The sequence below is a fragment of the Harpia harpyja genome, unplaced genomic scaffold (genome assembly GCF_026419915.1).
Source record: "Harpia harpyja isolate bHarHar1 unplaced genomic scaffold, bHarHar1 primary haplotype scaffold_55, whole genome shotgun sequence".
Lineage (NCBI taxonomy): Eukaryota > Metazoa > Chordata > Aves > Accipitriformes > Accipitridae > Harpia > Harpia harpyja.
The window spans coordinates 711,286-853,699 of NW_026293415.1; the positions used below are offsets into that span (position 1 = coordinate 711,286).

The window sequence follows — 142,414 nt, forward strand, 5'->3', positions numbered from 1 at the left end:
CATGGGGTTTATTCCGCTCCCAGTGCAGACCTTGCCCCCTTCCCCTTGAAAAACTTCAGGAGGTTTCTGTTGGCCAAAGCCACAAGGGTGTGAAAGTGCCTCTGGACAGAAACGCCAATGTGTCAACCTTTAAGATTTGTGGGCCAATGCCTCTGGCAAGATAGCAATATGGGGAACTGCAGGACACTACGGGTAAAGAAAGAGAATGATGTCGTTAACTGAGTGGCACCCATGGTCATAAACATTACAGCAACCATCTCAGAAGTACCATAAGAGGGTACAAAACAAGAGGTGCAGGGCCAATGGGGAAAGGATTAACATGGCAGGCTATTCTTTTGGAGGGAAGCAGAGAACAGCTTGGGCAGAGGGCAATGAAAAGGGAAGCAAAGGATGTGGTCAGGGCTGTTTGGGGACACCTGTGAAGCAGCCCTGCACCTGATGTGAAGTACTTCTCTGGTCAGGGAGAACCTGAGAGCTTTCTCTCATTTGAAGACATGAAGGGGAAGGAAGGACAGCATCCTTCAGGCTGGAAAGGACCTTGGGAGGTTTCTCGACCAACCTCCTGCCCAAGACAGTGTCAGACCAGATTCCGCAGGGCTTCATCCAAACGTGGCTTGGTCACTTTCTGGGATAGAGCTGGCACATACTCTCTGGGTAATGGCTTCCAGCACTTGACTATTGTCATGTTGGAAAAGTTTCTTCCTGTATGTACCCTGACCTTCTCTTGTTTCAGCCCATTGCTTCTTGTCCTTGTGTCTTGTACCATGGACGTGAGCCTGACTCAGTCTTCCTGGGAACAGTGCAATGCTGCTGCACGTTCCCCCAAGATCTTCTTTTCTCCCGGCCAAACAAGCCCAGCACTTTTTGCTTCTTTTCACATTCCAAGTGCTCCTGCCCTGACCACCGTGGTGCCCCTCCACTGAACTGGCTCCAGTTTACTAATGTCTCTCGGGTATTGTGGGGTCAAAACCTTGGCAAGTATTCTGGATCTGTTCTAAAATGTGCTGAGCAGAGGGGGATAATCACTTCCACTGTCTGTGCTCCTTCTCATACACCCAGGATGCCGTTGGCCGCCTTTGCTGATGGCTCATCTTTTGCCTAATGAAACCCAAGGACCACCAGAGCCTTTCCCACAGAGCTGCTGCCCAGCCGTGCAGCCCCTGGCCTCTGTCATTGCAGGGGCTTAGTTCACCTTGGGGGATGGACTTTGGATTTGTCTTTATTGGATATCATGAGGTTCCTTTTGGCCCATCCCTCCAGCCTGTCTATGTCCTTCTGAGATGGCAGCCCTGCCCTCCAGTGTAGTGTCTGCTCTCCTCAGTGTGATGTTGTCCTGGTTTTGGCTGGAGTAGAGATAATTTTCCTTCTAGTAGCCAGTATAGTGTTATGTTTTGCATTTAGTATGAGAAGAACGTTGATAACACTGATGTTTTCAGTTGTTGCTAAGTAGTGTTTAGTCTAAAGTCAAGGATTTTTCAGCTTCTCAAGCCCAGCCAGCAAGAAAGCTGGAAGGGCACAAGAAGTTGGCACAGGACACAGCCAGGGCAGCTGACCCAAAGTGGCCAACAGGGTATTCCATACCATGTGACGTCACATCCAGTATATAAACTGGGGGAAGTGGGGGTGGGGGGAATCGCCGCTTGGGGACTAACTGGGCATCGGTCGGTGGGTGGAGAGCAATTCCACTGCGTATCATTTGTACATTCCAATCCTTTTATTATTACTGTTGTCATTTTATTAGTGTTATCTTTATCATTATTGGTTTCTTCTTTTCTGTTCTATTAAACTGTTCTTATCTCAACCCATGAGTTTTACTTCTTTTCCCGAGTTTCTTCCCCATCCCACTGGGTGGGGGGAGTGAGTGAGCAGCTGCATGGTGCTTAGTTGCTGGCTGGGGTTAAACCACAACATCATCCCAACCCCAAGAGGAGCATGGGGGATGGTGAAGAGGGGGTTAACAGTCACTAAAGAACAACTCTGCTGCTCCTTCCTCCTCACACTTCTCCCCTGTTCCAGCTTGGATCTTCTCCATGGGATCCCGTCATATTTGCAGTCAAGACGATGTGTTGTTCATTCCTTTCTGTCTTACTTTTCTCCTTTATACTCAGAGAATCACAGATATGTTGCAGTTGGAAGGGACCTCTGGAGATCATCTAGTTCAACCCATAAGCTGAGGAAGGGTCAGCTGGAGTATGTTGCTCAGCACCTTATCTAGGTGAGTATGGAATAACTCCATGGAGGGGGACTCCACAATTCAGATGGAATTCTATACACATTAATAAGATCCCCCTCAGCCTTTTCTTCTTCAGGCTGAACAGTCCCACATCTTTCAGACTTTTCTGCTAGGAAAGATGCTCCAGTCCCTTAAACCAGCTTTGTGGCCCTTTGCTGGACTTGCTTGAGTAGGTCAACAAGTATGATGCACTGGGCAGCACAGCACTCCAGCTGTGGCCTCAGCAGTGCTGAGTAGAGGGGAAGGATCACCTCCCTCCCTCTGCCAGCAATGCTTCTCCTAATGCAGCCCAGGAGGCTGTTGGCCTTTGCCATGAGGGTGCATTGCTCGCTCATGCTCAGCTGCTTGTCCTCTGGGACCTCAAGATCCTTCTCTGTGGAGCTGCTATCTAGCTGGTCGACCCCAGCATGATGTCCACAGAGTGGCTGGATCACAGGCTGTCCTCCCCCAGGGACTTGTCCTTCCTGAAGATGACCTTCACCTCTGGCACAGGTCCCACAGTGCTGCAGAGTCACCTGGGACAGCAAACCCCTCTCCTGCCAGGGCTGCACAGCCCAGGCCTCTTTCTCTCGTGGCCTTGGGGACTGCAGCTTTTGCTCTTTGGGGGAACCTCATTCATCATGATGTTGCCACCTGCCATCTACTCCAGCATGCCTCTGCTGAGAAGCAAAGTCTTTCTAGACAAGGGTTCCCATCACTTGGCAGAAGGTTTCCTTGTTACAAGTCTGCCCTTGGCCCTGGTGCCACATCTGAGGTGCTGCAGTCCTAATGGGCATCAATGCCCACCACCTGGGGCGCGGACAGCGGGAGCCCTGTGTGCCATGTCAGAGCTGTGACATGAGTGGAATAAGAGCCGAGGTGAGGAAGGACAGCTCCCACGGGTTATTTGGTGAATGGAGACACAACATGTTTAGGAGAGACTGACAGAGGACATGAGAAGCGGGAGATGCCTTGTGTGATGTCAGGGCAGCTCCGATATGTGTGGACGCTCTCTATGGGACAGGCAACTGATGAGGTGGGAGCTTCTGTATGGCTCAGGCCATCCAGTCTGATGTTCACCTGGACCTGGAACTCCCAGAAGAGGAAGAGCTGGTCAGGGATGTGAAGACTGGTGTCAGCCTTGGCCATAGTGACCGTGAAATTTTGGTCTTCCAGATCCCCAGGGATGTGAAGAAGGAGAATAGCAGAGAGCAGACCCTGGACATCAGGGAATAAGAATTTGGCCAATTGAGGGCACTGGCAGGTGGGGTCTAAGATGGCAGTGTCAGGGCCCTGGGCAGCATCACCTGCGGCCTCCACCCACACTTCTGTCCATGGGCGCAGGACACAACTGAAGCCTAGGCCTGAGTTTCAGCCCCAGCTTGATCTATGCTGTAGGGCTACTGGTCTCCAGACACAGCCATAGACACAGCCTTGCCTGTCCATGCACCTCGTTGATTCGGACTTGCAGGCTCACTTCCCACCTTGATTCTTTATGGGTTGTACAATGGAAGGACTCTGTGGCCCTCCAGGTGCCAGACCCCAGCTGATTCATGGAGGCCTAGGGCCTTTCTGCTTCCTTTCTTCCAGTCATCACTTGGTCAGGTTTTGGGAGGAGAGGAAGGAAAAGCAGGGGTGGTTTCCAGGTGCCAATGATTGAACTGGGGGGGCAGAGCCATCACATGTGAAATGATCTAAAGGCTACACCAGTTCAAAACTGTTATCTTCTGCTGCTATTTCAGAGACCTTAAATCTTCAGCAGGAACCTGGAAGCTCTGAGATCCCTCCATCTCCCTCTCTTTTAGCAATTAAACTGATAGTGCCCCAGTCACAGGCTAGCTTTCATTTCTGTTTGCAGCCTAAAGCACCCCATTGGTCTGCAGATATGCCAGGAACTTGCAGAAGGAACCCACTCCTGTGGACAAGAAGGTGGATGTTCCCAGGAATCTCAGGAGGCGTGGCATACCCATAGCTGTGTTCAGGGAGCTGTGTTCAGAGAAGACCTTGACGCTGTGCAAACACTATTCAGCAACAGCTAAAACACAGGTGTGTTATCAACACCGTTTTAGGCACCAATGCAAAACAGAACACCATAGGGGCTGCTACAAAGAAAGTGAACCCCACCCCAGCCAGATCCAGGACACTTGAACCAGAGTCCCAAAAATGGACACAGTAATGTACAGGTGGTTTGACAAGTGATGGGCAGGGGAGACAATAATTTTCCTGTCTTTTGGCGAGGCTCCTCTTTCTACTCTCCAGGACACTGCTGGCCACCTTTGCTACCAGGTAGCCCTGGATCGTGTGGATCACTGCTGGATCGTGTTTTGCCTTTTGTCCCCCCCCACCACCAGAGCTGTTTCCTCAGAGATGCTCTCTGGCCAGGCAGTCCCCTTCCCCTGCCACTGCAGGCTGTTAGACTATCCCAGGCACAGGATCTGGCCTTTGTCTTTCTTGTATCTCACAACGTTCCTGACAGGACAGTCCTTCTGCCTGTTAGGTTCCCCTGAATGGCATCCCAAGGCACAGGAATAGTCCTCCCAATATAGTGCCATCAACAAATGTGGTGAGTTGCATCCTCTGGGTCATGGACATAGGTGTTAAACTGCACAGCGCCCAGGAGAGTCCCCCGTGCAGCCCCACAATACCCCACTATGTCCCACTGGCCTCCAGGTAGAGTATGGCCCCTTCACCACTGCGCTCTCAGCCTCATCATCCAACTGGTGTTTTGCCCATCTCTTTGTCTATCCATCCAGACCCTAATGTCCTAACTTGAGCAGAAGAATATTGAGGGAGACCGTGCCAAAAGTCTTGCTGAAGTGGAGGTAAACAACATCCACTGTGCTCCCCTCGTGCACAAATGCACTTCCTTCTTCATGACGGCAGTCAGGTTGGCAAGGCCTGATTTACCCTTGGGAAGTCCATGCCGATGTTATCCTTTTTTAGGTGCCCAGAAATGTCACCCATGAGGAGTCATTCAGTGGCACGTTCCTCATCAAAGTGACCTTGTACAGCCTGTGGTTCCCTGGGTTGCACTTCTGGCCTCTTTAGAAGATGGGTGCAACATTGGTTTGTCTTCACTCTCAAGAGACCCCTACCAATTCCATGACCCTTTACAGAGGACATTCCAAAGAAATATCAGTCTTTCCCTGTAACTTCGTTACCACTATTCTGCCTGTTCTATAGTGTAGCTAGTTTCTCTAGTCTTTCATGTAGTTACACCTGTGTAATAGTTAACGAGAGATAAGAACAGATAATTTGCTGATCAAATAGGGCTTGTAGTCAAAGATTTATGTATATTGCTAAATGTCCAAACCGCAATATTGAAAGCTATATCCTGTTATGTTAGCTGTAGACCTTGAGCGATATCCCTATATCCTGTTCTGTTAGCTATAGATCTTGAGTGATATCCTGTTGTGGTAACTGTAAACCTTGACATGTACTTATAAGGAAGAAATGTATAGAATTATGTAAGACGAACAAAATACGCAAGCACAAGAGATAAAGCAGCTTGAGGAAGACCTACTGCCCTCATCCCGGGACCACCAAAAAAAAAAAGAGGACTGACCTCCTAACAACAAGACCGAGTTTGCGCAGAAAGGACTAATGATGTAAAAGCAGGCAGGAGATTGCTGAGAATAAGGAAGTCGCGGGAGGCATAAAACATGGACTGTAATTTCCTGAGTTTGCGGACCGTTGGTGGAGCAGAGACTCCCCGGCCACCCAGTGCTGCTTTGCTCATTTGCCACCAATAAATTAATATTTTTAACTTAAAAATATTTTTGGTCCCTGTGATTATAACACCTGTCCTGACAACACGACCATTTGTGAAAGTCATCTTTTCAGATGCAGACTGCCTAGGCAAAGGCCCTTTCCATTATGCTCCACTTCTCTCCTTCCCTTGCTCTTTGTTCATTCAGATACCTCTCCCCTATGCAGCTGCTTTGAGCTTCAGGGAGTTAAAAGCTTGCCTGTCTTCCAGTAGTCTAATAGTCTCTTTAGCCAATTCTTTAGTTGTGTTTATATCTAACTTTTTCGTATCCATCACAAACTTTTCTCATAAGATTATCCCTTGTAGAAAGGCAGCCTCATTAGGGGCAGCTTGTACTTCGCAAGTTGTTGAGGAGTGCGACTTATTGTTTATGAAACTTGATTAGGATTTGCTTTGCTTTGCTTGCAAATAGGAAAAATTCTTCTGGGCCTTTGTGTAGCCAGTTCTCTAAGGAGAGCAGGGGGGAGATGATGCAATGGAGCTGTAACCTCCAGCTGTAGAGATCAGTGGAGAAGTCTGAGGCAAGGAACAGTGGTGTAAGCCCCAGGTGGCCAATGTCAGAAGTGGTGAGGTTTGAGAGGTGAGCAGCAAGGGTGTCCATACAGTGTCAGAGCTCAAGGGACTGCTTTTCCTAGCTGTCCAGACCTCCTGAGGAGACACTCTGGATCATTATCACTTGGAGAATGCTTCTATCACCTCTTCTCGAAACTGAAGAGTAAGAAAAACTATCCTTTAAAAGAAAAAAATCATGGGTATAGGTGCAGTTTGAAATCTTCCTCCTTAACTACACTATGAAGTTTTTCTAATTAGCTGTACAAGTCTTGAAGACTTGGAGAAAATTGCAGGAAGAAACAAAGCTTGTTAGAACTTTCTGTATTTTAATGAGTCCCATGGTGTGTTTGAGGCTGAGTCCATGAACCTCAGCTACTGAGAGCAGACTGAAAGAAGCTTCTCAAGAAGCCAAAGTCAGAAGCAAAGTACCTTGAAGCATTAATGGGCCCCACTGAGGGCCATTACTGACAAAGTCTCCCCAGGGACTCGTTATAGTAGATAATTGGAGGCTGTGATTGCAGGTAGGCAAAAGCACTGTGAAGGTGGCTATAATGCTGAGAAAATATTTGGTTTGTTTTATGAAGCAGAAAGGCCAAGCCCTGATCTCCAGGCCTTGGGAAGACAGATTCTGTCCCTCACAGGTGAGTCAGGGCTCTTCCTGGGGGCAGTGAGATGTGAGGGGGAGCAATGCCAAGTGTAGGAAAACTGTACAGTGCATCCTGGTTTCCCCAAGCAGGGGTGAGGAAGAAACTAAGTCCAGAGCCTCAAGACAAGTTTTACCTGGTAGGCCTCAGTGGCAGAAGCTACTGTCAAATCCAAGATGACAAATCCCTTGGACCTGTTTGGCCGTTCAGCCTTGCCAGAGCACTTGGCCATCTCTACTGCAGGCTGTCATAACCTGTCCCATGCCTTACCTCCTTCCCTTCAGGCTGTTGACGTCCATCTTGCTTTCCCACCGAGCTCTCACCCCAGCATTTCTGTTCCTTCACTGATGTCTCTCCAGCCTGGCTGGATTTTCCTTGAAACACAACGCCATGGGCTGATCCGGGCTCTCTCTGGGTGACCTCTTGCACCACAAGGCTACCCTTTGACTGACATTTCTTTCTCAACCCATCCAGTCTGAGCCTTCCAAGCTGCACTTTGTGCAGGTTTCCTTCTCTTCCCACCACTAAGAAAAGCTCCATCATCTCTGAAGCCACCCTTCAAGCAGGTGCACTCTACTACTAGAGTGCCCTGAGCCTTCACTTCACCAGGCTAAAGAAGCCCAAGTCCCTCAGCCTCTCCAAAGAGGCCCCACCCTGGCAGATGTCCTCCGGGACCGCTCCAGTTCTTCCCCCCTCCTCCAGACCGGGGAACCCCACACCCAGACACACTAGTCCAGATGTGGCCACACCAGTGCCGAGGCCCGAGGGATGAGCACACCCTTGCCTGGGTGGCCATGCCTCTCCTAATACAGCCCTGTATGCAGTTGGCCTTATTCACTGTCTGTAGTGTTTGCTCTATCAAATGGCATTTTAAATGATACTGCACCGAGGCCACGTGCCTTTCTTACTGGGGACATAAGAAACCAGAACCTCCAGGTACAGAACAACCACCAAGTCACGTGCCTGCTGCTGGCTATCAGATTCTCAGGCAGAAGTGATGTCATAGTCGACATGCCAGCCATGTGTCTGCTGATGGCCAATGACCCCAAGAGATTGGAGGTTCCAATGACCTCACACTCGCCTTCATGGCCATGTGCCTCCTACTGGCCTATGAGCTTCTCAGACATAATGGGTGTCGGAGTGATAGCCCAACCCATCAGCCTTCTTGTGGCATGTCAACTGACCAGACAGAAGTAACCTCACCGTGATCTTCCAAGCCACGTGCCTGCTGCTGTCCCGTCATGTACTCAGGCAGAAGAGGTGTGAGAACCCATACCCGAGCCCTCGTCCTGGAGGGGTGTGGACACATATTTAGCTAATGGTCGCAAGAGCATTCCAGATGCCTTTAGAAGACCTTGAACAGAATAAACAAGACGACAAAAAAAGAAAGATGCCAAGTAGAAGAAAACAGGTGCACATTCCAAGATAAAGGGGACTTGACACAAAGAACTGCAATTCGGCAGTTTATCTTGAACAATTAGACTGAGACAAGTTTCGCGTGTTTTAGTTAATATAACCAATTGTGTCCTATGTTTATGTGCGCGTACAGCGTTGATATAACCAATCATATTTTATGTTTGTGCGCGTGTACAGTGACTTTGCAGAATATGTGACTATAAGTATGTGTGTGTTTTAGCAATAAAGCCTCATCTGCTGTCTGCTCTCAAGATTACAGGCGTTCGTCTACTTCAATCTCCTCAAATGGTGACCCCGACATGATTGCGGGCCGAGAAAACGCTGGAATTGCTGGAAGTGCATCCGGAGGAGACTCTAGCCGAACGATCGTCTAGCCAGCTGGAGTGAGCGGACAACCTTCTCCCGGGAGACCAATCACCCTGCTCGTTTGGAAGTAAAGTGAGCGGCTAAGAGAATTAAAATGGGTGCCCAGATGTCTGTGGAAGAAGGGGCAATTGTACAAATGCTTTCGCATATCCTCTCCGTGAGAGGGATTAAGTATGATTCAAATACTTTACGTATGATGCTGAAGTGGCTTAAGGACCATGGTGCCCCCACTTCGAATGTAGATGTCTTTGAAGTTAAAAATTGGGAAGAAATGGGAAAAGTAATTTGGGACTTTGTATCGTGTGGGGACGTGAATGCTCAGAAAATCTCTGCTACGTGGAGATTGGTGCTGGAAACGTTGGAAGCCCTTAAGGCAGAAAAGGAGGTGGCTGCTGCTGTAAAAATTTCAATTGAAGATACCCCGGAAAAAAAGAGAAGTGCATGTGGCGAGGTGGTAAATAATTCGGACAGTGAGGAGGAATTAAACACCAAGGGAGATGTCATTAATGGAGGCAACGATCAACCTTTAAGTAACCTGCCTCTCGAGCAGAGACCTATCCCCTCTGCACCTCCCTATGAGACAGATACATCCCCAGGAGAAGCTATAAGAAAGCGATGGAAGGACATAAATGATAAAATGTTAACCGAAGGTCTAAATCCTGTAGCTTTTCCAGTTACAGTCAGGCAGAATGCCCCAAACGTGTGCCAACCGTTCAATTGGGATTTAATAAAAGAAGTACGGAAAACAGTAATGGCTAATGGACTGTCTGCTCCGTTTAGTCAGGCGTTATTGGAGAATATATTTTCTGGTCAAATTTTAACGGGCTTTGACTGTACACAATTGGCTACAATGATTTTAACCCCAACTCAGCATCTATTATGGAAGGTGAAATGGGCAGAATTATGTGATTTAGCGGCACTAAGAAATTTGGACCGCCCAGAAGGAGATCCGAGGTATATGATCACTTCTGCACAAATGATAGGGACTGGTGACTTTGCAGATGTTAATAGGCAAGCGAGGCTACCCGTGGAAGTATTACAAGAATCAGCTTCCTTGGCTCTGAAGGCAATGGTAACCTTGCCTGAAGCTGGAAAGTCAGAACAATCATTTACAAGTATAAGGCAGGGTAATACGGAACCTTATCTGTCCTTTATTGATCGTCTGCGAGATGCTATTGAAAAGCAAATACATAATGCTGATGCCAAAGAAGCATTGATAATAAAATTGGCTGTGGAAAATGCAAATGCAGACTGTAAAAAAATACTACAATCGATGCCAGGAAGAGTGACGCTAGTAGATATGATAGAGGCCTGTAACAAAGTTGGGTCTTTGGAGCATAAAACTACATTAATGGCCAATGCTTTTGCTGTAGCCATGCGAATGGATACAAAAAATGTTAAGAAATGCTATAAATGTGGACAACCGGGACATTTGCAATTTCAGTGTAAAGAAGGGCGAAACAAAGTGGAAGCTGGGCCTAATATATGCCCTCGTTGTCATAAAGGGAGATGTTATGCTAACCAATGTAGATCTTGTTTCACAAATGAAGGTGTAGCTCTGCCACCTCGAGGTACCCCATCGCTGGGAAACTACAAGAAGAGTGCGAGGAGCAGTGCGATGACCCCAACAGCTCCGAAAGGATCCCAGAACGGTGCCAAGAAGGATGTCTGGCAGAATTGCCAGCCCGAACAGCTGGAAGTGCCGGAGTGGATGTCTCAACAATAGAAACCATTCTACTCTGGAACTCTCAGGTACACCATGTGCCAGTAAACGCACAAGGACCATCAGGTAATGGGCTTAGTGCCCTGTTGTTGGGACGGTCTAGTATAACATTACAAGGAATTTTTGTGCTTCCCGGGGTGATTGAGGCAGACTACACAGGCCGTATTTATGCTATGATTTGGATGCCGTCTCCACCAGTATCGATACAGGAAGGAAGCAGAATTGCACAGCTAGTCCCTTTTAAAGCAAATGTACCATGTAAGGTTATTCAACAGCGTGGCAATGCAGGGTTTGGATCTACGGGATTAGAAGCTCAAATTATGTGGTCAATGGAGATCAATAAAACAAAACCTAGTATATCAGCAGAGTTACAAAATGCCAAGAACAGGCCAGAAAAAATAAAATTACAAGCATTAGTGGACACTGGAGCAGATGTAACAGTTCTGTCGTGGGAGGACTGGCCTGTTACTTGGGAGCTTTCTGAGATGGATTCGAAACTGTTCGGTGTGGGAGGATTATCAAAAACTCGACAAAGCAAATATATGATTCAATTGATTTGTCAAAATTCAGTTTCTTATATCAAACCTTATGTAACCAATATCCCTATGAACCTGATAGGCAGGGATGCATTAAGTCAAATGGGATGTGTGCTTAGTACAGGAGACAATTTTGTGGCGCGGCCATTGACGGGCGACCATGCCTAAAACTGAAATGGAAAACAGAGGAACCGATTTGGGTAGATCAATGGCCGCTGACTGAATCTGAGGTCGCCATCTTGAAACAGTTAGTACAGGAGCAATTGGAACAAGGGCACTTGGTGAATACCACGAGCCCTTGGAATACACCAGTTTTTGTCATTCCAAAAAAATCTGGGAAATGGAGACTACTGCATGATTTAAGAAAGATAAATGAAGTAATGGAAAATATGGGAGCCCTTCAATTAGGGTTACCCACGCCTACCATGATTCCACAAGGATGGAACATTTTGATTATTGATTTAAAGGATTGTTTCTTTACAATATATTTAGACCCAAAAGATGCAGAAAAATTTGCCTTTTCTATCCCCACCATAAACAAACAGGAACCCATGGAACGTTACCATTGGGTAGTTCTGCCACAAGGAATGAAAAATTCTCCAACCATATGCCAATCCTATGTATCCCAAGCTCTAAAAGGGTTTAGACAACAAAATCCAGACTTGATTATTTATCACTATATGGATGATATCTTGATAGCAGGGAAAAGAGAGTTATCCGAAAAGCTCAAAGAACTGACTACACAATTGTCTGATTTTGGTTTAAAAATAGCACCAGAAAAGGTACAAAAAATGCAACCATGGAAATATTTAGGCTGGAAGATTTTAGAAAAAACTATAGTTCTACAAAAAATGGAAATTACAGACAAGATTGAAACACTGAATGATGTGCAAAAATTACTGGGGACAATCAATTGGGTTTGAACACTGTTGGGAATAGATAATGAGCTTCTGACCCCTTTATTTGAAATGTTACGAGGCGACACTACCTTAATGGCACCTCGACAATTGACCCCTCAAGGTAAACAAGCATTACAAAAGATAGCAGATCTAATATCCCAGAGTCAGGCTTTTAGAACTAAAGAAAATCTTGACATTAATCTTAGCATTTTAAACCGAGAAAAACAACCCCTCGGGATCATATATCAATGGGAGGGAAGTCACAAAGACTTGTTAATAATAGAATGGATCTTTTCAGCTCACCAGGCCCGAAAACCCATATTTTCTCGAATTGAAATGATTTCAGAATTAATTATAAAGGGGAGACGTCGGATTATTGAGATTTGTGGACAAGAACCACACACGATTGTCGTTCCTTTGACTCAAGGATATTGACAATGGTGTCTACAGAATAGTCTAACTTTACAAATTGCTTTTGCAGATTTCGAAGGAAAGATAGATATTCATCTTCCTGCACACAAAATGTTTACCTTGCTACAAAATATACAACTAGAAGAAAAAGAATTGTGTGCAGAGTTACCTACTGATGGTCCTACAGTATTTACGGATGGCAGTGGAAAAACAGGAAAGGCAGTAGTAGTTTGGAAAGAAGGTCAGGTATGGAAAAATCACATTGTCACATGTGAAGGCTCCCCCCAAGTGGTGGAACTTCAAGCTGTAATAGAAGTATTTAAAAAGTGGCAGGATGTTGAGGTCAATATTATTGCTGATTCTTTATATGTGGTAGGTGTAGTAAAACGCTTGAGAAGGGCTTATTTGAAAGAAATTGATAACATCACATTGTTTGAAAAATTTAAGATGCTGCTGTTTCTGTTAAACCAACGGACAAAGTGTTATTACATAATGCATGTGCGAAGTCACACCAGTTTGCCTGGATGGATCACAGAAGGGAATAAACGAGCTGATTTGCCAGCTAATCCTGTATGGACTGGGCCACCCCCCAATAAACTTCTACAGGCACGCAGAGCTCATAGTTTTTTCCACCAACCAGCGAAAGTATTAGCCAAACAGTTTCAAATTTCTGTAGCAGATGCCAAAGCCATCATTCAATCCTGTGCTGAGTGCCAGAAATTATCTGGGCACAGAGATGGCGCTGTAAATCCTAGGGGTCTGCAATCCTTGCAATTGTGGCAGACTGATGTGACTCATGTACCAGCTTGTGCAAAATTGTGTTATGTTCATGTTTCTGTTGATACATATTCCTTCATGATATGGGCCACAGCACTTGCGGGCGAAACAAGTCGACATCTACAAACACACTTACGACAAGCATTTGCAGTAATGGGTGTCCCAGCCCAGATAAAAACAGATAACGGACCATGTTTTATAGCACAACGGACTCAGGAATTTTTTCAGCAATGGGGAGTTACTCATATTACCGGCATTCCTCATTCTCCCACAGGTCAAGCTATAATCGAACGTACTCATAAAGTGTTAAAAGACTTTTTGGAAAAACAAAAAAAGGGGGAATTAGGGGAACCTCCTTCAAATAGACTCATGAAAGCAATATATGTGATGAATTTTTTGTCCCTGCGTGGAGAGTCAGTTGTCCCCCCTGTAGTTCGGCATTTTCAAACAATGAATAGTGGGATTCAAAATATTGATAATGGGTGGAAAGTCTGGGTTAAAAATATTGAGCGTCAGCAATGGGAGGGACCTTTTAAAGTAATAACGTGGGACCAAGGTTATGCTTGTGTCATTACAGAAAATGGGCCAAAGTGGATTCCAACTAAATGGACGAAACCTTATGCTGAGATTGATATGGAACAGGCTGACTGTAGTAAGCAGCATGACAGTGGCACCGGTGATTGATCCACATCATTTAACACCGTGGGACAGTAAGAATCATAGAATCATAGAATCATAGAATCATTTCGGTTGGAAAAGACCTTCAAGATCATCAAGTCCAACCGTTAACCATGCCCCCTAAACCATGCTCTGGAGTACCCTGTCCACTCGCTTTTTGAATACCTCCAGGGATGGTGACTCAACCACTTCCCTGGGCAGCCCATTCCAATGTTTGACAACCCTCTCAGTAAAAAAATTTTTCCTAATATCTAACCTAAATCTCCCTTGCCTCAACTTGAGGCCATTTCCTCTTGTCCTATCTCCAGACACCTGACAGAAGAGACCAACACCCACCTCACTACAACCCCCTTTCAGGTAGTTGTAGAGAGTGATAAGGTCTCCCCTCAGCCTCCTCTTTTCTAGACTGAACAGCCCCAGATCCCTCAGCCGCTCCTCATAAGACTTGTGCTCAAGGCCCCTCACCAACTTGGTTGCCCTTCTCTGGACACGCTCAAGCAGCTCAATGTCTTTCCTGTAGTGAGGGGCCCAAAACTGAACACAGTACTCGAGGTGCGGCCTCACCAGTGCCAAGTATGTTTGGGTGACACTGACAAAAGCTATTAATCAAACCTCTTTTTGTGTGTCATTGGCATTACCTGAACAGTCTTTTATTCTTATGGATTTTATTAGGTATAATGTTGCTTTTGCCGTGTTTAATTAGCTGCGTTCATAGGTTTTTGCAAAGGGCAATACAGCATGTTGTTACTTGTTGAAAAGCAAAAAAGGGGGAATTGTGGACACATATTTAGCTAACGGTCGCAAGAGCATTTCAGATACCTTTAGAAGACCTTGAACAGAATAAACAAGAAGACAAAAAAAGAAAGATGCCAATTAGAACAACACAGGTGCACATTCCAAGATAAAGGGAACTTGGCACAAAGAACTGCAATTCGGCAGTTTATCTTGAACAATTAGACTGAGACAAGTTTCGCGTGTTTTAGTTGATATAACCAATTATATCTTATGTTTATGCGCGAGTACAGCATTGATACAACCAATCATATTTCATGCTTGTGCGCGTGTACAGTGACTTTGCAGAATATGTGACTATAAGTATGTGTGTGTTTTAGCAATAAAGCCTCATCTGCTGTCTGCTCTCAAGATTACAGGCGTCCGTCTACTTCAATCTCCTCAATTTCTGTTAAACTGTTGAGACGATGACTAGACTTGGTCCTTGTAAGAAAATCCTACAGTAACTTGAATGACCAAAACAGGAGACTGTCTTCTATGGATAGGGTCTGCATGGTTTGCTGCATTCAGGTAGAAGGCCCGTTCAATGCTACACCCCCTGGGGTTCCCACCATCTAAAGGGGCCTAAGATGATCTGCATCGTTCTCTCCTTATAGTGTTAACGACTGTATTGGGTCTGGCTGAGATGGAGTTAATACTCCCCATAGCAGCCCTCATAGCACTGTGCTCTGCATCAGTAGCTAGAAAGGTGTTGATAACACACCAGTGTTTTGGCTACTGCTGAGCAGTGCTGGCACAGCATCAAGGCTGTCTCCCCAACATTTTTGCCCCCCCCCTCAACGGCAGGCTGGGGCAGGGCGAGATCTCGGGAGGGGACATAACCAGGACAGCTGACCTAAACTAACCAAACAGATATTCCATACCATATGATGTCAGCTCAGATATAAAAGCTAAGTAAAGGGAGACGGAAGGGGGGTATTTTTGTCTTCCGGAGCAACCACTACGCGTTCTGAAGCCCTGCTTCCCAGGAAGTGGCTAGACATTGCCTGCTGATGGGAAGTAGAGAATAATATCATTTGTTTTTCTTTGCTTTCGCGCGTGACCTTGGCTTTCAGTTTATTAAACTGTCCTTAAGTTGACCCACGAGCCTTTTGTTATATTTTCTACCCCCTGTCCAGCTGAGAAGGGGGAGTGATAGAGCAGCTTTAGTCGGCACCTGGCATCCAGCCAGGGTCAACCCACTACACTACTATTGAAGATAATTTTAAAATGTAGCTCACAGTGTCCGAGTTCCTTTCTTATTGGGGTCATAACAGACCAGCACCTCCTCGAGAAAAAAACACTCTCTCAGCACCCTTGGATGCAGCCCCTATGGTTCCCAGGGACTGGTAAGGGTGCAGTTTGCTTGAGTAACCCCGCGCTTGATCCCCATCCACTGCTGGTTGTTCTCCTCCAGAGTCCTGCCTCACAGCTCAAAGGCCTGGGAGACCTTGCTGCTATTAACCGAGGCTGTGACGTAGAGTACCTCAGATCTATCTAGAGCTACTCTTCCTCATTTCAGCAGTGGTCCTACCTTATCTCTTTTTCTTCTGTAACAGTTCCCGAAGTATCAAAAGTTCATCTTGGTGCCCTTGAAATCCTTTCTGAGCTTCCACTGAGTTTTGATATGGACCATTGCTGTGCTTGGAGGATGATGTCCTTGAAGACAACATGTATCCAGGCACACTCTGAAAATTCTTGGTCTTCTCATTGGTTGGATCATCAAGGGAGTGAGTAAAAACCCCTGTGTGACATGCTTCATGTTCATGCAATGCCTGCAGCTCTTGGGTGGAGAAGGAGCAGACCTTGCCTCTCTGATGGTGTCTGATGACTGATGCCTCTTACTGATGGCTTTAGTGTATGGCAAACAGGCACCAAATCACACTCTCTGTGATGCCATCTGGGATGTCTATGACGCACCCACCCTGAATGGGAATTGCTTTCCTGCAGCTCCTGTGAGGTCCCTGCCAGCCTTGGCATCTCGTGTAGATCTGTGGCCCTGGATTTGGACATTAAATAGAGTACCTGCCCTGAATTCTGTTAGGCAGTGTGGGGACGAACATGGGACACATGCCATTACAGTCAGTGGAGGAATAGTAAATTCAGCTGATGGAAAAGAGAGAGACTCAGCTCTCGCTATGGTACATGACTGCAATCGTTCATATGAATACCTGTATCAACTGCCATGAAGGTAAGGAGTAGGAAAAGGTTCTTTTGGCCTTTAGTTGGGCATAAGCTGTCATGTCACTTGGCCAAAGGAATTTCCCACCAGGCTCATACATGATTCCCAAGATGTTGCCCTGTCTCTATGAACTTTGCTGTTACCTACATGTATCTTGGACCACCTCTGGCAGGTCAAATGTCACCAGGGATTTGCATCTGAACACCTGACCCCTGCCTTTCCTCTCCATTAATTCAGATGGGAGCTGAGACAAGGAGCTCACATGCAGGTGTCTATTTTGCTCACACCTGAACTGAGGCAAGAGGAATCCCACCTCCTGTGGCTTTGTGGTGTGCATGGGAGGGAGCTGAGCCTCCTTCAAATGCCATGAGTAGAAACGCAGGATGAGATGCCTCCATTGACCCATGGATCCCTTCCCTCAGCAGGGGTAAAGGAGATCCCTGCCTGCCTCTCTCTGGGTATCTTGTCTAACAATATGACCAAGAAATGTAGCATGTAGATGTAACTTTGTCTCTGAGAGGAGAATTTCACTTCAGGAAAGAAGTGTCTCTCCCCAGCTGAGGGAGGCAACACCAGTGATTGCTTCAGCCTGTTTCCCAGCAGGTTCCCCTGGAGCCCCAGGGAAACCCGGAGGCAGCCCAAGGGGGCAGAGAAGGTTCTGCCTTGGGCTGGTCCTCTGCTGCTGAGCTGGGCTGGGCTCCTGGGATGGAGGGAGCTCATGGCAAGCAGGCAGCACTGCAGAGAGACAGCTCTGCCCAGGAGCAGCTCCTCTGCAAAGCACAGCAGGGCTGAGGGCACTGCCTGCAGGCACCGAGGGGAGAGAAGTGAGGCAGAGAGAGATGTTAAAGGCAGTCTGGGGTGGGAGGACAGAGGAGAGCTGACTTGGAGACAATTTTTCACAGTCCTTAACAGGGTAAGTGTCTTGCTGCAGGGCAATGCAGCTGTGGCTCCTGGAATGATCTCCTAAAGCTGGCATATCCCACAGCCTATAGGATCTCTTAGGCAAATTCTCACAGTTTGTGCAGTGTAGAGAAAAAGATGCGTTTTGGAGCACAGCTTCCCTGCTGCACCCTCAGAGGGACAGGGCATGTCAGCTGCCTTCACCCGGGGATGGCTGCGGAGTGTGAAGCTGGGTGTGCAGCCAGGGGTGCCCAGGGCTGTCCTTCTGAGCAGGGTCCCTGCACCCCAGGGGGCTGTGTGCTGGGGCAGGGACTCTGCTGCTGGTCAGGGTAAGTACTCTGCCTACCTGGGGAACTCTAACAGCAGAGTGCGGAGAAGCTGTGGATGAAAGAAGCAACTTGCAGCAGGGCAGGGTCCTTCTCCTGACAAGAGGGTGCTGTGTTGATCACTCACAGCTCCACATCATCCCAGGACATTTCAAGACAACCTTTCAAGGGCAAGGTCGAAGCAGGGATTGCTATAAACATAAGGAGCTTTCCTGAGGTTGTGTTTTCAGTTTCCTACTCTTGGGGAATTTTCAGGAGAAATGGAAAAGGAGCTGTCATGCTTGAACAAGTCACTGAGACTCCTGAGCTGTAACTCTGAGGGATCAGTAAATCTGATAGGAGCCTCCTGCAGTAGAGCACAGGGACTGAGAACAACTGCCTGGCTGTGTTGATGTCTGGGAGATGGCATGCACAGCTGGGTAAGGGTAAGTCTTCCCTGAGACTTCAGCTGTCTCTGCCTTTGCCTCTCTGAGCCAGTCAATCACTGCATTTTTCCTTGATTCTCCACTAGTCTCTGTTATTGCTATTGTTGTTCTTGCTGTCTGTTTCTCTGGGGTGGGAGTTTCAGCTGCAGAGTCACACACTGATCTTGTGGGTCCTCCCATGCAGCTGTGTCCATGGGAACAAGGTTACAGGTGTCCAAGCTCTCCTCCAAGCTGTGGGGCTGTGGGCAATGCAGTCTGCATCATTCCTTATCAAAGGAGCTGACTCTCCCTTCCTGAGATACCATCATCAGGACACTTGGCTATTTTCTTGGGGTGACCTTCCAAGCTGTGAGCTGCCCTCCAGGATGCAGGTCTGTCCCATAGCATCTTGGTGTTTCTGAATGCCCCATGGAGAAGCACAGAGACACTATGACTGAGGAAATGCTGTTGGGATTGTGAAACGAACCATGTGTGTCTTTGGCAAGAAGTGGGGTACAGAGACCTTGAGAATGGGGGAGACTCTTGGTGTTGGACAGTGGGTGTCTCTGCTTTCAGTAGTGCCTGGAGTCTTTTCAGGTTAACACAGGGCTGTGAATACACTCCATCTCAGAAAGGTGAGTGCCCAGGGTAGCTGGCAAGAAGACAGAGTGACAGAGCAGCTCCCCTCACTCTGCACTAAGCCACAGGCAGTACTCTTTCCTCGCAGGACACACTTTGTTTTCTCCGAGTGAAGCAGAAGTGATGAGGGTTTCTAAAATCCAAGAAAAACTCCAGGTGAGATAGTGGAGAGCTCTTAACCCCCACCTCTCACTCAAACACTGTTTTGATTGTGGTTTCTTAGCCCTGGGAGTGCAGATGCTGACAAGCACTTTTACATTAGGAGCAGTTTCATCTGACCAATTCAAACACCAGGACTGACCCCCTGATAGACACCATTCTCAGAAACCCACTGCTACAGAGCAGGGCTGACATCTTGGCAGCCAATACGCATAGGTCCTGTTCCTCACGACACACGCAGCCAGCACCAACCAGAGCTCCATCCACAGAGCTGAACAGAGATCTTGTTGAAATGGAAAAAATGCGGTGAACATGTATTATAAGAAATGGCTTTGATTTTCGTCAGAGAATAATGCCCTAACTTGTCACTGTCCTTGCCTCCCTGTTCAGTGCTCCACTTCCAGAGGCAGCAGATGTCCAACAGCAGCTCCATCACTGAGTTCCTCCTCCTGGCATTTGCAGACACGCGGGAGCTGCAGCTCTTGCACTTCTGGCTCTTCCTGGGCATCTACCTGGCTGCCCTCTTGGGCAATGGCTTAATCATCACCGCGGTAGCCTGTGACCACCGCCTCCACACACCCATGTACTTCTTCCTCCTCAATCTCTCCCTCCTTGACCTTGGCTCCATCTCCACCACTGTCCCCAAAGCCATGGCCAACTCCCTCTGGGACACCAGGGCCATCTCCTACCCAGGATGTGCTGCACAGGTCTTTCTGTTTGTCTTTTTGATCTCAGCAGAGTATTTTCTTCTCACCGTCATGGCCTACGACCGCTACGTTGCCATCTGCAAACCCCTGCACTACGGGACCCTCCTGGGCAGCAGAGCTTGTGTCCACATGGCAGCAGCTGCCTGGGGCACTGCTTTCCTCTATGCTGTGCTGCACACTGCCAATACATTTTCACTACCCCTCTGCCAAGGCAATGCTGTGGAGCAGTTCTTCTGCGAAATCCCCCAGATCCTCAAGCTCGCCTGCTCAGATACCTACCTCAGGGAAGCTGGAGTAGTTGTAGTTGGTGTCTGTTTTGGATTTGGGTGTTTTGTTTTCATTGTGCTGTCCTATGGGCAGATCTTCAGGGCTGTGCTGAGGATCCCCTCTGGGCAGGGACAGCACAAAGCCTTTTCCACTTGCCTCCCTCACCTGGCTGTCGTCTCCTTGTTTGTAAGCACTGCCACGTTTGCTTACCTGAAGCTCCCCTCCATCTCCTCCCCATCCCTGGACCTGCTGGTGGCAGTTCTGTACTCGGTGGTACCTCCAGCCTTGAACCCCCTCATCTACAGCATAAGAAACCATGAGATTAAGGATGCCCTGAGAAAAATAATCACTGGATGCTTTTCATAAGGAATAAACTTCCTGTAATGTTTTGCATAGGACTCATATCTCATTACAAGCTCAGCCTGTCTTCTGGTGGGTTTTTTAAGGTGAATTTTGGTTTTGAGTGTGGTTTTTGATTGCTCTTTTTGCTTTGTTTCACTTATCTGAATGCTTTCCACAAAGAAATGTTTCTTCCTCTGGTTTCTAATTCACACTCTATTCAGATTTTGTGTGCCCCACAGGCTGTGCAAATGAGGAGCCATACCCTCTGTGAGTTTAACCAAAATAAAGGGCCCTGCAGTGACTTCTTTTTCTGAGATCCTTCCTCCAAGACCTTCTCTGCAGCTGCAGGGAGCAGTGCCTGTGTGCAGAGGGGAAGAAGAAAAGAGTCCCGCCACAGCAGCACTGCCAGGGAGCACCAGCGCTTGGTCTTTCCCGAGCTGCTCTCTTCCCACTTCCGTGCTTTCCTTCTGAACCCTTTGGTTGGTGGAAGGCCTGAGTGCTCTTCAAGCATGGTTACAGTCCTGCTGTGTGGCAGGCCTGTGGCCGCAGGCAAGGACAGGCAGTGGGCACTTGTGTGACAGAGCTGGCCTCCATTGCAGCATTTCCATCATACAAGGGGATCTCCTCAGGCCTTGTACCACAGATGCCCCCCACCCCTGGGGCTCACCCCTCTCCACCCCCGAGGAGCTGCTGTGCCCTTCAGAGGGTCTGGGGCTGTGGGGTGAGTGCCCAGAGCTCTGCAGCACCCTGTGGTGGGCACTGCTGTGGGGCCATGCCAGACTGGGCTGTGCTGGGGAGAGGGCAGGGGAGTTGGAGGGAGGTCAGGGGAGGTGGGGAGAGTTTAGGGGGATGTGGTCAGGGCTGGAAAGTGCCCAGGAGAGAAAAATATCAGTGTATAGCTTGCAGCATGTGACCATGCAGGGTGAGAACTGACACTGGGTGTTTGTGGTGCAGAGGCAGGGCTTGTGGCAAGCATGGAAGACACGCAGGTGCAGAGCACAGAAGATGCCCGTCTGTGCCCTTGGTGGTGTGGACACACTGGGAAGGTGGCTCGGGGTCTTTGTTACTCCCAACGTGTCTTTTTGGCCATTTCTAGCACTTGCCAGTTATTCCAGGTTGACAGGTAAGTTTTGCTGTGAGGCCATCTCCATCTTCCTGCTGGGCCAAGGGCTGGTTTGGGGGAATGGACAGCCCTGCCCAGTCCCGCTCCTTCCCCAGACCTTGGCAGACCCTGGAGCAGAGCTGTCTGCAAAGCTCCACATGGGACAATGCTACGGCAGGGCTGGGGTCGGGTGCTGGGTAGCTGCAAAAGTAGGAGGGTCATGGAGGAACCATGATCTGAAGGCCATCATAGGGCTCACAATGGGGGGAACTTTCCCACCCCTGATTCTACCCTCCCCCATGCTGTGCCTGCACATTGGGGCTGTGGGACCGTGTATGGGCAGTGGGGCTGGGCCAGCACAGGGACAGAAGCAGCTGCCAGTTTTCAGCATGGAAAGGTACAAAGCAGGAATTTCTATATATTGCCTTTATTGTGGAGGTATGTGTGTACGAAAAGAAAAGCTCCCCTGAAGATGCTTGTTGCAAGGGAATTCAGAAGCAAACAGAAGAGCTTTGGTCACTTCTGAGAGACCAAGGCTAAACAAGGGAAATGCAGGGCTGCTGCTGAATGGGGAAGGTGATTTAAGAAGAGCAGACACAGCTGGGGCTGAAGGAATGAATGCCTGCTGTGCCTGAGTCTTTACTGAAATGGTCTCCAGGCGCCTGTGCTCAGGGAAAGGCTTCAAGGAAGAGGAGAGCATGCATTGGCAGAAAAGTCAGGAAATCCCACAAGGACTGATGCCAGTTTCTGCCCCTGCAGGGGATTAACCCTGGCAATGGCACAGGTGGGGGGCTGCCTGGCTGGAAGGAGGCCTTTTGGAAAGGTCTTGGTTGGCAGCAAGATGGACAGGATGCAGCTGTGTGTCTTGGAAGCAAGGGAGGACAGGAGCACCATGGGCTATATGAGCAGGAAGATGAGCATCCCGTGAGGTAACAGATCCCCTTTCCCAGAGGATGGGGGTCAGGGCTTGGCCATCCTGCTTGTTGAAACACAACAAGGGTTTTCACAGTCGCATTCCACGCTTCATTTTCCACCTCTAAGCAGTGCCTCTGACTTCCTGCTTCACCAGCCCCCAGGGATGGTCCCTTGTCTGGTCATTCCCTCCATGGCCTTTTCAGGGATGGCTCTCACTGGAGCCCACTAACACGCTCGGAAACTTGGAGGCCTGCTGCTGACTTTTAAGTCTCTAGGGGCTTCTTCAATCTTTCAGGATCTGCAGTTCAGGAAGTCAGCACCAGAGGGCTCATTAACATGTAAAACACCCTAACTAGTCCAGTCGCTGTGCATCATTTTCCATTAAGTCTTCAAATCTGATGGGGTTAATGAGAGCAGTTTCAGGAGTGTAATCAAAGTGAAATGATATGAACACTAAACAACACCAAAAAGAAAGGGTTTCTTTTTCTCCACGTTATTTTTCTGCTTATACCTGAATTGATATTATCAGTCTCTAATTGATATTGATCCTATGCATCTCCTAATGCAGTCTGAATAGATATGAAAATCCAGAGCCATTATGTTCTGCAGCCTATGGTCATTCTTCATCCCTACCCCCAACCTACCATGTCTCTCATCAGCCACCTGGGACTTGGAGCAGCCCTGTTCCAACCTGAGCTTTCACCACTGAAGGCTGTAGCTGCATGTTTCAGCCTGTTGGCACCAATTCCCAGCTGTTTTACTTGGAGAATGAGAGGCACACAGACACAGCAGGGTGTTTCTTAATTGCCAACAAGCAAAAAACAAAGGAAGCCATAGGTCAAGAAAAAATAAAAGACATTCCTCAGCTAAGTATTAAGTCCACATTACCTCCACTGAAACCTGCTTCCTACAGAGGATAACCTTAGACCAAGAGAAAACACATTTTGTGTTTAGTCACAGATGCCAGGATCCCCGCCAAAGTTCCCTCTCCTTGACTTTGTTTTTTTGTCCGTACTTGCTCTTTTGCAGACAGCGTGTCACACACTGAAGTCACGAGCTCCCTCGACTCGCAGAGGGAAGCAAAGAGACAAAGGGAATGAAATGCTCCCTTCTGAATAGCCAAATTTGCACCAAACAACCCCAACATATCTGGGTTACAGGCACATCTTCAAGCAGACTCTGCATCATCTAGACATGGTTATTTTTCATTCTCTGCTTGGAAAATTACAGGTGACTCCCTTGTAGGTGAAGGCAGGGATGAAAGCGGTCACCTCTAACACTAGACACCTTGGGCGCAATTGCCCAGGCTTCCCTTGCTAGTCAAGGGAGAGAAATCACTTGTCTCAGCCAAGAGGCTTTGATGCACCCTGCCTGTCCACCAGCTCATGCTCCAGAAGATCTGCAATCGGTGTACATCACATTTCTATGTCCCACATGAGGTCTTCAGCTACCTCAGGGTATCTTGGAGGCGGTGTCCACCCCCGTGTGAGCAACTGCATCAACCCGTGAGTGGAGATGATAGATATAAGTTGAAACATATGCAGAAAAGAGCTTGGTGTAATAACTGTGTAAGAAGTCTTCATTTTCAGAGTTTTGAGGGTTTTCTATAAATCCTCATGATTGTTTTCTCTCTTGGCCATTGACATGGAACAGCAAGCTGATTACCCTTTCTCTCCCTCTACGTAAATCTAGATTTATACAGTCATTTCTAAAATGCATTACCTGTGAACATGTTGAATGGCAAATCTCTTCTCAGGACATGTTTATATTAAAACATTAGACATTTGCATTTCATATCTAAACAGAGCTGAGAGCAATGGAGGTTGCAGATGTTGGGTAGAGCTCACTTTATTTCTTTGCTATCAAGCAATGTCCAAAATTGGTAGCACTTCCCACCTATCATCCCTTTTTTGAGGTGGCCAGATCTTTATGGGCTATACAATGCCATAACTTTCTGGCCCTCCAAGTGCCAGACCCCAACTGATACACCACAGAGGCCCAGAGCACAGCCGATGAAAGGAAATGCCATTCCTATCTGATAACCTGATAAACTTCTCCAATCCAATGGCTGCCTTGGTAGATGAGTAAGGCTTCTGACACTGTCTCCCATAAAATCCTCATAGAGAATCTGCTGAAGCAGAGGCTGGATGAGCAGACAGTGAGGTGGATTGAAAAACTGGCTGAATGGCCGGCCCCACAGAATGGTGATCAGTGGCACAAGATCTCCCTGGAGGCAGGTCACCAGTGGTGCACTGCAGGGGTCAATACTGGGTCCAGTCCTGTCCCTTCAAACCTCAACTCTACTGTAATTTTGTGGTCCTATGATACCCTTTGAGGAAAATCAGTGCTGCCGGGCACCTCTCTAAGGTGTCAGTGCCTGTGAATCAGCAGGCCTTCTCCATCTCCTAGGCATGCACACAACATGGAAAAATCTCTTTCATCCCTGACTTGCAGAAGAGGGGTCTTCCTTCCTGACATCTTCCGAGGACACACCTCCTCCTCTTCCCCATCCACAGACATCCACTGCTTTCCATTTCTGGGCTCAGATAGGGTTTAAGGATTTGCTAAAGCCATCAGCCACCTCCTTGTTTCTCACTGACATCCCTCGACCCTCTCTCTGAGCCCTACACATGGCCAATCACTGCTGCTCAGAGCCGCTCACTCTTCAGAAGAGGCCTTGATATTCTCACATATTCCTGGTGCTCATTAACTATCTTCCTGACTCCCTGCAGAGCTCATGGCAAACGTAGTTGTCTACAACAGGGCCTTTATGACCATCTTTTATGAAATGATTGTCTTTTAAAGTCTTCTCTGCAGAAAGAGTAGTTACAGAAAAGCACCAAATACAGAAAGGCAGAGTCTGAGTGAAGTGCCAGTAAGAACCAAGTGAGCAATACCCAAGGCTGCGGCTTCCTGGCAAGGAGTCTCTCCTGTTTGTCACCTTTTCTCATGAAAGAACCAGGAAAACTGTCCATCCCATGGAGCTCTGCAGAAGGAAGTTGGAGCTGTACGTTGTGCGAGGTGATACAAGCAGGATCAGCAGGTAGAGAAGACTCCTGTAGGGAAGGCTTTACGAGGGAGCACCCTGACCTCACCCAGATAAAAAAGAGACCAAGTAGAGTGCTGACATGATGGTTAGAAGTGTCCTGGGATAAAAGAGTGTGGATGAGAGAATGTGGGAGAGATTTGGTTTACAGTGATTTGAGGTAGTACTACCCAGGTCTGAGCAGTCTGAGGTTTGGAGCTGAGGAAAAACAAAGAAGCTCTCAAGGACCTTTTGGAATTAGTGGAACTATCACTACTAGCAGTAAGAGGACAGTGCTGAAAGGAAATCCCTTGTTTTCTCGATGTTGAACTAAAGCTTTTTAATTTTCTTTTTACTTGACAGAATAGCTCTAAGTTCTCAGCGATGAGCCTCTGGTATGCAATTCTTAGAACAAGTGTCCATGATGGCACCTCCTGGCAGCTGCTTCATGGCCCCTGTCAGCACCCTGTTCTTGTGCTGGCCCAGCCCGACTGCCCATACATAGTCCCACTCTACAGCCACAGCATGGGCAAGGGGAGAGTCGGGGGTGGGGTAATTTCCCCAATTTGTGATCCCAGTGGTGGCCTTCAGATCATAGCTCCCCCATGACCCTCCTACTTTTGCAGCCTCCCCCAGCACCCGACCCCTCCCCTGCCCCAGCCTTGTCCCAGGTGGGGCTTTGCAGAAAGCTCTGCTCCAGGGTCTGCCAGGGTCTGGGGAAGGAGAGAGGCTGGGCAGGGCTGTCCCTTCCCCCACACCAGCCTTTGGAGCACCAGGAAGATGGAGGTGGCCTCACAGCAAACCTGTAAACCTGGTGACGTGCGGAAAACAGACTCCACAATCAGTGAGATTGTAAAGTAGGTATGTTCATTCAGCGCTGGGCAGCACGGGGGTTCGTCCCACCAAAGTCGTGCGCGCCTGACTCGGCAGTTCATTTCAAATTTATACAGTCAAGTGTTACATATTCACAATATGCCTATACATATGCATGACCTTTCCCCGCTTCATATATAAAATTACCTCTGAGAGGTCATTTCCATAGTCTCCTCTCAACTGCGCTTGCGCAGTGCCTCTTTATGGTGGTCGTCTGGTGGTCGCAGAGATGAAGATAGATGACTCTTCGTCACCGCTAGTAACCTCTTTTCTTGCTCAGGCTCAGTGGTTTCTTGGTATTTACCCAAGCCACAAGACCAGTCTTAGCTGGCTCTTGGGGCCTCCTCCTGCTTCTTATCAGGAACTGCCTCTGCCTCATTGGCTGGTTCTTGGGACCAGCTCTTCTTATCAAAGACTGTCCCTGCCGCATCTAATTTCAACAATGTAAGCGCTAAACATCATCTCTCATTCCCCTTTATTATGTCTACTGGGAGTCTTTTGACTCCCCTTGTCTCAGTGGGATGACTGGCAAGTGCTGGAAATGGACAAAAATTGGGATGATAAAGGCCCCAAGCCACCTTCGCAGTCTGTCCACACAACCAAGGGCACAGACCAGCCTCCTCCTCTCTCCTGCACCTGCATGTCTTCCATGCTTGCCACAAGCCCTGCCTCTGTACAACGAACCCCTGGTGTCAGTCCTCACACTGCATGGTCACACACTGCAAGCTATACAGTGATATTTTTCTCTCCTGGGCACATTCCAGCCCAGACCAGCTCCCCCTAAACTCTCCCCACTGCCCCTGACCTCCCTCCAACTCCCCTGCCCTCTCCCCAGCACAGCCCAGTCTGGCATGGCCCCACAGCAGTGCCCACCACAGGGTGCTGCAGAGCTCTGGGCACTCACCCCACAGCCCCAGACCCTCTGAAGGGCACAGCAGCTCCTCGGGGGTGGAGAGGGGTGAGCCCCAGGGGTGGGGGGCATCCCTGGCACAAGGCCTGAGGAGATCCCCTTGTATGATGGAAATGCTGCAATGGAGGCCAGCTCTGTCACACAAGTGCCCACTGCCTGTCCTTGCCTGCGGCCACAGGCCTGCCACACAGCACGACTGTAACCATGCTGGAAGAGCACTCAGGCCTTCCACCAACCAAAGGGTTCAAAAGGAAAATATGGAAGTGGGAAGAGAGCAGCTTGGGAAAGACCAAGCGCTGGTGCTCCCTGGCAGTGCTGCTGTGGCGGGACTCTTTTCTTCTTCCCCTCTGCACACAGGCACTGCTCCCTGCAGCTGCAGACAAGGTCTTGGAGGAAGAAACTTGGAAAAACAAGTCACTGCAGGGACCTTTATTTTGTTTAAACTCACAGAGGGTATGGCTCATCATTTGCACAACCTCCAGGTCACAAAAAACCTGGATATATTGTGAATTAGAAACCAGAGGAATAAAGACATTTCTTTGTGGAAAGCATTCAGATAAGTAAAATAAAACAAAACAGCAAAAAAAACCCCAAACCAAAACAATTAAAGAAGCCATGAAACCCAAAATCTTCGTACAAGAAACACCAGAAGAGGCTGGGCCTGTGATGAGATATATTATGAGTCCTATGCAAAGGACAACAGGCAGTTTATTCCTTCTCAAAAGCATCCAGTGATGAGTTTTCTCAGGGCATCCTTGATCTCATGGTTTCTCATGCTGTAGATGAGGGGGTTCAAGGCTGGAGGCACCACCGAGTACAGAACTGCCACCAGCAGGTCCAGGGATGGGGAGGAGATGGAGGGGGGCTTCAGGTAAGCAAACATGGCAGTAGTTAAAAACAAGGAGACCACGGCCAGGTGAGGGAGGCAGGTGGAAAAGGCTTTGTGCTGTCCCTGCTCAGAGGGGATCCTCAGCACAGCCCTGAAGATCTGCCCATAGGACAGCACAATGAAAACAAAACACCCAACAGCTAAACAGACACCAACTACAAGTACCCCAACTTCCCTGAGGTAGGTATCTGAGCAGGCGAGCTTGAGGATCTGGGGGATTTCACAGAAGAACTGCTCCACAGCATTGCCCTTGCAGAGGGGTACTGAAAATGTATTGGCAGTGTGCAGCACAGCATAGAGGAAAGCAGTGCCCCAGGCAGCTGCTGCCATGTGGACACAAGCTCTGCTGCCCAGGAGGGTCCCGTAGTGCAGGGGTTTGCAGATGGCAACGTAGCGGTCGTAGGCCATGACAGTGAGAAGAAAATACTCTGCTGACATCAAAAAGATGAACAGAAAGACCTGTGCAGCACATCCTGGGTAGGAGATGGCCCTGGTGTCCCAGAGGGAGTTGGCCATAGCTTTGGGGACAGTGGTGGAGATGGATCCCAGGTCAAGCAAGGAGAGATTGAGGAGGAAAAAGTACATGGGTCTGTGGAGGCGGTGGTCACAGGCTACGGCAGTGATGATGAGGCTGTTGGCCAGGAGGGCAGCCAGGTAGATGCCCAGGAAGAGCCAGAAGTGCAAGAGCTGCAGCTCCCGCGTGTCTGCAAATGCCAGGAGGAGGAACTCAGTGATGGAGCTGCTGTTGGACATCTGCTGCCTCTGGGTGTGGAGCACTGAACAAGGAGGCAAGGACAGTGACAAGTTAGGGCATTAGTCTCTGACGAAAATCAAAGCCATTTCTTATAATACATGTTCACCGCATTGTTTCCATTTCAACGAGATCTCTGTTCAGCTCTGTGGATGGAGCTCTGGTTAGTGCTGGCTGAGTGTGTTGTGAGGAGCAGGACCTCTGTGATTTGGCTGCCAAGATGTCAGCCCTGCTCTGTAGCAGTGGGTTTCTGGTCGGTCAGGGGGGTCAGTCCTGGTGTTTGAATTGGTCAGATGAAACTGCTCCTAATGTATAAAGTGCATGTCAGCATCTGCACTCCCAGGGCTAAGAAACCACAATCAAAACAGTGTTTGAGAGAGAGGTGGGGGGGGTTAAGAGCTCTCCACTATCTCATCTGGTGATTTTCTTGGATTTCAGAAACCCTTATTATTTCTGCTTCACTCGGAGAAAATAAAGTGGGTCCTGTGAGGCAAGAGTACTGCCTGTGGCTTAGTGCAGAGTGAGGGGAGCTGATCTGTCACTCTTGTTGCCTGCTACTGTGAGCTCTCACCTTTCTGAGATGGAGTGTAATCACACCTCCATGTTAATCTGAAAAGACTCCAGGCACTACAGAAAGCAGAGACACCCACTGTCCAACACCAAGTGTCTCCCCCTTTCTCAAGGTCTCTGCACCCCACCTCTTGCCAAGGACACACATGGTTCATTTCACAATCCCAGCAGCATTTCCTCACTCATAGTGTCTCTGTGCTTTTGCATTGGGCATTCAGGTAAGACCAAGATGCTATGGGACAGACCTGCATCCTGGAGGGCAGCTCACAGCTTGGAAGGTCACCCTAAGGAGGTAGCCAAGTGTCCTGATGATGGTATCTCAGGAAGGGAGAGTCAGCTCATTTCATAGGGAATGACACAGGCTGCATTGCCCACAGCCCCACAGCTTGGACACCTGTAACCTTGTTCCCATGGACACAGCTGCATGGGAGGACCCACAAGATCAGTGTGTGACTCTGCAGCTGAAACTCCCACCCCAGAGCAACAGACAGCAAGAACAAGATAACAATAGCAATAACACAGGCTAGTGGAGAATCAAGGAGAAATGCCGGGATTGACTGGCTCAGAGAGGCAAAGGCAGAGGCAGCTGAAGTCTCAGGGAAGACTTACCCTTACCCAGCTGTACATGCCACCTCCCAGACACCAACACAGCCAGGCAGTTGTTCTCAGTCCCTGTGCTCTACTTCAGGAGGCTCCTATCAGACTTACTGATCCCTCAGAGTTACGGCTCAGGAGTCTCAGTGACTTGTTGAAGCATGACAGCTCCTTGTCCATTTCTCCTGAAAATTCCCCAAGAGTAGGAAACTGAAAACACAACCTCAGGAAAGCTCCTTATGTTTATAGCAATCCCTGCTTCGACCTTGCCCCTGAAAAGTGCCCTCAGAAATGTCTTGGGGATGATCTGGAGCTGTGAGCAGCCCTGATCCACACAGTACCCTCTTGTCAACAGAAGGACCCTGCCCTGCTGGGGGTTGCTTCTTCCACCCACAGCTTCTCCCCTTTTTACCATTAGAGTTCCCGTGCCAGGCAGAGTACTTACCCTGACCAGCGGCAGAGTCCCTGCCCCAGCACACAGCCCCCTGGGGTGCAGGGACCCTGCTCAGAAGGACAGCCCTGGGCACCCCTGGCTGCACACCCAGCTTCACACTCCGCAGCCATCCCTGGGTGAAGGCAGCTGACATGCCCTGTCCCTCTGAGGGTGCAGCAGGGAAGCTGTGCTCCAAAGCGCGTCCTTTTTCTCTGCACTGCACAAACTGTGAGAGTTTTCCTGAAAGATCTGATAGGGTCTTGGATGTGCCAGCTTTAGGAGATCATTCCAGGAACCACAGCTGCATTGCCTTGCAGCAAGACACTTACCCTGTTAAGGACTGTGAAAAATTGTCTCCAAGTGAGCTCTTCTCTGTCCTCCCACCCCAGACTGCCTTTAACATCTCTCTCTGCCTCACTTCTCTCCCCTCGGTGCCTGCAGGCAGTGCCCTCAGCCCTGCTGCACTTTGCAGAGGAGCTGCTCCTGGGCAGAGCTGTCTCTCTGCAGTGCTGCCTGCTTGCCATGAGCTCCCTCCATCCCAGGAGCCCAGCCCAGCTCAGCAGCAGAGGACCAGCCCAAGGCAGCACTTGCTCTGCCCCCTCTGGGCTCCCTCCAGGTGTCCCTGGGGCTCCAGGGGAACCTGCTGGGAAACAGGCTGAAGCAATCACTGGTGTTGCCTCCCTCAGCTGGGGAACGATGCTTCTTTCAGCAGTGACATTTCTCCTATGTGAAAGAGTGAGGTGCAAGAATCACCTTTTCATTGTCCCATCTTTAGACAGGAAGAACATCACACTGGTGACACAACACATATGCCTACACTTTTAAACTTGGGGTGCTGCAGTTGATGGGTACCGGTTCTCAGGAGAGACAGGCTGGAAGGATCAGGAGTGGGGTTCCCTCAAAGTGAAGAAGTTGCTTGGATGTATGGAGCTCTTTACTGGGGCCAGTGAGAAGTTGGGTCAGCCCTTGTGAGTGAGGGTCAGAGGAGGGGCCAGTAAAGGTGACATTGTGGTTGGAGTTGAGGAACCCACAGTCAGGGTGGGGAAGTGGGCACGGTCTTTTCTAAGCACCCCAAGGAAGTCTCTGGATGTAGAAGCCTGGGCCTCACTGGGGACTTTAACGACCCTGGCATTTTCTGGAAGGGGAACACAGCAGCATGCAAACAGTCCAGGCAGTTTCTGGAGTGTCTTCGGGAAACATCTTCACACAGCTGCCAGATGGGCCAACAAGGGTAATGCAAACCCGGATCTGATACTTGCCAGCAAGGCAGAGCTGGCCAGGAAACCGAAGGTCAGTGTAAGCCTTTTCTGTGATGAAAATGAAAGAGTGAGATCCGAGCTCCTGAGGGCACTGAGGAAGGAAAATAGAAGACTGCAGATGCCGAATATTAGAAGAGCAGACTTTGGCCTATACTGGGGAGTTTTAGTGGGGTCTCATGGCCATCAGCATTGAAGGGCAGCAGAGCTTCATACAGTGTTCTTCAAGGACAGCATCCTCCAAGCATGGAAATGACCTATATCGACACTGAGTTGAAACTTGAAAGTAAATTCAAGGGCACCATAACAAGCTGTTATTAGTTCAGGGACAGGTAAAGAAGAAGTAAAGATTATATGGGATCACTCCTAAGTTTAGTAAGAGTATGTATAGATAGATCTGAGAGATTTTATGTGCTCTTATCACCAGCAAGGTCGCCCAGGCCTTGGTGCCTCAAGGCAGGACTCTGGTGGAAAACAGGCAACGGTGGATAGGAATCAAATCAGGGGCTACTTGAGCAAACTCAAATGTTACTATTCAAAAAGGACTGGATGTATAAATATGTATTTACATAGAGGGAGAGAATGTGTCATCAGCTTGCTGGTCCATATCCATGGCCTGTGAAAAAATAATGAGAATTTACAGGTCAGTGTCAAGGTTGTCAAAAAGAATACTTACACACATATTACACGACATCTTTTCTGCATGTGTCAAACTCTGCCTAAATCTTCTTTCAGGGGTTGATGCAGTTGCCCACATAGAGATGGCCACAGCCTCCAAGATTCCCAGGGGTAGCTGAAGACCCCACATGACACTGGGAAATGTGAGCCAGGGCTGTCAGGAACCTTTCTGGAGCAGGAGATGGTGGACAGGCAGGGTAGGCCAAAGCATCTCAGTTGACACAACTGATTTTTCTCCCCTGAGTAGAAAGGCAAGCCTGGACAATTGCACTCGACGTCTCCAGTGCTGGAGAAGAATGAGAAATGAGTGGGTCTAGATGTTGCAGTGTCTACTTGATGATGCTCTTGTAACCCAGATATGTTGTGTATAGCGCAGATTTGGCTATTCAAAAGATAACATTTCATTCACTTTGTCTCTTTGCTTCCTTCTGTGAATGGAGGGAGCTCCTGACTTCCCCATATGACTCACTGTGAGTGAATACGAACAAACAGAGCCTGGGACAGGGAGGTCTTTTGGGGTTCTTGGGATCTGTGCTTGACACAAAAATGTGTTTTCTATTGCTCTTAGACTATCCACTGTGGAAAGTGGACTTCAGAGGAGGTAAGGTGGACTTAATACACAGCAGAGGAGGGTAGTTTATTTCATATTGAACCATGCCTTCCTTTGGTTTTGGTTTTTGGCAATTAAGAAACATCCTTCTGTATCTGTGTGCAGCCTGTTCTCCAAGTGAAGCAGGTGTCAATGGGCTGAAACATGCAGCTACAGACTGTAGTGGAGAAAGCTCAGAATTGAACAAAGGTGCTGTAAGTCCCAGGTGGCTGATGAGAGAAGTGTTGGGGTTGGAGGCAGGGACAAAGGCTGCCCATAGAGTGTCTGACATAGAGGGTCTTGGCTTCTCTGCATATTCAGAGTCCATTAGGAGATGCTGAGGGTCAGTATCAGTTGGAGTTTGCTGGTATCCCTTGATGTGTAAGCAGAAAAATAAGAAGCGGATAAAGATTAAATTGTTTCTTACTGATATTTGGTACTGAAAACTTTTCACTTGGACTGCACTCTTGGACTGCACTCCAGAAACCTTTCAAACTAACCACCTAAGAACTGAGGAAGGAAGGAAAGTTATACCCAGAGGCTTGGCTTGTTAGGGCATTTGGCATGTTAATGAGCCCTCTGGTGCCAAGTTCCTGAACTGCAGATACTGAAAGAAGATTTTACTGGCATCTGGAGAAGCACAAGTCAGCAGCACGTCTCCAAGTTCCAGTTATTTAGTCCCACTGAGGGCCATAGTGAAGCGATCATGGAGGGAATGAGATGACAAGGTGACTGTCGCTGGGGGCTGGTGAAGCAGGGACGCAGAGGCACTGGTTAGAGGTTGAAAATCAACTGTGCAGGCAGCTGTGAATGGCCTTGATGTGTTTCATCAAGCAGGATGTTCAAGCGCTGACCCCCATACCCTAGGAATGGGGATCCTTTCCCTCGTGGCTTGCTCAGGACTCTTGCAGGGAGCAGTGAAATGTGGGGGTGTGCGATGATGCCAAGTGCAGGACAGTGATAGGACTCCTCCCAGGCTCTACAAAGCGTGGGGGTTGTAAGGAACTGGTGTCCTCTCAGGGGCTACAGTGGAAGAGACAACAGCCAGAGGCAAAAGGACAAGGGTTTCAGTTCTGCTGGGGGATCCCTGTCCCCACAAAGGGGCCATCCCCACCACAGCCTGTCCTATATTCTTCTATGCCTGCGCCTCTTTCGCTGCAGATTTTAACCCCCACTCCTGCTTCCTCACCTCACTATGACCCCATGATGTCCCAGGCTTTACGGATGACTTTCTGTCCTCACTGACTATTCCTTCAAACACAAAGCTGTGGTTTTCTGAGGTTTTGCCACAGGCTGTGCATTCTCGATAACCTGTGCAGCTTCTTCCAAAGCCCTGCTAATGCTCCTCAATCAGCCAAGATGTCCCAGCTCCCAGGCTCACTTGAATCCTCTGTCTCCACATACCAGCACTAAACTGCACGTCCTCCTCCTTCTGCTGCCTCAAAATCAAAACTCAACCTATTTCACTTCATCAACTCAACCTATATCACTACAGCATGACACCCTCCCACTCCCTGGTCTTTCACAGCATCTTTCTGCCTTTAACACACAACCCCCTCCCTGCATGCCCTTGTGTCTCAGAAAGCCTTCCTCTTCCCATGCAGTCATGCAACATCAGTCCAGGAGGTCTGTGCATTCTCCAGGCTCATGGATGTTTTCTGGAGGTCCATCCAAGTGTGGGGAGTAAAGGAAGAAAAGAGAACATGTCAGCTCATGGGGCATTACTGAGCACATTCACCCCCAGCAGTGGGCATTGCCCTTCTGCCAGGCTGAGCCATGCACACCAGATGGAATAGTCTCTATCATCCCTCTTTGCACAGGAAGGGCCTTCCTTCCTGCCATCTTCCCAGGACAATCTTCCTCCTCCACACACAGACATCAACCCTTTCCATTTCTGGGCTCAGACATGGTTGTAAGGAATTGCTAAAGCTATCTGCCATCCCCTTGTGTCTCCCTGACATCCCTTGACCCCCTCCATTGACCCATGGATCCCTTCCCTCAGCAGGAGTAAAGGAGATCCCTGCAAAGGAGATCCCTGCCTTTCACTCTAAGGGTATCCTGTCTAATTATAAGACCCAAAAGTTGACATGTAGATGTAACATTGTCTCTGAGAGCAGAATTTTATTTCTAGAAAGAAGTGTCTCTCCCCAGCTGAGGGAGGGAACATCAGTGATACCTTCAGCCTGTTTCCCAGTAGGTTCCCCTGTGTCACCACCCAGACTGGACAGACCAGGGAGTCAAAATTCCCTTGGGCTAAATTAAGGTGAAAGGGCACCAAAGGATCAGTTAAAGATTTTATTCCTGACAGAAGCAAACTGAACTGGGGAGGCATGGTAGGAGGTGGCCGGGTTTCCCACAACAGGAATAGGCATAAGGCTATTTCTGTAAACTGATGTAACCCAGGGTAAACATATACATCAATTCAGGGAATAAGGAGATCCCTCCCATTGAGTCCTGAGGTTCAGAGCAGACCTCCTTGCTTCCTAGACTCCTCCTCAGAGAAGGGCCCAGGGGCAGCTGGATCCACTCTTAGTCTCAGACTTGGTCGATGGTTTATGTCTTGAAATGGATGAGATGTAGGGATTGTGGAAAAGTAAAGAGAGAAGAAGACAGAGAGAGAAAAAGGAAGAGAGAAAGATTTCACGGGCCCTGTGTCCAACGTTGGTTCAGTCAGCCGAGGGGTCCCGTCCCGGTGGACTTGAGCACCTGGGGCTTCAGTTTGTGTCCTTTTGTCATCCTTGTCCCTCCTTCTGGCAGGCACTCGAACTTATTAGGCTAATGAGCAGTTTGTGAGCCTTTGGGCTTGGGGGTCCTTTGGGGAGTAACTTCTCCTTCCCTGCAGATGTGGCCATTGTTTGATCTTTGTATCAGAACAGCTTATCAGAACAGGGAGCTGAACACCCTCCAGCAGGCCCTCTCCCTCCTGTTGCTGATGCCTGAGCTGACGGGCTTTTCACATTGATTTCTTGCTGTGCAGGCTTTGTCTTTAAGCAGAACTTGCCCCACCACAATGTTTGAGACATTAACTCTTTCAGTCTCTCACACAGTACAAAACCAGTAACTCTTTTTACTGTAATGCCCTGCAACTCCTCATGCCGTTCTCTTGTGGTGATGGCTCACCACAACCAGGGTGAGCCACCTCCATGCAAACATTAAGAGTGGACCAAATGGAACTTGAGTCCAGGGGGACCTTGAGAAACAAACTCTGGGATTCAGCCAACAGAAACCTCTTAAGTTTTACAAGAAGTGACTGGTCCTGCATCGGGGGAAGCATAACCCCATAAACCAGAGGCAACCTGAACCTGATTGGATGAGCAGTGACCCTCAGGAGAATGGCCTGGGCACTAGAAGGGACACCATACAGGCTAGTGGTGAGCGCTCACCGTGAACAAGGCCAGCTGGTTAGGTGAATGTAGTAGGATGAGCGTGGCCACCCAGACATTTGGAGTTTTCATCCCTCTCCAGGGAGCATTGGTGTGGCCACACCTGGACTAGTGTGTCCCTTCATGGGAATTCCTGCTGTAGGCAGGTGGGGATGGAACACAAATGTGCCCAGAGGAGGTCTGAACATGCCCTACTATATTGGCTTTGTGTGGCAAGGTTTTGGTAACAGGGGGTGTTGCAGGGGTGGCTTCTGTGAGAAGCTGCTGGAAGCTTCCCCTGTGTCCGACAGAGCCAATACCAGCCGGCTCTAAGACGGACCCGCTGCCAGCCAAGGCCGAGCCAATCAGCGATAGCGGTAATGCCTCTGTGATAACATTTTTAAGAAGGAAAAAAAGTTGGGACAGTCAGAAACGGCAGCCGGAGAGAGGAGTGAGAACATGTAAGAGAAACAACCTTGCAGACACCAAGGTCAGTGAAGAAGGAGGGGGAGGAGATGCTCCAGGCGCCGGAGCAGAGATTCCCCTGCAGCCTGTGGTGAAGACCATGGTGAGGCAGGTTGTCCTCCTACAGCCCATGGAGGTCCACGGTGGAGCAGATATCCCCCTGCAGCCCATGGAGGACCCCACGCCGGAGCAGGTGGGTTCCCGAAGGAGGCTGTGACCCCACGGGTACCCCGCACTGAGAAGGCTCCTGGCAGGACCTGCAGATCTGTGGAGAGAGGAGCCCAGGCTGGAGCAGGTTTTCTGGCAGGACTTGTGACCCCATGGGGGACCCACGCTGGAGCAGTGTGCTCCTGAAGGACTGCATGCCGTGGAAAGGACCCATGCTGGAGCAGTTTGTGAAGAACTGTGGCCCGTGGGAAGGACCCACGTTGGAGAAGTTCGTGGAGGACTGTCTCCCGTGGGAGGGACCCCGTGCTGGAGCAGGGGAAGAGTGTGATGAGTCCTGCCCCTGAGGATGATGAAGCGGTAGAAAATAACGTATGATGAACTGATCGTAAACCCCATTCCCCGTCCCCCTGCGCCACATGGGGGGGTTGGTAGAGAATCTGGGAGTGAAGTTGTGCCCGGGAAGAAGGGAGGGGTGGAGGGAAGGTGTTCTGAGATTTGGTTTCATTTCTCATTACCCTACTCTGGTTGATTTGTAATAAATTGAGTTAATTTTCCCCAAGCTGAGTCTGGTTTTGCCCGTGACGGTAATTGGTGAGTTGATCTCTCCTGTCCTTATCTCAACCCACAACCCCTTTGTTATATTTTCTCTCCCCTGTCCAGCTGAGGAGGGGGAGTGATAGAACGGCTTTGGTGGGCACCTGGCGTCCAGCCAGGGTCAACCCACCACACCTGCACTTTAGGTCCTGAACCCCAGTTTTGAAGACCACTTCCATCTCCACACAATCCCAGGAACATGCTGACACTGGACAATCACCATGCTCTCCAGGCAGCTCCAGATGCCCCTCCTAGAGGATGGCTGTCTTCAATGTCACCTGTGGGAAAGCCCTGGGTACATCCCTCAATTATACTCATCACCTTACCTGTCACCAGACACTGAATGGCGACTCCTAAATCCAGTCCTATGTCTTTAAAAGGCTTCAAACCTGGAGCTTTTTACTCCAGAAAACATAGAGGAAGAGGAACTTCAGAGGTGCAGTTCCTCAGGCCTCTTTGTGGAACGAGCCTCGCCCGAAAGCAGTGCACCGCGGGGATCCCATATAATTACAGAGATGCTATGAAAGAGGCCAGCTCTGAGCCACTCTTAGACACTTTTGTAAGAGAACCAGGTGAGACAAAGTAGGTTCATGCCTCCGATGAAGTGGCACAAATCCAAACATTTGTGTATTAACATAACAACCACGAATGACAGTAACAACAGCCATAATGATAATAATAATGATATTAAAAACAAAACAACAGAACAAAACAAACAAAAAGAACAAACCAAGAAATCCCACCCTAAACAAACAAACAAAAAAAAGAGCCCAAACCAATCTGGAATCAGACACTTTGTGAATCATTTGTGGAGAGAGGTAGTAGTTCCACCAACCCCACCCTTCTTCCACCTTCAGCTTTGGCAACTGCGTGTGTCTGGCCTGCCCACTTGCCTTCACCACTCACCTTTGTAACTGAGGCCCCACACATATCTTGGCACTCCCACTGTAAGCTGGCACCCACCCCATACCTGGAGTCTACCTGGCCATGGAGGCAGGGAGAGGCCAGGTCCCCTCTGCCCAGCACTGGGCACAGCTTTTCCCTGGGAATGTCCCCAAGGAGCTCTCTTCATGTGAGTGTCAGCCTGTGGCCTGGCAGGGGTGGAACTGGAACAAGGGCTGCTGGGGCAGGGCTGAAGTAGCTCAGCTGGGAGAGCGTTAGACTGAAGATCTAAAGGTCCCTGATTCAACCCCGGGCTTCATCAATGATTTTCTCCTGTAGATTTTTGCAGACACTGCCTGCCTGCCTTCTTCCAGCCTGCCCTGGCCCTCCTCACTCCTTCACCTCTTGCCAGAGCACTGCCCATGCACTGTAGCTGCAGATCTGCAGGTTAGAATGAGCCTTCCTCTTGCACTGCAAGCCCCTAGCCTTCCCCTGGACAGGACTCTCCATTCAGTGCTTCTTTGGGGTGGTTTCAGCCATCCCTCCTTCCCTGCTCCACAGCACTTGGCATCTCTCCTTCACGGGGTCTCTGCAAAGACCCTGTCTCTCTCCTCTTTGTCATTCTCGATGGTGCACAGACTGCTCCCCTTGTCATAGACGCATCACGGGAGAAGAGCGTCTATCCTGCTGGCAGGCATCAAGGGGATGGAGCTCAGTGGAAGAGCGCCCGCTTCACGTGTGGGAGGACCGGGGTTCAATCCCTGGCATCTCCAGGCAGGTGTGGGCTGGAGCTTGGGCACTGCTCCTCTCCAGGCCCTGTGGGCCTGCCTTGTCCACCCAGGGCTTGGCTGTGAGCTGGGCAGGGCTGTGGGACTCTCAGCTGGAGTTTTCCTTCCACCATCGCCACTGGCTTGAGCAGAGTCTCAGCTCAGGAAACCTGGATCTGCTGAGGTCAGGCACAGCCCTGCAGAGGTGGGACTGCTGGGGTTGTTGCCCACCTCTTCTTCCTGTGGTGTTCGGCGACTCCATCTACCCTGTGCTGGTAGGATCAGGGAGTCACAGGTCTGTCCACAGCCATGCACAGGCAGTGAGGGCCAGGAGATGGTGCCTCGGCTGCTCCCCTGGCAATAACCCCCACAACCAAAATGGGGCATGAGACATGGACTTTCACTGCAGCATGCCCAGCACCCTGGTGAGCCAAAACTCAGAGAAATAAGGCTGCTCTCCTATGGGCTTTAAACAGCCAAGCTCTGCCCAGCATGGGGCCTGCAGTGCTGAGACTTGGGGGTCTCACTGTGACCCCCTCAGGCAGGTCCTCGGGAGCTGCGGGAACAACCACAGATCTGGGCTACAGCGACAATCTTGCTTTGCTGCAGAGAATGGACCCAGCCTGCAGGGCCAGACTGTTCAGGTCCCCAAATGCCATGAAAGAGGCTCTTCCTGCTCAGGCGTGCTGCCCCCCTCAAGCACACACAGGCCTGTGGCTCATCTCCCCAAGGAGGAAGAGGAAAATGTCTGCCAGGTGCCAGAGTAAGGGAGAAATATTACACCTGTGGGAGGGCAGAGCTGGCAGTGAGGTGGCACAGGACAGGCACTGGGTTCCTCTCCCCAGTCCCCAGTTGTAGCACCTTGAGTCTGCACGTCAGTGTCCATACTGTCCATAGCCACCACCATCCTCTGTTCAGAAGATAACACTCCCCCCTTCTTCTTTACTTCACTTTTATACCTTCCTTCTCTGAGATGCAGGACTGGAGCTTGCCCCCATGGGAGTTTTCCAGGGGATGGAGGCTGTGTTTGCAGTACCCCTGTATGTCACCCATCACCGTGGGGGTCTCACCCTGGGAATGCTGCTCTCCCATGGGGTCTGCCAGCAGGAAAGCTCTGGGGTATGGGGCAGAGGGATATGTGTGCCTGGGCTTCTCCCAGATCCCCCCAGGATCACCCCAGGGGTGGAGGAGCTCCCAGGAGGGAATGGCGCAATGCTGAAGTGGGAGAGGATGTTGGCGACAGGCACCTCCTCCCCGCTTCTCCTCTAGGGCCAGATCCTGCTGCTTGCAGCAGTACTGAGCTCCAGCAACTCCCCACAGGGAACCCTGCCACAGACAGCCAATGCACCTTCCAGCCCACAGCAGAGGAGCCTTTTGGGGAAGTGCCGGAGGGGTGTGGAGACCCACCAGCAGGAGCAGGGAGGGCAGTTTGGGTGCCAGGTCCTGCCCAGGTGTCACTGGCTGCTACATAAGAAGTTTCTCTGCCCATGGGCGCTGGGCAGGTGAAAGCCACAGCCAAGGGAGAGGAACCCTGGCTCAGCTCCCAGCAGTGCCTCTTCTAGGGGAGGGACACAAAATCTCCTCTGCCATGGAAACGTGCCCACGTGAGCATCCTCCCAGATGAGCCCTTCTCCAGGCCAGGGACTGGACCACGGCTTTTGGCTGTAGCACACATCTCCGGGGGATCTTTTCTCCTCCCTCTGGCCCTCCAACAGTGCTGGGGGAAAGGTGCCCCCGCCCCCCCCTGCTCCCATCCTTCTTCTTCCTGCACACAAGTACCGTCCTGACACAAACCCAAACTGACATCCCTGGCAAGGCAGCAGGAGGGCAGGGGTGGGGGCTGGAGGAGAGCAGGAGGAGGGGGTCCCAGGGCTGCCGTGGGGCCTTACAGCCTCTGCTGAGGAAGATGGCAGCTCAGTGCCTTGACAAGAGTGCTCAGGGTCTGCACGGGCCCAAGGCAGCAGGAGCAGCCCATGGAGACTGGGGTCCTGGCAGAGCATGAGGAGAGGGAATTCCAGCCCCATGTGTCCCAGAAAGCGGCTCTGCACCCTGTGCTGGGGCAGTGGGGAGCAGAGCTGCCTCCTAACCATGGTGGGAAGTAATCCATGGGCCATGTTCCCCCCTGGGGCTGGCTGGGGTGTTCAGGGCACTGCGGCCACCTCAGGGCTCACTTCTGTGGGGCCGCAGGACAGGGCTTACCCTGACACGGCAGCTCTGTCATGGCCTCTGCACTGTGGGACCAGCCTGGGGCAAAGAGCAGCTGGGAAACCCTAGGGCGAGGAAATGGGTGCTCCCACTGCAGTGCATCACGGAACTATCAGAGAGCCATTTTGACTAGAAACTGCCTGTGGCCAGTAGGATGGAAATGTCTCTGTCAGCAGGATTATTCCCCAGCGACCATGGGCTCTCGCAGCCCCACAGCCTGACCCCAAGCCTGCTGTCCCTGAGACATGCCCATTTCCCCACCTCCATAACTTTGTTCTCTGCTCCTTCTGATCAGCCTCAGGAAGATGCCCTGACACCTGGGCAGGCAAGCACCAGCTCCGGGTCAAAGCTGAACACAGCTGTTGTATTATGAACAAAGATGATGCACAGCATAAAAATGGGAATAAAAATAGAGGAAACTCCAGGCGGTTTCTGCTGCCAATGGGACAAGGGACATGGTCCCCTGCTGCTCATGGCTCTCCCAGCTTACAGACCTTTTCTCCCTCCTGGTAGCACCGGGCTGCACAGCAGGGTTGGGCTCTCATGGCCTGGGGCTCTGGGACTGTTGTGCACAGAGCTCCGGTGTCACAGCCGTTATGTCCTCAGGGGGATGTGCCAGAGACACCTCTTCAGCATCATCATAGCCCATGCTCCCCAGGGACAGGGGCCACATGCCTCCTTCAGCTCCAAGGACCCCAGCACTTCTGCGGGAGTGCAGGCTGGGCCCTGCAAGCAGCAAGGCAGGACAATGCAGTTCACCCCAGGGGGTCTATGCATCATCTTCCTCCCTGCTCCTCACCACATTCAGCTCCTTCTCCCACCCCTAGTCCCTCCAAGGAAAACTCCCGGGACAGGTTCCCCCTTCCCAGGAGGCTGGGGTCTCAGGACAGCAGAGAGTTGAATGGCACCAGGGATGGCACCCCAGGAACCAGCAGTGCTAAATTTGCCTCTCACCTCTGGGGGCATCCCTGGGCTCTGCACCCTCCTCTGGCTCCCTGGGCATTTCCCTGTCTCCCTGCCCAGAGGCAGCATCCTCCTCCGGATGAGAAACCTCCCTGGCATCATCATAGCCATCCGCTGGGTCACCTCCAGGTGGGACAAGAACATCTGAAAGGAGAGGGGAGCTGGTGACAGTGAGAAGATATGTCCTCCGCAGCAGAGGATGGGAAGATGTGCAGGGACACAGGTCTGAGACACTGGTGTTGGCAGCACCACAGGAGACCCCCATGTCCTCCCCATCTCCAGCAGTGACACTGAGTGACACTTCTGTCCATCACATGTCTTCAGGGAGATCAACTCCTTCTTGCCTCTGTTACCTGGTGCTGATCCCAGACCATCCTCCTCCTCGCTGACCCCAGGGTAGGGCTGCAGCTGGGTCAGGGACTCCTCTGAATAGGAGCCTGGAGAGATGCACGGTGGGTATTATGAAGTGAGCCCCACTGACCTGGCTCGTGGTCAGTGCTACTGGGGAAGGGGGACCCACAGAGCTGGGGCTGCCTGGGGAGGAGGGCTGGGAAATCACCCTGCCTCCCTGGGGCAAACCCTGTCTCAAAGGTGCTCCCAGAGCTGCCCTAGGACAGTCCCTTCCTTCACTCCACGGGTGTCAGATGGGGTGCAGGGGCAGGAAGAGAGGGGATGTCCAGCGGGACAGGCAAAGCTGGTGGGGAGAAAGCTCCCCTCCCAGGCCCAGGACCTCGATGGTCTCCCCACAGATCACATGGCCCCAGCGTCACAAGGACCACGGGCTGGGGGATTCAGGGAATCAGCCCTGGGTTGGGGCCAGGGGAAAGGGTCCTGCACGTGTGCCTCCAGGGAGGACCCTCACCCACCTGAGTGACCAAACCTCGCCTGCTTCTCCCACACTGGGCTGTAACCAATCTCCTCGTACACAGCCTCAGGGAACATCTCCTGAGCACTCCTGGAGCCTGGGGACAGAGGCAGGGCTGGCAGAGGGACAGGCAGAAGGGTAATGGAATCACACTGCGCTCCCCCAAACCTGTTCCTTGGGCCAGCCCAGGACTGGTCTGACAGCACAGCCCCACTGCACTGTCCAGGCACATCTGCCACATCCCCAGTGAGGGCAACATCTCTGTGGAGATTGTCTGGGGCAGCGTCCCCCTCCCATCGTCCCTTCAGAGACAGTGCTCATGCCCCTCTGGCCCCAGGGTCATGCACCCCTTGTCTGACCCTGGAGCAGCTCCCATGTTTCCTCCACCTGGAGCTTTCCCCTATCTGCCCCACGGGTCTAGAGTAGGGCCCATGTCCTGCCAGGGGGTGGGCAGAGGGGACAGCCTGGGGGCCTGACACCGAGGGGATGGACCCTGCTGCCCTGCACTCCTCCCATCATCTCCCTTGTCCCAGACCCCCCCCCAGCACTACCCAGACCACTGCCAGCCTTGGCCATCTCCCCTCTGCTCACATGTCCCCCAGCCCCGCTCTGACATTTTTCTCCTCGCCCTATCATTACATCCCCCCACCTCTGGGCTCTCTCCACCCCTTGCTGCTGGTGCCCCATGGCCAGGCAGTCAATGGGGTGGTGCATGGGACAGGTGGCAGCACACGGTCTCATCCCCCCAGCTCTGCCTGTGCCCCTCACTGACACCCTGAAGCCCTTACAGGAGGTATCTCCCCCTGGGACCGCTGTGCAAAGACCAACCTCTGCGCCCAGCCCTGGTGCTTAGTGCTTGCCCAGCCAGGAGGGCCAGGAGCAGGCAGAGAAGGGCCCCCAGGATGATGCAGATGATGACAGGCACTGAGACTCTCCTGCTGCCAGTTAGACGGCCCCGGGGGGAATCTGTGTGGGCAAGAATACGGAAAGGCCAGCACCAGGCCTGGGTGAGGTGGAAAAAGCACCATTCCTGACGCCCATCACGCAAGGCAGCAGGGGGTGGATGGCCCCAGGGATGAGCGATGGAGAAGCTTCTACCCTGATGAGTAAATTACAACCTTCCCTAGCCCCCTCACCACCAGACCAGTGCCTTCCCCTGGGAGTTTCACACCTCAGCAAGGAGCCCCATCCACCCAGCTGTGGGTCACAGTCTGGCCCTGGGGATACCCAGCCGCAGGGGGACATCAAGTTACCTGCTTGGGGTGGGGATGCTGCTGTCCTGGGTGTAGCTGAAGAAGAGGAAAAGGAGAGCTGAGCTGATAAGGTGGGTGTGCGAGTACCGGGGAGCCTCCTCCCCAACACACTGTGTGTGTGTCTGTGGATGTCCCTGACACATCCCACCCAAATTGCCCCTCCTGTAGTGCTAGAAAGAGAGGCCAGGAAAGGGCTCAGTGCCTCTGCTCCGGGTGGCAGGCAGGATGGCACAGGCAGCCCAGGGGATAACCCTGGGGCTGCAGGACCCCACGGGCAATGGCCAGAACACATCCAGTTCCACCGAGGCTGCTCCCACTTGGCACCAGGCTCCTGCACTCTGCAGGAACATTCTTGCTCTTGGGAGGTCAGAGGCCATGCCAGGACCAAAGGGGCAAAAGGTCTTCCCCAGCACCCTGCCAATACACGAGCAAGGGGTCCCAGTCCTGCCACTCACCTGAGCAGTTCACCGCAGCATCTTCCTTATGCCGGCAAGCACCACCATCCCCAGGCCAGGCCCAGCAGTCCTGCAGAGACAGCTCTGTCCCCCGGCACTCCACCTGCTCCAGCCAGATGGGGTCCATCCCCATCCCAAATGCAGCCTCATGCAGGGCAGACACCGCGGGGCCGCAGCCCAGCTGCCTGCACGCCACCTCAGCATCCCGCATGTCCCAGGAGTCGTCGCACACCGTCCCCCAAGAGCCACGGTGCCAGACCTCCACTCTGCCCGAGCACCCGTCCTCACCTCCCACGGCACGAATCTTCTCCCTGTCTGGAGAAGGCAAAGACCTCCCATGGCACTGAGACAGCAGGCAGAGCCCTGCCAGACAAGGAGCATCCACAGAGGACCAGCTCCCTACCTGTGCACCTCGTGGAGTTGGGGCACGGGGCCAGCGGGATCGAGGGCATTTCTGGGCGTCTCCCTGAAGAAGGAAACACTGTGGTGAAAGGGCTGGTTCGGGAGATGGTGCAGAAGAGAGCAGGACTGATCTCTGCTTGTGCCTCCCTCTGCCATCTCGATCACGGCAGCAACTGAACCCTGCTCATTGAGGGGACATGCACAGGACTGTGGGGGGACCCCAACTGCTCAGCCCCAAAAGGTCCCTGTTTAACAGAGCAGCAGGAGCGTGTGTGTGAAGGGGAGGCTCTTCTGAACCCTGTCTGGTCTTTTCTGAGACCTCACCTGCAGATGCCTCTGCCTCCCCCAGGCGCTGCTGGCAACCTGGGTGGCAACTGCTGCTGGACGTGTGTGGCTGTGATGGCTTTTCTGCCACCAGCAGCAGAAGGGACTGACATGGGAAGGAAAAGCCCCTCCAAGCTCTTTCTCTGCATTTGCCTGTGCTCAACAGGGAACAGGAGCTGGAGTGACACTGGGGTGCCCAGGTGGCTCAGAGTTACCATTGCAGGTGATGTGGATCTCCTCTTGTGGGTCTTCACATGACTGTGGGTTCCAGGGAGCAGAGGGACACTGCCAGAAGGAGCTGGTTTTCTCCCCACACTGCATGTTATCCAGCCACGTAGGGCCAGACACCCTTCTATAAGGCAGCTGTGTTTCCAGGGATCCTCCGTCCCCACAGCCCAGCTCCTTGCATGCCAGCGACACCGTGTCGAGAGTCATCAAGTTGGAGCAAATGCTGCCCCACGTCCCGTTGTAGAAAACCTGCAGGCGCCCGGAGCAGCCATCACTGTTCTCCAGCCTCAGGGCCACGAACTCTGGGAGGAAAGGCACCAAGAGGGAACAGGCTGGTCTGGGACTGTGGGAGCCAGGACACCTCTGCACCCCCCAGGCCCACAGCTGGGTAGGGCCATGGCCAGTACGTCCCCCTTGCACCCAAGGGTAGAGAGAAGCCCCTGATGGACAGACACCCTGCCCTTCCTGCTAACCCTCGGGGACGGCTGAGCTCCCCAGGGACCCTCAGTAGGACCGAGGGTACCCGTGCATGGGTGACCACAGGACATGCTCTGGCAGGAGCTGAGAGGCAGCCAGGGACAGCCTTGGCCATGCCCGTCTCTCCTTGTGTCCTGGCCTCCGCGAGAGCCAGGCTCCCACTACAGCTCCCACCACAGACCTGAGCAGATGACTCCCGCATCCTCTTTGTGCCCGCAGTCGTGCTGCCCCCAGGGCCTGGCAGGGCAGTCCCAGAGAGCAGCTTCGGCCCCAGAGCAGTTCACGCCATCCAGCCAGATCTGCCCGGAGCCTTCCCCGAACTGAGCGGAGCCGGCTGCCTCCACTGCCCCTCCACAGCCCAGCTGGTGGCAAACGACGGCGGCATCAGACAGGTCCCAGCCATCGTCACAGACAGTCCCCCAGATGCCCTGGTAGTAGATCTCCACTCTCCCAGCACAGCGCCCGGACCCGTTCACCAGCCGGACCCTCCGGCTCCCTGTAGTGGGCAGAAACCCCAGTTGCTGTCAGGGGCGGCTGCCCACCCACCCCATCACCTGGGGGGCCCGTGCAGCGCCGCTCACCCCAGCAGATGACTCCCACGTCCTCCGCAACCCCTGCTGCCGGTGCACTCTCGGGCAGGGAGGTGTTGCAGAGGGCCAGGCTGGCCTCGTGCCCTGCGCACCGGACCCCTCGCAGCCCCACAGGGCCGGTCCCTCGCTCAGGCTTTGGGGGGTTGTAGGCTGTCCCTGCCTCTCCGCACCGCAGCTGCCGGCACACCACGCTGGCCTCCTGCATGTCCCACTGGTCATCCAGGACTCTGCCCCATGTCCCCTTCTGGAAGATCTCCACTCGTCCATCGCACCGGCTCCCTCCACCCACCAGCCGCAGGGATGCAAAGCCGGCTGAGCCTGGGGAGAGCAGAGATGCCACAGCCATTGGTGGCACCGGGGAGCATGGCATCCTTCAGGGAGCGGGGCGAGGGGGGATTTTCCCACCAAACACAACAAGATTGAGCCTTTTGCTGATGAGAAGCGAGGGCAAAACCTGGGTCCCCTCTGCAGCTCACAGCCAGGTCTGCTGCTGCTGGGGGCACCCAGGCACCTGCTGCCTGGCTGGTGGGATGAGGCTCTGCAGAGCTCTCTCTGGGGATGGGATGCAGTTGTCTGCAGGCAGAGGGATGGAGCACAGCCCTGCAGCCCTGCTCTGGCCTTGTCCCACAGTAGGAGAATGGAGGAGCCCAGGCCTGCTGGTGGTGCTGGGGCCTAAGCCACTGCCCTGGGGGCAGATGCCTGCCTCCGTTCAGCCCTCAGCTCTCCCAAAGTAGAGCGGTCACTCTGAGCAGGCAAAGCCCTCCAGGTGGCTCCTGGGGAAGCCAGGGTTTCTCCAGGGAGAAATTCAGCCTTGCACTGCTGTGGGACCCCTGCTTTGGGTGGCCACGTCACACACAAAGGGCAAATGGTGTTATGCAGCATTTTTCCAGCACTCACCTGCGCAAACGACAGCAGCGTTGATCCCGTGGGAGCATGGTGAGGCCCCCAGGGTGATCACTGGGCACTGTCCCAGATGGGCTTCTGTCCCATCACAGTGGAATGAGTCTCTCCAGACAGGGCCAGTCCCTCTCCCAAAATGCTCTCCTCCAGGAACGGACTCAGCAAACCCGCAGTTGAGTTGACGACAGAGAACGTGGGCATCCGAGAGATCCCAGTGGGAGGCACAAAGGGTCCCCCAGGTCCCCAGCACCTGGACCTCTACCCTCCCTGCACACGCTGTGCTGCTGTTCACCAGCCTGAACCCTGTGTATTCTGGGGACAGAGGAGGAGGAGAGAGGGTGGATTGGTGCTCCTGTACCCTCAGTAGCTGGCGGAGAGGCTAGATGGACAGCATGCCTTTCTTCTTCTGCACTATTTTCATGCTGCAGACAATCCCATCATCCCTCCTGTCCTCAAACCTGGCCCAGCACGGTCCTTGCTGTGTTCCCCAACCCCTGGCACAGCCCTGGTGTTCAACACCCCTCCCTGAGTCCTTACGTGTGCAGGTGACAACAGCGCTGTTCGCGTGGGTGCAGGGCTGGTCCCTGGAGGACCCACTGCGGCAGGAGAAGAGGCGGGATTCATTCCCCACACACTGCAGCTCTCCATCCCAGATGGGACTGACCCCTTCTCCAAAGTGAGCTGGCCCAGCGACAGGCAGGGCCACGCCGCAATGCAACTCCCTGCAGACCACATCAGCAGCTTTGGGACTAAAATGTGAATCACAGACACTTTTCCACTGGTCGTCATCATGGATCTCCACACGTCCTGAGCAGTGGCTCTTCCCTTCCACCAGCCGGACAAATCCTGGAAAAAAACAAAACAACTGGGAGTTCCCAGAGACCTCTGGCAGTTAAATGCCCACATCCTGCATCATCTCCAAGCAAGCTGTGACCAAACTGTCCATTGCACATTTCAGAGGAAGTTGTTAGGGGAGTGTTGGTGACACAGGCACATCCAGACCCCCATGCACCCCATCTCTACAGCATCAGCCACTCGAGGGTATGTGTCTGTCGCAGACTCACAGCCACAGGTACTCCTCAGACAAACTGCTCCCACTCAAGGTCCCCTGCGTGGCCTGGCGTGGTCGCCCCAGGACCACTGTAGTGTGAGCAGTTTGGATCCAGGAGAACTGGCCCACATGATAATGACTGCTGCAGCCTGCTCAGCCTCTGCAGAGCTTGGGACCAGGCAGGACCATCACCCTGATGCAACCGGAAGCACCCCCTGATCCCAGGGGTGTTCCTGGGGTGTTGGAAGGTTCATTTTAGGCAGAAGATGTCACAGAGCACAGAAATGGTGCAGCTGCCATCATGCCTGGTGCCTGTCCAGATCCCTCTGATGTCTGCTCGGGGGGAGGGTGTCCTCAGTCAGGGACACAGTGCTCTGCCTGGAGGTGTCCACAACCCAGATGGATGGCCGGACAGAGGGGCAGGAGACTCCCACTGGGTCCATGCCAGCTCTCAGAGACCAGCAGGCACAGATGAGGATCAGTAACTGCTGCCAAAGCCCCCGTGTCATGAGGCAGCACGGGGAACCATGGGCAGGCAGGAGGGCTTGGGCAGTTCATCAGTGCTGCCTGCACAGTGTCATGTCCCACAGGACTACTCATAGCCCCAGGGATATCTCAGTACCAGCCTGTGCATGCAGTGGGGTAGGCTCCCTCTGGGCCTTCCCCAAGGACTGGGGACATCAGCAATGACAGTCCCAGCCTGGCAGTTAGACCAGCATCACTGGGCCTTACTCTGGTGTCCACTTGCTGCTCCCTGAGGGCACAGCCATGGTCCCTTCGCCCATCCCAGACCCAAAGGTGAGGAACAGGCTGTCCACTTACCTGAACACGTCACTCCAGCATCGAGAGTGTGTTCACAGTTATTTTCACCCCATCCTTTGTGTTTGCAGTCAGACAGGGCAGACTCGGTGCCATTACAGCCAACATTATCCATCCAAATGGGGCCAGATCCTGGCCCAAAGTGTCCATACTGAGGAGCTCCAACAGCAGACCCACAGCCCAGCTGCTTACAAACCACTGCCGCATTGTTCATGTTCCAGTAGTCACCACACACCGTCCCCCACTGGCCCTGTTGTTTCACCTCCACTCTCCCAGCACAGTCCCTGCCGCCATCTGCCAGCCTCACCTCCACAGCACCTTCAAACACTGACACAGGACCAGTTAGAACAGCGCCAAGCCCCAGCAGTGTGCGTCTGGGGGACCCCCCGCCTGGGTGGCATCAGAGGTGCCAGGGTGGGAGCCCACTCGCCTCCAAGTCTGTCCCCAGGGCAGTGCAGGGGTCCCTTCTATCCTCACGGGTGCTGCAAGGCTGGGGGCTGCAGTTCTGGCCCTGCTGGGTCATTTGTGGCCCCACAGCCTTTGGCACCTCCTTCTACCCCAACAGCCAGCTGCCACCTGCCCCTGGCCCATGCCCACCTAGGGCACCTGCTCCTCCCCTGCCAGCACCCTGAGAAGAGACCTGCCCCACCAAGGCTCCCCCAAGCACACACTGCTGCTTCTCCACAAAGCCCCCAGCTCCCTTGGACCACAACCTGCCCTGCCCTCCACCCAGCTTATCCTCTGCCTTCGGGCCTTTCTGTGTCCCCTGTGGAACAACACGATGATCCCACTGAGCCCTCCCAACCCATGACCCCTCCTTGTCCTTGGGCAGTAGCCCAGCCCTGCCCTGTATAGGATCCCCCAGGAAGGTCACCTCTCTGCCAGCCTGTGGGAACAGACAGCCCACTTCTCTTGTCTCAACAGGCACAACCTGTCCCCGCTCAGGCTGGAGCTCACCCCAGCGTTCAGCACCCCTCCCTGAGTCCTTACGTGTGCAGGTGACAACAGCGCTGTTCGCGTGGGTGCAGGGCTGGTCCCTGGAGGACCCTCTGCGGCAGGAGAAGAGGTGGGATTCATTCCCCACACACTGCAGCTCTCCATCCCAGATGGGACTGACCCCTTCTCCAAAGTGAGCTGGCCCAGTGACAGGCAGGGCCACGCCGCACTGCAACTCCCTGCAGACCACATCAGCAGATTTGGGACCAAAGTGTGAATCACAGACACTTTTCCACTGGTCCCCATCATGGATCTCCACATGTCCTGAGCAGCGGCTCTTCCCTTCCACCAGCCGGACAAATTCTGGAAAAAAAACAAAACAACTGGGAGTTCCCAGAGCCCTCTGGCAGTTAAATTCCCATGTCCCACATCACCGCCAAGCAAGCTGTGACCAAACTGCCCATTGCACATTCCAGAGGAAGTTGTTGGGGGAGTGTTGGTGACACAGGCACATCCAGACCCCCACGCACCCCATCTCTACACCATCACAGCACTCGAGGGTATGTGTCTGTCACAGCACCAGGCACCACTCAGACAAACTGCTGCTGCACAGGGTGCCCTGCACTGCCTGGCATGGTCCCCCGAGCACTGCAGTAGTGTGCATAGTTTGGTTCCAGCACTGGCCCAGATGATAATGACTGCTGCAGCCTGCTCAGTCTCTGCAGAGCTTGGGACCAGGCAGGACCATCACCCTGATGCAGCCAGAAATGCACCTTGCTCCCAGGGGTGTTCCTGGCGTGTTGGAGGTTCATTTTAGGCAGAAGATGTCACAGAGCACAGAAATGGTGCAGCTGCCATCATGCCTGGTGCCTGCCCAGATCCCTCTGATGTCTGCTCGGGGGGAGGGTGTCCTCAGTCAGGGACACAGTGCTCTGCCTGGAGGTGTCCACAACCCAGATGGATGGCCGGACAGAGGGGCAGGAGACTCCCACTGGGTCCATGCAAGCTCTCAGAGACCAGCAGGCACAGATGAGGATCAGTAACTGCTGCCAAAGCCCCCGTGTCATGGGGCAGTGTGGGGAACCATGGGCAGGCAGGAGGCCTTGGGCAGTGGGTCAGCGCTGCCTGTGTGGGGCTGTGTTCCCACAGGAATATTCACAGCCCCAGGGATGTCTCAGTACCAGCCTGTGCATGCAGTGGTGCAGGAGGAAGCAGCCAGAGTCAAGCAGCTGCCTAGCTCCTAACCCTCAAAAATGCTGGTCCACACAGCCGAGCCCTGGGCACAGGCAGCAAAGGGCTTTGTGGCCACCCTGCTCCATTCCCCAGGGCCCAGCACTCATCCTCTCTGAAAAGCCCATTTGATTCAGTTGAGGTAATCACTCCTGTGAAGGGGAATGACCCAGGAGGATCAGCCATCTCATGCCATTCCTCCAAAGCGTGGCGTGCCGAGCAAGTGCCCCCGGGTGTTTCCAGCACAGGCACCCTCAGCATTGTTGGCTGCAAACTGGCAGAATGGGTGGAGATTGATGAAGCCCAATGGACACCCCAGGGAAGGGATGGAGGACTCATCTGCAGCCCAAGGCACTGACTGAGGGTGACTGAGACACTCTGGCAAGGTCAGATCACCCTGGGGTAGGATCCCTCTGGGCCTTCCCCAAGGACTGGGGACATCAGCAATGACAGTCCCAGCCTGGCAGTTAGACCAGCATCACTGGGCCCTACTCCAGTGTCCACTTGTTGCTCCCTGAGGGCACAGCCATGGTCCCTTCGCCCATCCCAGACCCAAAGGTGAAGAATGGGCTGTCCACTTACCTGAACACATCACTCCAGCATCGTAAGTGTGATCACAGTCATTTTCACCCCATCGTCTATGTTTGCAGTCAGACAGGGCAGACTCAGTGCCATTACAGCCAACATCATCCATCCAAATGGGGCCAGATCCTGGCCCAAAGTGTCCATACTGAGGAGCTCCAACAGCAGACCCACAGCCCAGCTGCTTACAAACCACTGCCGCATCGTTCATGCTCCAGTAGTCACCACACACCGTCCCCCACTGGCTATTGTGTTTCACCTCCACTCTTCCAGCACAGCGCCTGCTGCCATTCACCAGCCTCACCTCCGCAGCCCCTTCAAACACCAACATGGGATGGGTCAGGAGAGGGCCAAACCCCAGCACTGCAGGTCTGGGGGAACCCCCTACCTGGGCCGATTCAAAGGTACTGGGGCAGGAGCCCTCTCCCCTCCAGGCTGTCCCCAGTGCAGTGCAGGGGTCCCTTCTATCCCCACAGGCTGTGCAAGGCTGTGGGTGCCCAGTTCCAGCCCAGCTGGGTCACTCCCCATCCCACTGCACAAGGCAGCTCCTCCCACACCGACAGCCACCTGCCCCCCTATCCACACCCACCCACACACTGCCCAACACTGCACTGAGAACCCGCTACTCCCTAGCCCAGCACCCCCTCAACAGCTCTATGTACGCAGGCCTGCAGCTTCCAGCACCAGCCTGCACCTGCCCCAGCACCATCCAAACCCACCCCCACCCCCACCCCCAGGGCTTTCTGGGTTCCCAGGGAGCACTGAGATGATTCTGAGGATCCCCCAACCCATGTCCCCTCCTCGCCCCTGGGGTCAGCCCAGTCCCTACACTGGGCCAAGCTCCCCAGGAAGGATGTCTCTCTACTGTAGATGCCCCAGTCCCCTTCTCTCTGAGGGATCCAAACTGCTCTCGTGGAGTCAGGGGGCCCCTGGACCAAGGGGGCAGTGAACAGCACAGAATCCCTCCGAGGTACCCTAGAGCTCGGCAGTGCCCTGGGCATCTCTGGGTGCTGCCATCACCAGCTAGGCCACCACCAGCTGCAGAGGTACAGTGCTGGGGAAAAGGGGATCCCAAAGGGGTACCACAGGACAGGGTGTCTATGAATCCAGCCAGGCACAGGCTGCCCTGAACACTGGAGCCCTGGAAAAGGAGATATTCTCGCCCACCCAGATGGGCACAGGGTCCATGGACCTGAGCACCTTCTGCCCCTCATCTCAGGAGCACCTGCAAAGAAACCCCATTCCCAGACAAATCCCAATGACCACACTGGTACCTGCAGGCCCTGGGCTGTGGGAGAAAGGAGTCGGCACTTACCCCTGCACAGCTGTACCCAGAGGAGTAGCCACAGCACCTGAGGGGACAGGAGTCCCTCGGTGCCCATCCTGAGCCTCCTGCCCTGCCAGCACATCCCTGCTGCGCCACACTCCCTGCCATGGCTGCTGGGGACTCATGGGGACAGTGACGATGGGAGGGCAATATATCTCCGCAGATGCCAGCCCAGCTACAGGAGGAGCCAATCGAAGCAGCAGCACCTTTTTAGACATTATCGGGAGCCATCTCCCCTCCGACACAGCCCAGCCCTCCAATGAACTTCTCCAGCGCCATTCATGACCATATATGAGAGATGGCTCCGCTACAGGTGTCACGTCACTGTGGTGGAGGGCTGTCACAAGACAGGGCCAGTTGTGGGGGGGGAACAGGTTTTTCACCCCCTGCCACTAGGCAGGAGGGCACCTAAGAGATGGAGGAGAATGGATACAGGTCCCTGCTCAGGGAGGCAGGCGATTCCCCTCCCGGTCTCCCTCACCTTCCCAGTTGCCCCTACTCAACAGGTATGGGGCTCTGGAACTTGAGGACCAGGTCAATGAAGATCAGGGTGTAGATGAAGAGTGGTGCCTAGGTTCAGTCGGGCAGCCCCACGCATTCTCACATCCTCTGAAAAAAGAAAAAGGAGGGTAATTGCTGTAGGCGACTCCCTTCTGAGGGGGACAGAGGACCCATTATGCAGACTTGACCCATCCCACCGGGAAGTCTGCTGCCTCCCTGGGACCCGGGTAAAAGACATTACCAGGGAACTCCCTGGTCTGGTTCGGACCTCTGATTATTACCCATTGCTGGTTGTGCAGGTTGGCAGTGATGAGATTGCAGAGAGAAATCCAAAGGCAATCAAAAGGGACTTGAGGGCACTGGGGCGATTAGTGGAAGGATCGGGAGCACAGGTAGTGTTTTCCTCAATCCCTTCGGGGGCAGGGAAATACACTGAAAGGAACAGAAAAACACACCCGATTAATACGTGGCTCAGAGGCTGGTGCCATGGGTGGAATTTTGGGTTTTTTGATCATGGGGAGGTTTACACAGCAGCAGGCTTGCTAGCGACAGATGGTTTCCAGCTATCTCAACGGGTAAAAGAATCCTCGCTCATGAGATGGCAGGACTCATAGAGAGGGCTTTAAACTAGGTTTGAAGGGGGTAAGGGATAAAACTAGGTGCACCAGAGATGAGCCTGGGGGCAGCATGCCGATGTTAGGGGTGGATTCGAGAGGCCAGCTCAAATGCATCTATGCCAACGCACGCAGCATGGGCGATAAACAGGAGGAGCTGGAAGCCATGGTGCAGCAGGATAGATATGACTTAGTCGCCATCACGGAAACATGGTGGGATGACTCCCATGACTGGAGTGCTGCAAGGGCTGACTACAAGCTCTTCAGAAGGGTTAGGCAAGGTAGAAGAGGTGGTGGGGTGGCTCTCTATGTTAGGGAATGTTTGGACTGTACAGAGCTACACGATTGTGATGACAAGGTGGAGTGCTTATGGGTGAGGATGAGAGGGAAAGCCAATAAGGCAGATGTTGTGCTGGGAGTCTGTTATAGACCACCCGACCAGGTTGAAGAGATGCATGAATCGTTCTACAAGCGGCTGGCAGTAATCTCAGAATCGTGTGCCCTTGCCCTCGTGGGGGACTTTAACTTTCCAGACATCTGCTGGAAATACAACACAGCAGTGAGTAAACAATCTAGGAGGTTCCTGGAGTGTGTGGAAGATAACTTCCTGACACAGCTGGTAGGTGAGCCAACCAGGGGAGGATCCTTGCTAGATCTATTGTTTACGAACAGGGAAGGAGTAGTGGGAGGTGTGATGGTCAGAGGCCATCTTGGGCTTAGCTACCATGAAATGATAGAATTCTCAATTCTTGGTGAGGCAAGGAAGGTGGTCAGCAAAACCACTGCTATGGACTTCCGGAAGGCAAACTTTGGCCTCTTCAAGGCATTGGTTGAGAGAGTCCCTTGGGAGACGGTCCTGAAGGGCAAAGGGGTCCAGGAGGGATGGACATTCTTTAAGAGGGAAATCTTAATGGCTCAGGACCAGACTATTCCCATGTGCCGCAAGTTGAACCGCCGAGGAAAATGACCGGCCTGGCTGAACAGGGAGCTTTTGCTAGGAGTCAAGAAAAAAAGGAGAGTTCATCATTTCTGGAAGAAAGGGCGGACAACTTGGGAAGAGTACAGGGATCTTGTTAGATCATACAGGGGGAAAATTAGAAAGGCAAAAGCTCAGCTAGAACTAAATCTGGCCACTATTGTAAGGGACAACTAAAATGGTTTTACAAGTATGTTAACAGTAAAAAGAATCCCAGGGAGAAGATCTATCCTTTAATGGATACAGAAGGGAACGTAGCCACCAGAGATGAGGAAAAGGCCGAGGTAGTTAATGCCTTCTTTGCCTCAGTCTTTAATAGGGAGACCAGTTATCCTCAGGGTACTCTGCCTCCTGAGCTGGAAGGTGAGGATGAAGAGCAGAATATACCCCCCTTAATCCAGGAGGAAATAGTTAGTGACCTACTACGCCCTCTGGATGCTCACAAATCTATGGGACCTGATGGGATCCATCCAAGAGTACTGAGGGAACTGGCAGAGGTGCTAGCCAAGCTTCTCTCCATCATCTATCGGTGATCCTGGTCAACGGGGTTGGTCCCAGAGGACTGGAGGCTTGCCAATGTGACTCCCATTTACAAGAAGGGTCAGAGGGAGGATCCGGGGAACTACAGGCCTGCAGTCTGACCTCGGTACCGGGGAAGATTATGGAACGGTTTGTCTTGAGAGCACTCACATGGCAAGTCCGGGACAAGCAGGGGATCGGGCCCAGTCAGCATGGGTTTGCGAAAGGAAGGTCCTGCTTGGCCAACCTGATCTCCTTCTATGAGCAGGTGACCCGCCTAGTGGATGAGGGAAAGGCTGTGGATGTTATCTACCTTGACTTCAGCAAGGCCTTTGACACTGTCTCTCATGGCATACTCCTTGAGAAGCTGGCGTCTCATGGCCTGGATAAGTGCACTATTCACTCGGTGAAAAACTGGCTGGATGGCCGAGCCCAGGGGGTAGTGGTGAATGGGGTGAAATCCAGTTGGCGGCGGGTCACACGTGGTGTTCCCCAGGGCTCGGTGTTGGGCCCCGTTCTCTTTAATATCTTTATCAATGATTTGGATGAGGGGATTGAGTGCACCCTCAGCAAGTTTGCAGATGACACCAAGTTGGGAGGCAGGGTCGATCTGCTTGAGGGTAGGGAGGCTCTACAGAGCGATCTGGACAGGCTGGATCGATGGGCTGAGGCCAATCGTATGAAGTTCAACAAGGCCAAGTACCAGGTCCTGCACTTCGGTCACAGCAACCCCATGCAGCGCTACAGGCTTGGGGAAGAGTGGCTGGAAAGCTGCCCGGCAGAGAAAGACCTGGGCGTGCTGGTTGACAGCCGGCTGAATATGAGCCAGCAGTGTGCCCAGGGGGCCAAGAAGGCCAACAGCATCCTGGCCTGTATCAGAAATAGTGTGTCCAGCAGGAGCAGGGAGGTGATTGTTCCCCTGTATTCGGCACTGGTGAGGCCGCACCTCGCGTCCTGTGTTCAGTTTTGGGCCCCTCACTACAAGAAAGACATTGAGTTGCTGGAGTGTGTCCAGAGAAGGGCAACCAAGTTGGTGAGGGGCCTGGAGCATAAGTCTTATGAGGAGCAGCTGAGGGAGCTGGGGCTGTTTAGTCTAGAGAAGAGGAGGCTGAGGGGAGACCTTATAGCTCTCTCTCATATTTCACGGGCGCGAGATGGGATGGGCGGAGCTGAGGGGTGGCACGGAGGGCAGCAGGAAGGTCCGGCGAAATGGTTGTAAACCCCTAGTCTTGAACTCGCTGGTGGTTGGGTCGGAACTATGATCTTGGAAGGAACGATCTCTGGTGGAAGGCACTGGCACTGGGGGCACCCCGAGCTGTGCTGCATGGGCAGTCCACTGACCACATCCAGGAATGGAATTGCTGGAGGGGAAAGCTAGAGACCAAAGGGAAGCGCCAGCAACCCCGCCCCCTCAGGATGAGAAACTTCACCCTTTCGCAGCACTGCAAGAGGAACTGGAAGGGCTAAAAAACTAGGAGCTGCGGTTTAGGGTTCAGGCCGCCCAGTCCGCATGGTGAATACCTGCCAATGGTCTGCTGATAAAAAGCCTTACATACACATTCCTGTGGGCCCAAAACAGATAAGTTTGGAATTCTTAATCGATACAGGAGCCCAAATTAGTGTTTTAAGTGAGCAACAAGCTAGTGAGCTGGGAATTAGGCCATCAAGAAAGGCTATAAACATTGGAGGAGTAACAGGGATGACAGAAAAATGCCCCATAGCTCGAACCCAACTTTGGCTACCAGGGAAAAAAGAATGACAGCTGTGGAGGTGGCTTTAAGCCTCTGTGAGGGAAATATACTGGGATTTGATGTGCTGGCAGGCAGACAATGGTATCTACCCAATGGTAGGGTGTGGAGCTTTGGGGGCAGGGAGGCAGAGGCTATTCATGTGAGAACATTGAAGGTTGCTCCTGCACTACCGCAATCTTAGGTAACCCGTGTCCCTCAATACCCACTTCCAGCCGCAGCCAAACGGGGCATTTTGGAAGTAATTAATGATCTAGAGAAAAGAGAGATCATCAGTTGCACACATTCTCCTTATAATTCTCCTGTTTGGCCAGTCCATAAACCAGATAGAAGGTGGTGACTAACAATTGATTATAAAAGATTGAACAGTAATACCCCACCATTAACTTCTGCTGTCCCAAGTATTACCTTAGTGATTGCCACCCTCTCTATGACTTGCTCCAAAAAAACAGAAAATGGGATTGGACTTTGCAACATACAGAAGCCCTTAACACTCTGAAAGATGAGCTTAAGGCTTATCAGAGACTAGGTCCATTGCACCCACGAGATCCATTAAGGGTGGAATGGGGATTTGCTGAACATGCCTCGTACTGTGGCATGTTTCAAAAGGGGCCACAGGGACCAGCCAGGCCTTTATTATTCTCTTCCACTGCATTTCAAGAGATGGAGCGGCGATATTCAGGTTGGGAAAAGGGGGTCCTCTCCCTCACTAGAGCAGTTAAAGAGGCTGAAAAGCTGCATAGTTCACAGGATGTTATAGTACAGGGTCCTTTCCCTCTCTTAAATTCAATCCTCAATGGGTCACCTCCTCCGGAGGGAGTACCCCAAAAGGCCACCGTTAGAAAATGGTATGCATACCTAGAAAGAATAAGCCAATTGCTCCCAGTAAAGGAGGGTCTGACTAAGGTTTTCAAACCACAGCAACCTATGAAGCCTGATCCAACCTTGCTGGGTCAACGATAAAAACCTTCTCCGACTGAGGAGGCACCCGAATTCATGGCAGGCTCAGATGTGCAGGAAGTGTGGTTCATGGATGCAACTGCCTGTCGAGTGGGATCAAAATGGCAATATAAAGCAGTGGCGTTGGAGATTGGTATGGGGAAGACAGTCGAAGAAGAGGGTGAAGGTAGTGCACAAGTAGGAGAACTACAGGCTTTATTACTGGCCATAGAGAATGGTGCTACCATCGTCTATACTGACTCTTACGCAACCTCTAAGGGTGCTACAGAGTGGATATGTCAGTGGGAATCTAGTAAGTGGGAAGTAGGTCATGCGAAAGTGCGGAGGACAGAGGACTGGCAACGTCTCCTGGCAATAGGGAGATCCTGACCTTTAAAGGTGGGATGGGTGAAGGGACATGCTTGGGATGGAACCCCAGCTGCGAAATGGAATCAGCAGGTGGACCACCTGGCCCAAATCAGGATGGTCACCAGTGAGAAGGAAGATTGGGATAGACTAGCAGAATGGTTGCATATCAGATGAGTCTGCTCAGGGAAAGCAGATCTCTATTATGAATGCCGACCTCGGGGTTGGCCAGTGTCTATGAAAACCTGTGAAGAAATTCTTACAGCTTGCCTGCAATGCCGCATAAGGCTTAAAGCTACTCACCCAAACCAAGTTCTGGCCCAGCATATCAGACAAGGCAAGGCTCTTTGGAGCACGTGGCAGGTTGATTACATCGGTCTTCTGAGATCATCTCATGGGAGTGGAAAGACTCACCACATCAGTGCCCGGTGGATAATCCCGGACTTCTAACTCTGTGACCTGGTTTTAAGACCGAGGCCTGGTTTGTGCTTTTTTACAGGACCATGAAGGAACGAGTCATTCCAGTCCTTTTGCTGACAGTGATGATGGTGACAGGCGTGGATGGTGAAGATCTGGATGATAAGGTCGTGGCAAAATGATGGACATGAATATATCGCGAGTCCTTGACCTTGCACGAGAGCAATGTAACAATTACAGTTGGAGGTTCAGATTGGATGGGGGAGGAGGTTATACTCATGTTGTTTATAGTTGGTCACCAAGTGCAGTAAATACTAGTTCAGTATGAAACACCAAATGTGACTATATCCTCCAACTAACCCATGGGATCACGGGGTGGAGTTGGAATGGTACTACACTATGCCCTGAAATTCCATAGGGGCAACTGTGTATGGTACTCGAGGAACATCAATAGAGCACCCTAGAACTGAGTTTACAGCTATCAACCTTAGCCAATGCTACATCTAACAATTCGGGGACTCTCAAACAATCGGTTATAACATATTGGTAAAATGACCATCAAAAACTGGGCTGTATTGGATTAGATGCCAAAGAAAGAGAAGGGTATATGTAAAGTTTTGAACATGTCAATGGACAACTGCTGTGTTCACTCCAAATGTGTCAATGTGGCTTCAAGACTAAATCAACGAGAGAATACGGCAAGAGACTCGGAGGCAATTGCTTCTGCACCAGGGACCAACCGGTTGGGAAAAGTTTTGATATGTTCGTATCTTCTTCTTTCACGGGATGGGCGACCAGCCTTCTCTAATCTTTAATAATGCTTGTAGTTATGATTACTGTAATCTATATTGCAATAAGTTCTATCACACGCTTGGTAGTGAAGCCTGCACTAACAGTTAAGTATACTCCTTTACACTGTCCATACACTGAATATTTCTGTGTTTGTGTATTGGCTTTGTGTGGCAAGGTTTTGGTATCAGAGGGGGGTTACAGGGGTGGCTTTTGTAAGAAGCTGCTGGAAGCTTCCCCTGTGTTCGAGAGAGAGCCCATACCAGCCGGCTCTAAGACTCACCCGACACCAGCCAAGGCCGAGGCAATCAGCGATAGTGGTAACGCCTCTGTGATAACATTTTTAAGAAGGAAAAAAAAAAGTTGGGACAGACGGAAAACGGCAGCCGGAGAGAGGAGTGAGAACATGTAAGAGAAACAACCCTGCGGACACCAAGGTCAGTGAAGAAGGAGGGGGAGGAGATGCTCCAGGCGCCGGAGCAGAGATTCCCCTGCAGCCTGTGGTGAAGACCATGCTGAGGCAGGTTGTCCCCCTACAGTCCATGGAGGTCCACGGTGGAGCAGATATCCACCTGCAGCCTGTGGAGGACCCTACACCGGAGCAGGTGGGTTCCCGAAGGAGGCTGTGACCCCACGGGAACCCCGCGCTGAGCAGGCTCCTGGCAGGACCTGTGGATCTGTGGAGAGAGGAGCCCAGGCTGGAGCAGGTTTTCTGGCAGGACTTGTGACCCCATGGGGGACCCACACTGGAGCAGTGTGCTCCTGAAGGCCTGCACGCTGTGGAAAGGACCCATGCTGGAGCAGTTTGTGAAGAACTGTGGCCCATGGGAACGACCCACATTGGAGAGGTTTGTGGAGGACTGTCTCCCGTGGGAGGGACCCCATGCTGGAGCAGGGGAAGAGTGTGACGAGTCCTGCCCCTGAGGATGATGAAGCGGCAGAAAATAACGTGTGATGAACTGATCGTAAACCCCATTCCCCGTCCCTCTGTGCCGCTGGGGGGTTTGGTAGAGAATCCGGGAGTGAAGCTGCAGCCCAGGAAGAAGGGAGGGGTGGAGGGAAGGTGTTTTAAGATTTGGTTTTATTTCTCATTACCCTACTCCGGTTGATTTGTAATAAATCAAGTTAATTTTCCCCAAACTGACTCTGTTTTGCCTGTGACGGTAATTGGTGAGTGATCTCTCCTGCCCTTATCTTGACCCACAAACTCTTTGTTATATTTTCTCTCCCCTGTCCAGCTGAGAAGGAGGGGGAGTGATAGAATGGCTTTGGTGGGCCCCTGGTGTCCAGCCAGGGTCAACCCACCACAGTATTGCACTTTGTTTATATTCATTCACCTCAGCTCACCTGCGAGAGATGTTCGGTTACGTACCTATTGTTTTGTAGGTATGAGGCCTGACAGGCAAGGTTCTGAGCATGTAGGATCTTTTTAAAGAAGGGAGAACTTCAGGGAGGAGTTCTCAGATTACTTAAGTATGGGCTGACTCTAATCTTTAACTGCTACATACAACTAAACTGTTTTGCTTACTCCCTTCTTGAGAGCACATACTAGCATCCAGATAACTGGCATCTGTGCGTATATGATAGATTGTGAATCTGTCTTTTTAGGAGTGGGTATGTGTCAATGTGGTTTCTTGGAATTGTATTTAGGAAAGTGGAAAATGCAGCAAGTGTTAACGTTGATTTAACGTATGTTATACAGTCGTTCAAAGGTAAGCCTATATTTTGCTCTAGTCTTGTAGGGTTCCATTTTTTTATTCTAGTGCAAGTTGCTTCACAAAGTGAATTGTGCTTCCTTCTGGTATTAGCTATTAGATATTTCTATAGAGGGCGACACATAGAAGATTAGCCTGAAAAACATACTGTTTTGACACTTTGGTACAGTAAGTCCATCTTGAAACAAAAGTGTGTACTAAAGTCCTATACCATATACCACATGTGAAAGAACAGCTCTGCAGATGATAGTAAACTCTCACAAAGGAACTGCGATTCATGAGGTGGACAGTCAGATGTGAAGCCAGGAGATGTCCATTTACAGGGTGTAGCTACACTTGTCAAAAACCGTTGTCAGTTGCTGAACTTTGAAAGTGGGAATTAACTGTATCAGGCTCTAAAATAAGTTGTTAATGCCTGTTGAGAGGATTTTTTCCAAAATAACAGTTTGTGTATGATATCATCCCAGAACTTTGAAAGGCAGTGAGTAGTCACGTTGTAATGACATGTAGTCTCGCATGTAAATCTTCATGTTCATCTTCCATTATTACTCTTGATAGATGTAGAAATAAAGTAATATTGCAAGTGTTGTTAGATAATGCTAGAATAAAGGGATTTGGGGGTGAGCAGTCATTTGAAAGTATAGGTCTTTTTGCCACAATCTGTTTGCTTCTTCCCAAGCTGCCTGCTCTTGTGCCTTTCAGAAGTGCATGTGTGCTGTCAGGCTCGTGCCTAGCTATCATAATGACGAACTAAGGAAATCAGGTTACTCTTCTGAAGTGACAAGTGTGTTTGGACAAAAAGTTCTAACGGTGGGCTCCTTTAAACTCTTCATCAGTGCAAACAAACATTTATCCATGGTGCCAGCGTGAGCTGTGCGTTGTGTTGCTCAGACAACATGAGTAAATGCAGTAAGAGCTGACCTTCTTTTTAGCTCATGCTTTGGGATATGAGAAAAGCCCAGAAAAAAGGCATCAAAACTCTTGTCTGAGTTTCAAGCCAGGTGGGGTGACTTCCTCAGACTTGCACTCTTCTCTGAACTGATGCTTGTCTTATACGTTCCATCCAGTGGCACTGTGTTTCAATGTTGTGGCAAATGTAAATTATGTCAAGAAGGTTTATGTACTGCTAAGAGGCTAGAACTAATGTTAAATCCTGTATTTCTATGCACAAACTTTATTAGCATAGCCGTGTGCTCTTAGTTTAGTGAAGCACAGCCGACAGTATGTTTCAGATACGGGGTTTGAATCCAGAGAGATTGAACAGAAAAGGTGTTTTTTGAGAGGTGTGATATCCCTTGGCAAATGTGGGAGTGACCAGTAGTTACATGCAAGAAAGCTTTTATCATGTGCCTTGACTTTGAGAGAATATCTTTAGAGGGCAAAGTTGATGGGCTCAAGAGTATAAGGCTCATAGTTGGGAAGGCTTTTGTTAAGTGAACTTTATCTCACTTTCCATAAAAACATTATCGAATTTACTTTGAAGCAACTGTTCATACCAGTGTGAATGTTCATATGTGTGCTTTTATTTCACTTCTAGGTCTCCTGTAGAAAGACTTATAAGCCTTTTCGGTTTTGTTGCATGTCCTTACTTTGATTCCCACTCTGTATGTTAGTAAGCTGACTTTCCAGTTATGCTCACGATAGGCTTGTTAAACTTACCTAAATGTGACTTAATTCTGTAATAACTTCTGTGCTAGTATAGCATTTTTTAGTTGCATAAAAGGTTGTTTGCAGTCAGTTAAGAAAAACTGGTTTAAATTGTGGTGCTTCTGATAAGTCAGATGTCCCTAAAATCTAGACTGTCTTGGACAGATAGAGTTTTAACACCCAAATTAGTGAAAAAAATCCCACAATCACCACTGCAAATACATAAAAAAAAAATCAGTCTAAATCTTGATTAAGGTGTCTGGTCTCTCATCAGCTAAGCACAGTTAGGTTGATTCAGAAATTCCTCTAGATCTGTTTTCAACCAGAGAACTAAGGGTTAAGGAGTATTATCTCCTTCAGGTTAAAATCAGCTCAGATGTGAGCTGCATGATTAGCAAACCACAGCTGTAACTGAGCACATAAATGTATATTTGAACTTAAATAGCTGTTACATATCTGGTCTGTACTGGATGTGAAATGGGCATCTTGGGTCACGTTCATCTTGGGACAACTTCTTATTCTTTGTTTGGGCTGGACAGACTTAGAGGCTTGCTGTTTCTAAAGAAACCACGTGTGACTTTGACAAATACCTAATGCAAACATTCCCACTAAGCTACAACACTAAATTTCCTGTTAGTTTCCAGCCAGGCTAACAACCTCAACATGCTAAAGGATGGTATGAAGATTGAGGAAGCTCATGTGAAGAGAAAGCATCTCCACTATTTTTTGCCTGCAGAAACCTTACAGAGAAGAAAGAAGGTATAATAAAAATTTGGCTCTTCTGGCAATATTTTTTTTTTGCTTTAAGAATTACTTCATTATTTTGTTGTTGTTGTTGTTTCAGCAATGCATGCTAGGTGCTAGTCAAAATACTAGTGGGCTTCAGTGCAAAAGGACTTCTTCAGATGGAAACTGTTTGGACAGTTCCAGAGACACAGACTCCAGAACACCAGATAATGCCTCTTCTTTAAATAAGATTTCTAAATTGGACACTTCTACAGCAGAGAGAGAAAGGTTAGAACCATAACCTTAAAACTGTGAAGAAGCTGCTTTTTAACTGACTCGCAATGTGAATGAGGTCTAGGATTTCGTGTTGAATCTATGTTGGTCATAAGCATGTGGAGGGCTCTAATGGCTTCAGGAGCAAAGCTGTCATCTCCTTTGGGCACATGGGGGGAGACAGGTTAAAGAAATCCTTGAAAAAAATAATTTAATGTATGTGAACACCTATAGGAAGAAAGAAGAACATGATACCAGAGAAATTATTTGGTCTTGAATGTAGATCCCCTTACGTTAGTGTGTAACTTGAAGCCGGAGTGTTTTATATGTAGGTAGCTGTTCTTTCTAACAAAAAGTATGGTTCATGCCAAGCTGTATTATGTTCTAATGAAGTGCTGATCTTGATCACAGAAACACTAGAGCTGCTGCTGATTTGGTGCAGCAGTACGAGAACTTGGGCAGTAAAAGTGTCTGTCACTTCCTGGGAATTCTGTTTGTTCATAAGCTACTTCAGCACAGGAGGAAAACGTAATCTTGAGAGTAATAGCCCAAGACTACCAAATGAGTAATGCCTTCTGTATTCAGACCGTTTGGTACTGTAGCAGTAGCATTAAAAAAAAAAAAAAATTGGATGCCCATATGGGTAGAGCAGATAGATACATTCATGAAAAGCAGTACAGAGCGCTGGATATACTACGCTGGAAAATAGTGCAAGTACATAGAGACTGACTAAAGAAAATGCTTAAGTTTAAATTTGCGGTCTGAAGTTCAGCAAAATGAAGATCTCATGTTAGATTGCCTGTGAGCTTGTTGTTCAGTAGAGTGTGACAATGAGATAAGAAGATAGATGTTTGTCTTGCATGGACTTTCTGGAAAGGAAAAGTATAGTATTTTACAAACTAGCATTTTATAACTCTAGCATCTGACTTTTACAGAAATACTGTGTATCAGAAATGTGATGGTGCTACCTCGTGTAGCTGTGCCATCAGTGTCTAAGGGACTCTCCATTCCTGTTACTGATTCAAGTATGTATTGAAGTAGTGAATGGAATGCAGTCTTTAATTTAATGGCTGAACTCTAGAAGCTCGGTGTCTCCTACAGAAATGGAGGCTACAGTTGCAGTAGGAACATTGGGAGCTCCAGTTGGTTGCACCATTCCAGGACATAACACAGTTTCTCCACTTGGATCACATTATTGTCCAAGGACAGCATGAATTAAGTGGGACTCCAATTACAGATCCTAAGAATGCTGCACTTAAATGACCTTATTCACTGACCACTGAAGGACTTCGTTCACCTACATCAGAAGAATGCCCCCAAAAACTAGTAGACAGAGAAAAGGTAAGGAAGGGGGGCTAGGCCAGGGAGGGTTTGAAGTAGAATTAATTATTGATGTACAACAAATGACATAACTGAGAAGAAATGCATATACACATCCCCAGTGGATTCAAGAATCTAAATTTAAGCAAAATGATAGTTTTCCTAGGATGTAGGTGTGAGAAATTGTCTCGAATATACTGTATAGCTATTAAACATTTTTTTTTTTTTCCAAGATCTGGCTCTAGTGACTGTTTCTGGTCTGGTGGCAGGGTCTCTAAATACTACTGTATTTGTATATTACTGCATTGACCAATTGCTGAATGAACTGACTTATTTGGAAGCGGTTCTTAATTCAGAAAAAAAAAAAGATATCTCAAAATGAATAGGATATGAATCTTATAAATGTAAAAGTATGAGCTAATCTTGTTCTGCCAGATGATTTTTGAGTGCCTATTGATAGGTTTGCTGCTTTAGAAATCAGCAGCCTACTCAATACTTTGTCCACTGCTGACACGACAGTGTGGAGTTGCTTGTTAAATCTTGTTTTTGTGGAAGCTTTCGATTAATGCTTGATTTGTTTTATTGCTGTACATAACTCTCCTTAAACAGCTGTTTGTGTGGCTTGACCTCTGATTTGAGGCAGAGGCAAAGAACAACTAGAAAAAACTCAATTTTGATACCTGTAAAGAATCAACTTGCAGAACTGTTACCTACTATTGAATATTTCAAGTACAGATTGCAAGGTTTGGGGAGTAAGACTTTTTGCGAGGCTTGAGATTGCCATGTGGTAATGGTAGTCTTGTCTAAATGTTGTTTTAAGAATGGCCACTAATACACTTAATGTGTTGACTGGAAGCTGCACTCGAATATGAGGGTAATTTTAGTATAGCAATTTTTCTGGGCCTGTGTATTCTGTTCTTCTAGTTAACTGGCCAAGATTCAGCAAAGATGGTGGCAATCCAGACGATGTCAGCAGCAGATCTACAGACAATGTAATTTTGAAGGGGTTTTACTCAGTGGACTAACTGGAAAGCTGAATGGACTGTTCCAGTGCCCAGACTACCTCACACAAATACTCTACGTGTTTGTGGATGTAAACAAAAATACGCTTTTTAGTTTAACTTATTTCAGTCTTCATTTCCCAAATATATTTTTGTAAGAGTTATCCTTATTAGTCTTTTTATAAGTCTTAACTATCACTAGCTGAAACAGCTTTTGAAAAAGCCACAAAACCCAACCTGTCCTGTGACTTGGATTCAGAATGTGTGTAAACAGGTTAACTAGTCACTGCAAGCATGCTGTAGTTCGAACTGTATATGAACGTGCTTGTATCCATTTGTGCTTTCCTAGTGCATGTGCATATATTGTTCTTATCTTAAATTATTTTCCCGTTTGGCACATACACTCCTGTGCACCTATCACAATGGTACTCAGCTTCCTCAGCCAGTAGCTTTCCACTGCCTAACACAGCCATGCACTACACAAGTATTGCCTCCCATGGAGGCCCATTAACAGTTTAAATATTGAAGAAAATGCAGCAGAGGATGCTACCAAGGTATGGAGAAGATAGACATGTCCCTTGCCATTGTATCTGATTTTTGTCTTAAGACTGCTGTAGCATGAGACTTGACAGGATTTTTTTGTTGTCACTGGGTAGTAAAGCTAAACTCAGAACACATGGCTGAAGATGTACTTAAAGGTTGCAATAGCCAAGGCTGTTGTGACACTGCTACCCACCTGCAAGGTACAGTCTTGAAAGCAGTCGGCATGCAGAGAGTGGTTTCAGATAAAGCCTGAAAGCTGTCTACATGATGACATGAAAACTTATAGTAGTCTGAAGGTGCGGTTCTGTGAACTGGTAACACTGCTTACCCAGTTAAGTGCATTAGGGTTTTTTTGAAGGCTGGGGAGAAATCCTGGTCACATGAAGCAAATGTTATGCTGTCTCTCTATTGTAATTTCTTTATAATTTGGTGTTTTTGTAAATGAAGTTCTATGTTTTTCCAGAGTATTTTTGTATGTACTGTAAAATACTGTCTTCCAAAGAGAAATTTAAAATCTTCAGTCTCTTTTTTTTTTTTTTTTTTTAATGCATATGGGATCTGCTCAAAAACCCTGAACAACTAAAACAAATGTAAGGTTGGGGGGGGAGGCAGTGCCACAAAAAATATGTTTTACAAAATGATAATGTCATGGTAGAGTAAATTTGAGGAGACTAGGAACACTGCTTTCCTGCTTCTAATATTTCCAGGTTTTGAATTAACACCCTCTGAATAGTGCAGCTTGCAAACTGCATTGACAGCAGAAGTCCCAGTTTGCTGTGCAGACAAGAGATACCCCTGAATTCTTTTAAAATTAGTTGCTTGGCTTAAACAGCAATTCTGAGCTCTGATCATGTTAAGCATCCACCTAAAACCCCAGTGACAAGACCCAAGAGGCATGTAGCTATCTTGTGAGGTCCTCATTCTCTAGCATTCCCCCTACTGCTAGTATTCCAAACATGTGGAGAAAGCATGACTATGACCATATACTTACTTTTTTCCTCATTACCTCTGTTTTCCAGCTTGCTTCAAGTGCAATTTATCTCTTAGAAAATTTCCCTTAGTGGGTTTGAGAGGTCGTCTTCTTCCTTCTCCCCTCCAAACATCCAAAACTTCAGAGTGCAAGGCTTAGGTTTACTCACAGGTTAAAATTAAGAAACAGAATCCATGTAACTTAAGTGGCTTTTAGCAGAGCCACACCTTGAGTTTGTAAAAGGGTTACCTTGGTTTTGTGACCTGTGTTAAAACCATGGTATTTAAATACTGTCAAGTCTGTGTACTAGTTACAGTAGGTATACAACTTCAGCACCTGTGTAAATAAAAATCCATCAGGAATTTGAAGGAATTAAAGCTGAAGTAGGTGATAAGATAAACAGCAAAGCAAATGTGAAAAGTAAGTGTTTTGTTATAGTCTACAACGCTGTGATATCACCATGCTTTTAAACAAATTCTTCCACTTGAGTATCCCAAGGCTGTTAAAGGCTGTCTTGCCCTTAACCTCTAGGTCAGCATATGCATTTATGCAACTAGTCTCAAACTAACCTAGCTAAGTGATGTCAAAATATATGCCTTTACATGGATTTTTTTTTTTTTTTACTTTTTCTTTGCAGAACTATTTTCTGATTGCTCTTACTTTTTTTGTTGTTGTTTTTCCTCTCATTCTTAGGGTGTTAAGAAGAAGTTTAGGAAGAAGTTAGGTTCCTAGTTTCCCGGACTTGATCCAGCAGAGGTGAAATTCCACGCTTTACCTTAATATACCCTGACTCAACGCTTGGCCCAGTGCGGAGTGACATCACTGTTCTGGAGTTTCCCTGGCTATTGCAGAAGTTCGATACTGCCCCAGGACTATGCAGCTTAGATTACAGCTGTTTTAAATAAAGTTCCAACTGCAACAATTCAACTGAAATGTTTTCCTTTGTTTATGGAGCAAGTGCTCTGTCAAAGTGATTGAAAGAAAAGTTACTCATGCATAAACGCTCGGTGAGGGAGGCTCTTTGATACCAGACTTCTTGCAAACTTTGCTGTTTTCTATCTGATTTCTTAGCTGGTTGCTGTGTGTGCGGCTTGGAGGTCCAGGTGGAATGGGTGAGGGATGCACAATCAATCTCCTTAAAGAGGAGCAGCTCGGTGTTGAAATTGTGTATGGTTAGTAACTTTGAGCAAGACATTCCATTGCAGGAATTAACGTCTCCTGTGGTTTTACTTGTTAGGTCTAAGCAAAGAAGTGGTTCATGTGAAGTCATCTCCACTTCTGCTGTTGCAATGGATGTCCCTGTAGAAAGTACAGAGAGAAAATAATAGAATACTTTTCGCCTTAATGAGTCAAAAGCCAAGGGCAGAAAAAAGAGTATCTGAAACTGTTCATGACTTTACCTTCAGGAGGGAGGAGGTGTATTAATACTGCCTTTACGTAACACTAAGCCTCCACTGGAGTGCCGAAAGCTCTATATTAGAGGCCAAAGCTTCATTTCTGGGCTCCATAGAAGAACCAATAGGTTGCCTTCTTGTTTAGGGTCCAAAGCATCATGTGTAGCTTCTAGCCCCTCCTTTTTAGTGCCCAAAGCCTCATGGTTAGGGCAGAAATACTCCTTTTTAGGGTCCAAACCTGTCTTTTATTACCCATAGGCTTTTTTAGGGCCCACAGTTTCATTTTTTGGATCTAAACCCTTATTTTAAGGTGCAGAAAGCCTCTTTCTAGAGAGCAGCCTCCTTTTAATGGTCCAAAGGCTCAGGTTTAGTTTCCAAAGGCTCAGGTTTAGAGGCCAAAGATGCATTTTTAGTGTCCAAAACCTCATTTATAGGTTCCAAGACCCTCTTTTAAGTTCCAAAGACTCGCTAGCTGACATAGTATCAGCAAGGCTCTCTCTAATGGTCTCTGTACCACTCACGGTCTCGGTATGGGTGTGACTGTCTGTAACAGTGTCGTGGTCTTTTTACTGCTATCAGTGTCTGTAACAGTATCTGTATGGGTACCTCCATGCCTAATTGTACCTGTACCTGCATCTGTACTGGTATCTGTGTGTGTGTGTCTTCAATTGCATTTGGACCAGTACCCGTATGTTTAATGGCACCTCTATCCGTAATGGTATTAGGAGCTGTAGCTGTAGTTGTAGGTGTAATGGATTGTGCGCTTGTGTGTGTAACCATACTTGTATCTGTAATGTGGAAAGTTACGGTATCTGACTGTATCTATAATTGTACGTATTTTACAGCTGTATCTGCAATTGAAAGCGTGTGCGTCTTTAGCGATAATGGTGCCTGTGTGCTGGTTTTAGCTGGGACAGAGTTAATTTTATTCATGGGAACCTGTATGGTGCTATGTTTTGGATGTGTTCTTACAACAGTGCTGATCGCACAGGGATGTTTTACATATTGCTGAGCAGTTCCTACTTAGTTAGCATCGAGGGCTTTTCTGCTTCTCATAGTGCCCTGCCAGTGAGCAGGCACGGGGTGCACAAGAAGTTGGGAGGGGACACAGCTGGGACCGCTGACCCCAGCTGACCAAAGGGATATTCCAGACCATATGATGTTGTGCTCAGAAATCAAACTGGGGAGATGGTGGGGGTGGGTGGGGATAATTGCAGGGGGCTGCTGTTTCTCAGGTACTGGCTGAGCATCCATCAGTGGTGAGCAATTGGGATTTTTTGCATCACGTACTTTTCTTGGTTTGGGTTGGGTTTTTTTGGTGAGTGTGTGGGTGTTCCCCCCTACTCTTTTTATTAAATTGTCTTTATCTCAACTCAAACTCTTTTGCACTTTTACCCTTCCAATTCTCTCCCTATTCCATTGCAGGTTGGGAAGTGATCGAGCAGCTGTGTGATGCTTAGCTGCCTACTGGGGTTAAACCCAACATGGAGCTCAAAGGGTTTGACCAGAGTGTACTAGAGGGAACCTATAATTATTACATCTCTTGAAGAGTTGCTGGTCATGGTGTTGACTTCTCTGTCCTCAACATTGCTTTATCTGATCTGTGCCATGCTCCCTTTTTTGCTGTGCTGTGTAGCAGTTGGTGGTGTTTTGCCTGGAAGAATTATGATAAAAGCAGTGGCCTTGATCCTGTTTTGGTATTTGGGCCCTGCATTTATGCCTTGCCTGTATTTTGGGAACCACCTTACGGAGACACTTCACAATTACATTTTTTCCCTTTTCTCTTCCAAGAGCCAATCAGTGGAGGAAAGAGAAGGGCACCTTCCCCTTTTTCTCCTGTGAGGTAAGTATTTTGTCTCTTCCTACAATAACTTTTCAGTGTCGTGAGCATCCTTGGGTGAGCAAAATACTCCTATTGGTACTTCTCAGGAATATTGTTTCTGCTCTTTCAAAGGTTAAGCAGCTCTTTAGAGAGATTGGCACAGGCATATGACCCAAGGCAGTGCAGTATTAGGTGGCAAGGCACATGGAAGAATCTGGGCAGGTACCCGGAATGCTTGTCACCTCTGGTGGTCTGGGACTTCACCCCCGAACAAGTGTGGGATCTTAATGAAGTGCCAGAATGTTTGAAAAGAGCATGCCCTGGCCCTGGCTATGCCAAAGAGACACAAGTTGTTGCACTGTTCGGGGACCTGGCCTGTGCCTACAGAGCACTATTCATGACTATTCAGCACCCTCAAGGAGAAAAGAGGGTCTCTGGATTTGAACACACACACACAGACATTGTGGCTAAACTGGAGACCCAGCCCCCAACTCTATCAGGTGCCCGTAGAGTTGGCACCAGTTGAGTGTGAAGGAAAGGTATCCCTTCAAAGAAGATCATGCAGGTTACCAAGTGGACCACTGCTGAGGGACATATCTGGTATCTGAGGGAATTAGCTGGGAAGACAAACGTCATAGCCTTGAACATACCCACCTCACCGCCTTACTCCTCCTTGCCCCAGTTTGATTGCTAAGCATGACGTCGTAATGTATGCAATATCCCTTTGGTCTGCTGGGGTCAGCTGTCCCGGCTATGTCCCCTTGCAGCTTCTTGCCCACCCCCAGCCTACTTGCTGGTGGGCAAGAGTGAGGAACAGAGAAGCCCTTGATGCTGTGCAAGCACTGTTCAGCAATAGCTGAATCATCAGTGGTTTATCAGGACTGCTTTGGTCATAAAACCAAACCACATTACCTATGGGCTGCCATGAAGAAAACTAACTGCATCCCAGCCAAAACCAGTGCAGTGAAGCATGTGCTGCTCCTACGATGGAGCGAGACAACACAGAGAGTGTTCGGTAACACAGGAGGGGCTGCTGTACCCCACGGGCCTTCAATCCCATCTCTTGAAAACATCCCAACTGCAGCCACCCCAAAACCCCGCCTGACCAGAGAGGGTCCCAGTAGCAGAGCCCTGTTGGTGCAGGGGGCAGACACAATATTTGGAAAAGAACTGGGGAGAAAAGGGATTTCTCAGGACAAGAGGGAAAATCTCTCTCCTCCCTGCCCAGCTGTGCCGTCTCCCTGCTGGTGTCACAATGGACCTTCAAATGACGTGGGCTGATGTCACAGGGGGGTGCAGTGCATCAGAGGGAGGTGTCCCCAGCGCCACGGCAGTGCCGGCACTTCGCAGCGAGGCTTGGGTGCTGCCGGGCACTGCTCAGGGACTCCCCACCGCTGCCCTTCGGAGCTGCTCCGCAGCTGAGAGCGGGGTCAGGAGGCAGCAGGGATGCGCTGGGGGACCCTCCCTGACAGACAGGAGAACGTCAGAGAGGAGTTTGGGGTGAGGAGCCGGGAAGAGTGTCCCTTCTCCTGAGCTGAGGGCAAGCAGCAAGGTGAATGGAGGGCTGCTGCACCATGGCCATCAGCTTGGAGCTGGGCTGCTTGTTGCCCACACTCCTGCAGCTTTCCACCAAGGGTGAGGGTTTGGGGAGCTCCTTCCCCAGGGGTCGCAGTGGGGCTGTCAGCTGTCAAAAGCTGGGCTGTGGGGAGGCTGGACAGGGCTGGGGACTGTCACGAGAGCCCTGCCTGTGGATTCCACTGGGCTCGGGGGACAATGTGGCTGCCAGGACTGCCAGGTCCTGGTACGGGGGCTGCCCTGAGTATCGAGGCTCCTGTGGGCAGGGCTCAGTCCCCTCAAAAGTGGGACCATTCCGAGCCAGCTTTCTCTGGGAGCTCCACAGCCATGGCAGTGTTTTTCTGGGCTCTCTGTGTACGCCAGCATCTGTCATGCCCGGGGCAAGGAGCTTGCCAAGAGTCCGTGAGCTGTCTAGCCTGGAGCCTGGGACCTCTTTCCCTCGCTTTCCAGAGATAGTGGCTGTCTGGGGAGCTGTGTCTGATTACATGCTGGCACAGCTGAAGCTGGACAAGGTGGGCTGGCATCCTGGTCCCCCTCGCCCTGTAGGGCTTCAGTCTTCCTGAGAGCCTGGGCCCTGAGGAGCGATCCTTCCCTGAGCATCACAGCAGCACACTGAGACCACCTCATGTGCCCAGAGCAGCTTCTTGGCAAACCGGGAGAGAAACCAAGTCGAGATCCAGTCTGAGAAGGTATTCAGCACCCCACAGGGCTTCACTCTTCCCTGCAGTCAGTGGAGAGACCAAGCAGAGAGACAGGGGATGATGCTGGGTCTGTGCCAAATATTATCCACAGGAATAAGTCTTAAGGATATTCCACATGTGGAAATGCCTGGGATCTTCTCTAGCCAAGAGATGTCAGCAAATATTTTAAGGAGGTGAAAGAAAAAAATGGAGAACATGGGGGTTTTCTTCAAAAGCTTTCACTTTTCCTATCTCTAAAGTACTCACTCATCAGCCTTTTTGTCTTTTCCCTGGGCAGCGTGTTCTCCTTGCAGGACTCAGGAACCTCAGGATCTTTGCTGTGGTCCAAGAGCAATTCCACGGCAAATGAGTCATATTTGTGGTTCACAGACCCATCTTCCAGCTGGACATTGATGAATGATGGCTGCGGGAGCTTGCGTTCCCCACAGTGATTATCTCTGGGGAGAAGGAAGCAGCTGCCCTCCGCTTTCCCTCTCCAGGTCTTGGGGATCATGGATTGTGTGCTTCCTGTTCCTTGGAAAGGGCTGGGAGAAGTAGACAATTACCACCAAAGGTCAGGGGACAGCTTGAGCTCCTGCAAAACAACTGACTCCCCAAAAGCTGTTTCTGTAAACGACCTTTTCTCTAGAACTTTGTTATGAATCTTTCCTGGAAATTTTACCTGCTGTGGCAGTGACGACATTCCTCCTCTTTGCAGACGATGTCAAGTTTGAGCTGCTGAACTACAAGCAGCTATCATGAGCCACCTCCTTCCCATGGCACATTGTGGAGAACTGTGTGCAAGAGTATCAGCCGAGACTAAGGGGACAGACAGGTTCTTTTAGGAATTCTTGCCAGAATGATTATGGCACTAAATCATAGTTATAATTAAGCTTTCTTTTCTTAATAGGATACTAGGATTAGTAGAGCGCCAAATTTATGAGTAGAATAGCACAGGATTTCTACAAGCAGAATCAATGTAGAACAATTTATAAGTATCATAATACAGAATTTATAATACAACTGAACTTATAATTTCTAATCACGTGGATCCTAATATAACTTACCTTATGTTTCCTAATTACCTGGACCCTCTGCAGATCAGGTCAAATCTGAGTACGTGGTTTGCTGTCTCAGTACAAGAATCCTAATCTGGACTTGAAACCCATATAAAAGAATATGAGTCACTGCCTCAGTCCTCAGCAGAAGCAGACAATGGTGGAGGCATCCCTGGCCACAGGGGTGTCACAGATCTCACTGTCCTGCAGCAGTTCCAGTCCAAGTTGCCCCCTTAGGACTTGTAAATGCTTGATTTACAGACAGTGCTCTGTCTATAAAAAGCCAGGAGGCACCAGGAGGACCCAGGAGGAAAAGGAGAAGGAGGCCAGAGGGGGCAAGAAAAACAGAAAAAGGAGACAACAGGATGAAACGAGAGGCAGGAGGAGGCAACAGGAGGAGGAGGAAGAGGCAATAAGTCAACAGGAGTCAAGAGGAGAAGGAAAAAGAGGAGTCAATAGAAGGACAAAGCAGCACACAGGAGAGAAGGGAAAAGGAACCAACAAGAGGCAACAGGAGGAGAAAGAGAAGGCGGCAAGAGGAGGAGACAAGAGACAATGGAAGGGAAAAGATGGCAACAGAAGGAAGAGGTAATATGAGGAGCATAAGGAGGAGGAGGAAATGGAAGAATGAGGAGACCAGAGGCAACATGAGTAGGATTGAACAAAAAGAGGAGGCAAGAGTAGGCAAAAGGAGAAATAGCTGAGGAGGAGCAGGAGAAAGCTGGTGGAGGAAACAGAAGGAGGAGACAATAAGAGGCAACAGGAAAAGGAGAGCACAGGAGGAAACAAGAGGACAAGGAAAAAGGACATGAAAATGAGGCAAACAGAGGAGGAGGAGGAGGAGAAGGGGACAGGAAGCAACAGGAGGAGAAGGAAGCAAAAGGAGGTACATGCAGGAGGAGTAAAAAGGAGGTAAGAGAAAGCAACAGGAGGATGTTGATGATGAGCAGGTGAAGTAGAAGACAAGAGGAGTCAAGAGGAGACAATATAGGGAAGAGGAGAAGGAGACAAGAGGAGGCAAGAGTACAAATCTGGAGGAGGTGGAGGAGTAGGCATTGGGGCATTAAGAGGCAACAGGATGCACAGAGGAGGATGCAACATGATGCAAGAGTAAGAGGAGAAGTGAAGAGGAGGAGGAGGCAACAGGAAAAAACAAGTGGCAATAGGAGGCAAGAGGAGAAAAGAGCAAGAGGGGGAGGAGGAGGAGGAGGAGGAAGCAAGAGGAGACAAGAGGAGGATGAAGAAGTGGAGGCAAGAGGAGGCAGCAGAAGGCAAGAGTTGAGGAGAGGAGGCCTACGGGAAGGAGCAAAGGAGAGAGGCAACAGGAGGCAAGAGGGTCTTAGGAGGAAGAGGTACCAGGAGGCTGTCATGGTTTAAGCCCAGCCAGTATTAAAGCACCATGCAGCTGCTCACTCCCTCCCCCTTGCCCCCGGTGGGATGAGGAGAAATAAAAAGGCAGGTGCATGGCTCGAGATAAGGACTGGGAGGGACCACTCACCACTTATGGTCACGGGCAAAAGAGGCTCAACTTGAGGAAGAAACAAAATCAATTTAATTGACTACAAATCAAATCAACAGGAAAAGGAGGAGGAGGCAACAGGATGCCACAGGATGCCACAGGAGGCACTAGAAGTAAGACAAACTTGAGGCAAGAGGGGACACAGGAGGACACCAGAGGTAAAGCAGGAGGAGGCAAAAGGAGGCAAGAGGAAGCAAACCAGGAGGTGGCAACGGTATGCCATAAGATGCATGAAGAGGAAACGGGATAAAAGAGGTAATGGAGGAGGAGGAGGTGGAGGAGGATGGAAGAATCAGTGAAGGCAAGAGGAGAAACAGGACACAACATGACGAGGGAGGAGGCAACAGGAGGCAAAAGGAAAAGGTGTCTTCCTCCTTCTAGGGGCTCCACTGGCCTTTTAGTGCCTCCTCCTCCACCTGCTTTACTGTTCTCGTCTTGCCTCCTGCTGCCTCCACTTTCCTTCTCCTTCTCCTCCTTTGGCCTCCTTTTGCCTCATCATCCTCTTGCCTCCTCTTACCTCCTCTTGCCTCTTCTTCCTCCTCCCCTTTACTCTCTTTGCCTCCTGCTGCCCAATCTGGCTCAGGTGGCCTCCTCTTGCCTACTTCCCTCTCTGTTCCTCCTCCTCCCCTCCTCTCTTTCTTCCTCTTGCCTCCTCTTGCTTCTTGTTGCCTCCTCCTCCACCTCCTGCTCTTGCATCCTCCTGCCTCCCGTTCCCTCCTCCACCTCATCCTGCCCTTGCTGCCTCCTCCTAATATTGACTGCTGTTGCCTCCTGTTGCATCCTCCCCTTCCTCCTGCCTCCACATCCTCTTGCCTCCTGCTGCCTTTCCCTGCCTGCTCTTCCCTCCCTCTCCTGGGATCCCCTCTTGCCTCCTGGAGGAGAAGGGAACATGAGGAGGAGGAGGCCGAGGACAAAACAAGTAGCAACAGGAGGCAAGAGGAGAAAAGAGGGAGAGGGGAAGGAGGAGGACATACCAAGGGTGAAGAGAAGGCAGCGAAAGGAGGAGGAGGAGCAGGAGGAAGAAAGAAGAGAGAAGAGGAGGATGAGGAAGTGGAGGCAAGAGGAGGCAGCAGAAAGCAAGAGTTGAGGAGAGGAGGCTTACGAGATGAAGCAAAGGAGAGAGGCAAAAGGAGGCAAGAGGGGCTTAGGAGGAAGAGGTACCAGGAGACAAAGGTCAGCAAGAGGAGTAGGAGTAGGAAACAGGAGGAGGAGGAGGATGCAACAGGAGGCAATGGCGGGGGCAGAATTCTGGAGGCAGGAGGAGGACACAGCTGGAGACAGGTGAAGGAGGAGGAGGCAAAAGGAGGGAGCAGGACAAGAAGGAGGAGGAGGCAACAGAAAGAGAAAAAGGAGGAGACCACAGGATGCCAGATGAGGTAAGAGGAGGCAAGTGGAGGAGGAGGCAATAGGAGGCCACAGGAGAAGGAAGAAAGAGGAGGCAAGAGGAGGACAGAGTAGGACACCAGAGACAAAAGAAGGAGGCAGCAACAGGAGTCAACAAAAAGAGAAAAAGGAGGAGATAATAGGATGAAACAGGAGGTAAGTGGAGGCAACACTAACAGAGAGGAGTTGGCAGCAGGATGCTGTAGGAGGCAACAGGAGGAGAAGGAGGCAACAGCAAGGAGGAACTCCGTGATGGAGCTGCTGTCAGATATCTGCTGCCCCTGGGTGTGGAGCACTGAACAAGGAGGAAAGGACAGTGAGAAGTTAGGACATTATTCTCCGACAAAAATCAAAGTAATTTCTCATACTACATTCTCACCACAGCTTTTCCATTTCAAAGAAGATGTATGTTCAGCTCCATAGCTGGAGCTCTCGTTGATGCTAGCTGAATCTGCCATGAGGAGCAGGACCTCTGCCCACCGACTGCAGAGGAGTCAGCCCCGCTCAGCAGCAGTGGATTTTTGGGAATAGTGTTGGTCAGGGGGTCAGTCCTGCTATTTCAATTCTAAGATTAAACTACTCTTAATGTAAAAGTGTTTGTCAGCATCTGCACTCCCATTGCTAAGAAACCACAATCAAAACGGTGTTTGAGACAGAGGGCTTTGTGTAGAGCTCTCCCCTGTCTCACCGGGAGATAGAAAAATCAATGTTGTTTTAAGATAGCAACCTAATTGTATTTTGCAATAGGAACCACAACATGTTTTGCAATAGCAGACACAACGACTTTTGCAATAGCAACACCAAAATTTTTGCAATAGAAACAACAATGGGTTTTGCAATACCAACATCAACTTTTTGCAATACCTAACCCAAGGTTTTGCAAGAGCAACATAAAAGATTATTTTTTTTTGTGAATAATCTGCATGGGGACGGTTAAGAGCAGCAACAGCTTTCAGGGCTGGGCCCTTCCTTGTGAAGAAGGAGCCGGAAGTTTGCCTTTTCGGAAAGAGACTATGTCGACGACGAGCCCCATGAGATGTTCTGTCTCTGGGAAAGCACAGATCCCAGTGCTGATGTTCCTGAGAATAGGGCACCAAGGGACCGTGAAAAACAGAAACAGCTTTCAGGGCTTGTCCCTTCCTTGTGGGAGAAGTAACCAGATATTTGCCTTTTTGGAAGAGGCTCTGCCACGGCCTAGCGCCATGAGATGTTCCGTCTCTGGGAAAGCACAGATCCCCAGTGCTGCAGAGCGTGTAGAGAGGGCACCAAGTGACCATGAAGAGCAGCAACAGCTTTCAGGTCTGGGCAATTGCTTGTGGGAGAATGAGCCGGACGTTTGCCTTTTTGGAAGTGGCACTGCCGCAGGCAAGCGCCATGAGATGTTCCGTCTCTGGGAAAGCACAGATTCCCAGTGCTGTAGTGCCTGAGGATAGGGCGCCAAGGGACCGTGAAGAGCAGCAAGAGCTTTCAGGCCTGGGCCCTTCCTTGTGGGAGAAGGAGCCGGACCTTTGCCTTTTCGGAAAGAGGCTCTGCCGAGGACGAGCGCCATGAGATGTTCCGTATCTGGGAAAGAACAGATCCCCAGTGCTGTTGTGCCTGAGGATAGGGCACCAAGGGACCGAGAAGAGCAGCAAGAGCTTTCAGGGCTGGGCCCTTCCTTGTGGGAGAAGGAGCTGGACGTTTGCCTTTTCGAAAGAGGCTCTGCCGCGGACGAGCGCCATGAGATGTTTTGTGTCTGGGAAAGCACAGATCCCCATTGGTGTTGTGCCTGCAGATAGGGCGCCAAGGATAGGTTAAGACCAGCAAGAGCTTTCAGGGCTGGGCCTTTCCTTGTGGGAGAAGGAGCCAGACGTTTGGCTTTTCGGGAAAAGGCTCTTCCGCATCCGAGCTCCATGAGATTTTACGTCTCTAGGAAAGCACAGATCCCCACTGCTGTTGTGCCTGTAGATAGGGTGCCAAGGCACCGTGAAGAGCAGCAACACCTTTCAGGGCTGGGCCCTTCCCTGTGGGAGAAGGAGCCAGACGTTTACCTTTTTGGCAAGAGGCTCTGCACGGCCGAGCGCCATGAGATGTTCTGTCTCTGGGAAAGCGCAGATCCCCAGTGCTGTTGTGCCTTAGGATAGGGCACCAAGGGACCGTGAAGAGCAGCAAGAGCTTTCAGAGCTGGGCCCTTCCCTGTGGGAGAAGGATCTGGACGTTTGCCTCTTCGGAAAGAGGTTCTGCAGAAGACGAGAGCCATGAGATGTTTTGTCTCTGGGAAAGCACAGATCCCCAGTGCTGTTATGCCTTAGGATAGGGCACCAAGGGACCGTGAAGAGCAGCAACAGCTTTCAGGGCTGGGCCTTTCCTTGTGGGAGAAGGAGCCGGACGTTTGCCTTTTTGGCAAGAGGCTCTGCACGGCCGAGCGCCATGAGATGTTGCTTCTCTGGGAAAGCGCAGATCCCCAGTGCTGTTGTGCCTGTAGATTGGGCACCAAGGATAGGTTAATACCAGCAACAGCTTTCATGGCTGGTCCCTTCCTTGCGGGAGAACTAGCCAACGTTTTCCATTTCGGAAAGAGGCTCTGACGAGGCTGAGAGTCATGAGATGTTCCGTCTCTGGGAAAGCACAGACACCCAGTGCTTTTGTGCCTGTAGATAGGGTACCAAGGGACCATCAAGAGCAGCAGGAGCTTTCAGGGCTGGGCCCTTCCTTGTGGGAGAAGGAGCCGGACTTTTCCCTTTTCGGAAAGAGGCTCTGCCGTGGCCGAGGATCATGAGATGTTGCGTCTCTGGAAAAGCACAGATCCCCAGTGCTGTTGTGCCTGTAGATAGGGCACCAAGGGACCGTGATGAGCAGCAAGGGCTTTCAGGGCTGGGCCCTTCCTTGTGGGAGAATGAGCCGGACGTTTGACTTTTCAGAAAGAGGCTCTGACAAGGACGAGCGCCATGAGTTGTTCGGCGAGGGCTCTGCTGCCGGGGACCTTTTCTTTGACGAGGGCTCGGCTGCCGGGGACCTTTTCTTTGACGAGGGCTCAGATGCCGGGGACCTTTTCTTTGTCGAGGGCTTGGATGCCAAATAAAAAATTTTCGACAATGGCTCGGCTGCTGAAAAAATAATTTTCGATGAGGTTTCGGCTGCCGGGGACCTTTTCTTCGACAACGGTTTGTCGAATCACTAATCACTGGATGCTTTTCATAAGGAATAAACTTCCTGTTATCTCTTGCATAGGACTCATATCTCATTACTTGTCCAGCCTGTCTTCTGGTGGTTCTTTTATAGTGATTTTCTGAGTGTGGTTTTTGATTGCTCTTTTTGCTTTGTTTTACTTTTCTGAATGCTTTCCACAAAGAAATGTTTCTTCCTCTGGTTTCTAATTCACATTCTATCCAGATTTTGTGTGCCCCACAGGCTGTGAAAATGAGGAGCCATACCCTCTGTGTATTTACCCAAAATAAAGGGCCCTGCAGTGACTTGCTTTTCTGAGATCCTTCCTCCAAGACCTTCTCTGCAGCTGCAGGGAGCAGTGCCTGTGTGCAGAGGGGAAGAAGAAAAGAGTCCCAGCACAGCAGCCCTGCCAGGGAGCACCAGCGCTTGGTCTTTCTTGAGCTGCTCTCTTCCCACTTCCATGCTTTCCTTCTGAACCCTTTGGTTGGTGTAAAGCCTGAGTGTTTTTCAAGCATGGTTACAGTCCTGCTGTGTGGCAGGCCTGGGGAAATGGGGCCGTAGCAAAAGTCTGCTGGGAAACCAGCACAGGCATAGGACAGTGTAGGACAGCCTGCAAAGGGGATGACTGAGGGCATTGCAGCTGCTGGGATCATCACCAGGCAACACAAGTGAGATCCTTATCCTCTCAACCCTGGCTGCTGTCTCTTCCACTGAGGCCCATGAGAAGACACCAGGTCTTTACAGCCCCAGGGCGTTGTTGCCTCCTCACCCACCCTCTGTCGATCCTGTCCTGCACTCGGCATTGCACACCCCCACTGCTCCTTGGAAGAGCCGCAAGCATCCCATGAGGTAACTGGTCCCCTTTCCCAGAGAATGGGGGTCAGGGCTTGACTGTCCTGATTGGTGAAACACATCAAGGGTTTTCACAGCCACATTCCACGCATGAATTTCCACCTCTAAGCAGTGCCTCTGACTTCCTGCTTCACCAGCCCCAGGGATGGTCCCATTTTTGGTCATACCCTCCATGGCCTTTTCAGGGATGGCCCTCACTGGAGCCCACTAACACGCTCGAAAACTTGGAGGCTTGCTGCTGACTTTTAAGTCTCTAGGGGCTTCTTCAGTCTTTCAGGATCTGCAGTTCAGGAAGTCAGCACTAGAGGGCTCATTAACATGCAAAACACCCTAACAAGTCAAGTCACTGTGCATCATTTTCCTTTAAGTCTTCAATTCTGATGTGGTTAATTAGAGCAGTTTCAGGAGTGTAATTGAAGTGAAATGATAGGAACACTAAACAAAAACAAGAAAGGGTTTCTTTTTCTCCACGTTATTTCTCTGCTTATGCATGAATTGATATCAGCAATCTCTAACTGATATTGATCCTGTGCATCTCCTAATGCAGTCTGAATAGATATGAAAATCCAGAGCCTTCATCTTCCACAACCTATGGTCAGTCTTCATCCCTACCCTCAACCTACCATGTCTCTCATCAGCCACCTGGGACTTGGAGCAGCCCTGTTCCAATCTGAGCTTTTGCCACTGAAGGCTGTAGCTGCATGTTTCAGCCTGTTGGCACCAATTCCCAGCTGTTTTACTTGGAGAATGAGAGGCACACAGACACAGAAGGGTGTTTCTTAATTGCCAACAAGCAAAAACAAAGGAAGGAATAGTTCAGTAAAAAATAAAAGACATTCCTCAGCTAAGTATTAAGTCCACATTACCTCCACTGAAACCTGCTTCCTACGGAGGATAACGTTAGACTAACAGAAAACACATTTTTTGTGTTTAGTCAGAGATCCCAAGACCTCCCAAAATGTTCCCTGTCCTGGACTTTGTTTGTTTGCCCATATTCGCTCTTTTGCAGACAGCATGTCACACACTGAAGTCACGAGCTCCCTCGACTCGCAGAGGGAAGCAAAGAGACAAAGGGAATGGAATGCTCCCTTCTGAATAGCCAAATCTGCACTAACCCCAACATATCTGGGTTACAGGCACATCTTCAAGCAGACTCTGCGTCATCTAGACACGCTTATTTTTCATTCACTGCATGGTAAATTACAGGTGACTGCCTTGTAGGTGAAGGCAGGGATGAGAGTGATCACCTCTAACACTAAACACCTTGGGTGCAATTGCCCAGGCTTCCCTTGCTAGTCAAGGGAGAGAAATCACTTGTCTCAGCCAAGAGGCTTTGATGCACCCTGCCTGACTACCAGCTCATGCTCCAGAAGTTCTGCCATCGGTCCTGCCTCGCGTTTCTCTGTCCCGCATGAGGTCTTCAACTACCTCAGGGTATCTTGGAGGCAGCGGCCACCCCTGTGTGGGCAAGTGCATCAGCCCGTGAGTGGAGTTGATAGGTATAATTTGAAATATATGAAGAAAAGTGCTCAGTGTAATAAGTGTCTAAGAAGTCTTCATTTTCAGAGTTTTGAGGGTTTTCTATAAATCCTCATGATTGTTTTCTCTATTGGCCATTGACATGGAACAGCAAGCTGATTACCCTTTCTCTCCCTCTACGTGAATCTAGATTTATACAGTCATTTCTAAAATGCATTACCTATGAAGACTTTAAATGGAGAAACTGTTCTCAGGACATGTTTACATTAAAACATTTGACATCTGCATTTCATAGCTAAACAGAGCTGAGAGCAATGGAAGTTGGGAAGAGCCCACTATTATTTCTTTGCTATCAAACAATGTTCAAAATTGGTAGCACTTCCCACCTAGCATCCCTTTTTTGACGTGGCCAAATCTTTATGGGCTATACAATGGCATAACATCATGGCCGTCCAAGTGCCAGACCCCAACCGATACACCACAGAGGCCCAGAGCACAGCCGATGAAAGGAAATGCCATTCCTATCTGATAACCTGATAAACTCCTCCAATCCAATGGCTGCCTTGGTAGATAAGTAAGGCTTTTGACACTGTCTCCCATAAAATCCTCATAGAGAAGCTGCTGAAGCAGAGGCTGGATTACCAGACAGTGAGGTGGATTGAAAAACTGGCTGAATGGCTGGCCCCACAGAATGGTGATCGGTGGCACAAGATCTCCCTGGAGGCAGGTCACCAGTGGTGCACTGCAGGGGTCAATACTGGGTCCAGTCCTGTCCCTTCAAACCTCTACAGTAATTTTGTAGTCCTGTGATACCCTTTCAGGAAAATCAGTGCTGCCGGGCACTTCTCTGAAGTGTCAGTGCCCATGAATCAGCAGGCATTCTCCATCTCCTAGGCACGCACACAACATGGAAAAATCTCTTTCATCCCTGAGTTGCAGAAGAGGGATCTTCCTTCCTGACATCTTCCCAGGACACACCTCCTCCTCTTCCCCATCCACAGACATCCACTGCTTTCCATTTCTGGCCTCAGAGAAGGTTTAAGAATTTGCTAAATCCATTGGCCACCTCCTTGTTTCTCACCAACATCCCTCGACCCTCTCTCTGAGCCCTATACATGGCCTATCACTGCTGCTCAGAGCCACTCATTCTTCAGAAGAGGCCTTGATATTCTCACATATTCCTGGTGCTTATTAACTATCTTCCTGACTCCCTCCAGAGCTCATGGCAAACGTAGTTGTCTACAACAGGGCCTTTATGACCATCTTTTATGAAATAATTGTCTTTTTAAGATCTTCTCTCCATGAAGATTAGTTACAGAAAACCACCAATACAGAAAGACAGAGGCTGAATGAAGTGCCAGTAAGAACCAGGAGAGCAACACACAAGGCTGCAGCTTCCTGGCAAGGAGTCTTTCCTGTTTGTCACCTTTTCTCATGAAAGAAACAGGAAAACTGTCCATCCCATGGAGCTCTGCAGAAGGAAGTTGGAGCTGTACATTGTGTGAGGGGATACAAGCAGGATCAGCAGGTAGAAAAGACTTTTGTAGGGAATGTTTTACGAGGGAGCACCCTGACTTCACCCAGATAAAGAAGAGACCAAGTAGAGTGCTGACATGATGGTTAGAAGTGTCCTGGGATAAAAGAGCATGGATGAATGAAGGTGGGAGAGATTAGGTTTGCAGAGATTTGAGGTAGTACTTTCCGTGTCTGAGCAGCCCAAGGTTTGGAGCCATGGGAAAATACAAAAGCTCTCAAGGACCTTTTGGAATTAATGGAACTATCACTACTAGCAGTAATAGGACAGTGCTGAAAGGGAACTCCTTAGTATTCTCGATGTTGAACTAAAGCTTTTTAATTTTCTTTTTACTTGACAAAATAGCTATAAGTTCTCAGTGATGAGCCTCTGGTATGCAATTCTGAGAACAAGTGTCCATGATGGCACCTCCTGGCAGCTGCTTCATGGCCCCTGTCAGCGCCCTGTCCTTGTGCTGGCCCAGCCCTACTGCCCGTACACGGTCCCACAGCCCCACTCTGCAGGCACAGCATGAGAAAGGGGAGAGTCGGGGCAGGGAAATTTCCCCCATTTGTGATTTATGACCCTCCTACTTTTGCAGCCTCCCCCAGCACCCGACGCCTCCCCTGCCCCAGCCTTGTCCCAGGTGGGGCTTTGCAGAAAGCTCTGCTCCAGGGTCTGCCAGGGTCTGGGGAAGGAGAGAGGCTGAGCAGGGCTGTCCATTTCCGCAAACCAGCCCTTGGCCCAGCAGGAAGATGGAGATGTCCTCACAGCAAAACTCACCCATAAACCTGGGATGACCGGCAAGTGCTGGAAATGGACAAAAATTGGGATGATGAAGGCCCCGAGCCACCTTCCTCATCTGTCCACACCACCAAGGGCACAGACCAGCCTCCTCCTCCCTCCTGCACCTTCATGTCTTCCATGCTTTCCACAAGCCCTGCCTCTGCACCACAAACCCCCGGTGTGAGTCCTTGCCCTGCATGGTCACACACTACAAGCTATACACTGATATTTTTCTCTCCTGGGGGCTTTCCAGCCCAGCACAGCTCCCCCTAAACTCGTCCCACTGTTACGGATGCATGACTAACCAAATCCAGTAGGTGTTAAAACTCAGATTTATTCTTCAGCAAAAGTCAGTTAGAAGTCCGGTAACATCTTATAAAACCACAGGCTCAATGATGTAAAGAGAATTAATACTCCATGGCTGACTTAAGAATCCCCAAGATTTAAAGTGATGGCTCAAAATGCGCATATCACTCACCTAAAAGCTGAGGGCTCTCTCCCTCGAGGAGTTAGCTCGGGCAGTGCCCCGACCCAAGGGGGAGTCCCCGACTGCAGACCCGCTGCTCTGAGGAGGACTGCCAACATGTCCTCCAGCAGGACCCCGTCTATACCCCTGTCGAATCGACCTGTAGTCATTTAATCCCTATGGGCCAAGAGGGTCACCTCAGTGTACCTGGCACGTCTCGATTGGCCAGTTCAAATTTTAACCTGCAGCCTCCAGGGTTTCCTTCCCCTTCTCCCTGCCTGGAGAAGTTTCTTTTCCTGCTGGCAGGATGGGGGTGGGGGGGGAGTGTACTGCCACAGGCCACCTGCTGCAATGTTGGATGAAAAACAAACATGCTCCTCTCAGGGCATCAGCAGGGAGACAAGCGGCACAAGGGGACCCCTCTGGGGCCCCACATGAACATCCCTCTGCATTGGCTCCTCCCTGCTGCAAGGACACAGGTAAGGTTAGAAATGGCAGTAGTGGCTCCCCTGGGGTCTAGCGTGGAAGGTCACCAGCTGTCACACTGGGACTTCTGAACAGCCCCAGCTTAACCACTAGATGAAATTTTTACTCTCCCCATTTACCACCCTCTGCATTTCCTGAGCATTGCACATGCCTCTGTGTTCTCTATCCTCTCAGCACCAGAGCCAGGGCCTCACAGCACAAGTGTCTCAACTGTCCCCAGTTTCCATAGCCAAAGATGCTCACCCACCAGAGTGGACTGTCCAGCCCAGCTGCAGCCCCTCACAGCCATCAGTCCCTGCCCAGGGGGAGAAAGACTTGCTCATGAGCTCCAACAAGCTGCTGGACTCCCCTCTTGCAACCTCTTGCTGCTACAGAAACCCATCAGAAACACAGTGACAACTGTGACCCAGGACATCCCCCTCTGTCTCCAGTCTGAGCATCTCCCCAGTCAACCAGTCAGGCCAAGGAATGGCACATACTGGATGACAGTCCCACAGCAATGTGCACTTCCTAGCCCCCTGAAGATCTGCTGCCTCACAGTCAGCTCCCCAGGCATGCACCTCCAGAGAAGTTTGGATTTTGTTGTGACTAAGCGCAAGTGAGAAGTGGTGAGAGGGAGACACCATCACTCCAAGAACAGTTGCTGTCTTGTCAGCTTTGAGCATGAGCTTGAAAAAGCTTAGTAACAGGGGTGGTGCCTGCATGATTATCACTGCTCTGAATGAGTCCTTCTAGGTCTTTCTTGAGCAAGAACGGTAGAGTCCTTGCTGAGGATGGGCTTTGGGGCCATGTGTGCAAAGCAGAATAGACGAGCAGACTGTCCCCTTAACTCCACTCAACCACTCCAGAAGTTCACGGTGACTGTGGTCTGGTTTTGATTCCTCCAAACCCTCTCTGCCAGGCAGGGGCTCAGCAGGGAAAAATCTATGGCACTGGGCAACACAATCGCCCCAGCTTTACCACCATGATGACACCATCCCTGCAGGTGGTCAAACTACCAACCTTTGAGTAAACAGCTGAACACATCACCCACCCTGCCGCAGAGACCCCAGCCAGGGCTGTCCCACGGCACTGTTTTGCTGTCAGGACAGTGCTGACGAAGTGGGAAGATCCCTGAGCCCAGCCCACTCCCTCAGCCCCAGGGAGATGGAAGCTTGCTGTTCACCTCCAGGGATGCTGGGGGACAGAGGGTGCAGGGGGAGGCCCAGTGCCTGGAGGAGGGGGTGTAAGATTTCTGCCCCCACGTCCTCTCCACCACATGCCCCGGGATGCCATAAGAGCCTGAGGACACCTCACCCCAGGGAGGGCATTTCCCTCACCCTGTTGCACTGCTCCTGCTGTGGAGTTGGGGGCAGATGTGTCACAGAGGGGTGTTGTCCTGGGTGGCAGAGGAGGCTCAGGGGTTTTGTCTGATCCATCAGCCCACCCCGCAGTTGGCCACAGCATGGGAGAAGTGCCAGCAACAAGAGCCTCCTCCCGTCCCACTGCCCTGCAGAGACGTTGAAGGGCAGCGCTCTGCAGTGCAGCCCTGTGCCAGGACCAGACCCCAGCAGAGAGGCAGGCCCAACTTCCCCCATCTCAGAAGGCTTCAAGTGCTATTTTCTGCAGAGGGTCCCTGGGCACCCAGGGGACAACAGGACTGTGCTTGTCATAGACGCATCACGGGAGAAGAGCGTCTCTCCTGCTGGCAGGCATCAAGGGGATGGAGCTCAGTGGAAGAGCGCCCGCTTCGCCTGTGGGAGGTCCTGGGTTCAATCCCTGGCATCTCCAGGGATGGTGCTTTTGCCCTGACTGCCCAGCCTCAGGCAGGTGTGGGCTGGAGCTCGGGCACTGCTCCTCTCCAGGCCCTGTGGGCCTGTCCTGCCCACCCAGGGCTTGGCTGTGAGCTGGGCAGGGCTGTGGGACTCTCAGCTGGAGTTTTCCTTCCACCGTTGCCACTGGCTTGAGCAGAACCTCAGCTCAGGGAACCTGGATCTGCTGAGGTCAGGCACAGCCCTGCAGAGGTGGGACTGCTGGGGCCAGTGCCCACCTCTTGCTGCTGGGGTGTTTGGTGACTCCGTCCACCCTGTGCTGGTAGCATCACGGAGTCACAGGTCTGTCCACAGCCATGCACAGGCAGTGAGGGCCAGGAGATGGTGCCTCGGCTGCTCCCTGGCAATAACCCCCACAATCAAAATGGGGCATGAGACATGGACTTTCACTGCAGCATGCCCAGCACCCTGGTGAGCCAAAACTCAGAGAAATAAGGCTGCTCTCCTACGGGCTTTAAACAGCCAAGCTCTGCCCAGCATGGGGGCTGCAGTGCTGAGACTTGGGGGTCTCACTGTGACCCCCCTCAGGCAGGTCCTCGGGAGCTGCAGGAACAACCACAGATCTGGGCTACAGCGACAATCTTGCTTTGCTGCAGAGAATGGACCCAGCCTGCAGGGCCAGACTGTTCAGGTCCCCAAATGCCATGAAACAGGCTCTTCCTGCTCAGGCGTGCTGCCCCCCTCAAGCACACACAGGCCTGTGGCTCATCTCCCTAAGGAGGAAGAGGAAAATGTCTGCCAGGTGCCAGAGTAAGGGAGAAATATTACCCCTGTGGGAGGGCAGAGCTGGCAGCGAGGTGGCACAGGACAGGCACTGGGTTCCTCTCCCTAGTCCCCACTTGGAGCACCTTGAGTCTGCACGTCAGTGTCCGTACTGTCCATAGCCCCCACCATCCTGTGTTCAGAAGATAACACTCCCCCCCACTTCTTTACTTCACTTTTATACCTTCCTTCTCTGAGATGCAGGACTGGAGCTTGCCCCCATGGGAGTTTTCCAGGGGATGGAGGCTGTGTTTGCAGTACCCCTGTATGTCACCCATCACCGTGGGGGTCTCACCCTGGGAATGCTGCTCTCCCATGGGGTCTGCCAGCAGGAATGCTCTGGGGTATGGGGCAGAGGGATATGTGTGCCTGGGCTTCTCCCAGATCCCCCCAGGATCACCCCAGGGGTGGAGGACATCCCAGCAGGGAATGGGGCAATGCTGAAGTGGGAAAGGATGTTGGCGACAGGCACCTCCTCCCCGCTTCTCCTCTAGGGCCAGATCCTGCTGCTTGCAGCAGTACTGAGCTCCAGCAACTCCCCACAGGGAACCCTGCCACAGAGAGCCAGTGCACCTTCCAGCGCACAGCAGAGGAGCCTTTTGGGGAAGTGCCGGAGGGGTGTGGAGACCCACCAGCAGGAGCAGGGAGGGCAGTTTGGGTGCCAGGTCCTGCCCAGGTGTCACTGGCTGCTACGTAAGAAGTTTCTCTGCCCATGGGTGCTGGGCAGGTGAAAGCCACAGCCAAAAGAGGAACCCTGGCTCAGCTCCCAGCAGTGCCTCTTCTAGGGGAGGGACACAAAATCTCCTCTGCCATGGAAACGTGCCCACGTGAGCATCCTCCCAGATGAGCCCTTCTCCAGGCCAGGGACTGGACCACGGCTTTTGGCTGTAGCACACATCTCCGGGGGATCTTTTCTCCTCCCCCTGGCCCTCCAACAGTGCTGGGGGAAAGGTGCCCCAGTCCCCCCCTGCTCCCATCCCTCTTCTTCCTGCACACAAGTACCGTCCTGACACAAAACCAAACTGACATCCCTGGCGAGGCAGCAGGAGGGCAGGGGTGGAGGCTGGAGGAGAGCAGGAGGAGGGGGTCCCAGGGCTGCCGTGGGGCCTTACAGCCTCTGCTGAGGAAGATGGCAGCTCAGTGCCTTGACAAGAGTGCTCAGGGTCTGCACGGGCCCAAGGCAGCAGGAGCAGCCCATGGAGACTGGGGTCCTGGCAGAGCATGAGGAGAGGGAATCCCAGCCCCGTGTGACCCAGAAAGCGGCTCTGCACCCTGTGCTGGGGCAGTGGGGAGCAGAGCTGCCTCCTAACCATGGTGGGAGGTAATCCATGGGCCATGTTCCCCCCTGGGGCTGACTGGGGTGTTCAGGGCACTGCGGCCACCTCAGGGCTCACTTCTGTGGGGCCGCAGGACAGGGCTTACCCTGACACGGCAGCTCCGTCATGGCCTCTGCACTGTGGGACCAGCCTGGGGCAAAGAGCAGCTGGGAAACCCTAGGGCGAGGAAATGGGTGCTCCCACTGCAGTGCATCACGGGACCTATCAGAGAGCCATTTTGACTAGAAACTGCCTGTGGCCAGTAGGATGGAAATGTCTCTGTCAGCAGGATTATTCCCCAGCGACCATGGGCTCTCGCAGCCCCACAGCCTGACCCCAAGCCTGCTGTCCCTGAGACATGCCCATTTCCCCACCTCTGTGACTTTGTTCTCTTCTCCTCCTTCTCAGCCTCAGGAAGATGCCCTGACACCTGGGCAGGCAAGCACCAGCTCCGGGTCAAAGCTGAACACAGCTGTTGTATTATGAACAAAGATGATGCACAGCATAAAAATGGGAATAAAAATAGAGGAAACTCCAGGCGGTTTCTGCTGCCAATGGGACAAGGGACATGGTTCCCTGGTGCTCACGGCTCTCCCAGCTCCACAGACCTCTTCTCCCTCCTGGCTGCACCCGGCTGCACAGCAGGGAGGGGCTCTCATGGCCTGGGGCTCTGGGACTGTTGTGCACAGAGCTCTGGTGTCACAGCCCTTGTGTCCTCAGGGGGATGTGCCAGAGACACCTCTTCAGCATCATCATAGCCCATGCTCCCCAGGGACAGGGGCCACGTGCCTCCGTCAGCTCCAGGGACCCCAGCACTTCTCCGGGAGTGCAGGCTGGGCCCTGCAAGCAGCAAGGCAGGACAATGCAGTTCGCCCCAGGGGGTCTATGCATCATCTTCCTCCCTGCTCCTCACCACATTCAGCTCCTTCTCCCACCCCTAGTCCCTCCAAGGAAAACTCCCGGGACAGGTTCCCCTTTCCCAGGAGGCTGGGGTCTCAGGACAGCAGAGAGTTGAATGGCACCAGGGATGGCACCCCAGGAACCAGCAGTGCTAAATTTGCCTCTCACCTCTGGGGGCATCCCTGGGCTCTGCACCCTCCTCTGGCTCCCTGGGCATTTCCCTGTCTCCCTGCCCAGAGGCAGCGTCCTCCTCCGGATGAGAAACCTCCCTGGCATCATCATAGCCATCCGCTGGGTCACCTCCAGGTGGGACAAGAACATCTGAAAGGAGAGGGGAGCTGGTGACAGTGAGAAGATATGTCCTCCGCAGCAGAGGATGGGAAGATGTGCAGGGACACAGGTCTGAGACACTGGTGTTGGCAGCACCACAGGAGACCCCCATGTCCTCCCCATCTCCAGCAGTGACACTGAGTGACACTTCTGTCCATCACATGTCTTCAGGGAGATCAACTCCTTCTTGCCTCTGTTACCTGGTGCTGATCCCAGACCATCCTCCTCCTCGCTGACCCCAGGGTAGGACTGCAGCTGGGTCAGGGACTCCTCTGAATAGGAGCCTGCAGAGATGCACGGTGGGTATTATGAAGTGAGCCCCACTGACCTGGCTCGTGGTCAGTGCTGCTGGGGAATGGGGACCCACAGAGGTGGGGCTGCATGGGGAGGAGGGCTGGGAAATCACCCTGCCTCCCTGGGGCAAACCCTGTCTCAAAGGTGCTCCCAGAGCTGCCCTAGGACAGTCCCTTCCTTCACTCCACGGGTGTCAGATGGGGTGCAGGGGCAGGAAGAGAGGGGATGTCCAGCGGGACAGGCAAAGCTGTTTTGGAGAAAGCTCCCCTCCCAGGCCCAGGACCTGGATGCTGTCTCCCCACAGATCACATGGCCCCAGCGTCACAAGGACCACGGGCCGGGGGATTTAGGGAATCAGCCCTGGGTTGGGGCCAGGGGAAAGGGTCCTGCAGATGTACCTCCAGGGATGACCCTCACCCACCTGAGCGCCCAAACCTTGCCTGCTTCTCCCACACTGGGCTGTAACCAATCTCCTCGTACACAGCCTCAGGGAACATCACCTGAGCACTCCTGGAGCCTGGGGACAGAGGCAGGGCTGGCACAGGGACAGGCAGAGGGGTAATGGAATCACACTGCGCTCCCGCAAACCTCTTCCTTGGGCCAGCCCAGAACTGGTCTGACTGCACAGCCCCACTGCACTGTCCAGGCACATCTGCCACATCCCCAGTGAGGGCAACATCTCTGTGGAGATTATCTGGGGCAGCATCCCCCTCCCATCATCCCTTCGGAGACAGTGCTCATGCCCCTCTGGCCCCTGGGTCATGCACCCCTTGTCTGACCCTGGAGCAGCTCCCATGTTTCCTCCACCTGGAGCTTTCCCCTATCTACCCCATGGGCATAGAGTAGGGCGCATGATCTGCCAGGGGTTGGGCAGAGGGGACAGCCTGGGGGCCTGACACCGAGGGGATGGACCCTGCTGCCCTGCACTCCTCCCATCATCTCCCTTGTCCCACAGCCCCCCCCAGCACTACCCAGAGCATTGCCAGGCTTGGCCATCTCCCCTCTGCTCACATGTCCCCCAGCCCCGCTCTGCCATTTCTCTCCTCACCCTATCATTACCTCCCCCCACCTCTGGGCTCTCTCCACCCCTGGGCTCTCTCCACCCCTTGCTGCTGGTGCCCCACGGCCAGGCAGTCAATGGGGTGGTGCATGGGACAGGTGGCAGCACACGGTCTCATCCCCCCAGCTCTGCCTGTGCCCCTCACTGACACCCCACAGACCTTCCAGGAGGTATCTCCCCCTGGGACCGCTGTGGAAAGACCAACCTCTGCGCCCAGCCCTGGTGCTTAGTGCTTGCCCAGCCAGGAGGGCCAGGAGCAGGCAGAGAAGGGCCCCCAGGATGATGCAGATGATGACAGGCACTGAGACTCTCCTGCTGCCAGTTAGACGGCCCCGGGGGGAATCTGTGTGGGCAAGAATACGGAAAGGCCAGCACCAGGCCTGGGTGAGGTGGAAAAAGCACCATTCCTGATGCCCATCACACAAGGCAGCAGGGGGTGGATGGCCCCAGGGATGAGCGATGGAGAAGCTTCTACCCTGATGAGTAAATTACAACCTTCCCTACCCCCCTCACCACCAGACCAGTGCCTTCCCCTGGGAGTTTCACACCTCAGCAAGGAGCCCCTTCCACCCAGCTGTGGGTCACAGTCTGGCCCTGGGGATACCCAGCCGCAGGGGGACATCAAGTTACCTGCTTGGGGTGGGGATGCTGCTGTCCTGGGTGTAGCTGAAGAGGAGGAAAAGGAGAGCCAGGCTGAGAAGGTGGGTGTGCGAGTACCGGGGAGCCTCCTCCCCAACACACTGTGTGTGTGTCTGTGGATGTCCCTGACACATCCCACCCAAATTGCCCCTCCTGTAGTGCTAGAAAGAGAGGCCAGGAAAGGGCTCAGTGACTCTGCTCTGGGTGGCAGGCAGGAGGGCACAGGCAGCCCAGGGGATAACCCTGGGGCTGCAGGGCCCCACGGGCAATGGCCAGAACACATCCAGTTCCACCGAGGCTGCTCCCACTTGGCACCAGGCTCCTGCACTCTGCAGGAACATTCTTGCTCTTGGGAGGTCAGAGGCCGTGCCAGGACCAAGGGGGCAAAAGGTCTTCCCCAGCACCCTGCCAATACCTGAGCAAGGGGTCCCAGCCCTGCCACTCACCTGAGCAGTTCACCGCAGCATCTTCCTTATGCCGGCAAGCACCACCATCCCCAGGCCGGGCCCAGCAGTCCTGCAGAGACAGCTCTGTCCCCCGGCACTCCACCTGCTCCAGCCAGATGGGGCCCGTCCCCATCCCAAATGCAGCCTCATGCAGGGCAGACACCGCGGGGCCGCAGCCCAGCTGCCTGCACGCCACCTCAGCATCCCGCATGTCCCAGGAGTCGTCGCACACCGTCCCCCAAGAGCCACGGTGCCAGACCTCCACTCTGCCCGAGCACCCGTCCTCACCTCCCATGGCACGAATCTTCTCCCTGTCTGGAGAAGACAAAGACCTCCCATGGCACTGAGACAGCAGGCAGAGCCCTGCCAGACAAGGAGCATCCACAGAGGACCAGCTCCCTACCTGTGCACCTCGTGGAGTTGGGGCACGGGGCCAGCGGGATCGAGGGCATTTCTGGGCATCTCCCTGAAGAAGGAAACACTGTGGTGAAAGGGCTGGTTCGGGAGATGGTGCAGAAGAGAGCAGGACTGATCTCTGCTTGTGCCTCCCTCTGTCATCTCGATCACGGCAGCAACTGAACCCTGCTCATTGAGGGGACATGCACAGGATTGTGGGGGGACCCCAACTGCTCAGCCCCAAAAGGTCCCTGTTTAACAGAGCAGCAGGAGCGTGTGTGTGGAGGGGAGGCTCTTCTGAACCCTGTCTGGTCTCTTCTGAGACCTCACCTGCAGATGCCTCTGCCTCCCCCAGGCGCTGCTGGCAACCTGGGTGGCAACTGCTGCTGGACGTGTGTGGCTGTGATGGCTTTTCTGCCACCAGCAGCAGAAAGGACTGACATGGAAAGGAAAAGCCCCTCCAAGCTCTTTCTCTGCATTTGCCTGTGCTCAACAGGGAACAGGAGCTGGAGTGACACTGGGGTGCCCAGGTGGCTCAGAGTTACCATTGCAGGTGATGTGGATCTCCTCTCGTGGGTCTTCACATGACTGTGGGTTCCAGGGAGCAGAGGGACACTGCCAGAAGGAGCTGGTTTTCTCCCCACACTGCATGTTATCCAGCCATGTAGGACCAGACACATTGCCATAAGGCAGGCTTCTTTCCAGGGATCCTCCATCCCCGCAGCCCAGCTCCTTGCATGCCAGCGACACCGTGTCGAGAGTCATCAAGTTGGAGCAAATGCTGCCCCACGTCCCGTTGTAGAAAACCTGCAGGTGCCCGGAGCAGCCATCACTGTTCTCCAGCCTCAGGGCCACGAACTCTGGGAGGAAAGGCACCAAGAGGGAACAGGCTGGTCTGGGGCTGTGGGAGCCAGGACACCTCTGCACCCCCCAGGCCCACAGCTGGGTAGGGCCATGGCCAGTACGTCCCCCTTGCACCCAAGGGTAGACAGAAGCCCCTGATGGACAGACACCCTTCCCTTCCTGCTAAACCTCGGGGATGGCTGAGCTCCCCAGGGACCCCCAGTGGGACCGAGGGTACCCGTGCATGGGTGACCACAGGACATGCTCTGGCAGGAGCTCAGAGGCAGCCAGGGACAGCCTTGGCCATGCCCGTCTCTCCTTGTGTCCTGGCCTCCGTGAGAGCCAGGCTCCCACTACAGCTCCCACCACAAACCTGAGCAGATGACTCCCGCATCCTCTTTGTGCCCGCAGTCGTGCTGCCCCCAGGGCCTGGCAGGGCAGTCCCAGAGAGCAGCTTCGGCCCCAGAGCAGTTCATGCCATCCAGCCAGATCTGCCCGGAGCCTTCCCCGAACTGAGCGGAGCCGGCTGCCTCCACTGCCCCTCCACAGCCCAGCTGGTGGCAAACGACGGCGGCATCAGACAGGTCCCAGCCATCGTCACAGACAGTCCCCCAGATGCCCTGGTAGTAGATCTCCACTCTCCCAGCACAGTGCCCGGACCCGTTCACCAGCCGGACCCTCCGGCTCCCTGTAGTGGGCAGAAACCCCAGTTGCTGTCAGGGGCCGGCTGCCCACCCACCCCATCACCTGGGGGGCCCGTGCAGCGCCGCTCACCCCAGCAGATGACTCCCACGTCCTCCGCAACCCCTGCCGCCGGTGCACTCTCGGGCAGGGAGGTGTTGCAGAGGGCCAGGCTGGCCTCGTGCCCTGCGCACCGGACGCCTCGCAGCCCCACAGGGCCGGTCCCTCGCTCAGGCTTTGGGGGGTTGTAGGCTGTCCCTGCCTCTCCGCACCGCAGCTGCCGGCACACCACGCTGGCCTCCTGCATGTCCCACTGGTCATCCAGGACTCTGCCCCATGTCCCGTTCTGGAAGATCTCCACTCGTCCATCGCACCGGCTCCCTCCACCCACCAGCCGCAGGGATGCAAAGCCAGCTGAGCCTGGGGAGAGCAGAGATGCCACAGCCATTGGTGGCACCGGGGAGCATGGCATCCTTCAGGGAGCGGGGCGAGGGGGGATTTTCCCACCAAACACAACAAGATTGAGCCTTTTGCTGATGAGAAGCGAGGGCAAAACCTGGGTCCCCTCTGCAGCTCACAGCCAGGTCTGCTGCTGCTGGGGGCACCCAGGCACCTGCTGCCTGGCTGGTGGGATGAGGCTCTGCAGAGCTCTCTCTGGGGATGGGATGCAGTTGTCTGCAGGCAGAGGGATGGAGCACAGCCCTGCAGCCCTGCTCTGGCCTTGTCCCACAGTAGGAGAATGGAGGAGCCCAGGCCTGGTGGTGGTGCCGGGGCCTAAGCCACTGCCCTGGGGGCAGATGCCTGCCTCCGTTCAGCCCTCAGCTCTCCCAAAGTAGAGCGGTCACTCTGAGCAGGCAAAGCCCTCCAGGTGGCTCCTGGGGAAGCCAGGGTTTCTCCAGGGAGAAATTCAGCCTTGCACTGCTGTGGGACCCCTGCTTTGGGTGGCCACGTCACACACAAAGGGCAAATGGTGTTATGCAGCATTTTTCCAGCACTCACCTGCGCAAACGACAGCAGCGTTGTTCCCGTGGGAGCATGGTGAGGCCCCCAGGGTGATCACTGGGCACTGTCCCAGATGGGCTTCTGTCCCATCACAGTGGAATGAGTCTCTCCAGACAGGGCCAGTCCCTCTCCCAAAATGCTCTCCTCCAGGAACGGACTCAGCAAACCCGCAGTTGAGTTGACGACAGAGAACGTGGGCATCCGAGAGATCCCAGTGGGAGGCACAGAGGGTCCCCCAGGTCCCCAGCACCTGGACCTCTACCCTCCCTGCACACGCTGTGCTGCTGTTCACCAGCCTGAACCCTGTGTATTCTGGGGACAGAGGAGGAGGAGAGAGGGTGGATTGGTGCTCGTGTACCCTCAGTAGCTGGCGGAGAGGCTAGATGGACAGCATGCCTTTCTTCTTCTGCACTATTTTCATGCTGCAGACAATCCCATCATCCCTCCTGTCCTCACACCTGGCCCAGCACGGTCCTTGCTGTGTTCCCCAACCCCTGGCACAGCCCTAGTGTTCAGCACCCCTCCCTGAGTCCTTACGTGTGCAGGTGACAACAGCGCTGTTCGCGTGGGTGCAGGGCTGGTCCCTGGAGGACCCTCTGCGGCAGGAGAAGAGGCGGGATTCATTCCCCACACACTGCAGCTCTCCATCCCAGATGGGACTGACCCCTTCTCCAAAGTGAGCTGGCCCAGCGACAGGCAGGGCCACGCCGCACTGCAACTCCCTGCAGACCACATCAGCAGCTTTGGGACTAAAATGTGAATCACAGACACTTTTCCACTGGTCCCTGTCTTGGATCTCCACACGTCCTGAGCAGCGGCTCTTCCCTTCCACCAGCCGGACAAATTCTGGAAAAAAACCAAAACAACTGGGAGTTCCCAGAGCCCTCTGGCAGTTAAATGCCCAAGTCTCACATCACCGCCAAGCAACCTATGACCAAACTGCCCATTGCACATTCCAGAGAAAGTTGTTGGGGGAGTGTTTGTGACATAGGCACATCCAGACCCCCACGCACCCCATCTCTACACAATTACAGCACTCATGGACATGTGTCTGTCGCAGACTCACAGCCACAGGCACTCCTCAGACAAACTGCTCCCACTCAAGGTCCCCTGCGTGGCCTGGTGTGGTCTCCCCAGCACTGCAGTAGTGTCAGCAGTTTGGATCCAGGAGAACTGGCCCAGATGATAATGACTGCTGCAGCCTGCTCAGCCTCTGCAGAGATTGGGACCAGGCAGGACCATCACCCTGATGCAACCGGAAGCACCCCCTGATCCCAGGGGTGTTCCTGGGGTGTTGGAAGGATCATTTTAGGCAGAAGATGTCACAGAGCACAGAAATGGTGCAGCTGCCATCATGCCTGGTGCCTGTCCAGATCCCTTTGATGTCTGCTCGGGGGGAGGGTGTCCTCAGTCAGGGACACAGTGCTCTGCCTGGAGGTGTCCACAACCCAGATGGATGGCTGGACAGAGGGGCAGGAGACTCCCACTGGGTCCATGCCAGCTCTCAGAGACCAGCTGGCACAGATGAGGATCAGTAACTGCTGCCAAAGCCCCCATGTCATGAGGCAGCACGGGGAACCATGGGCAGGCAGGAGGGCTTGGGCAGTTCATCAGTGCTGCCTGCACAGGGTCATGTCCCCACAGGACTACTCATAGCCCCAGGGATATCTCAGTACCAGCCTGTGCATGCAGTGGGTAGGCTCCCTCTGGGCCTTCCCCAAGGACTGGGGACATCAGCAATGACAGTCCCAGCCTGGCAGTTAGACCAGCATCACTGGGCCCTACTCCAGTGTCCACTTGTTGCTCCCTGAGGGCACAGCCATGGTCCCTTCGCCCATCCCAGACCCAAAGGTGAGGAACAGGCTGTCCACTTACCTGAACACGTCACTCCAGCATCGAGAGTGTGTTCACAGTTATTTTCACCCCATCCTTTGTGTTTGCAGTCAGACAGGGCAGACTCAGTGCCAGTACAGCCAACATCATCCATCCAAATGGGGCCAGATCCTGCCCCAAAGTGTCCATACTGAGGAGCTCCAACAGCAGACCCACAGCCCAGCTGCTTACAAACCACTGCTGCATCGGTCATGCTCCATTCGTCACCACACACCGTCCCCCACTGTCCCTGTTGTTTCACCTCCACTCTCCCAGCACAGCGCCTGCCGCCATTCACCAGCCTCACCTCCACAGCACCTTCAAACACTGACACAGGACCAGTTAGAACAGCGCCAAGCCCCAGCAGTGTGTGTCTGGGGGACCCCCCGCCCGGGTGGCATCAGAGGTGCCAGGGTGGGAGCCCACTCGCCTCCAAGTCTGTCCCCAGGGCAGTGCAGGGGTCCCTTCTATCCTCACGGGTGCTGCAAGGCTGGGGGCTGCAGTTCTGGCCCTGCTGGGTCATTTGTGGCCCCACAGCCTTTGGCACCTCCTTCTACCCCAACAGCCAGCTGCCACCTGCCCCTGGCCCATGCCCACCTAGGGCACCTGCTCCTCCCCTGCCAGCACCCTGAGAAGAGACCTGCCCCACCAAGGCTCCCCCAAGCACACACTGCTGCTTCTCCACAAAGCCCCCAGCTCCCTTGGACCACAACCTGCCCTGCCCTCCACCCAGCTTATCCTCTGCCTTCGGGCCTTTCTGTGTCCCCTGTGGAACAACACGATGATCCCACTGAGCCCTCCCAACCCATGACCCCTCCTTGTCCTTGGGCAGTAGCCCAGCCCTGCCCTGTATAGGATCCCCCAGGAAGGTCACCTCTCTGCCAGCCTGTGGGAACAGACAGCCCACTTCTCTTGTCTCAACAGGCACAACCTGTCCCCGCTCAGGCTGGAGCTCACCCCAGCGTTCAGCACCCCTCCCTGAGTCCTTACGTGTGCAGGTGACAACAGCGCTGTTCGCGTGGGTGCAGGGCTGGTCCCTGGAGGACCCTCTGCGGCAGGAGAAGAGGCGGGATTCATTCCCCACACACTGCAGCTCTCCATCCCAGATGGGACTGACCCCTTCTCCAAAGTGAGCTGGCCCAGCGACAGGCAGGGCCACGCCGCACTGCAACTCCCTGCAGAGCACGGCAGCAGCTTTGGGACCAAAGTGTGTATCACAGACACTTTTCCACTGGTCGTCATCATGGATCTCCACACGTCCTGAGCAGCGGCTCTTCCCTTCCACCAGCCGGACAAATTCTGGAAAAAAAACAAAACAACTGGGAGTTCCCAGAGACCTCTGGCAGTCAAATTCCCATGTCCCACATCACCGCCAAGCAAGCTGAGACCAAACTGCCCATTGCACATTCCAGAGGAAGTTGTTGGGGGAGTGTTGGTGACACAGGCACATCCAGACCCCCACGCACCCCATCTCTACACCATCACAGCACTCGAGGGTATGTGTCTGTCACAGCACCAGGCACCACTCAGACAAACTGCTGCTGCACAGGGTGCCCTGCACTGCCTGGCATGGTCCCCCGAGCACTGCAGTAGTGTGCATAGTTTGGTTCCAGCACTGGCCCAGATGATAATGACTGCTGCAGCCTGCTCAGTCTCTGCAGAGCTTGGGACCAGGCAGGACCATCACCCTGATGCAGCCAGAAATGCACCTTGCTCCCAGGGGTGTTCCTGGCGTGTTGGAGGTTCATTTTAGGCAGAAGATGTCACAGAGCACAGAAATGGTGCAGCTGCCATCATGCCTGGTGCCTGTCCAGATCCCTCTGATGTCTGCTCGGGAGGAGGGTGTCCTCAGTCAGGGACACAGTGCTCTGCCTGGAGGTGTCCACAACCCAGATGGATGGCCGGACAGAGGGGCAGGAGACTCCCACTGGGTCCATGCAAGCTCTCAGAGACCAGCAGGCACAGATGAGGATCAGTAACTGCTGCCAAAGCCCCCGTGTCATGGGGCAGTGTGGGGAACCATGGGCAGGCAGGAGGGCTTGGGCAGTGGGTCAGCGCTGCCTGTGTGGGGCTGTGTTCCCACAGGAATATTCACAGCCCTAGGGATGTCTCAGTACCAGCCTGTGCATGCAGTGGTGCGGGAGGAAGCAGCCAGAATCAAGCAGCTGCCTAGCTCCTAACCCTCAAAAATGCTGGTCCACACAGCCGAGCCCTGGGCACAGGCAGCAAAGGGCTTTGTGGCCACCCTGCTCCATTCCCCAGGGCCCAGCACTCATCCTCTCTGAAAAGCCCATTTGATTCAGTTGAGGTAATCATGCCTGTGAAGGGGAATGACCCAGGAGGATCAGCCATCTCATGCCATTCCTCCAAAGCGTGGAGTGCCGAGCAAGTGCCCCCAGGTGTTTCCAGCACAGGCACCCTCAGCATTGTTGGCTGCAAACTGGCAGAATGGGTGGAGATTGATGAAGCCCAATGGACACCCCAGGGAAGGGATGGAGGACTCATCTGCAGCCCAAGGCACTGACTGAGGGTGACTGAGACACTCTGGCAAGGTCAGATCACCCTGGGGTAGGATCCCTCTGGGCCTTCCCCAAGGACTGGGGACATCAGCAATGACAGTCCCAGCCTGGCAGTTAGACCAGCATCACTGGGCCCTACTCCAGTGTCCACTTGTTGCTCCCTGAGGGCACAGCCATGGTCCCTTCGCCCATCCCAGACCCAAAGGTGAAGAATGGGCTGTCCACTTACCTGAACACGTCACTCCAGCATCGTAAGTGTGATCACAGTCATTTTCACCCCATCGTCTATGTTTGCAGTCAGACAGGGCAGACTCAGTGCCATTACAGCCAACATCATCCATCCAAATGGGGCCAGATCCTGGCCCAAAGTGTCCATACTGAGGAGCTCCAACAGCAGACCCACAGCCCAGCTGCTTACAAACCACTGCCGCATCGTTCATGCTCCAGTAGTCACCACACACCGTCCCCCACTGGCTGTTGTGTTTCACCTCCACTCTTCCAGCACAGCGCCTGCCGCCATTCACCAGCCTCACCTCCGCAGCCCCTTCAAACACCAACATGGGATGGGTGAGGAGAGGGCCAAACCCCAGCACTGCAGGTCTGGGGGAACCCCCTACCTGGGCTGGTTCAAAGGTACTGGGGCAGGAGCCCTCTCCCCTCCAGGCTGTCCCCAGTGCAGTGCAGGGGTCCCTTCTATCCCCACAGGCTGTGCAAGGCTGTGGGTGCCCAGTTCCAGCCCAGCTGGGTCACTCGCCATCCCACTGCACAAGGCAGCTCCTCCCACAGCGACAGCCACCTGCCCCCCTATCCACACCCACCCACACACTGCCCAATACTGCACTGAGAACCCGCTACTCCCTAGCCCAGCACCCCCTCAACAGCTCCATGTACGCAGGCCTGCAGCTTCCAGCACCAGCCTGCATCTGCCCCAGCACCATCCAACCCACCCCCCCAGGGCTTTCTGGGTTCCCAGGGAGCACTGAGATGATTCTGAGGATCCCCCAACCCATGTCCCCTCCTCGCCCCTGGGGTCAGCCCAGTCCCTACACTGGGCCAAGCTCCCCAGGAAGGATGTCTCTCTACTGTAGATGCCCCGGTCCCCTTCTCTCTGAGGGATCCAAACTGCTCTCATGGAGTCAGGGGGCCCCTGGACCAAGGGGGCAGTGAACAGCACACAATCCCTCTGAGGTATCCTGGGGCTCGGCAGTGCCCTGGGCATCTCTGGGTGCTGCCATCACCAGCTAGGCCACCACCAGCTCCAGAGATACAGTGCTGGGGAAGAGGGGATCCCAAAGGGGTACCCCAGGACAGGGTGTCTATCAATCCAGCCAGGCACAGGCTGCCCTGAACACTGGAGCCCTGGAAAAGGAGATATTCTCGTCCACCCAGATGGGCACAGGGTCCATGGACCTGAGCACCTTCTGCCCCTCATCTCAGGAGCACCTGCAAAGAAACCCCATTCCCAGACAAATCCCAATGACCACACTGGTACCTGCAGGCCCTGGGCTGTGGGACAAAGGAGTCGGCACTTACCCCTGCACAGCTGTACCCAGAGGAGCAGCCACAGCACCTGAGGGGACAGGAGTCCCTCGGTGCCCATCCTGAGCCTCCTGCCCTGCCAGCACATCCCTGCTGCACCACACTCCCTGCCACGGCTGCTGGGGACTCATGGGGACAATGACGATGGGAGGGCAATATATCTCTGCAGATGCCAGCCCAGCTACAGGAGGAGCCAATCGAAGCAGCAGCACCTTTTTAGACATTATCGGGAGCGATCTCCCCTCCGACACAGCCCAGCCCTCCAATGAACTTCTCCAGCGCCATTCATGACCATATATGAGAGATGGCTCCGCTACAGGTGTCACGTCACTGTGGTGGAGGGCCGTCACAAGACAGGGCCAGTTGTGGGGGGGGAACAGGTTTTTCACCCCCTGAACCGTGCCATGTGGACTAGGAGCACTGAGCACCTCCTATACCGGGCACATCCAAGAGCCCCAGGTGAGAGTGTCCAGCCACCCCTGTGCCATGGGAATCACAGGGCTGAGACTGCAGCGGTGGCTGTGTCAGGAAGGGAAGGAAACAGCCCCTGCCCCTGCTTCAGACCCCGCTCTGCTGGGAGCAGCAGCTGGGAAAGGGCCTTAGCCCAGGCCAGAGCCCCATCCCAGCAGCGCTGGCTCGCCCCTCCCTCCCTGGAGAGCCCCACGGAAGGTCCCTTCCAATGAGCTGGAGCTGGGACACGTCTCTGTCCTGGCAGCAGACATGCAGCCCAGAGGCTCAGACACATCCCTGACTCTTGGCATGTCACCGAGGGGCCGTTATTCCCCGCGGATGGCTCGGGACCTGCAGCCTGCAGGTGCACAAACCACAGCCCACGTGACTTCGCAGCGCTCCCCGCGCTCCGGAGGAAGCCTGTGGTTTCCTCCTGGTGCCGTGCCCAGGCACATCCCTGCGGTGCCCCCGAGCCACCCCTACCCCGACTGCTCCAGCCAGGGCTGCAGGGGCTGCTCCTTCGGCCTCGCAGACACGGGGCTGGGCGGATCCTGTCCCCTCTGATGCCCTTGTAACAGCACACGGCCGCTCTGCAAGGAGCCCCGCAGCCATGGGGTGCCATCGGTGACGTGAACACTGCCATCCTCCCACGGCCACTGCTGTGTGCTCATGATTTATAGTGACAGTGACCTCACACCCCTCCTACTGCCACCACTGCGTGTGCCTGAGTTGCAGTGCCACACGTGTGTGCGCGGTGTATGGACTTCTGCTAACAATGGTTCTTCCAAAAAGCCGTGTTTGGTCGTGGTCTGAATATTATTTTGGTGACACCAGAAGCACCTACCCAAGCTGTGTGCCAGCTCCTGGCCTATCATCTCTCCAGGCACCAGTGACATCACAAGTTCATCATACACAGCCATGTGCATACTCTAGCCTATCTGCTACTCAGTCACAGGTGACGTCATGGTATTTGCATCTGACATGGGCCTGCTCCTGGCCTATTGGCTATTCAGACACCAATGACCTCAAAACCACTGACACAAACTAGGGGCCTGCTCCTGCCCTAGCAGTTACTCAGGCACCAGTGACCTCACACGTACGTGTACACCCATTTGCCAGGTACTTGCTGTTGCAGTAGTCTGCCTCTGGTGACCTTACAAGAACCTATAAGGGCCATGCACCTGGTCCTGGCCTATCAGCTCTTCAGCCCAGAGTGACAACACAAGTACATACCCAAGCCACGTGTCTCCCTCTTGCCTATCAGCTACTCAGGCACCAGTGAGCTGGCCACCACATAGCCACCTACTTGCTATCTGCTTGCCTGTGAGAGGCAAAGGCACAAGTGACCTCACAAGCTCTGACACAAGCCACGCCCCTACTCTTGGCCTATCAGCTACTCAGGTATCAGTAATCTCACAACCACTTACACAAGCCATGTGCCAGCTCCCAACCTATGATCTACTCAGGCACCAGAGACCTCACAAGCACATACCAGCCTATTTTCTATGTGCTCCTCTGGTGGGGTGACCCCATGTGGCAGCCCCCACCCAGTCACTTGCTCACTCCCACCAGGGGGTTGGGGGAAGAAAGTGGAAGGACAAAAGTGAGAAAAAAATCTCATGGGTTGAGATGAAGACAGTTTAGTAAGTGGATTACTTCTTCTACTTTGAAGAACGCCAAGCACTCCCCTAGTTCTATTGCTGACCATGACGTCATATGGTGTGGCATATCCCTTTGGTCCGTTGGGGTCAGCTGTCCTGACTTTGTCCCCTCCCAGCTTCTTGCCACCCCCAGCCTCCTCACTGTCGGGGCAGAGTGAGAAACAGAGAAGGCCTTGATGCTGTGCAAGTGCTGCTCAGCAGTAGCTACAATGTCAGCGTGTTATCCGTCAACACTCTTTTGAACACAAGGCAAAACTCGGCACCATAGGGGCTGCTAACAAGAAAACTAACGCCATCCCAGCCAAACCCAGTACAATCTTCACACCTTATTCCCTCCGGTTTACATCCTGCTCAGGTCCTACAGGATTCAATACTTTTACATCCACTGTCACCACCCCCTTCCCCAGCCTTTGACATGACGTACACAGAGCAGACTGGATTTGGCTGGTGTGGCTCAGGTGGACCTGGACAAGTGCCAGCACACTCCTGACCTCTCCCCCCTCTCAGTCAGCCAGAGCTGTTTGAAGCGTTCAATCAGGTTATCAACCCAAGGACAAGGCAATGTGTATAGCACCAGTCTGCACCCCACAGTGGTCTTACAGGTAGCTGTGAGATCCCCCACAACCCCATGGGGAAAGGGAGTTCCCCACTACCACCCTCCCTCTCTGCTTGGAACCTCGAAAGCCGCTTTGCACTTCCTGGGCTCACTGGCTAGTTCCTCTCATCCACATGGTCTTTTTGGAGATCCTCTTTGGGTCTTTTCCATATTGTCCCCATGCACGTATTCTTCTGAAGTTGGAATTTTGTCCTGCTTTTCCATGTTTGCAGATGGCGTTGCCTGTATCTTGCATCTCCGAGGAAAGCTCAGAGTCTTCCCCAGTAACCCTGCATGGCCATCCTGCTGGGCTGGGCTGGGATGTGGGGGACTCCCAGGCCGGTTCACAGGATACCGGCGTAACTGTCAGCAGCGTTCAGTCAGCGGCGAGGTCACCAGAGGCAACGGTAAGTCTGCGGCTAAGCACTAGATTGAGGCAGACTGGGAGGTTCACGAGGCCCAGGACCCCCAGGGAAGAGCAGAGGAATCCATCCAGAGCCAGCAGCTCTCGCGAGAGAGGCTCACACAGTGTGGGTGTTGCCAGGGGGAACTGCGGGAGATTTGAACGGCCCTGAGGAGCACCAGCGACCAGGAGCGCGGAGAACCGGGCGGGCAAACAGGGCGTGGCGCGTCAGAAAGGGTGTGGCGTGGCAGTTTGTGCAGCAGTTCATGCAGACAGGGCGCAGCCCCCCCCTTCCCAGCTCGAGAAGGCTACTCAAGCGGTGGGCATCGGCCCAGAGGGAGACCCAGGGATGGTTGCCACTCAGATGAAAGCCATTGCTATGAAAAATGTGGCGATGCAGGCAGAGCTCCCATGCAAACATGCAGCTGTCCAGGTCTCTGGCTGCAGGGAGTGCCTGAGTCTATCCCTGATGATGGAGGGCAGTGGGGGCACCTCTCGTGTGAGGTGTGACCAGGTGAATGATCTGCTCAGCCTGGTGGTAGAGCTGAAGGAGGAAGTGGAAAGGTTGAGGAGTATCAGGGAGTGTGAGAGGGAGATAGATTGGTGGGCCCACACCCTACCATCCCTGAGGCAGGGGCAGCAGATGGAGGCTCCGCAAGAAGCGGAGGTTCCCCTGCCCCCTTGCCACCAGGCAGGAGGGCACCTAAGAGTTGGAGGGGAATGGATACAGGTCCCTGGTCAGGGAGGCAGGCGAGTCCCCTCCCGGTCTCCCTCACCTTCCCAGTTGCCCCTACTCAACAGGTATGGGGCTCTGGAACTTGAGGACCAGGTCAATGAAGATCAGGGTGTAGATGAAGAGTGGTGCCTAGGTTCAGTCGGGCAGCCCCACACATTCTCACATCCTCTGAAAAAAGAAAAAGGAGGGTAATTGCCGTAGGCGACTCCCTTCTGAGGGGGACAGAGTGCCCATTATGCAGACTTGACCCAACCCACAGGGAAGTCTGCTGCCTCCCTGGGGCCTGGGTAAAAGACATTACCAGGGAACTCCCTGGTCTGGTTCGGACCTCTGATTATTACCCATTGCTGGTTGTGCAGGTTGGCAGTGATGAGATTGCAGAGAGAAATCCAAAGGCAATCAAAAGGGACTTGAGGGCACTGGGGCGATTAGTGGAAGGATCGGGAGCACAGGTAGTGTTTTCCTCAATCCCTGCGGGGGCAGGGAAATACACTGAAAGGAACAGAAAAACACACCCGGTTAATACGTGGCTCAGAGGCTGGTGCCATGGGTGGAATTTTGGGTTTTTTGATCATGGGGAGGTTTACACGGCACCGGGCTTGCTAGCGACAGATGGTTTCCAGCTATCTCAACGGGTAAAAGAATCCTCGCTCATGAGATGGCAGGACTCATAGAGAGGGCTTTAAACTAGGTTTGAAGGGGGTAAGGGATAAAACTAGGTGCACCAGAGATGAGCCTGGGGGCAGCATGCCGATGTTAGGGGTGGATTCGAGAGGCCAGCTCAAATGCATCTATGCCAATGCACGCAGCATGGGCGATAAACAGGAGGAGCTGGAAGCCATGGTGCAGCAGGATAGATATGACTTAGTCGCCATCACGGAAACATGGTGGGATGACTCCCATGACTGGAGTGCTGCAAGGGCTGACTACAAGCTCTTCAGAAGGGATAGGCAAGGTAGAAGAGGTGGTGGGGTGGCTCTCTATGTTAGGGAATGTTTGGACTGTACAGAGCTACACGATTGTGATGACAAGGTGGAGTGCTTATGGGTGAGGATGAGAGGGAAAGCCAATAAGGCAGATGTTGTGCTGGGAGTCTGTTATAGACCACCCGACCAGGTTGAAGAGACGGATGAATCGTTCTACAAGCGGCTGGCAGTAATCTCAGGATCGTGTGCCCTTGTCCTCGTGGGGGACTTTAACTTTCCAGACATCTGCTGGAAATACAACACAGCAGTGAGTAAACAATCTAGGAGGTTCCTGGAGTGTGTGGAAGATAACTTCCTGACACAGCTGGTAGGTGAGCCAACCAGGGGAGGATCCTTGCTAGATCTATTGTTTACGAACAGGGAAGGAGTAGTGGGAGGTGTGATGGTCAGAGGCCATCTTGGGCTTAGCGACCATGAAATGATAGAATTCTCAATTCTTGGTGAGGCAAGGAAGGTGGTCAGCAAAACCACCACTATGGACTTCCGGAGGGCAAACTTTGTCCTCTTCAAGGCACTGGTTGAGAGAGTCCCTTGGGAGACGGTCCTGAAGGGCAAAGGGGTCCAGGAGGGATGGACATTCTTTAAGAAGGAAGTCTTAATGGCTCAGGACCAGACTATTCCCATGTGCCGCAAGTTGAACCACCGAGGAAAATGACCGGCCTAGCTGAATGGGGAGCTTTTGCTAGGAGTCAAGAAAAAGATGAGAGTTTATCATCTCTGGAAGAAAGGGCGGACAACTTGGGAAGAGTACAGGGATCTTGTTAGATCATACAGGGGGAAAATTAGAAAGGCAAAAGCTCAGCTAGAACTAAATCTGGCCACTATTGTAAGGGACAACTAAAGTGGTTTTACAACTATGTTAACAGTAAAAAGAATCCCAAGGAGAAGATCTATCCTTTAATGGATACAGAAAGGAACGTAGCCACCAGAGATGAGGAAAAGGCCGAGGTACTTAATGCCTTCTTTGCCTCAGTCTTTAATAGGGAGACCAGTTATCCTCAGGGTACTCTGCCTCCTGAGCTGGAAGGTGAGGATGAAGAGCAGAATATACCCCCCTTAATCCAGGAGGAAATAGTTAGTGACCTACTACACCCTCTGGATGCTCACAAATCTATGGGACCTGATGGGATCCATCCAAGAGTACTGAGGGAACTGGCGGAGGTGCTTGCCAAGCCTCTCTCCATCATCTATCAGCATTCCTGGTCAACGGGGCAGGTCCCAGAGGACTGGAGGCTTGCCAGTGTGACTCCCATTTACAAGAAGGGTCGGAGGGAGGATCCGGGGAACTACAGGCCTGTCAGTCTGACCTCGGTACCGGGGAAGATTATGGAATGGTTTATCTTGAGAGCACTCACGTGGCAAGTCCGGGACAAGCAGGGGATCGGGCCCAGTCAGCATGGGTTTACGAAAGGCAGGTCCTGCTTGGCCAACCTGATCTCCTTCTATGACCAGGTGACCCGCCTAGTGGATGAGGGAAAGGCTGTGGATGTTACCTACCGTGACTTCAGCAAGGCCTTTGACACTGTCTCTCATGGCATACTCTTTGAGAAGCTGGCGTCTCATGGCCTGGATAAGTGCACTATTCACTGGGTGAAAAACTGGCTGGATGGCCGAGCCCAGAGGGTAGTGGTGAATGGGGTGAAATCCAGTTGGCAGCAGGTCACACGTGGTGTTCCCCAGGGTTCGGTGTTGGGCCCTGTTCTCTTTAATATATTTATCAATGATTTGGATGAGGGGTTTGAGTGCACCCTCAGCAAGTTTGCAGATGACACCAAGTTGGGAGGCAGGGTCGATCTGCTTGAGGGTAGGGAGGCTCTACAGAGCGATCTGGACAGGCTGGATCGATGGGCTGAGGCCAATCGTATGAAGTTCAACAAGGCCAAGTGCTGGGTCCTGCACTTCGGTCACAGCAACCCCATGCAGTGCTACAGGCTTGGGGAAGAGTGGCTGGAAAGCTGCCCGGCAGAGAAAGACCTGGGCGTGCTGGTTGACAGCCGGCTGAATATGAGCCAGCAGTGTGCCCAGGGGGCCAAGAAGGCCAACAGCATCCTGGCCTGTATCAGAAATAGCGTGTCCAGCAGGAGCAGGGAGGTGATTGTTCCCCTGTATTCGGCACTGCTGAGGCCGCACCTCACGTCCTGTGTTCAGTTTTGGGCCCCTCACTACAAGAAAGACATTGAGTTGCTGGAGCGTGTCCAGAGAAGGGCAACCAATTTGGTGAGGGGCCTGGAGCATAAGTCTTATGAGGAGCGGCTGAGGGAGCTGGGGCTGTTTAGTCTAGAGAAGAGGAGGCTGAGGGGAGACCTTACAGCTGTCTCTCATATTTCACGGGCGCGAGATGGGATGGGCGGAGCTGAGGGGTGGCACGGAGGGCAGCAGGAAGGTCCGGCCAAACGGTTGTAAACCCCCAGTCTTGAACTTGCTGGTGGTTGGGTCGGAACTATGATCTTGGAAGGAACGATCTCTGGTGGAAGGCACCGGCACTGGGGGCACCCCGAGCTGTGCTGCATGGGCAGTCCACTGACCACATCCAGGAATGGAATTGCTGGAGGGGAAAGCTAGAGACCAAAGGGAAGCGCCAGCAACCCCGCCCCCTTGGCATGAGAAACTTCACCCTTTCGCAGCACTGCAAGAGGAACTGGAAGGCTAAAAATCTAGGAGCTGCAGTTTGGGGTTCAGGCCGCCCAGTCCGCATGGTGAATACCTGCCAATGGTCTGCTGATAAAGAGCCATATATACACATTCCTGTGGGGCCAAATCAGATAAGTTTGGAATTCTTAATCGATACAGGAGCCCAAATTAGTGTTTTAAATGAGCAACAAGCTAGTGAGCTGGGAATTGGGCCATCAAGAAAGGCTATAAACATTGGAGGAGTAACAGGGATGACAGAAAAATGCCCCATAGCTCGAACCCAACTTTGGCTACCAGGGAAAAAAGAATGACAGCTGTGGAGGTGGCTTTAAGCTGCTATGAGGGAATGTGATGGGTTAACCCTGGCTGAACGCCAGGTGCCCACCAGAGCCTTTCTATCACTCCCCCTCCTTCTCAGCTGGACAGGGGAGAGAAAATATAACAAAGAGCTTGTGGGTCAAGATAAGGATAGAAGAGATCACTCACCAATTACCGTCATGGGCAAAAACAGACTCAGTTTGGGGAAAATTAACTTGATTTATTACAAATCAACCAGAGTAGGGTAATGAGAAATAAAATCAAATCTCAGAACACCTTCCCTCCACCCCTCCCTTCTTCCCAGGCACAACTTCACTCCTGGATTCTCTACCAACCCCCCAGCGGCACAGGGGGACGGGGATGGGGTTTACGGTCAGTTCATCACACGTTATTTTCTGCCGCTTCATCATCCTCAGGGGCAGGACTCGTCACACTCTTCCCCTGCTCCAGCGTGGGGTCCCACCCACAGGAGACAGTCCTCCACGAACTTCTCCAACATGGGTCCTTCCCACAAGCTGCAGTTCTTCACGAACTGCTCCAGCATGGGTCCTTTCCACAGTGTGCAGTCCTTCAGGCACAGACTGCTCCAGCGTGGGCCCCCCACGGGGTCACAAGTCCTGCCAGAAAACCTGCTCCGTGTGCTCCTCTCTCCACAGATCCGCAGGTCCTGCCAGGAGCCTGCTCAGCGTGGGGTTCCCACGGGGTCACAGCCTCCTTCGGGAACCCACCTGCTCCGGCGTCGGGTCCTCCACGGGCTTCAGGTGGATATCTACTCCACCGTGGACCTCCATGGACTGCAGGGGGACAGCCTGCCTCACCATGGTCTTCACCACGGGCTGCAGGGGAATCTCTGCTCCAAGGCCTGGAGCATCTCCTCCCCCTTCTTCTTCACTGACCTTGGTGTCCACAGGGTTGTTTCTCTTACATGTTCTCACTCCTCTCTCCGGCTGCCGTTTTCCATCTGTCCCAACTTTTTTTTCCTTCTTAAAAATGTTATCACAGAGGCGTTACCACTATCGCTGATTGGCTCGGCCTTGGCCAGCGGCGGGTCCGTCTTAGAGCCGGCTGGTATGGGCTCTCTCGAACACAGGGGAAGCTTCCAGCAGCTTCTTACAGAAGCAACCCCTGTAACACCCCTGCTACCAAAACCTTGCCACACAAAGCCAATACACAAACACAGAAATATTCAGTGTATGGACAGTTTAAAGGAGTATACTTAACCGTTAGTGCAGGCTTCACTACCAAGTGTGTGATAGAACTTATTGCAATATAGATTACAGTAATCATAACTAAGCAAATTAGAGATTGGTTAGCATGAGCTGTCCACGCGCCTAGTTACACCTAATGATTGGTTATAACAACACTGTACACGCACATACACATAAGGCATAATTGGTTGTATTAACTAAAACATGCGAAACTTGTCTCAGTCTTATTGGTCAAGATAAGCTGCCGAATTGAGGTTCTTTGCCAAGTTCCCTTTATCGTGGAATGCGCACCTGTGTTATTCTAATTGGTATCTTTCTTTTTTTCTCTTCTTGTTTATTCTGTTCAAGGCCTTCTAAAGGCGTCTGGAATGCTCTTGCGATCGTTAGCTAAATATGTATGCACAAAAAAAGCATCCTTGAAGCCTGCTGACTAAAAAACACCCTTGGCTCACAAATTGATCAATTCCATCGAGTCTAGATTGTTTACTACACGCCCATTACTTTCCAAGTATCCCACATTAAACTATCCTTGGTGCCCTATCTACAGGCACAACAGCACTGGGGATCTGCGCTTTCCCAGAGACAGAACATGTCATGGCGCTTGGCCGTGGCAGAGCCTCTTGCCAAGAAGTCAAACGTCCGGCTCCTTCTCCCACAAGGAAGGGTCCAGCCTTGAAAGCTGTTGCTGCTCTTCACGGTGCCTTGGCACCCTATCTACAGGCACAACAGCACTGGGGATATGTGCTTTCCCAGAGATGGAAAATCTCATGGCGCTCGTCCTCGGCAGAGCCTCTTTCCGAATAGCCAATGGTCCGTCTCCTTGTCCCAAAAGGAAGGGCCCAGCACTGAAAGTTCTTGCTGCTCTTCACGGTCCCTTGGCGCGCCATCCTCAGGCACAACAGCACTAGGTATCTGTGCTTTCCCAAAGACAGGACATCTCATGGCGCTCGGCCGTGGGAGACGCTCTTCCGAAAAGGCAAATATCCGGCACCTTCTTCCACGAGGAAGGGCCCAGCCCTGAAAGCTGTTGCTGCTCTTCATGGTCCCTTGGAGCCCTATCTACAGGCACAACAACACTGGGGTTCTGTGCTTTCCCAGAGATGGAACATCTCATTGCGCTCGTCCTCAGCACAGCTTCCTTACGAAAAGGCAAACGTCCGGATCCTTCTCCCACAAGGAAGGGCCCAGCCCTGAAAGATCTTGCTGCTCTTCACGGTCCCTTGTTGCCCTATCCTAAGGCACAACAGCACTGGTGTTTTGTGCTTTCCCAGTGACGTAAAATATCATGGAGCTCGACCGCGGCAGAGCCTCTTTCCGAAAAGGCAAACGTCCGGCTCCTTCTCCCACAAGGAAGGGCTCAGACATGAAAGATCTTGCTGTTCTGCACGGTCCCTTGGCGCCCTATCTACAGGCACAACAGCACTGGGGATCTGTGCTTTCCCAGTGACGTAAAATATCATGGAGCTCGACCGCGGCAGAGCCTCTTTCCGAAAAGTCCAACGTCTGGCTCCTTCTCCCGCAAGGAAGGGCCCAGTCATGAAAGCTCTTGATGCTCTTCACGGTCCCTTGACGCCCTATACTAAGGCACAACAGCACTGGGGATCTGTGCTTTCCTAGAGACGCAACATCTCATGGCTCTTGTCCCTGGCAGAGCCTCTTTCCGAAAAGGCAAACGTCCGGCTGCTTCTCCCGCAAAGAAGGGCCCAGCCCTGAAAGCTCTTGCTGGTCTTCACGGTAACTTGGTGCACTATCCTAAGGCACAACACCACTGGGGATCTGTGCTTTCCTAGAGACGGAACATCTCATGGCGCTCGGCCTCGGCAGAGCCTCTTTCCGAAAAGGCAAACGTGCGGCTCCTTCTCCCACAAGGAAGGGCCCAGCCCTGAAAGCTGTTGCTACTCTTCACAGTCCCTTGGTGCCCTATCTACACGCACAAAAGCACTGGGGATCTGTGCTTTCCCAGAGACAAAACATCTCATGGAGCTAGTCCTCGGCACAGCCTCTTCCCAAAAAGGCAAACGTGCGGCTCCTTCTCCCACAAGGAAGGGCCCAGCCCTGAAAGCTGTTGCTGCTCTTCACGGTCCCTTTCTGTCCTATCTACACGCACAACAGCACTGGGGATCTGTGTTTTCCCAGAGACAGAACATCTCATTGCGCTCGTCCTCAGCAGAGCCTCTTTCCGAAAAGGCAAACGTCCGGCTCCTTATCCCACAAGGAAGGGCCAAGCCCTGAAAGCTGTTGCTGCTCTTCACAGTCCCTTGGTGCCCTATCTACATGCACTACAGCACTGGGGATCTGTGCTTTCCCAGAGACGGAACATCTCATGGGGCTCGTCGTCGGCGTATCCTCATTCCGAAAAAGCAAACGTCCGGCTCTTTCTCCCACAAGGAAGGGCCCAGACCTGAAAGCTCTTGCAGCTCTTCACGGTCCCTTGGTGCCCTATCTACAGGCACAACAGCACTGGGGATCTGTGCTTTCCCAGAGACGGAACATCTCATGGCACTCGTTCTTGGCAGACCCTCTTTCCGAAAAGGCAAACTTCCGGCTCCTTCTTCCACAAGGGAAGGGCCCAGCCCTGAAAGCTATTGCTCCTCTTCACCGTCCCCATGCAGATTATTCACAAAAAAAAAAAACCTTTTATGTTGCTCTTGCAAAACCTTGGTTAGGTATTGCAAAACGTTGATGTTGGTATTGCAAAACCCATTGTTGTTTCTATTGCAAAAATTTTTGGTTTTGCTATTGCAAAACACTTTGTGGTTCCTATTGCAAAACACTTTGAGGTTGCTATCTCAAAACAACATTGATTTTTCTATCTCCCGGTGAGACAGGGGAGAGCTCTACACAAAGCCTTCTGTCTCAAACACCGTTTTGATTGTGGTTTCTTAGCAATGGGAGTGCAGATGCTGACAAGCACTTTTACATTAAGAGTAGTTTAATCTCAGAATTGAAATAGCAGGACTGACCCCCTGACCAACACTATTCCCAGAAATCCACTGCTGCTGAGCGGGGCTGACTCCTCGGCAGTCAGTGGGCAGAGGTCCTGCTCCTCTTGCCACATTCAGCTAGCATCAACGAGAGCTCCAGCTATGGAGCTGAACATACATCTTCTTTGAAATGGAAAAGCTGTGGTGAGTATGTAGTATGAGAAATTACTTTGATTTTTGTCAGAGAATAACACCCTAACTTCTCGCTGTCCTTTCCTCCTTGTTCAGTGCTCCACACCCAGGGGCAGCAGATATCTGACAGCAGCTCCATCACGGAGTTCCTCCTTGCTGTTGCCTCCTTCTCCTCCTGTTGCCTCCTACAGCATCCTGGTGCCAACTCCTCTCTGTTAGTGTTGCCTCCACTTACCTCTGTTTCATCCTATTGTCTCCTCCTTTTTCTCTTTTTGTTGACTCCTGTTGCCGCCTCCTTCTTTTGTCTCTGGTGTCCTACTCTGTCCTCCTCTTGCCTCCTCTTTCTTCCTTCTCCTGTGGCCTCCTATTGCCTCCTCCTCCTCCACCTGCCTCCTCTTACCTCATCTGGCATCCTGTGGTCTCCTCCTTTTTCTCTTTCTGTTGCCTCCTCCTCCTTCTTGTCCTGCTCCCTCCTTTTGCCTCCTCCTCCTTCACCTGTCTCCAGCTGTGTCCTCCTCCTGCCTGCAGAATTGTGCCCCCGCCATTGCCTCCTGTTGCATCCTCCTCCTCCTCCTGTTTCCTACTCCTACTCCTCTTGCTGACCTTTGTCTCCTGGTACCTCTTCCTCCTAAGCCCCTCTTGCCTCCTTTTGCCTCTCTCCTTTGCTTCATCTCGTAAGCCTCCTCTCCTCAACTCTTGCTTTCTGCTGCCTCCTCTTGCCTCCACTTCCTCATCCTCCTCTTCTCTCTTCTTTCTTCCTCCTGCTCCTCCTCCTCCTTTCGCTGCCTTCTCTTCACCCTTGGTATGTTCTCCTCCTTGCCCTCTTCCTCTTTTCTCCTCTTGCCTCCTGTTGCTACTTGTTTTGTCCTCGGCCTCCTCCTCCTCATGTTCCCTTCTCCTCCAGGAGGCAAGAGGGGATCCCAGGAGAGGGAGGGAAGAGCAGGCAGGGAAAGGCAGCAGGAGGCAAGAGGATGTGGAGGCAGGAGGAAGAGGAGGATGCCACAGGAGGCAACAGCAGTCAATATTAGGAGGAGGAGGCAAGGGCAGGATGAGGTGGAGGAGCGAAAGGGAGGCAGGAGGATGCAAGAGCAGGAGGTGGAGGAGGAGGCAACAAGAAGCAAGAGGAGGCAAGCGGAAGAAAGAGGAGGGGAGGAGGAGGAACAGAGAGGGAAGTAGGCAAGAGGAGGCCACCTGAGCCAGATTGGGCAGCAGGAGGCAAGGAGAGTAAAGGGGAGGAAGAAGAAGAGGCAAGAGGAGGTGAGAGGAGGCAAGAGGATGATGAGGCAAAAGGAGGCCAAAGGAGGAGGAAGAGGAGAAGGAAATTGGAGGCAGCAGGAAGCAAGATGAGAACAGTAAAGCAGGTGGAGGAGGAGGCACTAAAAGGCCAGTGGAGCGCCTAGAAGGAGGAAGACACCTTTTCCTTTTGCCTCCTGTTGCCTCCTCCCTCGTCATGTTGTGTCCTGTTTCTCCTCTTGCCTTCACTGATTCTTCCATCCTCCTCCACCTCCTCCTCCTCCATTACCTCTTTTATCCCGTTTCCTCTTCATGCATCTTATGGCATACCGTTGCCACCTCCTGGTTTGCTTCCTCTTGCCTCCTTTTGCCTCCTCCTGCTTTACCTCTGGTGTCCTCCTGTGTCCCCTCTTGCCTCAAGTTTGTCTCTACTTTTATTGCCTCCTGTTGCCTCCTGTGGCATCCCGTTGCCTCCTCCTCCTTTTCCTGTTGATTTGATTTGTAGTCAATTAAATTGATTTTGTTTCTTCCTCAAGTTGAGCCTGTCTTTTGCCCGTGACCATAAGTGGTGAGTGGTCCCTCCCAGTCCTTATCTCGACCCATGCACCTGCCTTTTTATTTCTCCTCATCCCACCGGGGGCAAGGGGGAGGGAGTGAGCAGCTGCATGGTGCTTTGATACTGGCTGGGCTTAAACCATGACAGCCTCCTGGTACCTCTTCCTCCTAAGACCTTCTTGCCTCCTGTTGCCTCTCACCTTTGCTCCTTCCCGTAGGCCTCCTCTCCTCAACTGTTGCCTTCTGCTGCCTCCTCTTGCCTCCACTTCTTCATCCTCCTCTTGTCTCCTCTTGCTTCCTCCTCCCCCTCCCCCTCTTGCTCATTTCTCCTCTTGCCTCCTTTTGCCACTTGTTTTTTCCTGTTGCCTCCTCCTCCTCTTCACTTCTCCTCTTACTCTTGCATCATGTTGCATCCTCCTCTGTGCGTCCTGTTGCCTCTTACTGCCCCTAATGCCTACTCCTCCACCTCCTCCAGATTTGTACTCTTGCCTCCTCTTGTCTCCTTCTCCTCTTCCCTATATTGTCTCCTCTTGCCTCCTCTTGTCTTCTACTTCACCTGCTCATCATCAACATCCTCCTGTTGCTTTCTCTTACCTCCTTTTTACTCCTCCTGCATGTACCTCCTTTTGCTTCCTTCTCCTCCTGTTGCTTCCTGTCCCCTTCTCCTCCTCCTCCTCCTCTGTTTGCCTCATTTTCATGTCCTTTTTCCTTGTCCTCTTGTTTCCTCCTGTGCTCTCCTTTTCCTGTTGCCTCTTATTGTCTCCTCCTTCTGTTTCCTCCACCAGCTTTCTCCTGCTCCTCCTCAGCTATTTCTCCTTTTGCCTACTCTTGCCTCCTGTTTTTGGTCAATCCTACTCATGTTGCCTCTGGTCTCCTCATTCTTCCATTTCCTCCTCCTCCTTATCCTCCTCATATTACCTCTTCCTTCTCTTGCCACCTTTTTCCTTCCATTGTCTCTTGTTTCCTCCTCTTGCCGCCTTCTCTTTCTCCTCCTGTTGCCTCTTGTTGGTTCCTTTTCCCTTCTCTCCTGTGTGCTGCTTTGTCCTTCTATTGACTCCTCTTTTTCCTTCTCCTATTGACTCCTGTTGACTTATTGCCTCTTCCTCCTCCTCCTGTTGCTTCCTCCTGCCTCTCGTTTCATCCTGTTGTCTCCTTTTTCTGTTTTTCTTGCCCCCTCTGGCCTCCTTCTCCTTTTCCTCCTGCGTCCTCCTGTTGCCTCCTGGCTTTTTATAGACAGAGCACTGTCTGTAAATCAAGCATTTACAGGTCCTAAGGGGGCAACTTGGACTGGAACTGCTGCAGGACAGTGAGATCTGTGACACCCCTGTGGCCAGGGATGCCTCCACCGTTGTCTGCTTCTGCTGAGGACTGAGGCAGTGACTCATATTCTTTTATATGGGTTTCAAGTCCAGATTAGGATTCTTGTACTGAGACAGCAAACCACGTACTCAGATTTGACCTGATCTGCAGAGGGTCCAGGTAATTAGGAAACATAAGTTAAGTTACATTAGGATCCAGGTGATTAGAATTTATAAGTTCAGTTGTATTATAAATTCTGTATTATGATACTTATAAACTGTTCTACATTGATTCTGCTTGTAGAAATCCTGTGCTATTCTACTCATAAATTTGGCGCTCTACTAATCCTAGTATCCTATTAAGAAAAGAAAGCTTAATTATAACTATGATTTAGTGCCATAATCATTCTGGCAAGAATTCCTAAAAGAACCTGTCTGTCCCCTTAGTCTCGGGTGATACTCTTGCACACAGTTCTCCACAATGTGCCATGGGAAGGAGGTGGCTCATGATAGCTGCTTGTAGTTCAGCAGCTCAAACTTGACATCGTCTGCAAAGAGGAGGAATGTCGTCACTGCCACAGCAGGTAAAATTTCCAGGAAAGATTCATAACAAAGTTCTAGAGAAAAGGTCATTTACAGAAACAGCTTTTGGGGAGTCAGTTGTTTTGCAGGAGCTCAAGCTGTCCCCCTGACCTTTGGTGGTAATTGTCTACTTCTCCCAGCCCTTTCCAAGGAACAGGAAGCACACAATCCATGATCCCCAAGACCTGGAGAGGGAAAGCGGAGGGCAGCTGCTTCCTTCTCCCCAGGGATAATCACTGTGGGGAACGCAAGCTCCCGCAGCCGTCATTCATCAATGTCCAGCTGGAAGATGGGTCTGTGAACCACAAATATGACTTATTTGCCGTGGAATTGCTCTTGGACCACAGCAAAGATCCTGAGGTTCCTGAGTCCTGCAACCAGGACATGCTGCTGAGGGAAAACACAAAAAGGCTGATGAGTGAGTACTTTAGAGATAGGAAAAGTGAAAGCTTTTGAAAAAAAACCCCATGTTCTCCATTTTTTTCTTTCTCCTCCTGAAAATATTTGCTGACATCTCTTGGCTAGAGAAGATCCCAGGCATTTCCACATGTGGAATACCCCTAAGACTTATTCCCATGGATTATCTTTGGCACAGACCCAGCATCATCCCCTGTCTCTCTGCTTGGTCTCTCCACTGACCGCAGGGAAGAGTGAAGCCCTGTGGGGTGCTGAATACCTTCTCAGACTGGATCTCGACTTGGTTTCTCTCCCGGTTTGCCAAGAAGCTGCTCTGGGCACATGAGGTGGTCTCAGTGTGCTGCTGTGATGCTCAGGGAAGGATCGCTCCTCAGGGCCCAGGCTCTCAGGAAGACTGAAGCCCTACAGGGCGAGGGGGACCAGGATGCCAGCCCACCTTGTCCAGCTTCAGCTGTGCCAGCATGTAATCAGACACAGCTCCCCAGACAGCCACTATCTCTGGAAAGTAAGGAAAAGAGGTCCCAGGCTCCAGGCTAGACAGCTCACGGACTCTTGGCAAACTCCTTGCCCCGGGCATGACGGATGCTGGCATACACAGAGAGCCCAGAAAAACACTGCCATGGCTGTGGAGCTCCCAGAGAAAGCTGGCTCGGAATGGTCCCACTTTTGAGGGGACTGAGACCTGCCCACAGGAGCCTCGATATTCAGGGCAGCCCCAGTACCAGGACCTGGCAGTCCTGGCAGCCACATTGTCCCCCGAGCCCGGTGGAATCCACAGGCAGGGCTCTCGTGACAGTCCCCAGCCCTGTCCAGCCTCCCCACAGCCCAGCTTTTGACAGCTGACAGCCCCACTGCGACCCCTGGGGAAGGAGCTCCCCAAACCCTCACCCTTGGTGGAAAGCTGCAGGAGTGTGGGCAACAAGCAGCCCAGCTCCAAGCTGATGGCCATGGTGCAGCAGCCCTCCATTCACCTTGCTGCTTGCCCTCAGCTCAGGAGAAGGGACACTCTTCCCGGCTCCTCACCCCAAACTCCTCGCTGACGTTCTCCTGTCTGTCAGCGAGGGTCCCCCAGCGCATCCCTGCTGCCTCCTGACCCCGCTCTCAGCCGCGGAGCAGCTCCGAAGGGCAGCGGTGGGGAGTCCCTGAGCAGTGCCCAGCAGCACCCAAGCCTCGCTGGGAAGTGCCGGCACTGCCTTGGCGCTGGGGACACCTCCCTCTGATGCACTGCACCCCCCTGTGACATCAGCCCACGTCATTTGAAGGTCCATTGTGACATCAGCAGGGAGATGGTACAGCTGGGCAGGGAGGCGAGAGATTTTCCCCCTTGTCCTGAGAAACAGTCACCCCCTTTCTCCCCAGTCCTTTTCCAAATATTGTGTCTGCCCCCTGCACCAACAGGGCTCTGCTACTGGGACCCTCTCTGGTCAGGTGGGGTTTTGGGGTTGGCTGCAGTTGGGATGTTTTCAAGAGATGGGATTGAAGGCCCGTGGGGTACAGCAGCCCCTCCCGTGTTACTGAGCACTCTCTGCGTTGTCTCGCTCTCATCGTAAGAGCAGCACATGCTTCACTGCACTGGTTTTGGCTGGGATGCAGTTAGTTTTCTTCATGGCAGCCCATAGGGTAATGTGGTTTGGTTTTAGGACCGAAGCAGTCCTGATAAACCACTGATGATTCAACTATTGCTGAACAGTGCTTGCACAGCATCAAGGGCTTCTCTGTTCCTCACTCTTGCCCACCAGCAAGTAGGCTGGGGGTGGGCAAGAAGCTGCAAGGGGACATAGCCGGGACAGCTGACCCCAGCAGACCAAAGGGATATTCCATACATTATGACGTCATGCTTAGCAATCAAAGCTGGGGCAAGGAGGAGAAAGGCGGTGAGGTGGGTATGTTCAAGGCTATGACGTTTGTCTTCCCAGCTAATTCCCTCAGATACTGGATATGTCCCTCAGCAGTGGTCCACTTGGTAACCTGCATGATCTTCTTTGAAGGGATACCTTTCCTTCACACTCAACTGGTGCAAACTCTAGGGGCACCTGATAGAGTTGGGGGCTGGGTCTCCGGTTTAGCCACAACGTCTGTGTGTGTGTGTTCAGATCCAGAGACCCTCTTTTCTCCTTGAGGGTGCTGAATAGTCATGAATAGTGCTCTGTAGGCACAGGCCAGGTCCCCGAACAGTGCAACAACTTGTGCCTCTGGCATAGCCAGGGCCAGGGCATGCTCTTTTCAAACATTCTGGCACTTCATTAGGATCCCACACTTGTTCGGGGGTGAAGTCCCAGACCACCAGAGGTGACAACCATTCCGGGTACCTGCCCAGATTCTTCCATGTGCCTTGCCACCTAATACTGCACTGCCTTGGGTCATATCCCTGTGCCGATCTCTCTAAAGTGCTGCTTAACCTTTGAAAGAGCAGAAACAATATTCCTGAGAAGTACCAATAGGAGTATTTTGCTCACCCAAGGATGCTCACGATACTGAAGTTATTGTAGGAAGAGACAAAATACTTACCTCACAGGAGAAAAAGGGGAAGGTGCCCTTCTCTTTCCTCCACTGATTGGCTCTTGGAAGAGAAAAGGGAAAAAATGTAATTGTGAAGTGTCTCCTTAAGGTGGTTCCCAAAATACAGGCAAGGCATAAATGCAGGGCTCAAATACCAAAACAGGATCAAGGCCACTGATTTTATCAGAATTCTTCCAGGCAAAACACCACCAACTGCTACACAGCACAGCAAAAAAGGGAGCATGGCACAGATCAGATAAAGCAATGTCGAGGACAGAGAAGTCGACATCATGACCAGCAACTCTTCAAGAGATGTAATAATTATAGGTTCCCTCTAGTACCCTCTGGTCAAACCCTTTGAGCCCCATGTTGGGTTTAACCCCAGTAGGCAGCTAAGCATCACACAGCTGCTCGATCACTTCCCAACCTGCAATGGAATGGGGAGAGAATTGGAAGGGTAAAAGTGCAAAAATGTTTGAGTTGAGATAAAGACAATTTAATAAAAAGAGTAGGGGGGAACACCCACACACTCACAAAAAAACCCCAACCCAAACCAAGAAAAGTCCGTGATGCAAAAAAATCCCAATTGCTCACCGCTGATGGATGCTCAGCCAGTACCTGAGAAACAGCAGCCCCCTGCAATTATCCCCACCCACCCCCACCATCTCCCCGATTTGATTTCTGAGCACAACATCATATGGTCTGGAATATCCCTTTGGTCAGCTGGGGTCAGCGGTCCCAGCTGTGTCCCCTCCCAACTTCTTGTGCACCCCATGCCTGCTCACTGGCAGGTGTGATGGGTTAACCCTGGCTGGATGCCAGGTGCCCACCAGAGCTGTTCTATCACTCCCCCTCCTTCTCAACTGGACAGGGGAGAGAAAATATAACAAAGAGCTTGTGGGTCGAGATAAGGATAGGAGAGATCACTCACCAATTACCGTCACGGGCAAAACAGACTCAGTTTGGGGAAAAATTAACTTGATTTATTACAAATCAACCGGAGTAGGGTAATGAGAAATAAAACCAAATCTCAGAACACCTTCCCTCCACCCCTCCCTTCTTCCCGGGCACAACTTCACTCCCGGATTCTCTACCACCCCCCCCCAGCGGCACAGGGGGACGGGGATGGGGTTTACGGTCAGTTCATCATATGTTATTTTCTGCCGCTTCATCCTCCTCAGGGGGAGGACTCATCACACTCTTCCCCTGCTCCAGCGTGGGGTCCCACCCACGGGAGACAGTCCTCCACGAACTTCTCCAACGTGGGTCCTTCCCACGGGCTGCAGTTCTTCACGAACTGCTCCAGCATGGGTCCTTTCCACAGTGTGCAGTCCTTCAGGCACAGACTGCTCCAGCGTGAGCCCCCCATGGGGTCACAAGTCCTGCTAGAAAAACCTGCTCCGTGGGCTCCTCTCTCCACAGATCCACAGGTCCTGCCACGAGCCTGCTCCAGCACGGGGTTCCCACGGGGTCACAGCCTCCTTCGGGAACCCACCTGCTCCGGCGTGGGGTCCTCCACGGGCTGCAGGTGGATATCTGCTCCACCGTGGACCTCCATGGACTGCAGGGGGACAGCCTGCCTCACCATGGTCTTCACCACGGGCTGCAGGGGAATCTCTGCTCCGGCGCCTGGAGCATCTCCTCCCCCTCCTTCTTCACTGACCTTGGTGTCCGCAGGGTTGTTTCTCTTACATGTTCTCACTCCTCTCTCCGGCTGCCGAATACCGCCGTCCCAACTTTTTTCCTTCTTAAAAATGTTATCACAGAGGCGTTACCACTATCGCTGATTGGCTCGGCCTTGGCCGGCGGCGGGTCTGTCTTAGAGCCGGCTGGTATGGGCTCTGTAAAACACAGGGGAAGCTTCCAGCAGCTTCTTACAGAAGCCACCCCTGTAACCCCCCCCGCTACCAAAACCTTGCCACACAAAACCAATACAGCAGGGCAATATGAGAAGCAGAAAAGGCCTCGATGCTAACTGGGCAAGAACTGCTCAGCAATATGTAAAACATCCCTGTGTGATCAGCACTGTTATAAGAACACATCCAAAACATAGCACCATACAGGTTCCCATGAATAAAATTAACTCTGTCCCAGCTAAAACCAGCACACAGGCACCATTATCGCTAAAGACGCACACGCTTTCAATTGCAGATACAGCTGTAAAATATGTACAACTATAGATACAGTCAGATACCGTAACTTTCCGCATTGCAGATACAAGTATGGTTACACACACAAGCGCACACTCCATTACACCTACAACTACAGCTACAGCTCCTAATACCGTTACGGATAGAGGTGCCATTAAACATACGGGTACTGATCCAAATGCAATTGAAGACACACACACACAGAGATACCAGTACAGACGCAGGTACAGGTACAATTAGGCATGGAGGTACCCATATAGATACTGTTACAGACACTGATAGCAGTAAAAAGACCGCGACACTGTTACAGACAGTCACACCCATACCGAGACCGTGAGTGGTACCGAGACCATTAGAGAGAGCCTTGCTGATACTATGTCAGCTAGCGAGTCTTTGGAACTTAAAAGAGGGTCTTGAAACCTATAAATGAGGTTTTGGACACTAAAAATGCATCTTTGGCCTCTAAACCTGAGACTTTGGAAGCTAAACCTGAGCCTTTGGACCATTAAAAGGAGGCTGCTCTCTAGGAAGAGGCTTTCTGCACATTAAAATAAGGGTTTAGATCCAAAAAATGAAACTGTGGGCCCTAAAAAAGCCTATGGGTAATAAAAGACAGGTTTGGACCCTAAAAAGGAGTATTTCTGCCCTAAACATGAGGCTTTGGGCACTAAAAAGGAGGGGCTAGAAGCTACACATGATGCTTTGCACCCTAAACAAGAAGGCAACCTATTGGTTCTTCTATGGAGCCCAGAAATGAAGCTTTGCTCCCAAATATAGGGCTTTGGGCACTCCAGTGGAGGCTTAGTGTTATGTAAAGGCAGTATTAATAAGTCTTCTCCCTCCCAAAGGCAAAGTCAAGATTAATAGTTTCAAGATACTTTTTTTTTTTGCCCTTGGCTTTTGACTCATTAAGGCAAAAAGTATTCTATTACTTTCTCTCTCTAGTTTCTACAGGGACATCCATTGCAACAGCAGAAGTGGAGGTGACGTCACATGAACCACTTCTTTGCTTAGACCTAACAAGTAAAACCACAGGAGACCTTAATTCCTGCAATGGAATGTCTTGCTCAAAGTTACTAACCATACACAATTTCAACACCGAGCTGCTCCTCTTTAAGGAGATTGATTGTGCATCCCTCACCCCTTCCACCTGGACCTCCAAGCCGCACACACAACAACCAGCTAAGAAAGCAGATAGAAACAGCAAAGTTTGCAAGAAGTCTGGTATCAAAGAGCCTCCCTCACCGAGTGTTTATGCATGAGTAACTTTTCTTTCAATCACTTTGACAGAGGACTTGCTCCATAAACAAAGGAAAACATTTCAGTTGAATTGTTGCAGTTTGAACTTTATTTAAAACAGCTGTAATCTAAGCTGCATAGTCCTGGGGCAGTATCGAACTTCTGCAATAGCCAGGGAAACTCCAGAACAGTGACGTCACTCCGCACTGGGCCAAGCATTGAGTCAGGGTATGTTAAGGTAAAGCGTGTAATCTCACCTATGCTGGATCAAGTCTGGGAAACTAGGAACCTAACTTCTTCCTAAACTTCTTCTTAACACCCTAAGAGTGAGAGGAACAACAACAACAACAAAAGTAAGAGCAATCAGAAGATAGTTCTGCAAAGAAAAAGTAAAAAAAAAAAAAAAAAAATCCATGTAAAGGCATATATTTTGATATCACTTAGCTAGGTTAGTTTGAGACTAGTTGCATAAATCCATGTGCTGACCTAGAGGTTAAGGGCAAGACAGCCTTTAACAGCCTTGGGATACTCAAGTGGAAGAATTTGTTTAAAAGCACGGTGATATCACAGGGTTGTAGACTATTACAAAACACTTACTTTTCACATTTGCTTTGCTGTTTATCTTATCACCTACTTCAGCTTTAATTCCTTCAAATTCCTGATGGATTTTTATTTACACAGGTGCTGAAGTTGTATACCTACTGTAACTAGTAGACAGTCTTGACAGTATTTAAATACCATGGTTTTAACACAGGTCACAAAACCAAGGTAACCCTTTTACAAACTCAAGGTGTGGCTCTGCTAAAAGCCACTTAAGTTACATGGATTCTGTTTCTTAATTTTAACCTGTGAGTAAACCTAAGCCTTGCACTCTGAAGTTTTGGGGGTTTTGGAGGGGAGAAGGAAGAAGACGACCTCTCAAACCCACTAAGGGAAATTTTCTAAGAGATAAATTGCACTTGAAGCAAGCTGGAAACCAGAGGTAAGAAGGAACAAAGTAAGTATATGGTCATAGTCATGCTTTCTCCACAAGTTTGGAATACTAGCAGTAGGGGGAATGCTAGAGAATGAGGACCTCACAAGATAGCTACATGCCTCTTGGGTCTTGTCACTAGGGTTTTAGGTGGATGCTTAAGATGATCAGAGCTCAGAATTGCTGTTTAAGCCAAGCAACTAATTTTAAAAGAATTCAGGGGTATCTCTTGTCCGCACAGCAAACTGGGACTTCTGCTGAAATGTAGTTTGCAAGCTGCACTATTCAGAGGGTGTTAATTCAAAACCTGGAAATACTAGAAGCAGGAAAGCAGTGTTCCTAGTCTCCTCAAATTTACTCTACCATGACATTATCATTTTGTAAAACATATTTTTTGTGGCACTGCCTCCCCCCCCAACCTTACAATTGTTTTCGTTGTTTGGGGTTTTTGAGCAGATCCCATGTGTATATAAAAAAAAAAAAAAGAGAGAATGAAGATCTTAAATTTCTGTTTGGAAGACAGTATTTTACAGTACATACAAAAATACTCTGGAAAAACATAGAACTTCATTTACAAAAACCCCAAATTATAAAGAAATTACAATAGAGAGATAGCATAACATTTGCTTCATGTGATCAGGATTTCTCCCCAGCCTTCAAAAATACCCTAATGCACTTAACTGGGTAAGCAGTGTTACCAGTTCACAGAACCGCACCTTCAGGCTACTATAAGTTTTCATGTCATCATGTAGACAGCTTTCAGTATTTATCTGAAACCACTCTCTGCATGCCGATTGCTTTCAAGACTGTACCTTGCAGGTGTGTAGCAGTGTCACAACAGCCTTGGCTATTGCAACCTCTAAGTACATCTTCAGCCTGTGTGTTCTGAGTTTAGCTTTACTACCCAATGACAACAAAAAAATCCTGTCAAGTCTCATGCTACAGCAGTCTTAAGACAAAAATCAGATACAATGGCAAGGGACATGTCTATCTTCTCCATACCTTGGTAGCATCCTCTGCTGCAGTTTCTTCAATATTTAAATTGTTAATGGGCCTCCATGGGAGGCAATACTTGTGTAGTTGGCTGTGTTAGGCAGTGGAAAGCTACCGGCTGAGAAAGCTGAGTACCATTGTGATAGGTGCACAGGAGCGTATGTGCCCAACGGGAAAATAATTTAAGAGAAGAACAATATATGCACGTGCACTAGGAAAGCACAAATGGATACAAGCACGTTCATATACACTTTGAACCACAGCGTGCTTGCAGTGACTAGTTAACCTGTTTGCACACATTCTGAATCCAAGTCACAGGACAGGTTGGGTTTTGTGGCTTTTTCAAAAGCTGTTTCAGCTAGTGATAGTTAAGACTTTTAAAAAGACTAATAAGGATAACTTTTACAAGAATATATTTGGGAAATGAAGACTGAAGTAAGTTAAACTAAAAAGCTTATTTTTGTTTACATCCACAAACACGTAGAGTATTTGTGTGAGGTAGTCTGGGCACTGGAACAGTCCATTCAGCTTTCCAGTTAGTCCACTGAGTAAAACCCCTTCAAAATTACATTGTCTGTAGATCTGCTGCTGACATCTTCTGGATTGCCACAATCTTTGCTGAATCCTGGCCAGTTAACTAGAAGAACAGAATACACAGGCCCAGAAAAATTGCTATACTAAAATTACCCTCATATTCGAGTACAGCTTCCAGTCAACACATTAAGTGTTTTAGTGGCCATTCTTAAAACAACATTTAGACAAGACTGCCATTACCACATGGCAATCTCAAGCCTCGCAAAAAGTCTTACTACCCAAACCTTGCAACCTGTACTTGAAATATTCAATAGTAGGTAACAGTTCTGCAAGTTGATTCTTTACAGGTATCAAAATTGAGTTTTTTCTAGTGGTTCTTTGCCTCTGCCTCAAATCAGAGGTCAAGCCACACAAACAGCTGTTTAAGGAGAGTTATGTACGGCAATAAAACAAATCAAGCATTAATCGAAAGCTTCCACAAAAACAAGATTTAACAAGCAACTCCACACTGTCGTGTCAGCAGTGGACAACCTATTGAGTAGGCTGCTGATTTCTAAAGCAGCAAACCTATCAATAGGCATTCAAAAATCATCTGGCAGAACAAGATTAGCTCATACTTTTACATTTATAAAGTTCATATCCACTTCATTTGGGGATATCTATTTTTTTCTGAATTAAGAACTGCTTCCAAATAAGTCAGTCCATTCAGCAATTGGTCAATGCAGTAATATACAAGTACAGTAGTATTTAGAGACCTTGCCACCAGACCAGAAACAGTCACTAGAGCCAGATCTTGGAAAAAAAAAATGTTTAATAGCTATACAGTATATTCGAGACAATTTCTCATACCTACATCCTAGGAAAACTATCATTATGCTTAAATTTAGATTCCTGAATCCACTGGGGATGTTTATATGCATTTCTTCTCAGTTATGTCATTTGTTGTACATCAATAATTAATTCTACTTCAAACACTTCCTGGCCTAGCCCCCCCTTCCTTACCTTTTCTCTGACTACTAGTTTTTTGGGGCATTCTTCTGATGTAGGTGAGCAAGGTCCTTCAGTGGTCAGTGAATAAGGTCATTTAAGTGCAGCATTCTTAGGATCTGTAATTGGAGTCCCACTTAATTCATGCTGTCCTTGGACAAAAATGTGATCCAAGTGGAGAAACTTTGTTATGTCCCGGAATGGTGCAACCGACTGGAACTCCCAATGTTCTTATTGCAACTGTAGCCTCCATTTCTGTAGGAGACACCGAGCTTCTAGAGTTCAGCCATGAAATTAAAGACTGCATTCCACCCACTACTTCAATACATACTTGGATCAGTAAGAGGAATGGAGAGTCCCTTAGACACTGATGGCACAGCTACACGAGGTAGTACCATCAGATTTCTGATACACAGTATTTCTGTAAAAGTCAGATGCTAGAGTTATAAAATGATAGTTTGTAAAATACTATACTTTTCCTTTCCAGAAAGTCCATGCAAGACAAACATCTATCTTCTTATCTCATTGTCACACTCTACTGAACAACAAACTCACAGGCAATCTAGAATGAGATCTTCATTTTGCTGAACTTCAGACCGCTAATTTAAACTTAAGCATTTTCTTTAGTCAGTCTCTATGTACTTGCACTGTTTTCCAGCGTAGTATATCCAGCACTCTGTATTGCTTTTCATGAATGTATCTGCTCTACCCATACAGGCATCCAATTTTTTTTTTTTTTTAATGCTACTGCTACAGTGCCAAACGGTCTGAATACAGAAGGCATTACTCATTTGGTAGTCTTGGGCTATTACTCTCAAGATTACGTTTTCCTCCTGTGCTGAAGTAGCTTATGAACAAACAGACGTCCCAGGAAGTGACAGACACTTTTACTGCCCAAGTTCTCGTACTGCTGCACCAAATCAGCAGCAGTTCTAGTGTTTCTGTGATCAAGATCAGCACTTCATTAGAACATAATATTGCTTGGCATTAACCACACTTTTTGTTAGAAAGAACAGTTACCTACGTATAAAACACTCCAGCTTCAAGTTACACACTAACATAAGGGGATCTACATTCAAGACCAAATAATTTCTCTGGTATCATGTTCTTCTTTCTTCCTATATGTGTTCACATACATTAAATTATTTTTTTCAAGGATTTCTTTAACCTGTCTCCCCCCATGTGCCCAAAGGAGATGACAGCTTTGCTCCTGAAGCCATTAGAGCCCTCCACATGCTTATGACCAACATAGATTCAACACGAAATCCTAGACCTCATTCACATTGTGAGTCAGTTAAAAAGCAGCTTCTTCACAGCTTTAAGGTTATGGTGCTAACCTTTCTCTCTCTGCTGTAGAAGTGTCCAATTTAGAAATCTTATTTAAAGAAGAGGCATTATCTGGTGTTCTGGAGTCTGTGTCTCTGGAACTGTCCAAACAGTTTCCATCTGAATAAGTCCTTTTGCACTGAAGCCTGCTAGCATTTTGACTAGCACCTAGCATGCATTGCTGAAACAACAACAACAAAATAATGAAGTAATTCTTAAAGCAAAAAAAAAATATTGCTAGAAGAGCCAAATTTTACTATATCTTCTTTTTCTCTGTAAGGTTTTTGCAGGCAAAAAATAGTGGAGATGCTTTCTCTTCACATTAGCTTCCTCAATCTTCATACCATCCTTTAGCATGTTGAGGTTGTTAGCCTGGCTGGAAACTAACAGGAAATTTAGTGTTGTAGCTTAGTGGGAATGTTTGCATTAGGTATTTGTCAAAGTTACACGTGGTTTCTTTAGAAACAGCAAGCCTTTAAGTCTGCCCAGCCCAAACAAAGAATAAGAAGTTGTCCCAAGATGAACGTGACCCAAGATGCCCATTTCACATCCAGTACAGACCAGATATGTAACAGCTATTTAAGTTCAAATATACATTTATGTGCTCAGTTACAGCTGTGGTTTGCTAATCATGCAGCTCACATCTGAGCTGATTTTAACCTGAAGGAGATAATACTCCTTAACCCTTAGTTCTCTGGTTGAAAACAGATCTAGAGGAATTTCTGAATCAACCTAACTGTGCTTAGCTGATGAGAGACCAGACACCTTAATCAAGATTTAGACTGATTTTTTTTAATATATATTTGCAGTGGTGATTGTGGGATTGTTTTCACTAATTCGGGTGTTAAAACTCTATCTGTCCAAGACAGTCTAGATTTTAGGGACATCTGACTTATCAGAAGCACCACAATTTAAACCAGTTTTTCTTAACTGACTGCAAACAACCTTTTATGCAACTAAAAAATGCTATACTAGCACAGAAGTTATTACAGAATTAAGTCACATTTAGGTAAGTTTAACAAGCCTATCGTGAGCATAACTGGAAAGTCAGCTTACTAACATACAGAGTGGGAATCAAAGTAAGGACATGCAACAAAACCAAAAAGGCTTATAAGTCTTTCTACAGGAGACCTAGAAGTGAAATAAAAGCACACATATGAACATTCACACTGGTATGAACAGTTGCTTCAAAGTAAATTTAATAATGTTTTTATGGAAAGTGAGATAAAGTTCATTTAACAAAAGCCTTCCAAACTATGAGCCTTATACTCTTGAGCCCATCAACTTTGCCCTCTAAAGATATTCTCTCAAATTCAAGGCACATGACAAAAGCTTTCTTGCATGTAACTACTGGTCACTCCCACATTTGCCAAGGGATATCACACCTCTCAAGAAACACCTTTTCTGTTCAATCTCTCTGGATTCAAACCCCGTATCTGAAACATACTGTCGGCTGTGCTTCACTAAACTAAGAGCACACAGCTATGCTAATAAAGTTTGTGCATAGAAATACAGGATTTAACATTAGTTCTAGCCTCTTAGCAGTACATAAACCTTCTTGACATAATTTACATTTGCCACAACATTGAAACGCAGTGCCACTGGATGTAACGTATAAGACAAGCATCAGTTCAGAGAAGAGTGCAAGTCTGAGGAAGTCACCCCACCTGGCTTGAAACTCAGATAAGAGTTTTGTTGCCTTTTTTCTGGGCTTTTCTCATATCCCAAAGCATGAGCTAAAAAGAAGGTCAGCTTTTACTGCATTTACTCATGTTGTCTGAGCAACACAACACACAGCCCACGCTGGTACCATGGATAAATGTTTGTTTGCACTGATGAAGAGTTTAAAGGAGCCCACCGTTAGAACTTTTTGTCCAAACACACTTGTCACTTCAGAAGAGTAACCTGATTTCCTTAGTTCGTCATTATGATAGCTAGGCACGAGCCTGACAGCACACATGCACTTCTGAAAGGCACAAGAGCAGGCAGCTTGGGAAGAAGCAAACAGATTGTGGCAAAAAGACCTATACTTTCAAATGACTGCTCACCCCCAAATCCCTTTATTCTAGCATTATCTAACAACACTTGCAATATTACTTTATTTCTACATCTATCAAGAGTAATAATGGAAGATGAACATGAAGATTTACATGCAAGACTACAGGTCCTTACAACGTGACTACTCACTGCCTTTCAAAGTTCTGGGATGATATCATACACAAACTGTTATTTTGGAAAAAATCCTCTCAACAGGCATTAACAACTTATTTTAGAGCCTGATACAGTTAATTCCCACTTTCAAAGTTCAGCAACTGACAACGGTTTTTGACAAGTGTAGCTACACCCTGTAAATGGACATCTCCTGGCTTCACATCTGACTGTCCACCTCATGAATCGCAGTTCCTTTGTGAGAGTTCACTATGATCTGCAGAGCTGTTCTTTCACATGTGGTATATGGTATAGGACTTTAGTACACACTTTTGTTTCCAGATGGACTTACTGTGCCAAAGTGTCAAAACAGTATGTTTTTCAGGCTAATCTTCTATGTGTCGCGCTCTATAGAAATATATAATAGCTAATACCAGAAGGAAGCACAATTCATTTCGTGAAGCAACTTGCACTAGAATAAAAAAATGAAACCCTACAAGACTAGAGCAAAATATAGGCTTACCTTTGAACGACTGTATAACACACGTTAAATCAACGTTAACACTTGCTGCATTTTCCACTTTGCTAAATACAATTCCAAGAAACCACATTGACACATACCCACTCCTAAAAAGACAGATTCACAATCTATCATTTATGCACAGATGCCAGTTATCTAGATGCTAGTATGTACTCTCAAGAAGGCAGTAAGCAAAACAGTTTAATTGTATGCAGCAGTTAAAGATTAGAGTCAGCCCATACTTAAGTTCTCCGAGAACTCCTCCCTGAAGTTCTCCCTTCTTTAAAAAGATCCTACATGCTCAGAACCTTGCCTGTCAGGCCTCATACCTACAAAACAGTAGGTACGTAACCGAACATCTCTCCCAGGTGAGCTGAGGTGAATGAATATAAACAAAGTGCAATACTGTGGTGGGTTGACCCTGGCTGGACACCAGGGGCCCACCAAAGCCATTCTATCACTCCCCCTCCTCAGCTGGACAGGGGAGAGAAAACATAACAAAGAGTTTGTGGGTCAAGATAAGGATAGGAGAGATCACTCACCAATTACCGTCACAGGCAAAACAGACTCAGTTTGGGGAAAATTAACTTGATTTATTACAAATCAACCAGAGTAGGGTAATGAGAAATAAAACCAAATCTTAAAACACCTTCCCTCCACCCCTCCTTTCTTCCTGGGCTGCAGCTTCACTCCTGGATTCTCTACCAACCCCCCCCAGCGGCACAGAGGGACTGGGAATGGGGTTTACGATCAGTTCATCATATGTTATTTTCTACCGCTTCATCATCCTCAGGGGCAGGATCGTCACACTCTTCCCCTGCTCCAGCATGGGGTCCCTCCCACGGGAAACAGTCCTCCACAAACTTCTCCAACGTGGGTCCTTCCCACGGGCCACAGTTCTTCACAAACTGCTCCAGCATGGGTCCTTTCCACGGTGTGCAGTCCTTCAGGAGCACACTGCTCCAGCGTGGGTCCCCCATGGGGTCATAAGTCCTGCCAGAAAACCTGCTCCAGCGTGTGCTCCTCTCTCCACAGATCCGCAGGTCCTGCCAGGACCCTGCTCCAGCGCGGGGTTCCCGTGGGGTCACAGCCTCCTTCGGGAACCCACCTGCTCCGGCGTGGGGTCCTCCACGGGCTGCAGGTGGAGATCTGCTCCACCATGGACCTCCATGGCCTGTAGGGGGACAACCTGCCTCACCGTGGTCTTCACCACAGGCTGCAGGCGAATCTCTGCTGCAGGGTCTGGAGCATCTCCTCCCCCTCCTTCTTCACTGACCTTGGTGTCTGCAAGGTTGTTTCTCTTACATGTTCTCACTCCTCTCTCCGGCTGCCGTTTCTGACTGTCCCAACTTTTTTTCCTTCTTAAAAATGTTATCACAGAGGCATTACCACTATCGCTGATTGGCTCGGCCTTGGCTGGCAGCGGGTCCGTCTTAGAGCCGGCTGGTATTGGCTCTGTCGGACACAGGGGAAGCTTCCAGCAGCTTCTCACAGAAGCCACCCCTGCAACACCCCCTGTTACCAAAACCTTGCCACACAAACCCAATACAGCAGGGCATGTTCAGACCTCCTCTGGGCACACTTCTGTTCCTCCCCACCTGCCTACAGCAGGAATTCCCATGAAGGGACACACTAGTCCAGGTGTGGCCACACCAATGCTCCCTGGAGAGGGATGAAAACTCCAGATGTCTGGGTGGCCACGCTCATCCTACTACATTCACCTAACCAGCTGGCCTTGTTCACGGTGAGTGCTCACCACTAGCCTGTATGGTGTCCCTTCTAGTGCCCAGGCCATTCTCCTGAGGGTCACTGCTCATCCAATCAGGTTCAGGTTGCCTCTGGTTTATGGGGTTATGCTTCCCCCGATGCAGGACCAGTCACTTCTTGTAAAACTTAAGAGGTTTCTGTTGGCTGAATCCCAGAGTTTGTTTCTCAAGGTCCCCCTGGACTCAAGTTCCATTTGGTCCACTCTTAATGTTTGCATGGAGGTGGCTCACCCTGGTTGTGGTGAGCCATCACCACAAGAGAACGGCATGAGGAGTTGCAGGGCACTACAATAAAAAGAGTTACTGGTTTTGTACTGTGTGAGAGACTGAAAGAGTTAATGTCTCAAACATTGTGGTGGGGCAAGTTCTGCTTAAAGACAAAGCCTGCACAGCAAGAAATCAATGTGAAAAGCCCATCAGCTCAGATAGCAGCAGCAGGAGGGGGAGGGCCTGCTGGAGGGTGTTCAGCTCCCTGTTCTGATAAGCTGTTCTGATACAAAGATCAAAGAATGGCCACATCTGCAGGGAAGGAGAAGTTACTCCCCAAATGACCCCCAAGTCCAAAGGCTCACAAACTGCTCATTAGCCTAATAAGTTCGAGTGCCCGCCCGAAGGAGGGACAAGGATGACAAAAGGACACAAACTGAAGCCCCGGGTGGGCAAGTCCACCGGGACGGGACCCCTCGGCTGACTGAACCAACGCTGGACACAGGGCCGGTGAAATCTTTCTCTCTTCCTTTTTCTCTCTCTGTCTTCTTCTCTCTTTCCTTTTCCACAATCCCTACATCTCATCCATTTCAAGACATAAACCATTGACCAAGTCTGAGACTAAGGGTGGATCCAGCTGCTCCTGGGCTCTTCTCTGAGGAGGAGTCTAGAAAGCAAGGAGGTCTGCTCTGAACCTCAGGACTCAATGGGAGGGATCTCCTTATTCCCTCAATTGATGTATATGGTTACCCTGGGTTACATCGGTTTACAGAAATAGCCTTATGCCAATTCCTGTTGTGAGAAACCCGGCCACCTCCTACCATGCCTCCCCAGTTCAGTATGCTTCTGTCAGGAATAAAATCTTTAAGTGATCATTTGGTGTCCTTTCACCTTAATTTAGCCCGAAGGGAATTTTGACTCCCTGGTCTGTCCAGTCTGGGTGGTGACACAGGGGAACCTGCTGGGAAACAGGCTGAAGGTATCACTGATGTTCCCTCCCTCAGCTGGGGAGAGACACTTCTTTCCAGAAATAAAATTCTGCTCTCAGAGACAATGTTACATCTACATGCCAACTTTTGGGTCTTATAATTAGACAGGATACCCTTAGAGTGAAAGGCAGGGATCTCCCTTACTCCTGCTGAGGGAAGGGATCCATGGGTCAATGGAGGGGGTCAAGGGATGTCAGGGAGACACAAGGGGATGGCAGATAGCTTTAGCAAATCCTTACAATCATGTCTAGCCCAGAAATGGAAAGGGTTGATTTCTGTGTGTGGAGGAGGAAGAAGAAGAGGAAGATTGTCCTGGGAAGATGGCAGGAAGGAAGGCCCTTCCTGTGCAAACAGGGATGGTAGAGACTTTTCCATCTGGTGTGCATGGCTCAGCCTGGCAGAAGCACAATGCCCACTGCTGGGGGTGAATGTGCTCAGTAATGCCCCACGAGCTGACATGATCTCTTTTCTTCCTTCACTCCCCACACTTGGATGGACCTCCAGAAAACATCCATGAGCCTGGAGAATGCACAGACCTCCTGGGCTGATGTTGCATGACTGCATGGGAAGAGGAAGGCTTTCTGAGACACGAGGGCATGCAGGGAGGGGGTTGTGTGTTAAAGCAGGAAGATGCTGTGAAAGAGGGGGAAGTGGGAGGGTGTCAGGCTGTAGTGATATAGGTTGAGCTGATGAAGTGAAATAGGTTGAGTTTTGATTTTGAGGCAGCAGAAGGAAGAGGACGTGCAGTTTAGTGCTGGTATGTGGAGACAGAGGATTCAAGTGGGCCTGGGAGCTGGGACATCTTGGCTGATTGAGGAGCATTAGCAGGGCTTTGGAAGAAGCTGCACAGGTTATCGAGAATGCACAGCCTTTGGCAAAACCTCAGAAAACCACAGCTTTTTGTTTGAAGGAATAGTCAGTGAGGACAGAAAGTCATCCATAAAACTTGGGACATCATGGGGTCAGAGTGAGGTGAGGAAGCAGGAGTGGTGGTTAAAATTTGCAGCGAAAGAGGCACAGGCTTAGAACAGTGTAGGACAGGCTGTGGTGGGGATGGCCTATTTGTGGGGTCAGGGATCCACCAGCAGAACTGAAACCCTTGTCCTTTTGCCTCTGGCTGTTGTCTCTTCCACTGTAGTCCCTGAGAGGACACCAGTTCCTCACAACCCCCACGCTTTGTAGAGCCTGGGAGGAGTCCTATCGCTGTCCTGCATTTCGCATCATCACACACCCCCACATCTCAGTGCTCCCTGCAAGAGTCCTGAGCATGCCGTGAGGGAAAGGATCCGCATTCCTAGGGTATGGGGGTCAGCGCTTGAACATCCTGCTTGATGAAACACATCAAGGCCATTCACAGCTGCCTGCACGGTTGATTTTCAACCTCTAACCAGTGCCTCTGCCGCCCTGCTTCACCAGCCCCCAGCGACAGTCACGTTGTCATCTCATTCCCTCCATGATCGCTTCACTATGGCCCTCAGTGGGACTAAACAACACCTTCAGGAACTTGGAGACGTGCTGCTGACTTGTGCTTCTCTAGAGGCCAGTGAAATCTTCTTTTAGTATCTGCAGTTCAGGAACTTGGCACCAGAGGGCTCATTAACGTGCCAAATGCCCTAACAAGCCAAGCCTCTGGGCATAGCTTTCCTTCCTTCCTCAGTTCTTAGGTGGTTAGTTTGAAAGGTTTCTGGAGTGCAGTCCAAGTGAAAAGTTTTCAATACCAAATATCAGTAAGAAACAATTTAATCTTTTTCCGCTTCTTATTTTTCTGCTTACACATCAAGGGAAACCAGCAAACTCCAACTGATACTGACCCTCAGCATCTCCTAATGGACTCTGAATATGCAGAAAAGCCAAGACCCTCTATGTCAGACACTCTATGGGCAGTCTTTGTCCCTGCCTCCAACCCCAACACTTCTCTCATCAGCCACCTGGGACTTACAGCACCTTTGCTCAATTCTGAGCTTTCTCCACTACAGTCTGTAGCTGCATGTTTCAGCCAAAAGACACCAGTTGCCACCTGCTTCACTTGGAGAACAGGCTGCACACAGATACAGAAGGATGTTTCTTAATTGCCAAAAAACAAAACCAAAGGAAGGCATGGTTCAATATGAAATAAACTACCCTCCTCTGCTGTGTATTAAGTCCACCTTACCTCCTCTGAAGTCTCCTTTCCACAGTGGATAGTCTAAGAGCAATAGAAAACACATTTTTGTTTCAAGCACAGATCCCAAGAACCCCAAAAGACCTCCCTGCCCCAGGCTCTGTTTGTCCATATTCACTCACAGTGAGTCATGTGGTGAAGTCAGGAGCTCCCTCCATTCTCAGAAGGAAGCAAAGAGACAAACTGAACAAAATGTTATCTTTAGAATAGCCAAATCTGCGCTATACACAACATATCTGGGTTACAAGAGCATCATCAAGTAGACTCTGCAGCATCTAGACCCACTCATTTCTCATTCTTCTCCAGCACTGGACACGTTGAGTGCAATTGTCCAGGCTTGCCTTTCTACTCAAGGGAGAAAAATCAGTTGTGTCAACTGAGATGCTTTGGCCTACCTGCCTGACCGCCAGCTCTTCCAGAAAGGTTCCTGACAGCCCTGGGTCACATTTCCCAGTGCCATGTGGGGTCTTCAGCTACCCCTGGGAATCTTGGAGGCTGTGACCATCTCTATGTGGGCAACTGCATCAACCCCTGAAAGAAGATGTTAGGTAGAATTTGAAACATATACAGAAAACACCTCGGCGTAATGAGTGTGTAAGAAGTCTTCATTTACAGAACTTTGATGCTGGTCTGTAAAATCTCCTTTTTTTGTCATAGGCCATGATCGTGGATTAGCAAGCTGATGAAATTTTCTCTCCCTTTATGTAAATACACATTTATACTTCTGGTCCCTTTTGACTGGTAGCATTTGAGTTTGCCAAAGTAGCCCCTGATTTGATTCCTATCCACCGTTGCTTGTTTTCCACCAGAGTCCTGCCTTGAGGCACCAAGGCCTGGGCGACCTTGCTGGTGATAAGAGCACATAAAATCTCTCAGATCTATCTATACATACTCTTACTAAACTTAGGAGTGATCCCATATAATCTTTACTTCTTCTTTACCTGTCCCTGAAGTAATAACAGCTCGTTATGGTGCCCTTGAATTTACTTTCAAGTTTCAACTCAGTTTCAATATAGGTCATTTCCATGCTTGGAGGATGCTGTCCTTGAAGAACACTGTATGAAGCTCTGCTGCCCTTCAATGCTGATGGCCATGAGACCCCACTAAAACTCCCCAGAATAGGCCAAATTCTGCTCTTCTAATGTCCGGCATCTGCAGTCTTCTATTTTCCTTCCTCAGTGCCCTCAGGAGCTGGGACCTCACTATTCCGTTTTCATCACTGAAAAGGCTTACACTGACCTTCAGCTGGCAAGTATGAGATCCGGGTTTGCATTACCCTTGTTGGCCCATCTGGCAGCTGTGTGAAGATGTTCCCTGAAGACACTCAGAAACGGCCTGGACTGTTTGCATGCTGCTGTGTTCCCCTTCCAGAAAATGCCAGGGTCGTTAAAGTCCCCAGTGAGGCCCAGGCTTCTACATCCAGAGACTTCCTTGGGGTGCTTAGAAAAGACCGTGCCCACTTCCCCACCCTGACTGTGGGTTCCTCAACTCCAACCACAATGTCACCTTTACTGGCCCCTCCTCTGACCCTCACTCACAAGGGCTGACCCAACTTCTCACTGGCCCCAGTAAGGAGCTCCATACATCCAAGCAACTTCTTCACTTGGAGGGAACCCCACTCCTGATCCTTCCAGCCTGTCTCTCCTGAGAACCGGTACACATCCATTGCAGCACCCCAAGTTTGAAAGTGTAGGCAAATCTGTTGTGACCCCACTGCGATGTGCTTCCTATCTAAAGATGGGACAATGAAAAGGTGATTCTTGCACCTCACTCTTTCAGATAGGAGAAATGTCACTGCTGAAAGAAGTGTCTCTCCCCAGCTGAGGGAGGCAACACCAGTGATTGCTTCAGCCTGTTTCCCAGCAGGTTCCCCTGGAGCCCCAGGGACACCTGGAGGGAGCCCAGAGGGGGCAGAGAAAGTGCTGCTTTAGGCTGGTCCTCTGCTGCTGAGCTGGGCTGGGCTCCTGGGCTGGAGGGAGCTCATGGCAAGCAGGCAGCACTGCAGAGAGACAGCTCTGCCCAGGAGCAGCTCCTCTGCAAAGTGCAGCAGGGCTGAGGGAACTGCCTGCAGGCACCGAGGGGACAGGAGGGAAGTGGAGAGAGACGTTAAAGGCAGTCTGGGGTGGGAGGACAGAGAAGAGCTGACTTGGAGACAATTTTTCACAGCCCTTAACAGGGTAAGTGTCTTGCTGCAGGGCAATGCAGCTGTGGTTCCTGGAATGATCTCCTAAAGCTGGCACATCCCAGACCCTATCGGATTTTTCAGGAAAACTCCCACAGTTTGTGCAGTGTAGAGAAAAAGGACGTGCTTTGGAGCACAGCTTCCCTGCTGCACCCTCAGAGGGACAGGGCATGTCAGCTGCCTTCACCTGGGGATGGCTGCGGAGCGTGAAGCTGGGTGTGCAGCCAGGGGTGCCCAGGGCTGTCCTTCTGAGCAGGGTCCCTGCACCCCAGGGGGCTGTGTGCTGGGGCAGGGACTCTGCCGCTGGTCAGGGTAAGTGCTCTGCCTGCCTGGGGAACTCTAACAGCAGAGTGGGGAGAAGCTGTGGGTGGAAAAACAACTTGCAGCAGGGCAGGGTCCTTCTGCTGACAAGAGAGCGCTGTGTGGATCAGGGCTGCTCACAGCTCCAGATCAACCCCAAGACATCTCCAAGGGCACTTTTCAAGGGCAAGGTCAAAGCAGGGATTACTATAAACATAAGGAGCTTTCCTGAGTTTGAGCTTTCTGTTTCCTACTCTTGGGGAATTTTCAGGAGAAATGGACAAGGAGCTGTCATGCTTGAACAAGTCACTGAGACTCCTGAGCTGTAACTCTGAGGGATCAGTAAGTCTGATAGGAGCCTCCTGAAGTAGAGCACAGGGACTGAGAACAACTGCCTGGCTGTGCTGGTGTCTGGGAGGCAGCATGTACAGCTGGGTAAGGGTAACTCTTTCCTGAGTGCCCAGCTGCCTCTCCCCTTCTCTCTGAGGCAGATCCTCACTCTTTTTTTCCTTGTTTCTCCACTAGTCTGTGTTATTGCTACTGTTACCTTGTTCCTGCTGTCAGGCTCTCTGGGGGTGGGAGTTTCAGCTGCAGAGTCACACACTGATCTTGTGGGTCCTCCCATGCAGCTGTGACCATGGGAACAAGGTTACAGGTGTTCAAGCTCTCCTCCAAGCTATGGGCAATGCAGTCTGTGTCATTCTCTAGGAAATGAGCTGACTCTCCCTTCCTAAGATACCATCATCAGGACACTTGGCTATTTTCTTGGGGTGACCTTCCAAGCTGTGAGCTGCCCTCCAGGATGCAGGTCTGTCCCATAGTGTCTTGGTGTTACCTGAATGCCCCATGGAGAAGCACAGAGTCACCATGACTGAGGAAATGCAGTTGGGTTTATGAAATAACCCATGTGTGTCCCTGGCAAGAAGTGGGGTGCAGAGACCTTGAGAAAGGGGGAGACACTTGGTGTTGGACAGTGGGTCTCTCTGCTTTCAGGAGTGCCTGGAATCTTTTCAGGTTAACATGGGTGTGTGATTACCCCCCTGTCTCAGAAAGGTACAAGCCCAGGGTAGCTGGCAACAAGACAGAGTGACAGACCAGCTCCCCTAACTCTGCACTGCGGTGCAGGCACTACTCTTTCCTCGCAGGAACCACTTTATTTTCTCTGAGTGCAGCAGAAAAGATGAGGGTTTCTGAAATCCAAGACTATTACCAGGTGAGATGGGGGAGAGTCGTAAAAAAACCCCTCTCAGACAATGCTTTGATTGTGGTTTCTTAGCCCTGGGAGTGCAGATGTTGACAAACACTTTTATATTAGGAGTGTTTTCATCTGACCAATTCAAACAGCAGAACTGACCCCCCTGACTGACATCATTCCCAGAAACCCACCGCTGCAGAGCAGGGCTGATTCCTTGGCAGGCAGTAGGCAGAGGTACTGATCCTCAGGCCACACTCAGCCAGCACCAACCACAGCCCCAGCAATGGTGCTCAAAATAGATCTCGTTGAAAT

The 142,414-nt window shown here is 51.1% G+C and overlaps 4 protein-coding genes across 4 annotated transcripts; 1 reads left to right on the forward strand and 3 right to left on the reverse strand.

The window, feature by feature from the left end:
• Positions 1–19,771: 19,771 nt before the first annotated feature.
• Positions 19,772–20,704, forward strand: LOC128138592 (olfactory receptor 14C36-like). The gene has a single exon (XM_052779796.1). It carries the CDS (start codon positions 19,778–19,780, stop codon positions 20,702–20,704), a length of 927 nt encoding a protein of 308 aa, XP_052635756.1. The 5' UTR covers positions 19,772–19,777.
• A 7,519-nt stretch (positions 20,705–28,223) lies between these two features.
• On the reverse strand, positions 28,224–29,153 carry LOC128138594 (olfactory receptor 14C36-like). Its single transcript, XM_052779798.1, has one exon. It carries the CDS (start codon positions 29,145–29,147, stop codon positions 28,224–28,226), a length of 924 nt encoding a protein of 307 aa, XP_052635758.1. The 5' UTR covers positions 29,148–29,153.
• A 2,548-nt stretch (positions 29,154–31,701) lies between these two features.
• LOC128138554 (scavenger receptor cysteine-rich type 1 protein M130-like) lies at positions 31,702–48,457 on the reverse strand (the record flags this gene model as incomplete). The annotated part of the gene is made up of 9 exons (XM_052779757.1): positions 31,702–31,877; positions 43,538–43,633; positions 44,365–44,502; positions 44,790–44,815; positions 45,241–45,559; positions 46,186–46,500; positions 46,857–47,171; positions 47,257–47,583; positions 48,163–48,457. Coding segments are annotated over 9 exons (2,007 nt in total), but the record flags the coding sequence as incomplete, so codon positions are not given.
• Positions 48,458–52,388: 3,931 nt separating this feature from the next.
• On the reverse strand, positions 52,389–98,109 carry LOC128138556 (scavenger receptor cysteine-rich type 1 protein M130-like; the record flags this gene model as incomplete). Its single annotated transcript, XM_052779758.1, has 8 exons — positions 52,389–52,540; positions 52,784–53,087; positions 67,230–67,245; positions 94,889–95,207; positions 95,834–96,148; positions 96,505–96,819; positions 96,879–97,232; positions 97,812–98,109. Coding segments are annotated over 8 exons (2,073 nt in total), but the record flags the coding sequence as incomplete, so codon positions are not given.
• Positions 98,110–142,414: the final 44,305 nt, after the last annotated feature.

Coding starts and splice junctions, on each gene's coding strand:
- LOC128138592 (XM_052779796.1), top strand. CDS start 19,778: ATGTCCAACAGCAGCTCCATCACTGAGTTCCTCCTCCTGGCATTTGCA.
- LOC128138594 (XM_052779798.1), bottom strand. CDS start 29,147: ATGTCCAACAGCAGCTCCATCACTGAGTTCCTCCTCCTGGCATTTGCA.